The 138,899-nt window shown below is 47.8% G+C and overlaps 1 long non-coding RNA gene across 1 annotated transcript; it reads left to right on the top strand.

Annotated features, from left to right (window-relative positions):
* The first annotated feature begins 63,882 nt into the window (after positions 1-63,882).
* On the top strand, positions 63,883-116,288 carry LOC110573745. The gene is made up of 3 exons (XR_002479925.1): positions 63,883-64,016; positions 102,895-103,050; positions 116,224-116,288. It is a non-coding gene; the product is annotated as an uncharacterized LOC110573745 (long non-coding RNA).
* The last annotated feature ends 22,611 nt before the right edge of the window (positions 116,289-138,899 follow it).

Below are 138,899 nucleotides of genomic sequence, written 5' to 3'. Positions count from 1 at the left end.
CGGCCAGCCCCACTGTCACTCAAGATGGCGCCTGCGCAGTAAGTCTCGGCTGCCACCTGTTGGCCAATGAACAGTACTAGAGTGGGCCGAGCTCTGCAGCCCCTCCCCTTGGGCCCGCCCCCCGCGGCCAGCCCCAATGGCACTCAAGGTGGCGCCTGCGCAGTAAGTCTCGGCTGCCACCTGTCGGCCAATGACAGTACTAGAGTAGGCTGAGTTCTGCAGCCCCTCCCCTTGGATCCTCCCCCTGCAGCTCTGCAGGCCTTCAAGATGGCGCCTGCATAGTAAGTCTCGGCTGCCACCTGTCGACCAACAAAAATAGTGCCGGAGTGGGCAGGGCCCCGGAGGCCAGTCCCCGCCCCCAAGCCGCGCCGACAGGGCCTGCGCAACACACCTCGCTGCTCCTGCGCCCCCAGCACTTCCTCCAGCCAAATGATGGGGCCAGATGCACCCAGGGTGCAAACTGTCCCCAGACAACAGGGGAAGGGTGGCCCAGGAGAAAGCACGGGCACGCCGACTGCCTGTTCCATGATGGCGGTGGCCGCCGCGGCAAATTTCAGGCACAATGCCTGGCTTCAACAGACGCTGACTCTCCAGACCACACACATGGACCGAGCCAATAAAACGGCCCCCCAGTCACTAGCCATGGTCCATTCTCTGCAGAGTCCAGACCCCACGCTAGTCGGGGTGGCACCATCAGGGCAAGCCTCTGCAGCCAGACCCTTAACTAGCAAAGAAGGTGGGAAGTAGTGGAGACTCTGCAGCCTTCAATCACTGCAAAGAACACAGGGTCGCCTCGGCCACGGCAGCCCCGGGCCCCGACCGCCGCGGCGGCCAGCCAGCCACCCCCCCCAAGATGGCGCCAAGGTAGGCGGGGCTCAGCAAGACGGCCGGAGCCAGGCGAGCCGCAGTCTCCACAGCCCCGGCCCCGCCCCAACCCACAGCCAACCAATCAGGACAGCGCCTGTGCAGCCAGCCTCACCGCCCACACCGAAGGAGGCGCCAGGGCCGGCACGGGGGGGGCGGGGCGGGGGAGGTGGGCCGGCCTCTCTCAGCCCAGAGAGCCTACCCCACAGGCACGAACCCTTGGCCCGCCCCTTGCGGCCCGTAGCTCCTCCCGCCGCCACTGCGGCAAAACAGGCCCCGCCCCCAAGGACTGGCAGGGATGCAGGGACGGCCCGAGGGACCCAGCCTGTCAGGGACACCGTGGGATGGACGCAGTGGTCTGCAGCCCCCAGACCCGGCCCTGAAACCTGCCAGCCCGCCACTTTCCCGGCGCCGACCCCGGCTGGCTCGCTTGACAGGAGTCCGCGGGCAACCCGCCCCGTCCCCCACGCAAGATGGCGCGGCCGTCCCCCAGCTCCGCGGCCACCTCAAAGGGACGGCCCGTCCCCGGGACCCCGGCGGGCCACACAAGATGGCGCCTGCGGCAAGCGCGGCAACCCGTGTCCCGGACCCGCTGAGGGAGGACCCTGCCAGGCGACGTCCACCGGCCGCCCCCCTTCCCCAGCTACCAGGGTCCCGGACCGCGGCGTGTGACCGCCGTGCCGCCTCACGCTGCATCCTGACACCGTCCTGATGTGGACGTGCAGGGAGGGCACCAGCCCAACTCACCTCCCCTCACCACACCGCCTCGGGCCTGACCAAGGCGCGGCCCGCGTGCACAGTCTAGCACGCCCACAGGGCCCCTGGCGCCCGGCGCCGCCACCAGCCCAGGGTGAACATGCCCGTTCCTCGGTCCCGACCTCGTCCTCCTGCAGCTCCCCGCGTCTGCACCGAGCCTCTGCGCGCGACTCCTTGTCAGGCTCTCCGCAGAGGCGGGGCTCCAGCGCAGGCCAATCAGCAGCCGAGTTTCCCACCCCGGGCCCCCTCGCCACGCCTCTGAGCCCTGCCAATCAGGCTGCGGTTGCCATGCCCACGGCTTGGCGCGAAGGCTGGAGGTTGACGTCAACTGAGCTGACACGAGGGGCCCCTGAGAGGGGTCTGGTAAAGGGGGAGGGGGCGGTGGGCGGGGGTGTGTGACCCCCACACAAAGAAAGGGGGCGACACGGAGAAGGGCCAACTAATGACACCCAAACACAAAGCCAACGAAGGAAAAGAAAAATAACAGACATTTGTCCAAAAAGTGAAAATCCAGCGGGCAAAACCGTGTATGCTGAAGTGTAAAGACAAACGAGAAAGTGGGAGACGACACTTTTCCGCCTGGGACACAGGAAAGACGCGGGACTAACTCCCTCAGTAAATGAGGAGCTCTCGGAAACCAGCACGAGAAAGACCAAGCACGCCAGAAACCTGGGCAGCCAGGGAGGACGCTGAAACTTCGCGGGAAGCACAAATGGCTGACAGACCCGCGGCAGAAAATCCAGCGCTGCCTCAAAGCCGGGAGAGGCGGACGCCGCGGATCCCCGCACGGATCCCCGCACAGATCCCGCCAGCGCCCGGCACAGACTGCACAGACCCCCGTACAGACCTGCACAGATCCCCGCAGACCCTGCAAGAGCCCTGCAGAGACCCCCGCAGAGCCCGCCAGCACCTGGCACAGACCCCTACAGGCCCCGCCAGCACCCCGCACAGACCTGCACAGATCCCCAGCAGAGACCCCACCAGCCCCCGGCACAGACCTGCACAGATCCCCGCAGACCCCGCCAATGCCCCGCACAGATCCCTGCAGAGACCCCCGCAAACCCCGCCGATACCCGGTACAGACCCCTGGCAGACCCCACAGCGTCAGCACAAATCCCCGAACAGACCCCCCCACCCCGAAGACCCCGCCAGCGCCCAGCACAGACCCCGCAGCACCCTGCAGTGCTCCGCAAGCCGCTCCGCAGACCCCTGCCACGCTGGGCAGCAGACCACCGACCCGCAGATGACACCAGGGAGGGGATCAGTAGCTCGGGACAACAGTGAGGGGCAGCTGTCTGGGACTAGGAAAGACCAAGGACTACCAGAGTTAGGTAAACACATAAGTTGTTCAAGTTTGTAGGAATGAGCTGGTAAGTGTTTTCATTTGTTTGTTTGTTAAGGATGAACCCATCTACAGGTAAAACTTGCACAAAAGAATACAAGAAATCCTTAACTGGTTACCTGGAGGGAAAAGGAATGGAGGGGGGCAGGGGAGGAGGATGAAGGAAGGGTTTTTTTTCCCTTCTCCAACCCATACTGTTTGAATATCCTTGATAGAAATATGAATTTCTTTTCTAGCAATAAAATCAATGAATTATATGAAATTCACTAATGTACCCTTTGATCCAACTATTCTACTCTCAAAAGACTAAAGCAAAGAAGATAAGCAACGATGTATGAAAGATGATAAGCAAGCATATTCATGGAGCATCATTTTTTATCAGAAAAGTGTACTCTGCCGAAGAATTGTATTCTGGTAAATCCATACATTGTAATTTTATGTGGCCAATAAAAATGTAGGATTTTAATTTTAAAGGTAAAAATTCATAAGATAATTATAAAAAGCAGGTTACCTACAAGCACATAGAATATGATGCCCAAAATTAAATTTTCTATTTATACTTAGTAAGTATAAATAGAAATCAGTGGTTGCTTTGTTACATTAAGAAGCTACTGGCTTGGGATGGGGGATGTTTTAAACTCCCCATGTCTTCAACAGTCTCTCCACAGACAGCCACGCCACAGTAAACATAAAAACTGAATGAAAACACTGTGTTTGCTATGCACCTTTGAAACATATTCCCGAGTAACCTCTACAGAAATTCTAGTGGCACCACTGCAAGTGAATGTGGTACTACCCTTAGGTCAGAGGTTTTCACACCTGGTTACCCATTAGGATCACCTGGGGAGCTGTTTAACACTGTAGCTGTTTTGGAGCTTCCGAGGTGATGCTAATGTCTGGTTAAGGTTTTGGAGGTGATTTTAACACATTCTACGGACCCCATCCTCTCTCTCCTCAAAGGCCTCTATTTGCAATACAAGCGTCTCTCTGCATCCTGGACCCTTCATTTCCTTCAGATACCACATGCCCTCTGAGCTCCTCCAGCTACTACCCCTTTCCTCAGCACTCCCCCAAAACCTCTCTTGATTGAGTGGTCTTCTGTCACTAACTCAAAGGCCTTACTGCACATTCTCTCCCTCTACTATGCCATACGAGCTTCCATCCCGTCCACACCAAAGAAATTGCTGAGCAATTCCCTATGCAGCTAGGAAACTTGATCTTAATCTCACTTGATCTTTCAGTAACATTCAACATCCTCATTAAAAGAAACAATAACAAAAACACACACTATCTTATTTTTGGTGACACTGTACCACCCTGATTTTCAACAGCCTCTTCTCCATCATCTTAGCTGGCTTTTGCTCTGTTCGACCTATAAAAGCTCAGAACTCAGTCACTAGACTTCTCCATCAACATCCACTCCCTAGGCAGCAATTTCAGCTAGTGGCATGGCTTAAATATCACCTAGATGCCAAGAGCTCCCACATTTAAATCCCCTGCCACAGAACTTTCCACAGATGCTCAATCTCCTATATCTGTCTCAACAGCTGACTGCTCCACCTGGATATCTAATAGGAACTGAAGGCATTTAAAACAAATATTTAGTTTTCCTTTTCCTCATTCTATAATTCTATATATTTCTATAAACAGCACCAGTTGTGGTAGCCAAAAATCTCACAGTTGTTCTTGAGTCTTTTTTCCTTAATATCAGTCATCATCTAATTCATCAGCAAGTCCTGCTGGCCCTACTTCCAAGCCATCTCAAATCTGTCCAATGTTTTCCCTCTTCGTGACAATCCTAATTACCATGAATTCCCCTGGTCATTAGCCTACCCACTTGGATCACCTGCTTCCACTCCAAACTCTTCCCTCCCAATATTCTCTACATAACATCCAGGGTGATCTTTAAAGGCGAATAAGATGTCATGTTCTGGCTGAATTACCTCCCATTTCTTACCCCAGTCGCACTTAAATGTAAGTCTAAAATATGTACCATAAACAAGTTAAAGAAAAGCCATCAACATCCTTTGCTATGGAAGTGTTAAATACCGATGCTGTAAAATTTAACAATCTCTTCCTTCATATTTCTGCTTTTTATACCTTAAGAAATCCCTCCCCACACTGAAAAGTCATAAAGATATTCTAATAACCTGAAGTCTTTGTTTAATTTTCTGTATGTTTTGTGATAGGGATCTAATTTTTCTCCTGACATGTTTCTGTAGATGGGTAGGCCTGTTCCTAAACTCTCTAGTCTGTCCCACTGGCCCATTTGTCTATCTCTGTGTGTTAACACATCATAGTAATTACTATAGCTTTCAATATCTTGATATCTGAAAGGGCATCTGCCCTGCCTTGCTTTTCAAAAGTGTCTTTGACTATCCTTAGCCGTCCATCTTCAAATGACTTTTAGAATTAGCTTGTCAAGTTTGATGAAATACGCTATTGTAAGGGTGCCTAGCTGGCTCAGTCAGTGGAGCATGCAATTCTTGATCACTCAGGGTTACGAGTTCGAGCCCCATGTTGGGTACAGATATTACTTAAAAAAAAAAAAACCTGAAAAAAATATATCCTATTGAAATTTCAATTTGATTTTAGGAGGTCTTTTTCCCTGTTATTCAGCTAATCGGTTATTTTGGGGTTACAATGTGGTATAGCTTTTTTTTTTTTTTAATAATTTCAGGTTTATAGGAAAGTTGCAAAGATAAAGATTCCTCACCCAGTTTCCCCTGATGTTAACATCTTACATAACCTCGGAACATGTGAAAATGAAAAAATTAACATTAGTACAGAACTATTAATTAAACTACAGACTTTATTTGGATTTTACTGGTTTTTCTATAAATGTCTTTCTTCTGTTCCAGGATCCTATCCAGGACACATTGTTACTCTCCTTAGGCAACTCTGGGCTGTGACGGCCTCTCAGTACTCCCTTGTTTTTCATGACTTCGGCAGTTTTGAGGTATTAGTAAGGTATTTTATAGATCGTCTCTCAATGAGTTTATCTAATATTTTCTCATGACTTGTCTTGGATTATGAGTTTTTGAGAAGAATTATCTGCTATTGCTTTTTTGATTTCGTATCCAGTGAATTTGCTTACTAGTCCTGTTAGCTCTAATACTTATTAGTTTGTCTATAGAGTCTCCTGGTTTTTTTTGGTAATGTCAATATTTTTATTAATGACAATTTTTTACTCTGACAATCATAACTCATTCCATTATCGTAACGCATTGGCTAGGACCTCTGAGGTGGGGATACTTCTTACCTTTCACCATCAAGTAAAAATGTTCACAAGCTTTTTGTAGAGCCATGTTATTGGGGTTTAAGGAAATTCCCTTAAGCTCTAGTTTTCTAAAAACTTTACCATGAATAAGTTTTAATTTCATACAATGACTTTTCTCTATTTATTGGGAAGATTATACTTTATTTTATATAATCTGTTAATGTGGAGAATTAAGGCTAATTTTCTGATGTCGAAACATGTTTGCATTCCTAAACCCTACTTGAGCATGATTATGAGAGTCTGACTCATATACACATACAGCTGGATACTACTGGCTTATATTTCACGTTTGTTTTTTGCATCTAAGTTCTTAATTATACTACCCTTGCCTGGTTTCAGTATCAAGGTTTTACCAGCCTTATAAAATAACTTGTATTGTTACCTTGCTGCTTATATTCTCCACAACAGTCTTTAAAAAAATAAGGTTCTCTGCTTTTTGAAAGCTTAGTATAACTCACTATAGAATTATCTAGATCTGATGTTTTCCTGCATGGAATATTTTGGACTTTGTTTCCTCATAAGTTTGGGACTTATATTTCTGCTTTGTCTTGAATCATTTTGGTCGTTTATATTCTACAAGAAAACTGTCCATTTCACTTAAATTTATTAGTGTAGAACTATTCACAGTATTCTCTTTGATTTATAATCTCTTCTGCATTGGTAATATGTCACCTTTTCTAGCACTAGTATCATTTAATCTATTCTGATGTTCTTTATCAGTTTTATTAAAGATTTGACAATTTTATAAAAGTTTTTAAAGTGACTTTTGGTTCTTTAACCATATTCCTCTTTTCCATTTAATTAATTTCTATTCATTTTATTATTTCCTATCTCCTACTTATTTGGGTTTCTCTTCCTAGGTCTTGAGTTGCTAAAGTATTTAACTCATACACTTTTAATCTTTCTTAATTTTTAACAGATACACTTAACGCTGTAACTTTCCCTCCAAGTACCACTTGACCGGCTTTGCATGTATTTCACTGCTGTTCAGTACTGGGTTATATTGTTTCCATTACGCTTCATCTTCATGACATTAAAGAATGCCTTTAGGTTTCCAAGTTCTGCAAAAGTCTTTTGATTACAGATTCCTAATTTAACTGCATTATAGCCAAATGACATCGCCTGTATGTTATTATTTGGTATTTGTTAAAACTTGCTTTGTGATCTTAGGATATAATCAATTTTTAGTTGTTCAATGCATTAGAAAAGAATGAGTACTCTGTAAATGTGAGGCTACCAATTTCTATTTGTGTTCATAGGATCAAGCTTATTAACTATGTGTTCACATTTTCAGGATTCTTACTAACTTTCTCTCTGCTTAATATATCAGTTCTAAGTACTTATAATAAAATCACCCATTATGCCTATGGCTTTAGTCCACTGCTCCTGGTTAATCCTTTACCTTTACTTTATGTTTCAAGGCTGTATGTTTAGGTAGAAACAAGTCCATGATTTCCTCTGTTAAGTTGGATATCAAAGAAATTACTCTGGCAGTTTACTCTTAACAGAGGAGTTAATCTGTTTGCATTTTTAATTTCTGATATATTTGCTTGTTGAATGTGCCTTTTCCTTTGCTTATTTTTTCCTTCCTTTCTTTCTACTGAGTAGATCAAATTTTCTTTACTCCCCTTTTTTCTGTCTGCTAATATGGAAGCTCTCAATTATATTTCAGTTATTTTATTGTCTACCTTAAATTCCTAATTTGTACACAAGTATATATTTAACAGAATAAATAATAAAGGATATCCTGGAATACCTTAGCAATTTATTGAATTTCCTATTCCCCCGTTTAGTTATTGTCTAGAATTTTAGCTTTATTTTTTAAACATACCAAATTTTTATATTCAATGATTAATTTTATATTGATATTTTAATAATTTATTAATTCATTGTTTCTTAAATTTCACTCCTCTCTAGATTCATCTTTTTGTTTTCTCATTGAAATAAATCCTTAAATAAGTCTTTTAATTAGTGTATAAGGTGGTCTATTTAGCTTTCTAAAAATGGCTTTAGAAGACATTTCTAAATGACCGTTTATCTAGGTATGGAATTCCAAGGTGACCCTTATCTTCTCTCCTTATTTTGAAGGTATTATTCCATTGTCTTCAGACACTGCTGAGGAGAAGGTCTGCTATCAATCTAAATGTCCCCCTGGAGCTTTTAGAATAGATGGTATGTATGGATTTATTTTTGTTTATCCTGCTCAGGACTTGTGTGCTTGATGAAGGTCTTTCCTCCCTTTTGGAAAATTCATGCCAGTATGTCTTGGTCAGAATAGCTTTTCTGCCATTCCAATTCTATTCTCTTCTCAACCAACTGGAGTATACTGGTCCTTCTTCATCTATCCTCCATTTATGTTCTCTATTTTTTATATTATTTTCTGGGTTGCTAATTCCTTTTTTTTTTTTAAAGACACACACACACACACATATATTTTTTAATTAAGTCAACTCTATACCCAATGTGGGACTTGAACTCATGACCCTAGATCAAGAGTTGGCATGCTCTACAGACTGAGCCAGCCAGGCGCTTAATTCTTCTTTTTAACTGCATCCAATATAGGGTTTCCCTAGATGTGTTTTACAATGGCTATATATATATATATATATATATATATTTAAAGATTTTATTTATTTATTTGAGAGAGAGAGTGAGAGAGAGAAAGAGCAAAAGAGGGGGGAGCGGCAGAGGGAGAAGCAGACTCCCTGACGAGCAGGGAGCCTGATGTGGGACTCGATCCCGGGACTCCAGGATCATGACCTGAGCCAAAGGCAGTCGCTTAACCAACTGAGCCACCCAGGCGCCCTATATTTTTTTTACATCTAAGATTTTTAATTGGTACTTTTTTATAACCACCTTTCTCAAATGGATGAATATTTTATGAATATTATCCTTTATCTTTTAAGAATCTTAAAGTCACACCAAAACTATTTGATTTGAATTGCATTTTGTCAGGAGTGAATTCATGTCCTAGTTGTTGATTTTATTGTCTTGCTTATTACAGGTTTTCCCAAGTTTAACTCAGTGTTTTCCAATTTTAGTTTCTAAGTGTTTCTTCTATGGGTTATCTTTTCCCCCTCCTCTCAGAACTTCTCTTCCCTCCACAGATATCTAAGTTTTTGGGGGGTGGGGGGCGGTTATCTCTACCTGCCTGTGAGAACCTTAGTCCCGAGACAAGTTTTATATTATCAACTAGGGACTTTGTGCCATGTGATAAGAGTATATTATTCACTGAACAAGATTTAAGCTTAAGTTGGGTCCTCTCTACATGGTCATGTTTTTCCCTACTGCTACTACTCACAATATAAGCTGGAGCCCTGAGTAACCATCACTAGTTTTTTCCAGTCTCATTTTTTGTCAGGACAACTCCACCCCAACCTGTCTGACACAATGAACCTGGGACCTCAATAGGCATTGGGTGCTCCTGGACCTCATTACTCCACAGCAGCCGAATTGTTAACTTCCTCTGCCTATTTTAAGAGCGAAAGTCCTACAGGTTTTTGTCTTTGAACCCCACATATCCTTGTGTCTTTCTCTTCAGTTTTTGATCCACAAAGATGTCATAAATATCTCTATCATTGCAAGTTCATATTAAAAAAAGTTGAAGTGTGAATGCAAAAACTCCCAGCACCATCTCAAAAATAGTATCTTCTAAATTATCTACAGCAGTAATCTCATTTCTTTCCCAAGTGTATAGTGGAGTTCTCCTGAGGCTGACAGACGGAATGCTGAAGCAGATGAGGATTTAGCTATTTTCATTTAAGCCAGATGTTAAAGAGATTTGCAAAGATGTTAAACAATGCTGCTCTCCTCAGTAATCTTTTGTTTTGGGAATTAAGACATTTTCAGTAAAAAAAAATGTTGCTTATATTAACATGTAATGGATTTACTACTGTTATCTTTAAATGAATTAATAAAGATTTATAATTTTTCTGTTTTAATTTCTAAACCCATACATAGTGACAGGTACAACCCACATAAACAGAAGTCTTTGGAATCCTCAATCATTTTCAAGAGTGTAAATGGGTGTTAAGACCAAAAGTCTGAGAACCTCTGGTCTACAATAAATAGATTGGACTAACTGGGTGTTATGATCCCATGGCTTATACAGATCTTAAATACATGGAAGTCTCTCAGTAAATACTCATTCATCCATTCTTTCAACAAATATGTGAGTGCATACTACACATAAGGGCCAATGCTAAGGCTAGGTTCATGGTTCATTGTGAGTGCCACTGAAATGGCCCCTGCCCTCATTCATTTGATAAATATGTCTTCAAGCTTCTGTCTAGCTAGGAAGATACATACAGTAAGTAAGTTGGCAAAATAAACCTTTAAAAATTGTGGTGAGGGGTTTGAAGGAAAAAAAAACAGGATGTGGAAATGAGCAGGGGTGTGATTGTATGGCAGTTACAGAGTAGTCAGGGAAGGCTTCCCTGAGGAAGAGAAGCAAAGAATAAATTATAGGAAAGAGCCAGCCAGAAAAGCAAGGGGAATGACACTCTAAACAGACAAAAGAGCAATATACAAAGACATAAAGGAAAACAATAGAAAGACATTAGAATGGGTGGGGGATAGTGAGAATGGGGTTGAGGGGCATAAAATGAGGTTGTATAGGTGTGCGAGAGCCAGCTCTTTAGAACTGTGGACCAAGATGATCTTGAACTTAATCCTAAATTAGGATTGAAGACTTAAACATAAGGTCTGACTTAATCCATTGTAAGAAGACCCATGTTGCTGTATGGAGAACTAGAGATGGGGAAGAGAGGAGGTAGCTGTCTAGGCAAAAGATGATGGTGCTCTGAACTAACATGGTGGTAGTGGCGATAGGGAGAGGTGAACAAATACAATGTATTTTGGAGATGTCCTGACAAAAAATGAAACTGGAAAAGAGAGAGATCTTGCTGATAATCTGTGTGCCAGTGGCAAGGAAAAAAAGTATCAGAAATGATTCCTATGTTTCTCATTTGGGCAACTTGGTAAATTGGTAATTTACCAATTTGGTAATTTACCAAACTTGGTAATTTAGTGAGTCTTTGAATTACATGTTTACGGAAGAGCCGAAAATCAAGAGCTCTCTTTTGGACATATTACATTTGAAATGCTTATACTCCTATCAAGTGGAGAGGTTAAGTAGGGATTCTCGAGGGGTCTTTGCTAGAGCTCTAGCTCTGCAAGTCCTCTGCACGGAGCTAGGCTGTTACACGAATAGCCAGGTTAAAATAAACACTACAACTCGGTTCTTCAGTATTTAGGACTCTCATGTATATATTCAGTGCTGAATGGGTAAATATCTTAGTATACAAATTTGTATAAAATTCCTCAGTAATGCAAATCTAACCAGTTTTCCTTAAGGGTAAACTTACTTTTATTTTTTAACCCTCTCAAAGAATGTCAGGACAACTGAAAACGAAACATTTATGTTCAAGGCAAACAACTCTTTAACAAAAACTGCTCCGAAATTCAAATATTAAAATAATAGCTCCCTCAAACAATTAATTATACATAAGATTAAACCTAAACAAAGGGCAACCCTGTCAGAAATCAGTGGTTATAAAAGGAAAATATGTCAAGTCTGGCAGACAGGGCTAAGGTTCAGAACTACCAGAGTTCCTGTATGCCAAGAAGGCTCCACCTGCCTACCCAATGTTCTGCTCACATGTTCCCATCCAAGAGGGCATTGGGCACCTTCTCTCATTGGAAGCAAAAACATTCAGAAGTCAAATTTTCACATGCTAATCAAAATACTTATTTAGAAAGCATGAGGTTATTCACATGGTTTTTTCTCAAATTGGTTTATCAGCCAGAAAGCTCTAATCCTGAACTGGCAAAATTCTAGATGCTTATTTATTCAATCATTCAATAAACAGGTATGGAATATCAACAACATCCAGACACTTGGGATACAATGAACAAGGAAACACAGTCTCTGCCTTCATGGGACATATGGTCCATGGATGAAGCCAAACAAATAACCACACAATGTGAGTGACAAGCAGTAAATGTGGTAAAGATACACATGTACAATGAGAGAGTCTGACCTGGATCAGGTGCTGAGAAAAGACAGCCTATGCCTAATTAACAGTGTGTACAAAGGTTAGGAGGCTGAGAGGAATATGGAGAGCTATAGAACTAGAATACAGACTGGCATAAGACAAATGCTAGAGAGAGAAGTCAGACCTTATAGGGTCCTGTAGGCCATTTAAGCCTGGAGATCCCTGGCAATCACAACCTCCAGCACACTACAGGAATTCCTCCTAGGGGCAACCAACACTGAAATCTCACCCAAGTCTCCTGAAAAATGGCATGATTTCCACACATACTCACATGTCAATGCCTCAGATGTGACTAAAATGATATGGAGAAGTGATATGGCTTCCACAGTGAGGTCATCAGGCTAAGCAGGACCGGTTGGTTTTGCTAAAGGCCCATCACAAGATACACCTAAAGAGAACAAGAAAAAGACAATCAGGGCGCCTGTGTGGCTCAGTCGGTTCAATGTCTGCCTCCGGCTCAGGTCATGATCCCAGGGTCCTGGGACTGAGTCCCCCATCAGGCTCCTTGCTCAGTGGGGAGCCTGCTTCTCCTTCTCCCTCTGCCACCCCCACTCCCTTGTGCTCTCTGGCTCTAATTAATAAATGAAATCTTTAAAAAAAAGAAAGAGGGGCGCCTGGGTGGCTCAGTCATTAAGCGTCTGCCTTCAGCTCAGGTCATGATCCCAGGGTCCTGGGATCGAGCCCCACATCGGGCTCCCAGCTCCGCGGGAAGCCCGCTTCTCCCTCTCCCACTCCCCCTGCTTGTGTTCCCTCTCTCGCTGTGTCTCTCTCTGTCACATAAATAAATAAAATCTTAAAAAAAAAAAAAAAGAAAAGAAAAAGACAATCATTGAGATAAAAGTAGAAAATGACTCAGAAAGCAGAAAAACAGCTGGAGAGATACAGATTTTACAAATTCTATATGTAATAGAATATCCCATATTCTATTACATATAAAATGCCCAAAGGAGAAATATCTTATGGAATGATGTCCAAGATACATTGTTAAGTGAAAAGCCAAGGAGTTGAACACTTCATTTGTTAAATTAAAAGGGAAACATATATCTATATTTGCTACTATATACATGGAATAACTTTGAAAAGACTATTCAGAAAACTAGTGACACTGGCTATCTATAAGGATAGAAACTGGTGACTGGAGATTGCATGTGGGAAGGAAACTTTCACTATATACCCTTTTCTCCTTTTTGAATTTTGAATCACACAAATATATTACTTATTAAAAGTTAAAGCAAACACATTAATATTAAATAAGACTTTAAACTGATACCTATGAAAATTTAATGAAAAGGAACATTTTCAAGGAAAATAAAAATGACCCAAACTGACTACCAAAAGGATAGGAAAAAAAATTGGGAAAAATCTTCTTACAAAGAATTCCTGTGTTAAAATGCTCTCCAATACATTTTAATAAACTACACAGGGATTTTCAACTGCATAAGTTCTATGAGATTAAAAACTAATATTTATTAGCACTTCTTGTGTGCTACATACTGCATCAAGCATTACATGTTCTGCAGCTCATCCTTAAAATAGGTGAGACAGGTGCCTCATCTGTTTTACATAAAAGGAAACTGAACCTCACAGAGTCTCACTCAAACTTGCATACCTCGTAAATGACTCCAGAGGTCAGGCTCTTCAACCACTATGCTATGTAATTCTATGCTAACACACCGGAAAACCTTAAAGAAATGCATCATTTTCTAGGGAAGCAGAAATTACTTGAAATCTCAGTTTGACTGGAAGTGTCTTTCAAATGCCCAAGAAAGTAATTATTCTTGGTCTGCACAAATTGTTACAGGGCATTAAAAAAGGCAGAAGGCTTGCCAATTCATTTAACTAAATTAGGAGAGTGGCTTTCAAGAACATTTTTCTCACAAAGAAAATATGTCACCAGAATAGCTATCTTGTTCAAGTACTTGCTCTGTGGCAGGTACTGGGTTAAGTGCTTTAAAAACGATCTTGGTACCACTTGGAAAACAGTCTTGACAGTTCCCTAAAAGGTTAAACAGTTACCACAGGACCCAGCAATTCCATTTCTAGATGAAATGGAGACATATGTCCACATGAAAACTTACACGTGAATGTTCACAACAGCACTTTCAGAATAGCTAAAAAGTAGAAACAACCCAAATGCCCATCAGCTGATGAATGGATAAATAAACTGTGGTATATCTATACAATAAGAGTATTTGGGGGTAAAAAAGAATGAAGTTCTGATACATGCCACAACATGGATCAATTTTGAAAACACTATGCTTAGCAAAGGAGCCAGTCAGAATAGCTCGCTTCCATTCATATCAACTGTCCAGAACAGGCACACCTGTAGAAATAGAAAGTAGATTAATGGTTGCCTAGGGCTGAGGAAGAGAGGAATGGAGAGTGAGGATTTCTTTTCAGGGTAATGCAAACGTTCTAAAATTGCTTGTGGTGATGGTTGCACAATTCTGTGACTATATTAAACACTACTGATTTGTAACACTTTAAATGGGTAATTAGATCTAGATAAAGTTATTGGCAAACATATTTACCTGGGTGAATTCTCCCAATAATCAGAATGAAACTAGAACGAACATATTTGTTTTATAGATGAGAAATCTGCAGCTCAGAGAGGATGTCATCTCCTCAAAGTCATAATCTAATTGGTTGAGAAAGCCAGAATTCAAACCTAGGTCTTTTTGTCTACACTGCTTACTACTTCCCAATACAATCCTATGCAAATACAATGAAAATCTTGAAGAAATGGCCCCCTTTGTTAAGAAAAAATAAACTGGTGACTAATGGGTTCATGAAGGCAATCTCCTAAAAACAAATAATTCCTATGTAGTACTAAGCATTCCAAACCTAGAATAAGAGGGAAGGCTGCCCATTTAAGAACCTAGCAAATGGTTTTCAATCTCAAATGGGTCTTACTTTAAGAGTGCCCTGGAGGATAAAAGTAATAGCTATCATTTATTAAATTCTTACAATGGGCAAAGCCTGGCACCAAGCCTTCAAGTGCATTATGATGGTTAATCCGCATCACAACTCTGTGAAGCAGATACTATTATTATCCAAGTTTTACAGATCAGAGGCAAGGCTTAAGAGGTTAGTTATCTCATCCCTGGTATATGCTAGTGGGTGGTAGAGTCAGGAAATCAAACCCAAATCTGTGAGACGCCTGAACTCTCAACCACCACTGGGTACATGTCTAGGCTATTAAATTTGAAAGCCATAATGAAATGTATCATTCTTGAAAGAAGGCAGATAATAAAAAACTTGACAAATGTCAGGGGAGTACTTTCTTGAAATACTTCTCTAGCCCTTGTCTTTTTCTGGCAACTTTCTTCACACTTCTGAGGAACAAATAATTCCCCTGCTTTATAAACTGTACTTCAGTGAAATAAAAAATCTTACATTTTAACAACACAGTTTAACAACACAGCACAGGGGTTTTCAACCCCAAATGTATTGTATTGTGAAATAATAATAGCTAGGGGCGCCTGGGTGGCTCAGTCGTGAAGCGTCTGCCTTCGGCTTAGGTCATGATCCCGGGGTCCTGGGATCAAGCCCCGCATCGGGCTCCCTGCTCAGTGGGAAGCCTGCTTCTCCCTCTCCCACTCCCCCTGCTTGTGTTCCCTCTCTTGCTATATCTCTCTGTCAAATAAGTAAATAAATAATCTTTAAAAAGGGGGAGGCGCTCCAAAAAAATAATAATAATAATAGCTAATGCTAATTGAGAATTTATATGTGCCAGGGATTTTTCTAAGCACTTTATAAAGTGTTAGCTTATTTAATCTTTAAGACAACTGTCTGAAGTGGGTACAATTATAATTTCTATTCTAGGGATGAGGAAAAGGAGGGAGAGTGGTTGAGTGACCAGCCCAGAGTCACATGGCTAGTAAGTGGCCAGATTTAAACCCAAGTCATCTAGTGTCAACCTCTAACACTTAATTCTATTCAACTAACTTTCAGAAATGTGGGATAACTAAAATGTGATTCACTAGATTCCCAACACTGAGCAAGACCTTTCATATATATTATCTCAATCTAACAGCCCAAAGAGAGAGATATGTTAAGTTAGTATACAGCCTAGCTGCAAGAAAGAATATGATGCTCAGAGTGCTGGGTAACTTACCCAAATGCATACAATGAATACATATCAGAACCGGCACTTTCTGACTCCAGATCACACCACTAGTCACTGCCATGAAATCCTATGGTGGGGTCAGCAAACTACACCCTGCAGGCCAAATCCAGCCCTTTGTTTTTGTACAGTCCACATACAACATGTTGAATTAAAAAGTGGTTAAATGGCTGAAAAAATAATCAAATTAATAGTATTTCTTGACACACAAAAATTACATTAAATTCAAATTTCAATGTCTATAAATAAAGTCTTATTGGACATAGCCACACCCACGTTTACATACTATCTATGGCTGCTTTCATACTACAGTGGCTGAGTTGAGTAATTTCAACAAACATCACATACCCCACAAAGCCTAAAATATTTACTATTTGGCCCTTTACAGAAACGGTTTACTGACCCCCCGTTCTCTAGTATTAAATTTAAAACTCTTAGCAAAATGGAAGGGGAGAATATAAAAAGTACCTCCCAAAAGTAAGAAAAAGCATGACTTTGAAGGGTGACTGGAGTAGGAATGGAAACTTCCTTCCAACTTTCAAGGAACAAGCAATTTCTCTGTTCCATGATGTGTTCCAAGGCCTAGAAAACAGTGGAGGGCTTCCCAGTTCCTTTTAATTAACTAGTTCACAGAGGTTTACAATCCCTAAGCTGTTTTAATTGGAAAGAATTCTGCATAATGAAAATAACAACAGCTGATAGTTATGGAACTTTATGCTGCCAGGTGCTGTGTTAAGTCAAAGATTTCCATTTAATCCTCTTGACAACAAGAGAAGGTAGGGTGCTATTGTTGTCCAATTCTGAGCATGAAATTGGAGCCTCAGGAGGTCAAGCACATTGCTCAAGTCACCCAAGCTGGTAAGAGCTCAGGCCTCTAACCCTTGTTTCTGCCTTCAGAGACTACACTCTTAACACCAAACCATTTAATTTTAACCTAATAAATCTACAAATATTAAGGAAGTGCACAATTTCCTGAGAAAATATAAAGTACCCAAACTATTAAAATAATACTGGTGGGGGCGCCTGGGCTCTCAGTCGTTAAGCGTCTGCCTTCGGCTCAGGTCATGGTCCCGGGGTCCTGGGATCGAGTCCCACATCGGGCTCCCTGCTCGGCGGGAAGCCTGCCTCTCCCTCTCCCACTCCCCCTGCTTGTGTTCCTGCTCTCGCTATCTCTCTGTCAAATAAATAAATAAAATCTTTAAAAAAAAAAAAAAATAAAATAAAATAATACTGGTGGTTGGGGGGAGATGGTTATAAACTTCCTACCAACTCCCAGGAAGAAAATAATTATGAGCCACAAAACGGTCTCAGTCATAAAAAAACAAGTTTCTCAATGAACTTTATGCCCTAGCTCAAGGGTTGCAGTAGCATCCATTTCTTGACCCATCACCCCCGCTGTCCCAAAAAAGAATCCCTAAAAGTTAATAATAGCTAACTTTTTTTTTTTTTTTTAAGATTTTATTTATGGGCGCCTGGGTGGCTCAGTTGGTTAAGCGACTGCCTTCGGCTCAGGTCATGATCCTGGAGTCCCGGGATCGAGTCCCACATCGGGCTCCCTGCTCGGCGGGGGGTCTGCTTCTCCCTCTGACCCTCCCCCATCTCGTGCTCTCTCTCTCTGTCTCATTCTCTCTCTCAAATAAATAAATAAAATCTTTTAAAAAAAAGATTTTATTTATTTATTTGACAGAGAGAGACACAGCGAGAGAGGGAACACAAGCAGGGGGAGTGGGAGAGGGAGAAGCGGGCTTCCCGCTGAGCAGGGAGCCTGATGCGGGGCTCGATCCCAGGACCCTGGGGTCATGACCTGAGCCGAAGGCAGACGCTTAACGACTGAGCCACCCAGGCGCCCCAATAGCTAACATTTTTACCTGGAGAATGCACCAACGCGCTAAGACTTTCTACGCAATAACTCCAATCTAGGAACAATTACCTCCTGCAAACAGAGACACAGGAAGGTTGAGGGGCTGTCCAAAGTCTCACCAGCAGCAAGTGAGAGGACCTGGATCCAAAGCCAAGCCAGGCAGTAGACAAGGTCAGCATCTTTAATAACTCCCTATGATTCTATGGTAATAAATCTGAAAAAAAAGAAAACCCTAATTAAATATGCTCGACCCAGGGAAAACAGAAATCGGCCAAACTGAGCCAAACTCACAGCGGGGGGTCGGTGCGGCGGCATTCCCACCACGCCTGAGCAAGCCTTGGCAATTCAGCTAAACTCCCGCAGAGCACTTCTGAACCAGAGCCACCTTCCTCGAAGGGACGCAGGCCCCGGGCCGGGAAGCGCTGCGGCGCGTGGCCCCCAGAAGCGTTAGGCTAAGTAGGAGAAGCCAGCCGCAGAAGACCACACACTGTACGACCCCACTGTCGTGAGAGGCCCAGAGAAGGGCCGTCCGAAGAGACATCCGGGGCACGGGTGGCTGCTGGGGCTGGCAGCCCCCGCCGAGGGAGGGCAAACCGGGGGGGGAGGGGGGCGGAGAAAGGCGGCCGGTGGAACACGGCGTCGGGGGGCGGGGGGGCTGCAAACTCCACACACGTGCTTCAGAAAACCGCGGATCTGTGCACTTACAGCGGCTGAGTTTTCGAGGATGGGCGCGCGCATCTCAGGGAAGCTGCTCAACACACACTCCGACGGTCCTCGTCCGAGACGCCCCCCGGGCTCGCAGAACGCGCACCGCTGCTGACCGCGGGAACCCAGGCTGCGACGCCGGCGGGGGACGCCTCTGGAGTCGCCGCGAGGGAGGGCAAGCCCTCAGCCCCACGAGGCCTCGCGGGCCCGCCGGCGACCGCCCAAGATGGCGCGGCCCCCAGCCCGGCGGTCCGCACATGCGCCGGCCCGGCCTTCCGGTTGAGCCGCAGTCAGGCCCGCAGAATTCTCTGCCTCGGCCCCACGGCTGCGGAGAGCAGTGGGTAGAACCGCGGCGTCGGCGTGCCACGAGCCCACAGCCGCAGCTCTCCGAGCCGTCCCCTGCTCCCAGTGGAGGACCGGGTGGGGCCCGAGAGCAAGCACTTCCCGCGGGCAGCGTGGGTGCTGAGTGCGCACGCGCGCCCTGGGGCCCCTGCGCAAGGGCACCTGGGAAAGCCGCGGTGGAGTCCGGCCCTGCGGTCGAGGGGCTCGCGGGTGGGAGCGAGGGACGGCCCTCCCCTGTACCCGGGCGCCCAGGGTTGGGCTTGGGCTTTCTGGGGAGCTGGGCAGCGTGGTAGCTAGCCCGGAAGTAAATTCCGGCCTCAGAATTCCATCGGGTCACCTTTCCGCTGGGTCGGATGATTCTGGGGGGGAGAGAACTGATTCCACCCGCCCTGGAACGACAGCCCCGCGGGGGCAGGCACGTGTCAGGGTCGAGGGTCCACGGTGCCCGGCGCGGAGGGCATGCTCCGCCGCTGCTCTCCAGAGGACTGCATGGAGTCGCGGAGAAGGGCGTGCGGTGTTCCGACTCAGGTCGCTGGTAAGGGAACCATCTGAGTAGCCCGGTGTGAGAAGGAGGGTTGGCCGGTTTAGCAAATGCAAGTACCGGCCAACCCAGTTACATCTGAATTTCCGGTCAATGACAATCTTTTTAGCGTTAGGTAGGTCCCATCTGGGCACCCTGGGTTTCCTCTATTTTATCTGGAGCCTTAGTGACGAAGCAGCATGGAAATGTGGGGAGGGAAGATGACTGCGTTCCTCTTAGAAGAAGAAAAAAATGGTATCTGGAATTTATAGATGACTGAGCAGATCTGAAGACCGTCCTTGAGAAGCTTTGGTTTATAAAGAAGCGCTTGGGCCTCTGCTAAGGGTTGTATTTACGTTGTCTTAATTGAAACCTCCTATGCAGTGGGATGATCATTCTTACTTTACAAGTGAGGAAACAGGCTCAGACACAGGAAGTCCCTTGTCCAAGTTCCCACATTTTTATTCAGTCATCCCAAGAATATTTATTGAGAACTGACTGTGTACTGATTCTGTGTTTTGATTCCACACACAGTCAGCCTCCTGAGCTGGAAAATTCCAGTCCCTGCCCACTCCTCAATCTCCCTCCCTTTCCCCACTCCAGCTGCAGTTTCCATGGTAACAGACTGAACCTGCCTCTCTAGCTAACAAGAGCTAAGAGCTCTTGAAGGAGAACAAGCCAGAACCATTGACGTCAACCTAGCCTGGCTGGGGGATGGGGAGGACTGCCTGAAGCCCTAAAGCCTCCTCCATCGGTGGTTTATGCAAGACTTCTGTATGTGTTAAAATCTGTTGTTGAGTGGGGGTCTCCGCGGAAGAACAAAATGTCGACTGTGTGAACCTCTGCAGAGCCCACAAAGTCATAGCTTTTCAGTTCAGAAGCTGCTGCAGGCAGCAGTGACATTAACATCATGCATATTTACCGTTTATTAATTCATTTAGTCTGTCATTCAGCGAATAGTATTTGGATGGGCTGTGGCATTCTGTGTGTCAGACACTTCTAGATTCTAAAGATATAATTGCTGTCCAGACATTCATGGTTCTACCTTTCTGTTCTTTAGAGTCCAGCAGGAGAAACGTGTACTTATTCGTTCATTCTTCAGTATATTCTGAGAGACCATGATGTGTGAGACGTATACTGGAATCTAGAGATACAGAGGTGAGTTTTGAAAACGAAACACTTTGCTGCATGGAAATGCTTTTAGTGGGATCGAGGTCAGATGTTAAACAAGATAATCACAAACACAGCAAATATTTACTGAGTACCAACTATGGTGTCAGGCACTGTTTTAGGCAAAGGAACTACAGCAGGGAACAAACTAGACTTGGTATCTGTTCTTATGGAGCTTACATTCTGGCAGAAAAAGAGAAAAACATGTAAATGATTCAGTGTTCTTTCTTACAAGAAATAGTATATTCAACTTACATTGACTTAAAAAAAGAGAATTTATTGGCTAATTTAATTGAGAATGCCAGAGGCATAGTTGGTCTATTTAATATTTATAAACATAATTTATATTATGGCAGACATCTATAGTTTTTCTGCCCAGTACTCTTTCCCCCTAATTCTTGCCACAGCCGTCTTTTGTATGGGGAACTGATTCGCATCTGACCCAGGCTTGGTCAGTCACTCTGTTTGTTGCCGTGCCCATGGTGATTGGTTCAGGGATGAGCACACGACTCCAGATGAGCCACTCGGAGAATTACCTGGAACTTTTCCCTGGGGGCTATGAGGAGTGACATTCTCTTTGCTGGGTGCTCTCAACTGGTTGGAAGTGTGCCTGAGCTAGGACCATCTTGTCTGCCTACCAGGGAATAAAGCAAGAGAGTTAGAGTCCCCTGGTCTCTCTCCTGCTGCTTCGATTAGATGATGTACGAAATGGGCTTAGCACAAAGTAAGCTCTCAATAAACATTAACCAGTGTTGTTAGTGATTTACAAAGGGAGCCGTGGGAAGAAATTCTTTGTAGGACTGGATGACTCTTGGGTTTGTTGACCACTTCAAAGTCCATGTAAATCAGGAGGTTTCTTGGAAGTCATGGAATGAAAACAAATGGAGGTACACAGTGTAGAAGAATGTGTCCTCCAGGCCATGGTGAAGTTTGATGAGCTATCCTGGATTCACTTCAGAACCCAATTCCCTGGATTCAGAACGCTTGGACCGACCCATTCAAACTTTCACTGGCACGGTCCTAATACATCCGGGCTGCTGTAACGGAACTGTCATCAATTGGATGGCTTGTAAACAACAGATATTTCTTTCTCACAGTTCTGGAGGCCAGGAAGTCCAAGATCATGGTGGTGGCAAATTTGGTGTCTGGCCCCAACGCAGGGCGGGGGGGTGCAGTTTGACCCTCAGTACCAAGTGTACCACCTTCTTTGCTGGTTTACCTGCTTCCACTTTTCCTTCCTTCCATTCATTCCCCAACCTAGGCCAGGGTGATCTTCCTAAAATGCAGATAGGACCAGAGGCCTGCTGTAAATTTTGGGGCTCATCTGGGCCTGGTTTTTTTCCCGTATTTCGGGAAAAAGGCAGAGCCACCTCAGTCCCCCTCTGCCTTCTTTCTGGGTGGTGAACATGGAAGCCTTGAGAAGGATGGAGCTGGGAGGGTGAGTCAGGATGTTTTAGTCAATGCTTGTTCTTATCTGTCTCCTTTCTCCTCCCCTAGCTTTTCTTTCTCAAGGACCCAGTTTTTCTTGGAGAGGGGAGAACAAGGGAAGAGGGGAGGAGATGTGTTCCCAACACTATCTGACTGAGTCGGCCTTTTTCTCTTTCAGGTAGGGCTAGTGTAGAGGGTGTAATGGTGGCCCCCAGAAAGATACATCCTCATCCAAATCCACAGAACCTGTGAATGGTATCTTATTTGGAAAATGGGTATTTGCTGATGTGATTAAGAGTTTTGACTTGAGATCATCATGGATTACTTGAGTGGACCCTAAATCCAATGACAAGTGTCCTTTTAAGAGTGAGGCAGAGAGATTAGGTAGGAGAGGAGGTGGAGGCCGGTGCATTCAGTGGGCAATTTGACAGGGGCAGGACTCTCACCCACCCCTGATTCAGACCTTCGGAAATCGCTCATCCCCCCTGTGTTGGGATGTGGTGGGGAAATACTTGGTTTGCGTCCCTGCCCTGACCAGGGCATGTTGCTTCACTCTGGCTCAGACGGGAGGACGAACCTAGCAGCTAGTGGGCTCTGCACACACCCCTGAATCAATTGCCTGGGAGGGTCTGCACTCACCACGCAGCTATTCTTCTACAAGGAAGCATGCGTTAATTAGCAAAGGAAAAACACCAGGACCGGTCATGAGGGGGACCTCGGAAAGAAGAACGAGGCGTTACATATTCGGGCCTTCGATGCACACTTTTCTCTGTGTTTTGAGCAATTTCCATTTTGCACTGGGCCCTGCCAACTACGTAGCCAGGCCTGCTTCCAGGAGTTAACCTCTTGCCTCCCAGAGGGTGGGCACAATTGGCTCTGCCTCCTTCTAGAACTCCTCTGCCCAGAAATGTCCACTTAAACATGATCCCGGTCCTGCAGAGGACTTGCCATGTGCCTGCACTGAAGCATAGCTCTTCTCAGAGGCCAGGGCAGAAACTTGGCTGCTGTCCTTGGTCAGTCTCCTCTGCACACCTGGTATATCCCATCAGTCACCAGCCCTGCCATCTCTGCCTTCTGAAATAGCTCTTTCCTCAGGCCTGATCTCATCGTTTCCAACACGGTGAAGGCCACTACTACCGTGGCTTGCTTCCTACAATCGAGTACGAACTCCCTTGCATTTTTACCCCCTTCGAATCCATTCTCTGTGCCTTTTAAAAATGGAGATCAGACTGTCCTACCTCTACCTAAAATCCTTCAGAAGATTCCTGCAGTTCTTTCACTGAAGACCTAAGCCCCCACCAAAGCTCGCGTAGAGCGGAGACTTCCAAGTTCCGTTTGGAAGGTCCGAGGAGTGGCAGTTGGCTTAGAAAACAGAATGTGTCTGGAAGCTATGTTTGTACCACCTTATGAACAACTACATCGTATTACTATCCAAAAAACAATGTTCATCAATATGTACTTGCATTGTGTGTGTGTGTATGTATGTACCTTGGTAGAGATACAGGGCGGTGACAAATAGCGACAGTAAAAATATTACCACTCTCTTATGGTTTCATTCAGGATGTATTTTGGAGTTTTGGAATTTAGTTCAATGGACAATAATCAGGCCGTTTCTCTGTACTGGTCATTGTAAAAGGGATTCAGGACACTAAACTGTTTTATTAGGACATGAAGGGGAATAGACTATTAGCCCCTGAAAATGGGACTAACATGGATGAAAACAAGGATCCGGGGATAACCAGTGGGAAAGACTATTACCAGGGACATCTTTTTCTGGTTTGGAAATGTGGCTGGAATGTTGGACATGTGCCCTTTCTAAGAAGAACTTTGGTCCCCTGTCCTCCCCACCCACACATCCCATAGACTGCACTGCATGCATCGCTTGGTCCCTGCCTGGCATTTGGCTCAGGGGTCAAAGGAACAGTCTGAGCCGGGGCGTTGGCGGGAGGCCCCTGTGGACACTAAACCTGTGTGAACTTTCTGAAGCTCACTTTCCTCAGGGAGGACAAGCTTCGGCCAGAATGTTCCCTCTCACCTGCCTCCAAAGTTCTATACCTGTGCAAAGGTCGATCATCTCTCACCATCTCAAAACCTCTCAACTGGGTCCTTCTGTACCTGTTCCATCTCTGTGTCTGCGTTGCCACCACGTCTCTCCAGGCAGCTGTCTCCTAAATGTGCTTCCGTGGCCCTTTCGATAAATTCCAAGTCCCTCAACCTGGATCGCGTGAACACCTCAGACCGGGCTCTCTGTCCCAGGCTTCGTCGTCATACTTGTCTCCTAGCTCCCACGTCTCAGCTGCGATGACTTCTCTCCCTGTTCTCCGTGGAGCCCACGTCCTCCCTCAGGATTTGTCTGTGCTCATTTCCCACGCTTCGTGCCTCGCCTTCTATTTTGTATTAACTGTGTTTCTAGCTTCTGTAAACGTGTTGCTTTGATATCTGCTCTACAGGCCCATACGGACACACCTTTTCTGGACAACCCAACAATATGACAGTGTCACCTTGCTTGGCCTCCTGCCTCCCTCACGGCACCCCCACCACCCCCAGGAGAAGTCCTCTTTCTGGGGGTGTGCTTTTCAAATGCAAATTCATCAATTCAGAGTCTACACATTCCTCACCACACCCTTACCAGCCTTTCACACTCCGGACCACCATCCCTCTGCTCTACTCACCCCAGAGCCAGGTACTAGAGGACTAGGGACATCCCCTATGCCCCAGAACCCACAGAAATTATTAAAACTAGCCAATCCTACCCTGGCGTACTCTACCTCATCTGTTCCTTCTCTCAGAAACCACAGTAAAGGATCTTACCCACGTTTTCCCCCTACTCTCTCTGCCTCCTGACTGGCCCGTGTAGACCTGCATAGCATGGTGGACCCTTCTTGGGAATTGTGAGTAACAAACAATGTCGTTAATGACAGTCATCTTCTGATCTGTTGGCCTTGCTATACCTTAAATTTTTATTAATATGCTATATTTTAGAGCACATTCTGATCAGTTCCTTTTAAATAGGTTTACATTCACCCCACACCCCCTGAAATTGCTCTGCTCAAAACTTACTATGTTGTTAGATGCAACGGTCATGTCTCTGTCCTCATGTTATATGGTTTTACTGTGGCCATCAACACAACTGACCTCTTTGTCCTTCTTAAAAACACTTTCTTCTAGCGCCTTCTTTGAACCTCTGTTCTCTTGGCTTCCTGGCCCCACCTCATTCCAGCTTTTATCAAAGCTGAAGATGTGCACATCCTTTGACTTTTGCTTTTATCAAAGCTGAAGATGTGCACATCCTTTGACCAGGCCATTCCCCCATTCTCATTCAAGGAGCCTGGATGATGACTCCCAGGAAGGCACACTGAGCAAGGAATGGTAATAGTTTCCAACATTTATTGAGTGCTTAATCGATACCAGTCATGTTCTTAGGCCCCGGGATACATATAGATGAGCAATTCAGGTCATGTTCCTCTTTTCACGGGGCTGACAGTCTTGTGGGGCCAGAGTCCCAAACAAGTTGAGAATAAGGAAGTTCCCACAAGCTTGGGAAAAGACGCACTGGTCTCCAGCCAGGGGAACAAACAGCCATCGGAATCAGTTTTAAACCCATTCAACCGATCAGTGACAACTCGCCTCAGAGAATGCACTTTTTGCAAGCCAAACAATCGGTGTCAGCACTTTCCTTTGGAAAGTCAGCCACTGAAAGAGCCCATCAAGGATGGACTCACTCCGATAAACACGCCTCTAAGTGCCAACCAATCAACAGGGGTCTCACTTGAGAGGCCACAGTCCTACCGATGATGTCAACCTGTTTGTGTCCCGGAAGGCCTGCCAACCCCTGAACTCCAGATTCTGTATAAAATCAGTCCATCCTGCGCAGAGATGACCCAACTCGTATCGCTCTCCCTTCCTGTGGTAAAAAATCAGTTCAGCAGTGTCCGTTGATTTCAGATATTGAGTTGTATTAGTCTGCGAGGGCTGCCATAACACAGCACCACAACAATAGAAATTTATTTTTGCGTAATTCCGCAGACCACAAGTCCAAGATCAAGGTGTCTTCCGGGTTGGTTTCTCTTGAGTCCTCCTCTCTTTTTGGCTAGTAGACAGTTGTCTTCCCCCTTTGTCTTCACATGGGTTTTCCTCTGTCCCCATGCATATGCACATGTCCTCTTCTTTTTTTTTTTTTTAAAGATTTTATTTATTTGACAGAGAGAGACACAGCGAGAGAGGGAACACAAGCAGGAGGAGTGGGAGAAGGAGAAGCAGGCTTCCCCGTGGAGCAGGGAGCCCGATGTGGGACTCGATCCCAGGACCCTGGGATCATGACCTGAGCCAAAGGCAGACGCTTAACGACTGAGCCACCCAGGCGCCCCAGCAAATGTCCTCTTCTTATAAGGATGCCAGGCAGATTGGATTAGGGCCTACTCTAATGACCTCATTTTACCTTAACTATCCCTTGAAAGGTCCTATCTCCAAATACAGTTTCATTCTGAGGTACCAGGGTTAGGACTTCAGCATATGAATTTGGGGGGGGGGGGCGGTGTGTATAATTCAGCCCATCACAGAATAGTAGTCTCATTGTGTTTTGACAAAGTAAATGCAGAGCTCCATATATAATTACAGGTTGTTCCTACGTTTCTAAGCTTTCCGTACTTTCCTGGGAATGTGTCTCCTTCGTCCAGTAGGAGCAACAACGTCCTTATTATCCCTGGTTTTTGGTCACATGCCACGAGTTCTCCATATGAGCAAAATTCGCATAAATTCTCTATATTCTGGATTGCCCATTTACTGCTTGCCTGCCCCTCCTACCGGGGACAATATCAACTTGGGGAATTTAGTGTTCCTTGAGCAGAGGTAGAGTGGAGAATAGTGAAGCTGGGGATAAATCATGCTCTAGCTTTCGCCTCCGGGTGTTTATTAGCCCCAGAGAGTTAGTGTCATTTCTCCCTAGGTGCCCTATCCTCCCACTTGGAAGGTAAACACCTATATGGTGAATTGGGCAGAGCCAGGACCAGTGCTCTCCACTTCTCATGGCCTTGGGGTCTAGGCCGGGGTGACGTAAGTGTCCCAGAGTTTAAGGAGGCACCAAAAAACTCAGTGCTAAAGATAAATAATATTTGAATGCAATGCTTTAAAGAATCAAAATGAATGCAAAACAATCCATGATGAATAGTACCAACATTTTAAACGAAGTCAGTCGGTATTGCTGATTTTTCCTTTACCCTCAAGCTCTGACATGATGTGGCATGGCACCGTTACTCATCTGTCTTTAGAATTCTTAAAAAATTTAAATTAGATTTTAAAATCACAAATCAAAAATTTTAATTAAACATTAAAATCTAAAATTTAAATGAGATTAAAAATTTTAAACCCAAAATTTTAGTGAAATTAAGATTTTAAAAATCTAAAATCTAAAAGTTTGATATTTTGGGCACCTGGGTGGCTCAGGTCACGATCTCAAGGTCCTGAGATCAAGGCCCGTGCTGGGCTCTCTGCTAAGGGGGGAGTCTGCTTCTCCCTCTCCTTCTGACCCTCTCCCCCCACCCCTGCTCATGCACTCGCTCACATGCTCTCTCTCTCAAATAAATAAAATCTTAAAAAATAAATAAATAAAATTTGGATATTTTGTTCACCATGGATTCTTTTGCATTCATTTTGATTTTTAAAAAAACAATCTGCTAAAACGTTCTTTATCTCGATTCCTGAGCTTTTGGCATGCCCTTAAATTTTGCATATGAGGGGAATGCTTCACTCACCTCACCCTGATTCTGGCTTTGCTCGTCCTTTCCCATGGCCTCCTTCTTCTCCAGCCCAGACCTCTGACCAGAGTTCTAGAAGCTGACTTCTGGGCCTTCTTGCTTGGAAGGCGCTGAGCACCTAAAGTGCAGCAAAGCTTAGAAGAAGTCCAACCAGGTGTTTTTTGGACAGGACCTTCTTCTTATAGCAATCTCCAACTCAGCAAATGGGCTACCATCCACCCAGTTTCCAAGCCACAGAACCAGGAAACATCCCTGACTATCTCTCACACCTCCCGCTTATGGGCTGACCTTCAAATACACCTTCTTCCATCTGACCTCCTCCCCTCTACTTCTCTCTCAGCCTTCCCATTTTCTTCATCCCCAGCACTGCTCATCCTTTGTCAACTCTTTTTTCTTTAATACTTTTTTCCCCCAGTTTTGTTGAGGTATCTTAAAAATCCTAAGACTCCACCAAAAAAACTGTGAGATCAGTGAAGTCAGTAAAGTTGCAGGATACAGAATCTACATATAAAAATCAGTGTCATTTCTGTACACTAATGAGGAATTATCTGAAAAAGAAAGAAAACAATCCCATTTATGATAGCATTAAAACCAATAAAATACTTAGGAATCCAGGGAGGTGAAACATCTCTATGCTGAAAACTATAAGACACTAATGAAGGAAATTGTAGACACAAATAAATGGGAATAATTCTGTGTCCATGGATCCAAAGAATTAATATTGTAAAAATGTCCATATGACCCAGAGCAATCTACAGCTTCAATGCAATCCTTTTGTCAACTCTTACCTCCTTGACAAGGCTTATCCTGCCCTCCCTATTTAAAAATGCAACACCTTTTTTCCTTCCACTGACAAAGACCCCTTCCTTGACCTAACTCTACTCAGACTTTCTGATAAGGCCCCCCCAACCTCAGGCTCTGTCCTTGGCCTGAGTCAGTTTGGCAAAAATTCCCTGCCCTTTGTCTGATCACTTTCAGCCTCTTGTCACCCTGGTCTGCCTTCTGCAAGAATCACCTCTCTCTCTGCCCCCTCCCTGGTCGCACTCTAAATTAATTAATTAATTAATTAATTAATTTTTGAAATAAAAAAATAGTTAACCTACCTCAATAATTTTTAACCAACTGACATCCACCCGACTCCTTGGCTATAAATTTCTGCTTTTCCTTATTGTATTCAGAGGTGATCCTGATCTCTCTCCCCTACTGCAAAACCCCATTGTAGTAGCTCTCTTGAATAAAATCTTCTCTACCATCTTGGACAAGTGTCCTGAAGGGATGAATGGAGGTGTTAGCTATGGTGGTAATCATTTTGCAACATGTGAGTGTGTCAAATCAACACATTGTACACCTTACACTTACACAATGTTTTATGTCACTTACATCTCAATAAAGCTGGAAAAAAGTGTCACAAGTAAGTTTTTCTTTAACACTGCTTAGCATTCTCTACCCTCTTTAAGGTGATTACATATCACTTGCTAGAACACTGTATAATTTCCTTAATGATTCTCTTTATCTTTTCTGGCTGTCCTCTCCTGTTAGAACAGTGATTTTCAGCTTGAGGCAATGTTACGCCCACAGGACATTTGACAATGTCTGGAGATGTTTTTAGTTGTCATAACTGAGGGGAAGGGGTGTTATTGGCATCTAGTAGGCAGAGACTAGGGATGCTGCTAAACTGCCTACAAAACACAGAGCAGACCCCTACAACAAAAATTACCCAGCCCAGAGTGTCAATCCTGCCCGGTTGAGAAAACCTGCACTAGAACTGAATTCCATGAGGGCAGAAATTTTGGTGTGTTTTGTTCACAAGTTAGAACAGTGCAAGGAGAACCTTCTCCATTTGTGAATTGCCTCCCTGGTGGCCTCCCTGCCTCCATATTGCCTCCTTCCAACCCACTCTTCAACAGCAGCTAGAATGTCCTGGTGCAGACTGGAACAGGGGCATGCCAGAAGTCCCCACGTAATTCAAGCCCAGGTGGCTTGGCAGCAGGAACTTGGCCCCTTTTGTGACCCAGAGAATGGAGTGGCAGCCCCGGCTCACACTTCCCAGGAGAGAGTGGTTCTTGCCCATTTCCAATTCCATTTCCCCAAAGGGGCCTCCTGGAGGCCCCAGTCCTTCCTCAGGAAAGGAGTTTAGGGGAAGTAGAGGAGTGGAAATGGCCTCGCGCCACTCCCGAACCCACCCTGGCTGTTCTGGTCTTCCTTCCCTGTGAGGAATTGATTTTTTGTTCTCAGGGAGTAAAATCTTGGCTGGGTCATTAGCCTGCACATCTCTTGGGAAGGGAAATGCCTATCATAGTTGTAAGGCAGAAGCGTAGATGTCAACGCAACCCTTCCCTGATCACAGTCCCCGTATACCACAAGCCACAAAGTCCTGTCCTTTACGCTTCAAAAGCGCCTCCTTCTTCAGACAAGATCTCTCCACCTCCTTTGCTGGCCCCTGGACCTATCCCACCCTTATCCTTCCCCTGGAATACTCCATTGGTCTCCTGATGGTATCCCTGCTTCCATTCCTGCCCACCCTCCAATTGATTCCCCACACAAATAAGATTTTACCACTCCCTTACTTCAAACCAACTAATAACCCCCACCACCACTACCAACTGCTGTTAGAAAAAGAATTGAAGCTCCTTTATTAAAAACCATTAGGCTTTTAAGCAGTGGAAGCCCTAGAATTTCCACTACGAGGGTTTAGGGGAACCATTTAGTTACATAGTATGGGGTGAGGAGAGGCAAATCCTCCACTTTCCTTGAAGCTGTGTTTGTACATTTTTTTCAACTATGATGCAGTATAACTCCCTGTGAGAACAGGGGGTTATGAATATTGTGAGGCCTGGGGGTGGGGGTACATGTGTATGTTTAAGTATCTATGGAACTGGGTTTCTCAACCTCAGCACTACAACATTGACATCTGATTTTCCTTTGGAGTGTGTGTGTGTGAGTGTGTGTGTGTGTGTGTGTGTGTGTGTGTGTGTGTAGGGCTGTCCTGTGGATGACGGATGTTGAGCAGTGTCCCTGGCCTCTACCCATCTTCAGTCATGTAACCAAATTTTTCTCCAGACATTGATTGCCAAATGTCCCTTGGGGGCCTGGATTGCCACCCCCCTCCCCACCAGTTGGGAACCACTGCTATATGAGGTGATAAAGGAATAAAAGTGACATTTTTTCATTGCTTTATAGTAAAACATGGCTTTTATTCAGCTTGAGAAGCATCTTCTATAAACCTACTTTTGTGGGGTGATAGGAAATACACTCAGAGGTAGAAGACATGAAAGATGATCAGTATCCTGGGTGTTAGGGGACACTCACTAAAACCAGGAACCAGGGATATATTTGCAAAACAGACAGCTGGTCTTTCACCTTTTTCCATTTTGGAAATGGGCATTCTCTGGAATACGGGCACACTGTGCCCTTCCAAGAAAACAGGTCCTTCCGTTGACTATTAGACACTGATGTGTACATAGCTTGGACTCCAGCAGCTGTTCAGCTCATGAATCGGGGAAATTCCTTGGAAGGCTGTTGACTTGAAATTTTCATCTGGACTCTGGGCCTTGTGTTAATGTTCTGGTGAGATTTCCAGACATAAATTTCTCTCCTAACTGCCATCTTTTTTCTATCCCCGCCATTAACATCACTTTCAGATCTCTCCACTTTTCTCCATCCCCCTTGTTCTGTTCCAAAGCCAGCTGCAATCTTCCCCACAGTGATGGCCACAGTAGATTCCTATTGCAGCAACTTCTCTTATCCCTCACAGCCGTTCTCCAAAATGCAATCAGACAAATGTAAAAACACAGACTGTGTCTCTCCCAGCTTGGAACCCTTCCACAGCACAGCACTGTCCCAACGCCTCACACCATCGGGATAGCTACCATCAACACAAAACAAAGCAGACACAAGTGTTGACAAAGATAGGGAGAAATTGGAATCCCTAAAAAAAAAAAGAAGAAGAAATTGGAAGCTTTGTGTCCGAAAGACAGAACTTTATCATTCCATTTTTATGAAGTATTTAGAGTGGTCAGATTCATAGAGACAGGAAGTAGAATGATGGTCTCCAGGGCCTGGGGAGGGAAGAATGGGGCATTATTATTTAATGGGGACAGAGTTTGAGTTATATAAGATGAAAAGAATTTTCGGGATGGATGGTGGTGATGGTTGTGCAACATTATGAATGTATTTAATACCACCAAACTGTACATTAAAAATGGCTAAGATGGTAGATTTTGTTATGTGTATTTTACCACGATAAAAAAAATTGGAAAGAAAAGAAAAAAAAAAGAAAAGATAGAGCCTTCAGTCACTCTGAAGGCTTGACTAGGGTGGGAAGATCCACTTCTAGGATGGCGCGCTCAAGTGCCTGGCAAGTAGATGCTGGCTGTTGTCCAGAAGCCCCGGTCCCTCCCACCCTTATAGGACCACCTGAGTGTCTCTAACAACATGGTGGCCTACTTCCTCCAGAGTCCATCTTATCCAAGAAAGAACAAGGCAGAAATCGCAATGTCTTTTATGATCTAGCCTGAGCCGTCACACGTCACATCTGCAATATGCTATTGGTGACGTGGGTCATCGTCCCTGCTCAGTGTGGGAGAGCCTTCACAAAGAGGTGAGGATCACTGAGCGCCATCCTGGAGACTGGCTACTACAATCCGTAATGTCAAAAGAGGGGTGTGGAAGTGAATTCTTGGAAGTGGATTCTTCCCCAAAGCCTCCAGATAAGAGCACAGCCCAGCCCACACCTTGATTTTGGTCTCCTGAGATCCTAAGCAAAGAACCCAGTAGAGCCTGCCTCGACTTCAGACCTATAGAATTTTAAGCCACTAAGTTTGTGGCTTAAATTTGTTACACAGTAATAGAACACTAATACAGAGTTATTGTCAGAATGGACCATGGACTGTAAATTCGACAAGAAGGAACATGAAGTCAGGTGTAACAGACTGAATGTACCAATAATGCTACAGAATTGTGTGTGTGTCAGGGGAAAGGAAGAAGACCAAAGGGACAGGGGCTAGTGATGAGAACAAGGACTGTCTGATATCAAGATTTCAAACATGATGCAGTTCCCAATGATGATAAAGTCTAGATCGATAGGTAGAGAGGTAGAGGGTTGGAGGGAGGGAGGGAGGGAGATGGATGGGTAGATATATGGATGGACGGACAGAAGGAAGGATGGCTGAGTGGATGGGTGGATGGATGGATAGATAGACAGACAGACAGACAGATAGATAATGTATGCATAGAAAAAAGAATGAAGTAAATACCCCTAAACCTTAACAGTAGTTATCCCCATGTTATCTGATGATGGAGAAGAATTTTTAAACTTCTGTAGAGAATTCTGTAGAAAATCTTCAACTCTTTGTTCCCACTGACCAAATACTTCTACTCCTGGGGATTTTCCATTAGGAAGGAAGCAGCAAGGCACAAAACAATGTGTATACAGGGATTTTCATTACAATTTTATTTACATTTACACAAAAAAACTGGAAATGAACTGGAAGTCCAATAATTTCTGAAGGGCAAATGTATTTTGGTATGTCTATATAATGAAAATTTAAGTTTTCATGATAAGGCATGTCTCTAAAAATTGTTTGATGAGAATAGGGGCTTATGTTCCTGGAAAAGGAAAGAGTAGGAAAAGCAAAGTGCACACCATGTAGGTTGTCAAGTTCACAAGGCAGGGAATCAATTTTGTCTGTTTCGAGGGCCGCTATATCCCCAGCACCTGGAACAATGCTTTGCACATAATAGGCACTCAGTTAAAAATTGTCAAATGAATAGTATCCTCACAATTTCATTAAAAGTGGCTTTCATGAGTATATTTTCATGGGGAAAAAATGTGTGAAAATATTCCACAGTGTTTCTAGAATTCATCTTTCACTGGTCTTGTGGATAATTTTAATTTTTTAATTAATTTTTTTGTAATTTCAAAAGTAGCCACAATGGGCACATATTCCTTTTAGCATGGGAAAAATGAAACAGTATTGTGTGAAAGAGAGAACTAGGGGAGAGGCCATCCTGGACAACATATTCCTTTCAAAGCCAAAACAACTGTGGTGGATTAAGTGCGGGCTCTGTTCTTCCTGCTTCTTCCTGCCGCTAGCCCTCTCCACCCCCACAGCTGTCATTTGATCCAAGGACACATCTGCGGGCTCAGCAAAGGGGGAGACACTGGCTGCCCTCCCTTGAGGAGATCCCTGCCCAGCAACTACTAACCATTTCTATTTAAACATTGTCCCATTTTTAGGGAAGGGTTATCAGTCAGCCACATGATATGCAAGGCGGGAACTGGGGAGCCCATGTCTTGCACATTATGTCGTGCCCAACTATCCCTATAGATGTCTTCCAAACCTTTCCTCTTTTCCCCCATCTCTATGACCAGACATTAGCTCCAGGTCACTTTGGATTTGAGTGGCTTCAGATGCACTCTGCTTACAGTCGGAAGGATCTCCGCTAGAGAAAAATCTGGTCACATCACCCTCCCTGCTAAAAACCAGTCAGACGCCTTCGAATGAAGACCACCCCCACCCCTTAGCACTGATTGGAAACTCCAGTAGACCCAAGGCTCTGCCCACAAATATTGCTTCTCTTGCAGCTCCTCCCACTCAAGTGGTTTCACTTCTTCACCCCTGTGAAATGGGTATTATAATAGATCCTACCTTAAATGAAATAGCTTATATGGAGTTCTTGGTAGATGCTGGCCATACAGTACCAAGATAGTAGGATTCTGCCCAAGACCTTTTTCTAGGCACAGTTCAGTATTTCCCAAAACCCTTGTTAGTGCCAGACATTATGCTGGGGCAAGAGGAATGTGCAAAACAGGCTGGGTCTGTACACAGCAATTCCACTTCTGGCTATATCCCCAACAGAATTAGAAGTAGGATCTCAGAGAGATACTTGCACACCAGTGTCTCAGCAACATTATTCACAATGGCCAAGTGTCAGAAGCAGTCCAGTGTCCATTGATGAGTGGACACATAAACAAAATGTGGTCTGTCCATCCCATGAAATACTATTCAGCCTTCCAAAGGAAGGACAGTCTGACTCGGGCTCCATAAGTGGACCCTGAGGACATCATGCTAAGAGAAATAAGCCAGTCACAGGAAGACAAATACGGTATGATTCCACTTCTATGAGGTCCCTAGAGGAGTCAGAGTCGTAGAGACAGAAGGTAGAAGGGTGGGTGCCAGGGCCTGGGGAGATGATGTCTAACAATGGGGACCGAGTATTTCCGTTTCGCAAGATGAAAAGAGGTTGGAGATGGATGGTGGGGTTGGCCACACAACAGTGGGAATATACTGAACACTACTGAACTGTACACTTAAAAATCATTAAGACGGTAAATTTTGTGCTACATGCATTTCATCACAGTTACCAAAGAAAGCCAGACTGGGTCTGCCCTCTCCATGCTTGTCACGCCGCCCTTCTCGGAGGCCCTGCTCTTGAGGGCCAGACTTGGAGCGGCAGATCTCTTGGCCTGAAACACCTTCCTTCCCGTGGCCTCTCCTTCCTGATTCTGTCTCCACTTTTCAGGACACTTCCTCCAGGAGCCCTTCTCTGATCCTGCCCAGAAGAAGGGAAGCCCAGCGGTGGGCTGGTAGTGGCCTTCACAGGCTCACAAGCGCCAGTCGCGGTCCTCTCTTCCCAGCTCCACCAATTTCGGTGACATGACCTTGTTAGCTTGCCATCAGCCTCAGTGGGAGTATTTGCACAGTGGAAATTGGCAAATGCTACAGACTATGGTTTTGTTCCCCTGAAGGGCTGCTTGCGAAACGCTAGCCTGCCTACTACAGGGTGGTTTCCCCTTCTGTTGCTGCTCGGGCATCCTAGCCCCACCTGATGGCAACCTCCAGCTCATTCACATGTTGTCGTTATGGACTGCAGTGTCCCTGCGGCCTCTTGCCCCTACAAGACCCTTTCCCCAGCCCAGAATGACCTCCCGTCACCTTGCACGGCACATGCACTGCTCCAGCCACACCAGGCTCCTCCCAAGCCTCTCTCCAGGGGTTCACACTTGCTCTCCTTCTTTTCTGTGTGTTCTTCACACAGACCTTCCCTTGACTTCTCATTTAGGCTGGGGCTTCAGTGTTGTCTCATTAGAGACAGCTAGAAGAGTCCCTTACACCCTCCAAAAATGCCTGTCACCTCCTGGGTGGCCCTAGCTCCACGGTTGACACCCCTTCTTTGATGTGCATAACTGTCTTCTCTCGGTGATTTATAGGGTGATGCACAAACCCGCATCAGGGTCCCTCCCCCTCACCCTTCTGAAGCCTCTCCTCTGTAGAAATTCCTGAGGAACCAGCAGATTACCCTGTTTTCTTCTCTCCAGTCTTTAAATTGAGGTAAAATACACAAAACATGAAATTTACCGTCTTCACCATTTTTAAGTGTACAATTCAGTCGCCTTAAATTACATAAACACTATTGGGAAACAGATCTCCAGACCTTTTTTTATCTTGCAAATCTGGAATTCTGTACCAGTTAAAACAACAACACCCCAGTTCCCCCCCGGCTCTTTGTCCTTTGATTTCTCTGAATGTGAATACTCTAGGAACCTCACAGAAGTGGAACCACACAATATTTGTCTTTTTGGTGACAGCCTCTTTTTCAGTTAGCATAATATCCTCAGGGTTCATTCATGTTGTAACATGTGGCAGGATTTCCTTGCCTTTTAAGGCTGCACAATATTCCATCATATGGATACCATTGTGTTTATGTACTTACCCACTGATGGACACTTGTGTTGTTTCCATCTCTTGGCTGTTGTGAATCACGTTGCTGAGAATATGGGTGTATTTCTCCGAGACTCTGCTGTCAACTTTTTTGCATGTGTACCCAGAAGTGGGATTACTGGATCCCAGGGTAGTTCTATTTTAATTTTTTGAGGGCTGTTTTCCATGGCAGTTCCACCATGTTGTAATCCCGCCAGCAGGGTGCAAGTATTCCCATTTCTCTCCGCTGTTATAACACTGGGTATTCTCTGTTTCTGTTTTGTTTTGTTTTGTTCGAATAACCACCCTAGTGGGTGTGAGATGCTATCTCACTGTGGGTTTGGTTTGCATTCTCTGATGATTAATGAGGCAGAGCACCTTTTTATGTACTTGTTGACCACTTGCGTGTCGTCTTCAGAGAAATGTCTGTTGAAGCCCTTTGCCCATTTTCAAATTGGGTTTATTTACTTGTTGAATTTAGTAGGAGTTCTTTATATATATAATTTGAATATTAACCCATTGTTAGCTCTACCATTTGCAAGTATTTTCTCCCATCCCGTAGGTCGCCCTTTCATTTTGTTGATTATTTCCTTCGATGCACAGAAGTTTTGAAGTTAGTTGTAATCCCACTTGTGTACTTGTGCCTTTGTTCCCACGTTTTTGGTTGTCACACCCAAGAAATCATTGCCCATTGCCATTAATTTTTTTAAATTTTATTTTTTTAAGATTTTATTTATGTATTTGAGAGAGAGACGGAGAAAGCACCAGCAGAGGAGGGGCAGAGGGAGAGGGAGAAGCAGACTCCCCGCTGAGTGGGGAGCCCCACACCGCACGGGGCTCGATCCCAGGACCTCAAGATCATGACCTGAGCAGAAGGCAGGCACATAACCTACTGCACCACTCAGGCGCCCCACCGTTAATTTTAAAAGGTATCTTGACTTTGTCAGAGTCCCTGTCCCTTTCTCCGCATCACCACGAGCTCCTGTGACTGCCCAGAATTTAGCCCAGCGCCTGGGACACAGTGTATGCAAAATACTTGTTGAACAAGTGAATGCTGCACTGTGGGCGTCTGATAGAATTTTATTTATAGTTTAAACCTGACTGTCCCAGGCAGGGTCTCTGAATTCCTCTCCTCGGCACCAGGGAGGGAGAGCAGGGGCTCCCAGAGGGGAACCACCTGTCACTGTCCTGTAATATGGTATCAGAGGGATAGACTGTAGCTCCTGGTGCCCCAGAGGGCTCCGTACCAGGGCTGGAAGCTGGGAGCCTTCTCGCTCTTTGATTTGCAAGGTGGATGGGGTGAGCCCCTTCTGCCCCTCCCTCCCTGCTCCCCTCCTTAGGGAAGGTTGAGGCTGAGCAGGGCTGGAAAGGAGGGTGCAGGACATTCTGGTTCTTCCTGAATCCTCACTGCGGCTGGAGACAAGCTTTACTGGGTCACCTGCCCCCAAAGTGGATGAAAGCAGAGGCAGGGTCTCCATCTACCCCATTCCTGGATATGGAAATATTTATAGGGTCCGTGCTTACCTCCTTCCTGAGTATGGAAACATGAAGAGAGTCAAGGCCTCCCCCATTCCTGGATATGAAAACAGTAACACTTTGTTTCCCTTCCGAACCGATTGCATCCCCTGGATCTTACTGGTATACAAATCCTGTCACTTGGGGGGGTCAGGCAGGGGCTCAGGCAGGCCCCCTGTGCTGAGATACAGCCCTCTTCCTGGCCGTGGCCAGGGCATCCAGCCCCAGCCCGAGGGATTAAGGAAAGGAGGCTCCTGGCGTCCCTCAGTCTGGTGTGCCTTGCCTGGGAGCATCCCAGGAGACACTGAGTGGCCCAGAAGGCTGGAGGCTCCAAATCAATCGGCGACCTGAAGGTCATCAGAGCTGTGGCCTTCAAATTAGGTTACTTGTAACCCCGGAGAAATGCACGCCCTGCAGGGCAGGGAAGAAAGGCGGAAGAAAGGCTGATTGTTTAAGGGAAGCGATTTCCCAGAGAGGCTCCCGGTTCCCCTTTCTGCACTTTACAAATGAATAGCATACCTCTCCCCGGCCCCCCAGTCTTACCGAGGCCCATTGTCCAGGGCGAAGAAAGCCCTTGGAATCCCAAACCGAGCGACAATTAGAAAGACTGTTTAAAGCAGGAGGGAGTAAAATGACCAGGATTTGCTCTGACAAATCAAGGTTAATGCACGAAGTAAAAGGAATATGTTGGAAATAATGCGGTGCCTTCTGTTTTCCAGGACACTTATCCAGACTTGTAGGAGAAAGGCTTTCATTAGCTTTTGCTGGAAGATGATTTGTAGATATTGTAGCTGCATCTTTGATAGCCAATAAATACTCAACTCACCATTAATCATTTCTCTGCTAGCTTATTCCTAACAAGCCTCATTTCAGAGGGTAGAAATAAATAAATAAACTTAAAAAAAAAAAAGTGGGGGACATAGTCCTGTTGTAAGCCCTGCACTTTCCTGATACCTTTCTTCTTGAATTTCATTGAATACTGTCTCATTCTCAGCAATAAGTAACATTCAGCAAAGATAAGTTTGTGAGCTAAGCTTTGTTACAGTGGATGCTCACAATAACCTTTTGGCTGGATACTTTCAGAGATTTTTCTTTTTTCTTCGTGTAGGGAAACTGAATCAGGAAAGGGGGAGGTGGTTTGTCCAATAGCCAAGATTTAAACCGGGTGGTTTGGGAGGAATCGGGCGGCTCTTGAGCTCTGCTCGCGCTCCTTCGTTCCTGGAGACTTGCACAAGGAGAAGCCAAGGTCAAGGCGTGGCTGTCTGGTGCTGCACTTGGTGCCTCTTGACATTTCTGATGAAATGTTAGCATCAAAAGGAAACTGCCACCTCCTTCTAGCACTACCTTCACACCTGGATCTGGGCCCCATGGTCTTCCTTCCCCTGTCGCTCTGTCTGGATGGCTGTGCTCCTCCCCGAGGCCTGCCTCCCCTCTTGGTCCCATTCCGCTCTCCAGTCAAGGGCACCATTTTCACGTTCTCCCCCTCAGCACGACCTCTGCAGCCCCCTGGATGGCCTGACCTCCACGATGATGCTCTCTTCTGACTTTCTTCCCTCCTCGCTGGCTCCAGGATGGTCCCTGGAATCCTCACCTTCTGCTGTTCATTCCCTGGTGACCTTCCTTGGGTGATACGCCCATCCCTGAACCAGTCACTGAGGCCAAGGGGATATACTGCTATCCGGGCCGGACGGGGTCCTCGGCCCCCTCCTGGAGTCAGCGGGGTGGGGATCAGCCCCACCTGAACCGTATGACAGGAGAGTGAGAGAAGGGGCAGTCTCAGAAGAGATGTAGCGAGTGCCTGGGGGGCAAACACAGCACCTGGGGGGGGATGCATAGTGGCTATTATAAGAAAAGCGGGGAATGCACGTGTGTTCACACAGATTCATGTTTTCCCTCTTCACTCACATGTTTCTGGTGGACTCGCAGGTATTTCTGCTTGCTTCTTTCTATGCAACGTTCAGCGAGTGGGTCTATTCATATTTCACACTTATTTGGGGCTGCCTAAATGCGAGGCGCAGTTTGTGTACTTGGTATAGATTTTCTTACTTTATCCTCTATGATCCTATGAGGTCATACTTATTTTTTTTAAATCATCACCTCTGCTTCACAGATGAAGGAACAGGTACAGAGAGGTTAAGTAACTTGTTTCCAGGCACGTGGCAAGTAACAGGTGGAGTTCAGGAAGCATGACCCCCCTTACCCACCATATATTACCCTGTGTCTCGGGAACTCAATTCGTTTTGAATGGAATTCTCATCCAGCATGGCACCCTAGGCAAAAATGTCCCTTCGTAGGTGATTCCCCCAAAGAGCAGCAAGTCTTACAGGAGCATCCATTTGTTAAGTGTGTCTGAGAGCGCATCACTGGGATGGCGCCTCCCTCTGCGTGGCCCCATGGGACCGTCTTGGTTGCAAGGGAAAGGAGCCCAGTCTAGTTCACCTTCAGCCCTCTCCTCTGGCACATGGGGCCACTCCGTAGAATAGCAGGGGTGCAGCTGGTCTGAGAGGGTTGCCAATGACAGAAACAACTCAAACTAGTTTAGGCAAAGAGGGGGACTTTCTTGGCTCCGGTAACCAAATCCCAGGGAGGCAAGAGGTGTAGCCGTCCTCAGGGTAGTGGAATGCAGCCAGCAGCTGTCTTTCTACCACTTGAATCTGCATGTTGGCAGCACACTGTCACGCAAGTCTTCCCCATGAGGTCAGAACGGTGCTATTCCTAGGTTATCCATCTGCGAGGAGGAGTCTTGCTTGCCTTGTCCTTAGAAGGCTCTTCACAGGCCTGGGTTGGGCCACACACAGAGAATGCTCTAATAGGTCACCTGCGATGGGGTTGTGGGTAGAGGAGAAACAGTCCCCAAAATGAGGGGCAGGGTTAATATCCTCAAAGAAACAAGGAGGACTGCTACATACAGTTATATCCACACTGGGCACCAAATTTCGTTCGTGGGGCCTCAGAGCCTCCTTCTGGGAGGAAGTAACCTTTGAGGCCTCAGTGCTGAGCAGGAAATTGTTGAAAAGAGAGTGGGAGGGACGAGTGTTGGGATTCAGTGGATGTGTGCAGAAGTCTAGGGATGCGAAAGTTGACGGAACACAAAGTGGTTTATTCTAACTAGTGTGTGGAGGTGGTAGTGGTGGGGAAGGTGAAGTGTGGGTACAGAGGAGACCACAGGGAGCCTCATGGAGCTTGCAGTTGATCTCTAAGGTACTGGTGTGCTTTGGGGGGATGTAAGATAGTGCTTACCGACAAAACCCCCTTCTCCTTTTGAAGAACCCTCTCATCCAGCCCTCTCAGTGTATGGGGCTCCTGTGACCTCTACCTGGTCAACAGAAGCCACTTGTAATTGGCTCCAGGACAGACATGTTACTCAGCCTGGGCCAATGAGGGATAGCCCTAAAAGCTCTGTGGGAGGGGTTAGGGAAATCAGAGCCTAGGGACGGAGAGAGATGGATCTCCAATGAAAGGTTTTGAGGACCTTGGTCCGTTTATGCTCGAATCCAGCCGCCCCTGGGCTTTTCAGTGACCTGATTCAGTACACAACTTTTATTTCCATTTGTTTGGTTTTGCTTTAGCAATTAATATTTCTTTCTCGTCACTGAAGAGGCGTTGCTAAGCAGGAGAGAGAGTTAGATTGGTGTTTTGGAAGGATGTCCTTTTTGAGACTAGACAGTGGAATGGAGGGAGCCAACATGGAGGCAAGCAAGCAGTGGGGAATTAACGGTGGAGCGGACTAGAGACTTGGGACCTGTGTCCGTGTGAAGGGTGGTAAAGGGAGGCATAAGCGTGGAGAGTGATGGGAGACACATTTATGCGGAGACGTCACAGGACGTGGCAGCTCTTCAAATGTGGGGAATGGAGAAGAGGGAAGAGTCAGGGATGACTCTAATGTTTTTAACCTGAGGGGTGACAGGGCTTAGGATAGGGGTTTTATCTGTCACATGTGTTTCAGATGTAAGTGACAGAAAAATGAACTTTTTAAAAAAGATTTTATTTATTTGACAGAGAGACACAGCGAGGGAGGGAACACAAGCAGAGGGAGTGGGAGAGGGAGAAGCAGGCTTCCCGCTGAGCAGGGAGCCCGATGCGGGGCTCGATCCCAGGACCCCGGGATCATGACCTGAGCTGAAGGCAGACGCTTAACCGACTGAGCCACCTAGGTGCCCCAGAAAATGAACTCTTAAAGTGAGTGGGAATGTATTGCCTTGACATCTGTAAAGTTCAGCGTACTTCAAGTGTAGTTGGATCCAGCATTTCAAATGATGTCGTCGAGATGTGAGCTTTATGTCTCGGGCTCTGGGGCCTGCTTTCCCCTGACCTTGTTCATTCCGCCATAGGCTCTCCCCTCATGGTGGTAAAGATGCTGCCAACAGCTCTAGGCACGGGTGCTGCCAGCCTAGCTGTGGAGAAAGTGTCTCTCTTAAGAGTTCACCCAAGTCCCAAGCCCATCCATGAGTCAGTCCCTGAGATGCTAGTTGCCCAGACCTGAGACATGGATCCATTCCTGGATCAGAAAGTAATGTCATTTCCACTCTGAGAGTGGGGGTGGCTGGGCTCCCTAAATGAAATAGAAAGCATTATGACCAAAATAAAGGAGAGTGTTTGTTGGATGGCTGTTGGGTGGTTTGTTTGTTGGCAAACCAATAAGCACCTGATTCAGTGAGTACGAGATAATTCTGAGTAACCCGGCGTCAGGGTCGGACTGGACTTGGAGATCTACAGAGTGTATGGGAGGAGGTAGGGTGGCATCTTCAGGGAGCCCAGTGGCATTGAGGGTCTGGGGTTGAGGGCAGGATTGAGAGGCCTAGATGTCACTGCCATTCTAGATGGAGCAGTTGGGGAAAGCCTGTGTGAGGAGATGGTATTTGATGTGAGCCCCACGGCAGGGGAAACAGCCTGCCCTGATCTGAGCAGAGGGCAGCTTGGACGTGGGAATTACCGTGGTATGATTAAAGAACTAGACGAAGTCCAGTGAGGCTGGAGCGCGGTAAGTGGTGGGAGCTGGGAGGCAGACCCTTGCAGGCCTGGTAAGTTCCTCGTTGAACACTCGTCCTGGAAGCCGTAGCAAAGCTGGAAGCAGAATCCGCCCAGTGTGGTGTCACTGAAGCTATGAGAATTGCCAGAAGGAGGGCAGACCAGTCATAAATATGCTAAAGAGAAGTGAAGGAGGGAACAGCAGCAAGAAATTTCTGCCATCACCTTCCATGAGTTGAATGTTCAACACAACCCAACCCAACCCAGCCCAGCCCAACCAAGCCATCGGTTTGCTGACGAGAAACCTGTGCTTGGAGTTGTTAAACCAGCATCTCAAAGCCACAGAACTTCGGGGTTCAGTGAGTGTCAGACCCTCTTCCAGATGCTGGGTCCTGGAAGTGGCAGGTGGGTTAGGAATCTCATGGATTCTAGTAGCCTGCCTCCAATTTGGGTCTCGCTAAGGCCATTCTGCAAAGAAGAAAATCAAAGATCCTGGAAATCTGACCACCTGGCCGAGGTTACCTGGGCCCAGAAGGCCCCTCAGCTTGAACTCTCTGAAAAGAAGGGGTTAAACCTTTCGGCCCATTTGTCCTTGGAACCTCAGCTTGCATCCCACCCTGGAACTTTCCTCTGAGCTACAAAGCCAGGACTGCTGCCAAGTCATATATACATTGCCGGGTAGCCAGGCAACGCGGCGCTTTTTCTGGGAAGGCTCACAATGTGGTCACTGTTTTGTAGACGCCAGGTTCCAGATGGAAGAAAGACTTTAATCCCCAGCTTCGCGGCTGTTTGGCACATTTCACTCCTGAGATCCTGCTCAGGCCAGTTTTCGCTCTGACTCTCCAGCGTGGCCATTTTGTCCCATTCTGTTTCTGATGTTTAAATTTTAATCCTTTGCAAGTTGGTTTGTGTCGAGTGGGGAATTGGAGAGGACATTGGAGGGAAGTTTACGCACAAAGAGGGGCAGCACCTGCCTGGTAAGGTGAAGACTGGAGAGCGAAATAATCAATAGGCGGAATGACAGAAGAAAGAGAAAAGTCCAGGGAAGTTAGTGCAAGAGGCTCAACTTCTTGGTTGATGAGGAAATGCAAATCAAAACAAACAAACAAACAAACACAATGCCAGACTTAACTTTTAGACAAATCCAAAAATTAAAATATTGATAAAGGCCAGGGCTCTCCTACACAGTGATGAGGGTTTTAAGGACATGACCTCTTGAAGGGTGATTTGGTCAGACTTACCAACGTTTTGAATATGGGGCACCCTTCTGGGTCAGTCAGTGGAACATGCGACTCTTGATCTCAGCGTTGTGAGTTCAAGCCCCACGTTGGGTGTGCGATTACTTAAAATCTTTTGGGGGGGCCTGGGTGGCTCAGTCGGTTAAGCATCTGCTTTCAGCTCAGGTCATGATCTCAGGGTCCTGGAGATTGAGCCCCACATCAGCCCCCACATCTGCTCAATGGGGAGTCTGATTCTCCCTCTCCCTCTCCCTCTCTCTCAAATAAATGAATAAAATCTTTAAAATAAAATAAAATCTTTAAAAAAAAACAAAACATTTTGAATATGCATAACCCCTGACACAAAAAACTTATTTCCAGTAATTAATCCTACAGAAGGATTCACAGAAGTGCACACTGGAATTGGGAATAGTGTTGCAAAATAGTGAATTAGTTTGAATTTGAGTACTTTAGATCTCTCATATAAATAGTTTGCAAAATAGGGAGATACTCTTGTCTGTCGGTCGATAAGGGACGGCAAAACAAGTTGTTTTAAGCAGTTGTCCAAAAGTTTAATGCAGAGCTTGCATTTGGGTACAACTTCGGGTCAAAAAGAGAAAAATACACTCAGGTTGGTAAATAATATGTAGAGCGTGTATGTGTATATCTGTATTTACTAACATTTTTGTACACACAAAGAAAACCGCTGGAAGGAAAAAAAATATTTGTCGTGGTTAGCATTGTGGGATGAAAAGTTGTCTGGGATAGACTGTTGGTTCCAAAAAAAGAAAGGTAAAGTGGCTGTACAATGTATAGAATGTAATTTCATTCCTACAAGATAGAAACTATGTGTACGTGCACACACACACACATACTCCTTTTGTGCAAAAAAATTCAAGAGGAAAAAAACCAAGAAAACATTGTGATTGGCCTGTGGAATTAGGTGTGGGGGGGCTATTTTCAGTTTTTCTTTCTACATTTCTGTATAGTTTGAAGTTTCTCGAAGATTTTGTACTATCTTTTTAATTTAAAAATATCTTGGGGCACCTGGTTGGCTCAGTCGGAAGAGCATGGGACTTTTTGATCTCAGGGGCGTGTGTTCAAACCCTACGTTGGGTGTAGAGATTACTAAAAAAATGAATAAATAAACTTAAAAAAAAAAACTTTAAAAATACCTTTAAGAAACTATCATAATCATATCACCCTAACACAAGTTTTTTTAAGCAGTTTTCTTTTTTTTTAAACACTTTTTTTTTTAAGATTTTTTTTTATTTATGTATTTGAGAGAGTGCAAGAGAGAGCGCAAGAGGGGGTAGGGTTAGAGGGAGAAGCAGACTCCCCGCCAAACAGGGAGCCCGATGTGGGACTCGATCCCGGGACTCCGGGATCATGACCCGAGCCGAAGGCAGTCGCTCAACCAACTGAGCCACCCAGGCGCCCTAAGCAGTTTTCTATATGAATCTCTCTCTTTCTCTCTTTTCACACACCTATGTCACACACATATATGTTTATGGATATTATATATTTATATAAAAGATATATATGCACACACGTGTAACGTTTGATAGATAGGTGGTTAGAGAGGTATAAGTGCTAATATTTTTGAAGGCTCGTTCTGTGCGAGGGCCATCTTGAGTACCCAAGGGGAGAAGGGATTGGTGTTTGTAACTGGAGATTCAGGAGGCTTTGGGGAGCGAATGGATGTCACAGCTATCCGAAAGCCAGGGGCAGGTGGGCTAGCCTAAACTGGGAGCCGTGGCAATGGGAAGACATGGATCGATCTGAGAGAAATTCAGAAATTCAGCTCTGAAAAGGCTGAGATGAAAGGGGGCAGGAGGAGGAGATGCTTGTGGCCAGAAGGAAGGGGGCTTGGTTGCTTGCTGGACGAGGGAGGAAGGGAAGGAGGGAGCAGGGGTGATCCTGAGGTTGAAGGGATGGTGACTCTGGGGTGGGGTGAAGGGAGGTGGGGCTGCTATTGGTCTGGAGCTTGTTGAGTGCGAGGGCAACCAGGCTAAGAATTGAGAAGGAAACAGTATGGCAGTTCCTCAAAAAGTCAAACATAGAATTACCATATGACCCAAGTGGTTCACTTCTGGCATGTGTCCAGAAGAGTAGGAAGCTGGGATTCAAAGAGAAATCTGCACCCCTACGTTCCTAGGAGTAGTATTTGCAAAGGCAAAATGTGGAAGCAGCCAAAGTGTCCATCAGCAGATGAATGGATAAACAACGTGTGGTATGTATGTACAAGGGAACATCATTCAGCCTTGAAAAGAAGTCCTGACATGTGTTAGTTACTACACGGATGAACCTTGAGGACGTTACGCTCAGTGAAGTCAGCCAGCCCACAGAAGACTCATACCGTGTGATTCCATTTATAGGAGAGATCTCCGGTACTCAAACTCATAGAGACAGAAGGCGGAAGGGTGGTTGCCAGGGCCCAGAGAGGGAAGAATGCGGCATTATTGTGTAATGGGGACAGTCTCCATTTTGTAAGACATTCTGGAGACGGACGGTGGCGCTGGTTGGAGAACAGTGTGAATGTGTTTAATACCACTGAGCTGTATCCTTAAAAATGGCTAAGATGGTAAGTTTTGTGTTAGGTGTATTTTGCCACTTTTAAAATGAAATAAAAAGGGCGCCTGGGTGGCTCAGTCATTAAGCGTCTGCCTTCGGCTCAGGTCATGATCCTGGAGTGCCGGGATCGAGCCCCGCATCGGGCTCTGGGAGCTAGCTTCTCCCTCTCCCACTCCCCCTGCCTGTGTTCCCTCTCTCGCTGTCTCTCTCTCTGTCAAATAAATAAATAAAATCTTGAAAAATAATAATAATAAAGTGAAATAAAAAAAGAGTTGAGGAAAGAGGTCTGGCCACAGACCTCAAGCTGCCCTGAATGCGTACAAGTCTTTGTATGGACATAAGTTTCCTTGTGTCTTGGGTGAAAACCTGGATTTCACTCAGGCGGAATGGCTCCTGTGAGGTGTGTATGTTATGTCCTTCCTTAATGGTTCATGGGACCCTGGTAGCGTGGGTGGCAATGTAGCAAATAATTTAATAGTTTTAACGTGCCCCAAATAGTGCATGTCTTTGTTTATCTGAAATTCAGCTTGGACTGGCCGTCCTATATTTTTATTTGCCGAGTCCGGGGCTTCTGTCCTTCTCTCACTTCTCTGAGGTCTCTGCCCAAAGCCCATCTCCCCAGAGAGCTCTTCCCTGACTCTCTCCCCTAGCCTGACTTACGGAGGAGCCCCTTCACTGTTCTCTGGACCCTCTCCAGCTCCATCTGCTCCCCTCAGCCTCACCCTGGGCCTCAATTTGTTTGCTCGCTCTCTGTTTCCCCCACTACAGCATCGAAGCATGAAGTTAGGGATCTTGACTGCTTGTTCACTGTTTTATCTTCAATGCTTAGAACAGTGCCTGGCACATAGTAGATGATCAAATGGTATGTTGAATAAAACTAAACCCCAGCTTCCTCTTGCTACATCAAAGCCCACAGCCCTGCTGATAGTTTTAAACTAAGAACAGCGCAAGTCTGCCAAGATCATGTGCACACACGTGTGTCCAGGCAGCTGCATCCAAGGACATGATTAACTGCTAAGCCCCTCTGGATCGATGCATCGCTTGGTCAGCACATTCTCTTCCCAGTAAAGCGGCTGGAAGCCCAGTGATGTTATATAATTCTCACCACACCCCATGTGAAGCTAGTCCTCCAATCATTCCAGTTTACAGATGAAGGATTTGAAGCACAGAGCTGTTAAGGACAGATCAAGGTTGAACGTGAGGTTGGCTTTGTTTTGTGGAGTGAATGGTAACCAGGACCCAAAATAGGGATGGAGAGAAGTCCATCTGTGGTGGAGGGATGGAGGTGGTGGCCTGAGTGTAAGGGGTCTGAGATCCATCAGTCTGTGGTATGTGGGGCTGGGGTTGAGGAGAGAGATCTGGGATAGGGTCTGCCCACACTGTGGTGGCTGGGCTGTGGCCTGAGTTGAGTTACCTTGGAGGGAAGGTAGGTGAGGAAGACAGATGAGGACCCCGCTCCTTTGTGGAACACTTGGCCTCTGCTGGAAGCAATATCAGTTCAGGCTGACCTCAAATGTGCATGTGAAATAAACCTACCACGATAATGGAAACAAGGAAGGGCTTTATTCTTCTTCCATGACTGATGGTGGACTGTCAATGGCTTCCTCAAAGACCTGGGCTCATTTTCTTCTTCTTCCTCACCCTTCACAGTGTTAAGGTTGTCTTCTGTGGTCACAACGGCTGCTGCACTTCCAGACATCACGTCCACGTTCCAGGCAGAAAGAAGGGGGAAAGGCAAAATGCCTTCTCCTCCCAAAGCTTTGCTTTTTATTCAGGAATGGGTGCCAAGGTGGGTTTCGCCTGTATCTCATCAACCAGAACTGACTCCCCTGCCCCATTCACACATCTGCAAGGGATTTCTGGGGAAGCAGGTATTTTTAACCAAGCCACATTGCTGAACAAAATTAGAATTTGTTGTTATTTAAAGAGAGAGAGAGAGAAGGATGGATATTGAGTAGGCAAGCCGAGCACCTGGCACAGTTAGAAAAGAGTGGGGGTATGAAAAGCGTCACAGAAAACAGGCGGGTCTCTAGAAGGAAAGCTGAAGACTTTTCACCTTAGGGGTCAAGATGTGGGGGAGAATGGGGAAAGGAATTTAAATACCCCTCTTCTTTACCAAGTGCCTATTACAGGCCAGACGCCATGCCAAGCCTTTTCCTAAGTGGTCTTCTTGATGTAGACTGATGGACTACCATCCATTGACGTAGGCATTATCATCCCCTTTTTACAGATGGCAGAAGGAAGTCTTACAGGCACTAAGTCTTGTCGCTGTTGGAATTTCTTGAAACCATTCCTTTATTTATTTGAATATATAGTAAATACACCCAACAGAAAGATCAAGAAAGTAGACAAGAATATCCATTAGACAGTGAATTTTCCTTCCCATCCATGTCTCCCCTACCTGGCTCCTCTCCCCAGAGACAAGCACTGGTCCATTTCATTACTCGCTGATTCTGTGTTTGCGGATTCGCCCACTCCCTAAGATGTATTTTAACCCCCACATCAACACTCACGGAGTTTTCCATCACTCATGGACATGGCAGAGTAGCGCAAAGTGGACGAACGTCCATGACCATTCCCAGCTGAGGCTGCACGAGGCGACCACGCTGTCTTCTTGCGTCAGCTCGGGTGCCCTAAACAGTGTCCCCTCCACAGCCCCATTAGTGCCCGTTACAGGCCCTGGGGGCCAGGGATGAGCGCGGCCAACACAGTGTGCAATCTTGATGCTTCCTCTGCCTGACTGCCGAGTGGGAAATGGTACATTGAGGTTTGATTTGGGGTTTCTTTCCCCGTGGCTGATGTTGGCCCTTGTCTCACGTGGAGAAAAGCCACTCCTGCTTCTTTTCCGGGGACAGTTGGTACTGAAATTTGCTTGAAGAGTTAGTTGTTTGTTAGCCATTTGAATTAGACCCTAGGAGGAGAAGGGCTGTGCCTGGTTCTGCCCCGCTGTGGCGCCCTGGCATCTAGATCAGCGCCTGGCGCAGCGCGGGGTGATTGCAGACAGACCTCACAGCTGCCGCACTGCACTGCTCGAAATCAGACCCACTTTGCTGGACCCCCAGACGGCTGCCTTTGATATGATGAACTCACTCCTGCGCTCGAGGCCCTATGAGGTGGTCTCTATCAAACATGCCCTCCGTCTGTCACGGCCTCTGCTCAGACCTTTCCCCCATCTCATCAATGACAAGACTACGGCTCCAAGGGTAATGAGGAACATCAACCTCAATATCGCATGACTCCTGAGTGGAGGGAAACGGGTTTGAGCTGAGGATGGGCAGACTGGAAAGTCGGTGCGCGTCAAGACAGAGCTGTTTGATTCTTAACACATGGCTCAGTTTCCAGAGGCAAATCAGCTCATCAGCCTACCATGGGACTTTTCCCTCTAGGCTGCAAGGCCAGGTTCGATTCCAAGAAATATATACATCGTGGTGTAATTAAGCAAGGGAACAGTGTTTTTGGAGCCAGGGTGCCATGTGGTCAGTATTCGGGAGACATCTACTTCCTGACGGTAAACAGATCAAAATACACCATCTGTTTTGTAGTTATTTCCTTGGACCTGCTTTTAGTCAGTTTCTCTAATTTTGAGGTTCTGACAACCTTGTTTTCTTTTTCTTTCCTTCTTAGAAAATGACATAAAGCAGTATTTGCTTTTATTTTTTCATGTGCCAGGTTTGATTATTTTGAGTTAATTTACATGCCTTCATTTTTTTCCCTAGAAGTAAAAAGCAAATCTTTTTTTCTGTTTTGTCATCAGTGACAACGAATAACAACTTACAAAATAGTATTTGGTTTTGTCCTTCAACTGGCGAAGGGTACTTTTTTTTTATTTTTAGCTAGATAGGGAAAAGAAAATTGATAAGCAAGATGTGTAAGGTGTGATACTTTTTTCTTAAAATTCTGTTAACTTTGGGTCATTCCATTTCTGTTCTTCTTCAGAACATCAGTATATCCCTCTGGGCAGATTCTTACAGGACAGACATGGATTCCAGGATCTGCTGAAGGAGTTTGCAGTTTCTCACCACCATTCCAGGCTTTAGGGCAGAGATAAGGAGGCCTCGGAAATCTCTTCTTGTTCGTACTGTGAACTCTTGGGTGTGTGCTAACAAATTCCAAATGAGGATGGAATAAATTAGCTCAATCTTGGGATGCCATTCAAAGTGGCTTTATAAAACTCGAAAAGTTGATTTTTTTTTTTAAGATTTTTTTTTTTTAATTTGACAGAGAGAGGGAACACAAGCAGGGGGAGTGGGAGAGAGAGAAGCAGGCTTCCCGCTGAGCAGGGAGCCCGATGCAGGGCTCGATCCCAGGACCCTGGGACCATGACCTGAGCCAAAGGCAGATGCTTAATGACTGAGCCACCCAGGCGTCCCTCAAAAAGTTGATTAAAAAAAAAAAGTTTCTCTTTTATTTTTATTTTTAATTATAAAGGTATTAGGTATTTTTTTTTAACAAGGAAAATTAATTTCCCTTTAACGTTCCAAGTCGGTGTTAAGAGACTGGCTGTGTGTTCTTTGACATCTTTCTTTTTCCACTTCTTTAGCTGTCTTTTGGCCTGGTATTTCTAATTATTTACTTAAAACTGCTCTTAATCCTCTCTGCCTGACCTGTTTTTAATTTTGCACAGCCCTTGCTGATCTCTACCCAACTGCTATCAGGGTACACAGAGTTTGATCAGCCTGTGTCTTTCATAGGTACCACGAGCAGGTTTCCACCAACCTCTTTCATTTATGCCAGCAGTCAATTTTTATTCCACGCCTGCTATGTTTCAGGCCAGTGTCTCCCAAATTTCTGGAGGATTACATCCCCTGAATGTCAGTTCTGACCTGCCAAATCAATTCCATCCTCAATCATTCGGTTGGAAATTTCTGCAGGGTGGATTGGATCACAACCCACATTGGCATCTGATATCTGTTATAACCCCAACCAAAACTTTTCCTTTAACACTCCTTTTGGGGAAACCATTGCCTCCCCAAATTAATAAGTGTCTGTTCTCTGAGAGCCAGTTCTCCAAATGATCACATTTTTAAAACTTCCCAATTTGCTGTTTTACCCCAAGGTTTTTCTTAGAAAATCAGTTTGATGCATTTCACTTACTGGAATCAGTTTCCCTTAAAACAATATTTTTGGGCATTTACTATTGACCAGGTGCAGTTCTGGTGTTGAGATTAAAATGATAAGAAAGCAGAAGGTCTCATCTCTATGGGGCTTCCAGCTGAGTGGAGGAAACGTGCAAGAAGCATACAAATGAACATATAATACATTAGTAGTATTAAGTAGTCATACGAACGTGGTGTGAGGTAGTGAGAAAAGGCAAATAGTATAACATAACGTAATAAAATATATAATATGGTATAATATATGATATAGTATGTAACAGTAATATGCAATAAAATAATATATAATACAATATGTAATGTGATGTAATATGAAATATAACAATATAATGTTATACGTGATGGCTATCTATAATGTAATGTGTAATATTGTATATCATATAATGTGATATGATATAATATGCAATATAACATATAATGTAATACATTATACGATAGTATACAATAACAGTGTAATCATACAGTATAAATGCACTGTGATGCATGTAATATAATAACACAACATGATACAGAGCAACATGGCATCACACAGTAGACGACAGCAATGTAATAATGGAACATGTCAGATAGTGAGAGCCGCGAAGCAGGTTGGGGGGAGACTGGGAGAGCTGTTTATGTGCGTAGTCAGGAGGCCTCCTCTAAGGGGGCGGCAACCCAGCTGAGACCTGAAGGAGGCCATCAGTTCTGCCACAGCAACATTTGGGGCAAGAGCAGAGGAAAGAGAAGTGCAAAGCTGTACGTGGAGACGTACAGTGTGTTCTAGAAATGGAAGGCAGTTTGGTGTGGCGGGAATGGGAGCCAGCAAACAGTGGGTGAGGTCCGTGCATATCGGAGACCAGCAACAGCTCCCGTCGTGCTTCATACGCACATGTGGGGAGCACAGAGATCTTGTTCTCGTGTAAGTGACATCCGACTTGCGTTTTGGAAAGGCAGCTCTGGCCACAGTGTGGAGAATCACCTGCGCAGGGGGAGAACGGAAGCAGGGAGGGCGGTCATGAAGCTCTGGTGGTGGCCTGGGTGAGACACGGGGGACCTTGAGCGAGGATGGCGTCTCCTCCTTGGAGGAGGTGAGCACTGGTTGGAGCCTTGATATATTTAAAAGGAAAAGTCAACAGGATGGGCTATTGATTGCACTTGGGAGTGAGAAGGAAAGAAGTCAAGGATGACTTCTGGGCAGGGGACCCAACAACTGGATGCGTGAGGTTGCTATTTACGAAGGTGGGAATACTGAGGGGGGCGGGGGAAGCAGGGCATATTGTCACCTGGAGCTGCTAAAACAAAATACCACGGACTGGGTCCCTCAAACAACAGACGTTTATTTCCCACGGTTCTGGAAGCTGGAAGTCCTAGATCAGGGTGCCAGCAGATTTGGCTCCTGTGAGAGCTCTCCTCCTGGCTTTCAGAAGGCCCCTTTCTTGCTGGGTCCACATGTGGCGGACAGAGGGAGCAAGGCCTGGTCTCTCTTCCTCTTCTTACAAGGGCGCTAACCCCATCACGGGGGCCCTACTCTCATAACCTCATCTCAACCCAATCACCTCCCACAGGCCCCAGCTCCCAGCCCCAACACACTGGGGATTAGGGCTTCAACATCCGAATTTTGTGGGGACACAAACATTCAGTCCACAACACAGGGCTAGGAGGACGTCAGGAGTCCTGTGTTAGTAATATCCATTTTGAGGTGTCTGTGTGATGCCCAGGTGCACATGGTTAGTTGCTTACATGAGTTTGGAGCTCAGCAGAGAATTGGGATAAAGATGCCAGTTTGTTAGTATATGAGTTTTCTAGGGCTGCTGTAACAAATTACCAGAACTTGATGTCTTTTTTTTTTTAAGGATTTTATTTATTTGACAGAGAGAGAGCACAAGTAGGCAGAACAGCAGGGAGAGGGAGAGGAAGAAGCAGGCTCTCCACCGAGCAGGAGCCTGATGTGGGGCTCGATCCCAGGACCCTGGGATCATGACCTGAGCCGAAGGCAGCCGCTTAACCGACTGAGCCACCCAGGCGCCCCCCCCCTTTTTTTTTTTAAGGATAGAACTTGATGTCTTAAAACAGCAGAAATTCATCTTCTCACAGTCCTAGAGTCCAGAAGTCCAAAATCAAGGTGCTGGCAGGTGTGGGTCCTTCTGGAGGCTGTGCCTCATGCTTCTCTCCCAGCTTCCGCTGTTGTCCATCAATCCGTGCTGTTCCTTGGCTCTCGGCTGCTCTGCTCCAGCCCCTGCCTCCGTCATCACAAGGCATTCATCCCGGGGTATCTCTGGGTGTCCTCTCCTTCTCCTGTAAGGCCATCGGCCCTTGGATTCAGGGCCTGCTCTAATTCAGCATGATCTCCTCTTAGTGAATTACACCTGCAGGAACCATAGTTCCAGCTAAGGTCCCATTCTGAGGTTCTGAGGGGACATGAATTTGGGGTTCTGTTCGACCTGGAACCGTGGGTCATAGGCACAGGCATCATGCTGAAAATGGTGAGGCTGGACGTCACCCAGGGATGCAGGCAGGTAGGGACGTGGCTAAGGGTGGAGGATGAGCTCTCCGGCTGCCCAGCAGGTCAGGTGGTGACAGGAAGGAGGTGCTCACTGCCATGGGAGGAAAACCCAGATCGTGCAAGGTGTGGAAACCAAGCGAAGAAAGGGCTGCCGAGGGCAGGGTTCCACATGTCCATGCCGTCGAGAGATTGGATCAGGTGGACACTGAGAACCAGCGCTGGTTTGGGCAGAGTGGGGGATCCTGGGGAACCGGACAGGAGTGAAAAGGTGCTCTGGGTATGTGCTTCCTGTAGAGGCAGAGAGACGGGGCAGTTTGCCGAATTACCGATTCACTGTAAACTAATTTCTGTTAAACATTTGCAAGTGTGACACCAGATCCTGCCATGTGGCGGGGTGTTATCGGACTTCAAGTGTAATTTTTTTCTTAAGATTTTATTTATGTATTTGTCAGAAAGAGAGAGGGAACACAAGCAGGGAGAGCGGGGGAGGGAGAAGCAGGCTTCCCGCCGAGCAGGGAGCCCGACGTGGGGCTCGATCCCAGGACCCCGGGATCATGACCTGAGCTGAAGGCAGACGCTTAACCGACTGAGCCACCCAGGCGCCCCAAGGGTAATCTTTTTTTTTTGACGTTTTGGTTTCGTTTCAGTTGAAACTGATTTTGGTTTTGCTTTAGCTTTTGTTTCCCATGGGGCAGGTTTATCTCAGCTTTGTAGCCTGGTTTGCAAATCCAGCTTGATGGAACGTCAGATTGTGTGTAATTCTCATTTTAGGCACGGAACATCTCTTACACATTTAAAACATGTCAAAATAGTTATGTGGTCGTGGTGGGTAACATAATCTGTCAGTTAAGAGAATTTCAAAAGGCAAAACACAGTCACGAAAAGGGGTTATTGATAGAAATCTGTTCTATCGTTTGTAACATCCCTGACTTTCCAGACCGACAGAATACTCTTCGTTGAAACACCCAGAAATTCTCATTTTAATATATAAAAATCCACAGAACACACCAAACTTCAGTTTGGCCCCAGCGAAACAGCTGCAGCCAAACGTGAGTCTAAACAAAAGTAAACCGCCCTAAACCGAAACTAAAACCTCAAGCACAATCCTTCGAATGTCCCAGATGTCTCCAGAAGCTCTCTTCCAAGTGGGATTGCTCTAACTGTCAGAAAAAGTTAAAACAAACACATTTTTTGTTGTGGTGGTGATTAACTAGATGAATCGGGTAAATTTGGCCATTTAGGGAATTAACCAGGCAGCAAAAAATGGCCATTTGGAGAATTTAATTTCAGTGAATCAACTTGGAGCTGGTAATGTCTAAAAATCACAGGTCCCATGACTGGGTGTGGGTTTTCAAATTATCTTTAAAATGTTCAGATGCATTCTTCTCCATGGGTGACTTATTTCACTGTACGATAAGGAAAGAAATTCCAAGGAGCAGAGACCAGATTTGAATTCATTTGTTTGGAAAAAGACATTGATAAGCACCGAAACAAGGTCCAGGCACCAGATGCTGTCTCAGCACATCTCTCCGCCGAGGCATGTTGCCGTAGGATGAAAGCAAGCTGCCACCCCAACAACCCGCACTCAGGCAAAGGAGTGATGTTTTTGAATACACAGCCTAGTCCCAGTGCTCCGGGGTCCCCCTTTTGTCTCGTAAAAAACAGACTTAAATCCACTATCCATTTGCACACCCTATCCGTGCAGCCTTTTTTTTTCTTCCAATTTTTTGCTTGCAATTTTCACATTCTGACAGACTTATCCGTTCTTTCTTTCTTTCTTTCTTTAAAAAAAAAAACCCACAAAACACAGAAACCTGTATTTGTTTTTATTTCTTCAGGGGATATCTTCAGTGGTTCTCAAATATACATTCGTGTGTTCCATTAAAATAAAAAGCATCATCTATTGTTTCTTCTGGTTACAGTCACAGAGGTTAAGAACTTTCTAGATAGAATTTGACTTTATTCTTTGATAGGGAGACGTCTCGTCTTGTTCCCCAGTGTTTCCGATGGATGGACCCAGAAAAGACAGTACGCTGAAGTCAGTAGAATTTGATTATTTATCCTTAAAATCTGACAAACAGAAAACCATCTGATAACTGCAGTTGTTTCCCTGTTTAGGACTTCTGATAGTATGCATTCCCTTGAGTTTTTATTTTATTTTTTCTCTTAATTTTTTTCAAGATTTTATTTATTTATTTGAGAGAAAGAGAGAGCACGAGCCAGGGGGAGAGTCAGGCAGAGAAGCAGGCTCCCTGCCGAGCAAGGAGCCTTACCTGGGATTCGATCCCGGGACCCTGGGATCATGACCTGAGCCAAAGGCAGATGCTTAACTGACTCAGCCACCCAGGCGGCCCTGCCCTTGAGTTTCTAGCTTTCATGACCATTCAAATATGTTGGGACCCAAGTATTAGGAATAGAGACAGGACTTTCAAGGGTCTTCACCCCTGTGCTGTGGGGCTCCCTGCAAACTGCACAAACAAATTCCAAATGAAGCATGCGGGAAAACACCAGAAGAAATCAGCTCCGTGTTTTTATTCACAACCATTTGGCTCTATGCGTCAATACGTTTATTCAAAACTTTTTTTTTCCCGGTTTTAGTTCAGAATCTGTGTGCTTGTTGTAACAGAACGACCAGACAGAGATCTCTGCAGCCCAGCCTCCTCCATACCGGGCCTGCTGTGAAACTACGAAAAATGCTGTGGGTGCACTTCCCCTTCCCGGAGAATCTCACAGCAGCCTCATTTCTGATCAGCTTTTTTTCCCCATAATTCCTTGTTTTTATCACTTACACCTAATTTTGTAGCGATTAAAACTCCTAAAAATTTTCGGGGGTGTATAAGTAGTCACTATCAGCCCAGCATACACGTTTTCCATTTTAAATGTTTCCTTCCAGTTTTAACTTGTCTGTGTACCCAGTTGCAGTCAGTGCTGACTTCACTGAATGATTTTTGCGAACCAGGCGCTGTGCTGAGTGCTAACAGACCTTCTATTTATCAATCCGAGGAGAGGGAGGGCTACAAGTAGATCTCCTTCTCCTTTCCTAGGTGAGGACGGTGAAGTTCGGGGCCCTGACTTGACGTACCTTGCGCCCCACAGAGTGGGGACTCAAACCCTGGTTTGCATATACAAACATAAAACTTGGATGTTTTGCCAGGTTGTTGCAGTTTGTTTCAATTTTTGTTTTGCTTAATGATACCTTGTATTCTGGGCCCCTGGCTGGCTCAGCCTGTGGAGCATGAGGCGATCAATCTCAAGGTCAGGTCGTAATTCGAGCCCCGCATTGGGCATAGTAGAGATGACTTAAAAAAACTAACAAACAAAAGCCCTCATAAGCATGTTTTCAGTTTTTACTAATTAATTTCTTCATTAAAAAATGTTGATGACAGGACTACCGTGTGCAAGGTATGGGGGGTGGCCATAAGGGGGACCAGAACATGCCCCCCCAAAATATATGTCTCAGGCACATGGACTCTTTTGGGCTAAAGGCCATTGAGAACTGGCAGATTCAGGAAAAGCTCTAAAATCAGGGCACGAGTTTACTGTCTCCCTCTTACTAGCTCTTCTCAAGAGAGAAGGCATTGACCAAAACCAGCACAACAGACCTCACTAAGCCACCTCTGCTGGTCGCCTTTCCATAACTTGCTTCCCCAGCCCAGAAGCTATAAGCCCTTGTCCTTTGTTAATTTATTCTTAAAGATTTTACTTATCTATTTGAGAGAGAGAAGCAGCAGAGGGGAGAGGCAGAGGGAGGGGGAGAAGCAGGCTTCCCTCTGAGCAGGGAGCCTAACTCAGGGCTCGATCCCAGGATGCTAGATCATGACCTGACCTGAAGACAGACGCTTAGCCGACTGAGCCACCCAGGTGCCTCTCCTTTAATATTTAAACCCAAGTTCTAATCAGCCTTCTGGGCTCCTCACCCATCACTGGATGCTTCCATGTGAACGTACGTGCGAGGCGCATGGTTCATAAACTTTGTTTCTTTTTCTCTTGTCTTTGGTCCATGTCATTCGCAAGGCCCCAGGTGGACAACCTAAGATGGGTAGAGAAAGAGATTTCTTTCCTCGCCTTTACTACAGGTGCCCCTGAGCCCTTGAAATGTGGTTTATCAGACTCAAAATGGGCTCAACTGTAAGTAGGAAGTGCACCCTAGATTTCAGACTGAGAATGACAAAAATAATGTAAAATATATCAGCGATACCTTTTATATGGAGGACGTACTGAAATGAGACTACTTTGGAGACATTGGGTTCTATAAAATACGGTATTAAAATTAATCTGACCTGTTTCTTTGAATTCTTTTTTTTTTTTTTACTTATTTGAGAGAGAGCAAGGGAGAGAAAGAGAGAGCGCACAGAATGAGAGGGAGAAGCAGACTCCGCACTGAGCAGAGAGCCCGATGCAGGGCTCAATTCCAGGCTCCTGGGATCAGGACCTGAGCCAAAAGCAGATGCTTAACTGACTGAGCCACCCAGACACCCCTCTTTGAATTCTTTTAAATATAGCTGCTGGGAAACTGAAAATCAGGTATGCAGTTGGCGTTGTGTTTCCTTTGGACGGCACTGCTCTGGCCTCTGACTCCTGCCGTATTTTTCTCCTCTGCCCTGGGCGGGTTTGCTGTGCTGACGTGCGGAGTGTTGGGCCCATCACTGCACACCAGGGACGGGTCACCAGCGCACTCACTGGGAGAAATCGTTTGCCAGGCTGTACCACTGAGCACCGTGTGTGAGAACACCAGCTTCACAGCCTTCCTGCTTTCATAAGGCTTCTTACCTTTTTCTGGTTTGCATTGGCTCAATGTAATTCCAGCGAGAGAGAGAGGTGAGTTCGTGGAAGACGGTGCAGTGGTGGTTAGTGTATCTGCAGGGCTGTGTGACCGTCTCCACCAGCGGTGTGCGAACATGTTTATCACCCCAGGGAGAAACTCCATATCCAGCTATGACCTCCCATCGTTCCTTCTCTCCAACCCTGAGCAATCACCCGTCTACTTTCTGTGTCTATAGACTTGCCGATTCTGGACCTTTCCTACAAACGGAAGCATACCACGTGTGGTCTGTGTTGACTGGCTTCCCTCACTTAGCATGATGGTGTTGAGGGCTACCCATGTCGTGGTTTATATCAGTCATGCACTCCTCTGTATGGCTGAGTGGTATTCTGCTTTGTGGATAGACCCCATTTGTTCATCGCTCCTCCTTGATGGGCGTTGGGTGGTTTCCACCTTTTGGTTACTGTGAACAGTGCTGCCGTGAGCACACATGTACAGATTTTTGTTTGAACACCTGTTTTCAATTATTTTAGAGTTTAACATTTTAGAGAAAGAGAAGTGAAGGGCGCACGTGCACATGTGGCTTGTCTGTGAGAGCTAGGATCCGAAAATCAAGCCCATGGGGTTCGGGCGGGCGATATCGTGCACGCACCCACTGATTCACACAGCGTTTGCCAGCTGAGCACCCACTGTACCGTGCCTCGGAGGTGACAGGGAACCAGACAGAAAAGGGCCCCAGCCCCAGGAGCATACCCTCCAGGGGGGAAGGCCAAAGAGAACCCTGCAGTGAGGCATGAGCAGTGTGATTTCAGATGATGGTGGGGTCTGTGCAGGACCTGACACAGCGGACGAGGGAGGCCCAGGGGTTCGGTTGTCCTCTGGGCGGGAGCTGACCTCTGGGGGGAGGCTCGGATGCTTAGAAGGAGACCGGAGTGTGTGTGTGCCCATGAGTGTGTGTCTCTGTGTGTCCACGTGTGTGTCTGTGCCAGGGGAGAGCACTTCACCCGGCATGTCCTGCAGGGCCTTGTCCACCTCAGGAAAGAGGATGTTCTTGGCCCTACAGCAATGGGCCCCTCAGAAGCCTGGTGCTGCCTGTGAGTGGGATGCCAGGCGGGGCAGCAGGGGGGCTCAGAGGCCCTGGGGCTGCTGTCATCTTCAGGAGGAAAGAGGTGGGTCTGGGCGGATGAGCCAGGTGAACAGGGTGTAGAGGTGTGGAGGTGTGGCGGGGGCAGTGGGGTCCCGGTAATCAGCTGGGGCCTGGGTGGCTGAAGAGGCCAAGCTGGGAGGAGAGAGAGTTCTGGAAACAAGCCCCACGAGGCACGGCCTTCCGGCTCCACGACCCACCTCCACCCTCCCCAGGGCCTCTCCTCACCCATGCATACGTCCTGCCTCAGTGAGGCAGGAGACCCTTTCCTGACTGCCTCTCGCTACACGTGTTTGTGTTTACGTCTGTTTCTTCTACTAAGATGGAAGTTTCCAGAATATGGGAAACGTGCCCTTTTTTGCTCCCGCCGTATTCCTATGTCTCACAGGGTTCTTGGTGCACAGAGTTTCTCAATAATGAGCCATATGTGGCCAGCGAGCCCTCAAAATGTGGCCAATGCAACATGTCGAAATAGTATTAGTTTGGATATGCTGGTTTAAATGAAATACATCGTTACAATTATTCTTACCTGTTTCTTTTTACGTCTTTTATTTTTTTATCTTTTTAAAGATTTTATTTATTTATTTGAGAGAGAGAGAGAGAGCAAGCGAGCATGGGGAGGGGCAGAGGGAGAGGGAGAGGCAGACTCCCCGCTGAGCAGTGAGCCTGACATGGGGCTCAAGGCCCGATCCCAGGACCCCAGGTACTGTGACCTGAGCCAAAGGCAGAGCCACCCAGGCGCCCTCACAACATTCATTTTTAAGGGAAGACTGTGCCTTTTTCTGGCAGTGAATGCCACCTCATCTTCACCCTCAGTGTTTGCATCAAATACTCCCCCCAACCCCCACCCGCAACTGCAACCCAGTTTTCTTGAGCGCCTGTTGCAGTGGTGGACCTGTGTTCTTGCAGACCAGAAGTGGACTTGCATGTGTTCAGTTCTGCTTTAGCTCCGATAGCTCTTGCTGTGTGTTCTCTGGAAAAGCTGCGCTGACCATCCCTGCCACCTGCTCTATACCGTGAGCCTGGGGCAGTGCCCTGTCCTCCACGTCTTTAACAACCCTGGATATTACTGCTCTCCTCACCGTTCTGTCTGATGGGAGTAACAACCTCTCATTCTGGTTTTGATGTCCAGTTTTTTGGATCCCAAATGAGGTGCTTTTCAACATTCAAGTTTTCTCCTCTCCTCTGCTCTCTCTCTCTCTGAGTGCATATCCTTTGCCTGCATTTTTTTTTTTTAAAGATTTTATTTATTTATTTGACAGAGAGAGACACAGCGAGAGAGGGAACACAAGCAGGGGGAGTGGGAGAGGGAGAAGCAGGCTCCCCGCAGAGCAGGGAGCCCGATGTGGGACTCGATCCCAGGACCCTGGGATCATGACCTGAGCCGAAGGCAGTCGCTCAACCGACTGAGCCACCCAGGCGCCCCTTTGCCTGCATTTTTATTTTGAGGGTTTTTTTCCCTTTTTTTCACCTCTTGGCACTCTGTGGGCTTAGTGTCTAAGTATATATGTTTTGAATGTATGTTTTGTGATATTTTGACTCATTCTTACTCATGATGGGCTTTTCCCTGCATCTAATTTTTCAGTGTTTGTGGAGACAGATTTATTAATGTTTTCTTTCATATCCATTGGCTTCTTTGTTAAGTTGAATGGGACAGTTCCCATCCCACGATTATAAAAGTATTCACTATGCTGTCTTGTGGTGAAATGAGCAAAGGAGCTCTCTACCTGCTCCGGACGCTTCCTCCCATCCTCAGCTCAGACATATACTCGGTGTCCTTCAGCAAACAGCCCCTAAACACAAGATCTGGACCAAAAACTGAACACAAAGGAGGATTTTGTTGGAGCTGATTATTTCTGAGGGAAAAACTAAACCATCTCTGAAAACTGTTAGGATGTCAGCTTGGCCCCAATTGCCAAATAAAACCCTAGGGCAGTCACCTACCATGGACTTCCCCCCTGATTAATGACCTCCGAATGCCAGGCTTGAGTCCAAGTTCTCTAGACATTGACATCCAACTCAGGAAGGGAACGGTTTTCCCAGAAACGGCACAACATGGCCAGTATTCTGGGGACATCCATTTCTAAACCATAGCAAGATTGAATACTAGCCATCTGTGTATAGATAATATCCCTGGGTCACATTCGTAGCTCTGGTGTTCTGGGGGGGGAATCTTGTGTCCCCGTTTTGAGATGAGTTGAGTGCTTGTTCCAAATGCCCATTATGGCCTATGGTCCAGTTTTCCCTATGAATGAAGGGTTTAAGTGTTGGCATATCATGGCAGTCTACTTCCAGGCGTGTTTGTTGAACTAAGTACACAAACACTGGAATAATAACTCAAACAGTGAGTACATTTTCACTCTTACTCCTCTGCACCTAACTCTGTAAGTCCCTAAATACGTGTATTCAAGGGAGTGTGTGCTTCTTTCCAATACCTGCCTTGTGTGATGGGGTATGATTGCACAATCATGGCTTCGAGGCAAGTCCCATAAGCCTTCCAACCTCCAGCCAGACTGTCCCTGTCAAGGCCCTTCTGTGTGGAAATTCTGGAGTCCATCTGCTTGTAGATGCTCATAAAGAACTCGGTATATATCTAAAAAGCAATGTCATCTGCTGACCAAATTTCCCTTTGCTAAATCTACCCTGATGCTTGTCAGGAAAATTAACTGGAGACCAGAGATGGTACAGAGGAGACCAGCGAAGAAATGTCTGCAGCACACGGGAGAGAGAGGATGGAGAGGTGGCTGAGACGCAGCAGTCAGGGAGATGGAGAAATGTGTCCATAAATAAAGTTTTATTGGAATGCGGCCATGCTCATTCGTTACTATCGCCTGCATTTGCTTTCACGATCCAGTGGCAGAGTTGAAAAGTTGAGTCAGAGTCTGCATGGCCCTGCAAAGCCCAAAACATTTACTATCTGGTTCTTTACAGAAAAAGGCCCACTCCAGGTATAGAGCCTAATGGTTCAGGACTTTGTGTGGACCCAGCTTCAAGGAAAATTCCACAGAGCCCCTTGCAACGTAGCTGGTGCCCCCAAATTTCTCTAGAAAGAAAATCTGGGGTCACTGTGGTGGTTTGTAGGCTGTCATGAGGAGGGTGGAATTTTTTCTAAGACCAACAGGGATTTTGTGAAAAGGCATCAGCAGGAGGTGGCTTGACCATGTTTTTGCGGTGATCTGAAGAAGAGATCAATAGGGCAGGCGGATGGAACACCTGTTTCTGAGGCAGAATCAGCAAGACTTGGGAATCGATGGACTGGAGGGCTCTGGAGACGGAGAGTTCGCGTTGACGTTCATGTTTTATCCAGGACAGACAAAGGACAGTTTTCAGGCGTGGTGAGTGAGATAAAACATTTTGTGTTATTCGGACTAATTGTAACTGTTTCTTTGTGTCCTGGAAAATTTCCTGTTTACTGGAAAGTTTTCGATTATATACATGAGTTGGACTATATTTTCTATTGGGTAGCACTGGTTTAAAGAGAATCATGACCCAACTTTCTGATTGACTAGGTTTTTTGTAAATGATGTGACCGTATTTGAAATGTGATGAATTCGAAGTGGGTTTTTTTTTTTAATAAATTTATGGAGGTGAAATTCAGATATTGTAAAATTAACTATTTTAAAGAATGATTCAGTGGCATTTAGTGTTACCAGGTTGGGCGACCATCACCTCCACGTAGTTGCAAAGTCTTTTTTCATCACCCCAAAAGGACCCCACCCCCCCGGAACCAACTAAGCAGCCCCTCCCTCCCCAGTACCCCTTCCTGGCATTTGAGTGTGTGAGGAGCTTAGAAGCTGGTTGGAGATGGGGAGAGAAAGGAGAGACGTCAGGAGGCAGATGTGAGTGTGGCAGGGAGTGTGGGGAGAGGGGCTATCTCAGGATTTAACGGGGAGAGAATATCCAGAGACCCGAGGGCTACATGGGAAGGTCTTTCTTATCCGATGGGAAATAATGGGGGGAACATGGTCAACCCTGATAAGGCGTTAATCAGGTTGATCAGCCGTGCAGACCAGTGGTTCTCAAGCTGGACAAGTGCCAGACGCACCTGGAGGGTTCATTGAAGTCACAATTCCCCGGGTGCTGCCCCTGCTGCTGCATGGAGGGGCCACATTATGCACCACTGTATGCAGGTGCTGGCCGGCCAGGGCCACTCAGCCTCCCCATGTGCTCCTTCCTCTCCATCCCCACAGGAATTAGATTCTCCAAATCATACTTTTGTCACGGGCTGTGTGTGTGTGTGTGTGTGTGTGTAAGATTTTCAATCACAAGAAGCTGCTCTGAAATTAAGAGCCACAGTTAGGGGGGAGGGGAGGCATCAGTCCTGCCGAAATCCTCCCCATCCCCCGCACCAGGCAATTTTATCATCAGCAACACCGCTTTGTTCATGCTGGTACCTGCTGGCTTACCCGTTGCCATGGAAACTGCGGCCCCGAGTGGGAGGGGAGCGAACAGTGGAACTGACTGGAATTTTCCAGGCTGTAGAGGTAAATAGGTACGGATTAGGGGAAAAAAAAAAAATTCCCAGCATGCAGTTGTCATGTCTGTATGCTTCTTGAAAGAGAGATCAGCAAGTCTAACGATACTCGCAGAACAGTCTTCACTGAGGGGCAGGAATCCGGGCAGCGGACCCCCCACTCATTTAGCTGCTCTCACTAATTGAATTGTGGAAGGTGGAAGCCAAAACAGCACCTAAGAGCTGTAAACAAGCAAAGAAAAAAGATCGTTTCAGACAACTGCCGAGCAGAGCGTATCTCTCGTCTCTCGTCTCTCGGGGAGATGTGACTGGCAGCTTGGAGGTGTTGAATGCCTGGCATCCTTTTGTGCCTTCCTTCCATTAGGCAGCGGTCGTGTTCTTGAGACATGTTCGTGTTGAAACTCGGGGCTCTGATTAGTCTCTTACATGGCTACAGTGTGCTATGATGTGCATACCCTCTCTTTCATGTGTCCATTGTCTCTCTTTGGGGGAGAGTTGGATTCCGCGCTCCCACCGCAGGTGTTTGCTCTTACAAAGCAACATTCGGGAAGTTGGCCCACAACAAGTATTTGTCAGATAATCACCGTTGCTCTGTCCACTCTGGCATTTGTCTCCTTGCTCACAGATGGAGAGTTTCTCCAGGGTATTTGTCCCAGAACGAAATTAGCAGCTGCTACGAAATGCATCGTTTCAAACTATCTGTATATTCCTCTGTCGCTTTCCGGATGGGTAGTTTGTTTTCTGCGTCTCCCACTAAGAGGAAGCCCCACGAGGGCAGAGACGTGTTCTGTCTTTGGTCTCCAAAGCCTTCGGAGTGTCTAGCAGATAGAAAATGCTCAGTACAGTTTGTAGGTGATCATATATAAATACTGAGTGAGTGGATTATTTTTGCAGAAAAGTGGGTTTGTGGCCCATATGTGAGTTTTTATCCTTTTTCTTGTAACATGCTCTCAGGACATTAAAGATTCTTTTAAAAATAGCCTTTGTTTTTAAAGAATTGGCTCCGGACATCCTTGGGGATATGTTTCATGAACTTGTTTTTCATTTCTTGCGTTCGTAGACAGTGTTATCCTCCTAACCCCCACGTAGGTGAGTGGCTGGTGTGTGGGTTCAAATGGGCAGGAGTAGATTCCCAGATGTGAAATTATTGGATCAAAGGACACGTGCGTTTTAAACTTTTGCAATCATTGCCAGAATGTTTGCCAGAAAGGATGAACCACTGTGTTCTCCCACAGCCGGCTGTGAAGATGTCCAGTTTTTCACCCTCTTGTCAACCAAGGTATCAGGTCTTCCATCTTCGTCTGCCTGCTGGGGGTAATGACATTTCATTTCGGTTTCAAAGTCTGGGTTTTGGAACACAGGCAGGTGTTATTTAACATTGGACTGGGAGTAGATCCAGGTTCTGTGGGGCCTGAAGCTTTACAATTTGGGGGACCCTCTTTGAGGAAAAGAATACAAAATGACAAATATGAAAACTTGGTACAGATGTGAAAATTTATTTAGAATCTGTACAGAAATCACAACAAATCCCTCACATCACCACCGCAAGTTGCTCAAATACTATAATGTATCACAAAATAAAACACATGACATAAAATGTTTTACTAATTAGCTGATTGATACATCTCTGTGATACTTTTTCTCCTATGTGCGTTTTATTTTATTTTATTTTATTTTAACTGCACACTCATCTGTTACTTCCTCTTATTTTGTTAACAGAATTCTTCTTAGAAAAATGTAGCCTTTGGTCTAGGATGGTCATACAAAAAGACTTTTATGAGGTACCTAAAGTAGTCAGATTCAGAGACAGAGTAGCATGGTCATGACCCTGGGGTGGAGGCTGAGGGGAAATGGGGAGTTAGTGTTTAAAGGGGACAGAGTTTTAGTTTTGCAAGATGAGAAAGTTCTGGAGGGGGGTTGCAACAATGTGAACGTAATTACGACCGACATGTACACTAAAAAATGGTTAGGATGGTAAATTTTATATTATGTATATCGTACCAGTTAATTTTTTTTTTTTTTAATGAGATGAACCTAAAGAGAGAATGTGTCACTTTGCAAAACGCAGAGATGGGGGTCAATGACCTCAGGACCCGAGAGGTGGCTCTTTCACTGCCGAGATTAAGGGAATGAGTGGCATATGGTACATTCCTGCAGATTTATCAGTGTTTGTGAAGAGAGTTGCTCAAATTTCACAACAGCTGCATTGTCATATGCTGACCAAGAATGTTGTTCATGGTGCATTACAGTCATTTAGAATTTGTTTCACTTTGTTGAATAACATCTCAGATAGATGGTTTTCAAGACCCAGAAAAGTACCCCCCCTCGGGCCCCCCAAAATCTCTCATGGATTTTTATATTATGACAAACCAAGTAAATCCCCATCTCATCAGTCCCTGTCACATTCCTGCAGAATCCTAAAGCTGGAGTTACATTTGGCGTCTGGCTTAGAGTGCTTGATTTGCCACTTCCTTTTGTGAGCGGTTCCCCCATTATTTTAATGTGTTCTTTATATACGGTTTTGTTTAAATAAGGCACATTAGTTTTCTCACTTTGACTTTTTTCCCCCTAAGTGCGCATGATGAGTATAGTAATAACACCCATGAAATTTTTGTTAGCTGGAGAATAAATATTCCTTCTTGTCGGGTCTAGTGCATCTTTATTTGAATAATGAATCATCTGAGTAAACACAACCTGCTGCACTCGATGCAAAATCTCCATCATCTGTATATATTTACCCAGTTTGAAAACCTATTTGATGCAAGTGATGCTATCCCAGTTGAAAACCTTTTACAAACAAAACAGTGATAGGAAAACTTCAGTGCTCAAAAGGACTAGGCTGGATCTTGTGACGGACTGTGAATTGTCATTGTTCAGTGGACTCTTTGCAAATACCACCGAGCTCACACTTTGGGGGAGAAACACACAAACACCAGTTTTTCAACAGTGTTGAATATTGCTCATCACCACAGAGCACAGGGAAAGCTCGTGGTCCTTATTAAACACAGCAGATGAAACAAAGCTAGTGCGCACCTCCTTACAGGTTTCTTTTTTTTTTTTTTTGGTGACCTGAAAGTTGTGTTTTTTTATTTGCTATTGTTTCCATGTTTCTTTCTGCTTTTAATTTCCTATTTGGAAGAGGTCTGGTTCTTATAACAAGAAAAAAATGCCTTGTGCAGTTGTTTTCATGATCTGCATCTCTTTGGCTGTCATGATTCTTTTCCTTATCATTTGATTCTAACAGCGTTTTTAGTTACTTTCATATTTTGAAGCCTCTGCCAGCCTTCTTTCTTTCGGACTGAAATTTGGCGTCCACCAGCATACTTCCTTTTTTGGCACCTTTGAAATCCGATGTGACTGAGAAAGAAACCTAGACAAGTTTGATCTGGATTTCAGTCATACACAAGATCAGGTGCCACGCTTTTTAAAATTGCCGTTACGTTGCATTGGGACGTGCGGGACGACTGTGCAGATAACTGTTTCGCTGTCGCAACCAGTGAGTTGACGGGTTGATGAATGTGGGCGGGAATCGTGTCATTGAGGCATCTGCTTCCTTGGGTAACTTCTCTGTACCGCAGGGAATGTTATGTGATGCTTTGGCCGGAGCCACGGCCTCCCTGAGGATCAGACGCCTCAGACATACATCTACGCGGCTTCACGACCAGCCTTAAGCGCTGTTTGTCCATTCCAAGTACGACGGGGATTCTGCTAAAACTTTTCCAGGATGTCCTAATGTAAACACTGCCCTGATGAGTTAATTGCTTATGGCGAAGAATGTGTCTTGACCAGGCATTAATGATAAGAGGTCCTCCACTTACAGATTTTATACTTCTCGTGGTTAGAAAAATTTCCCAGACCTTTGTGCATCAGTGTACGGTTAGTGTGGTATGGAATTTCTGGAGTGATTCTTATCCCAGCATAGCTTCTAAAAACTTCATAGTTATTGATAGATGTGTATATATTATTATACATGACACTGTGTAACTATATTATAGTTACATAGATATAACCTTATCTATATCCATATATATACATATATCCATACATATATAACCTTATAATAACTAATAACACAGAAATAGGGTTGTCAGATAAAATTTGAATATCAAATAAACAGTGAACACCTTTTCATTATAGATACATACTGTACTATATGTCTTAAATATTCCATGGGACATATTTGTACTAAAAGTTATTTATTGTTTATCTGAAATCCAAATTTAACTGGGTATCCTGTATTTCTACTTGCTAAATCTTGCAACCCTATACATGCATATATTCCACAAAATCTACCCCCCCACTCAACTCGCCTTTAGCTAGGTCCTGAAAATGCTCATCACCACTTCAGTATGGTCAAATGTAAGGTTTTGTTGTTGTTGTTTTAAGGAAGGAGATATCAAAGTAGAAACAGATGGTGATTTCAACCAATTGCATTTAAAATATCTCACTTTTGGGGCGCCTGGGTGGCTCAGATGGTTAAGCATCTGCCTTCAGCTCAGGCCATGATCTCCAGGTCCAGGGATCAAGTCCCACATTGGGCTCCCTGCTCAGCGGGGAGCCTGCTTCTCCCTCTCCCTCTGCCTCTCCCCCTGCTTGTGTTCTCTCTGTCTCTCTCTCTCTCTCTCTCTCAGATGGATAAATCTTAAAATAAAATATCTCACTTTTGCAAACTTTACAGAAACACCTTGCTAGACTGTTGAAAGAGGCAAGCAGGGAAGCTTGAAGTTTAGCCTTCCCTGGAAATCTACAACTGTGAACATTTTGAGTCCCCCCACTTTTTTTTCTATTTTGGTTTTTGTGGTGAGTTGAATAATGACCCCCCCAAATTCACATCCACCCAGAGCCTCAGAATGTGACCTTAACTGGAAGCAGGGTCTTTGCAGATATCATTAACTAAATATCTTGAGATGAAATGATCCTGGATTTAGGGAAGACTGGTACCCTCAGAAGAGAAAGATTTAGACACACAGAAACACAGAGGAGATAATGTGAAGATGGGGCAGAGATTGGAGTGGTGCATCTGCCAGAAAGGCAGCCAGGAGCCCCCCGAAGCCAGAGTGACTGGAAGCCTCTCCCTGAGGGCCTTCAGAGGGAGCCCCGTCCTGCTGACACCTTGGTCTTGGACTCCTGACCTCCAGACAATGAGAGAATCAACCTCTGTTATTGTAAGCAAGCCAGTCTTGTTAACTTGCTACAGCAACCCTAGAAAGCTAAGTCTGTGAGAGGAAGTGACATCACTAGTGATTAGTGATGGGGATTGGACTGTCATGTGTGTTGGAAGAAGTTTCACCCAGTCCCTTAAGTCGTTGCCGTGGTGGGTGTGTCAGGGTGCTGGGACCGTGTAACAGAGCACCGCATGCTGGGGGCTGAAACAACGGGAATTTATTTCCCTTGGTTCTGGGGGCTGGAAGTCTGAGGTCAGGACGTCGGCAGGGTTGGTGCCTCCTATGGACGGCGAGGGAAGGGTCTGTTCAGGCCTCTCCCCTCGACTTGTAGATGACCACCCTCCCCCTGCACGGTTCACGGTCTTCGTTCTATACCTGTGTGTGTTCAGACTTTCCTCTTCTTGCAAGGACACCAGACATGATGGATTAGGATCCACCCTAAGGACCTCAGTTTAACTCAATTACCTCTGTAAAGGCCCTGTCTCCACATATGGTCACAGTTTGAGGTACTGGAGGTTTGCATTTTGACATGAATTTGTTGGGGGGGGGATTGTAGGGAGGACACAATATAACCCATAACAGTAGGATTTTCAATTTTATGTTGTCAGATTGAATGCGGGTTTTTCTTACGTCTGTTGGCTTTTCCACTGGGTTTGGTGGGGTCTCCTCCATCCCATGATTTTTTTTTAAAGATTTTATTTATTTATTTGACAGAGAGCGAGAGAGCACAAGCAGCAGACAGAGAGGGAGAAGCAGGCTTCCCGCGGAGCAGGGAGCCCGATGCGGGCTCGATCCCAAGACCCTGGGATCATGACCTGAGCCGAAGGCAGACGCTTAACCAACTGAGCCACCCAGGCGCCCCCTCCTCCATCCCATGATCATAAAACCATTTACCCATGTTTTCTTGTGCTGTGTTCCCCAAACATTGCCTTGTTCCACCCTGCAGAGCTCCGAGCGCCAGGAGCTAAAGGGGGGCGTTGGGGGGAGGGCATGCAGCCCTGAAGGGAAACGAGGCCCAGATGGGAAAGGAAGCCACCATCCTGAGAAGAAGCCGTTCGAAATTCCACCCTTGGCCCAGGTACCAATCAAACCACCCACCCTGGAATCTCCCCCCGATTCATGAGCCACAGGCTAGACTGGAGTCCAACAGTGTACACGTCCCCATCCAAGTCAGGACGGGACTGGTGTTGTCTGATACAACTCAACCTCTATTCTGAAGATGTCCGTTTCTAAACCTCATCAGATTTAACACCAGGCATCCCAGAGCAGGTTGGATGTCTGGACCCTCTTGGCAATGAGTTCCCTGTGATGGTGGTTTGAGCTGGTCGTGGGGCCTGGCCTGCCACAACTCTTTGGGTGTGCACCATGGTAACCTACTCACGATATGCCTGTTGGGCCAAGCCTAGTAATACTTTAAGATCAACAGTGAGAATTCTACTTTCATTATACTCCTTAAATGTGTAAGTGTACACACACATATTCCGATTTCTCTGGTTCGGGTTTTGCCCTTGGCTAGGTAAGGATTTCCTCGCCACTCTGCGGTAGGTCTGCAGGTGGGAGATGGAGAATCCTGGAGGGCAGGTGGCCAGGGCTGGATCATTTCATTCCCAGAGGCAGCAGTGGCTGGTCGAGGCTCAGTGGTGGTGACGGCTGTACCCTCACCAGAATAACTTTGTGGTTGCTTGTGATTTTCATCGGGCTACAGGACCTCCCTACTGCCCCATTTTAAAATGTAGGTCTTATTATTCCTGTATGGGAAGGCAAATACAGCCTTCCCATTTCCCCAGGTGCAAAAGGCCAGTGAGAGAGAATAACATTTATTGAGCCCTTACTGTGCACTAGTCATTTTGCAAGCCCTAAGTGGCTCACCTAAGCCTCAAAATCATCCTAATGAGTGGGCTGCTCTAATAAGAAAGGTGTGATGTGAGTGTCACCAACCCAGAGCCAGCACACAGTAGTTGTGCAATTAATGTGAATCATATTGGCCATCTTAATAATTTTACCTCTTAAGAGACTCCAGAGTCGGGACTGTGACCTGCGAGGCCCTGCAGCCTCTGCCTTGCATCCTCTCCATCCTCAGCTCTGGTCTTTCTCTCTAGCTGACTTCCTGCTGACTTTCCTTTCTTCCCTTGACACATGCTCCTGCCTCAGGGCCTTTGCACCTGCTGTGTGCTCTCATGGCTTCCTCCTTTTGTCCATATCTCCCCTTGGTTCTGACACCCTGCGGATATTCCCTGATTTCCTCATGTCACTTTCTCTCCCTTGACCCCCAGTTTAGTTTTCATCTCAGGGACTCATCATCCCAACATCGTTTTATATGTTTGTTTACAGCCCATCTTCTCTGCCAGAATGTCCGTTCCAAGAGATCAAAGACTTCTCTTGGTGGCTTCAGCAGAGAGACTCTGTGGAAACTCATGTAGCAAATAAGGAAGAAAATGGAACAGTGTCTCTGCAGGGCAGAGGCTCTGCCTGTTTGGGATGTTTTTGTTTTTGTTTTTGTTTTTAATTTTTTATTTATTTGCGAGAGAGAGAATGAGAGACAGAGAGCACGAGAGGGAAGAGGTCAGAGGGAGAAGCAGACTCCCTGCTGAGCAGGGAGCCCGATGTGGGACTCGATCCCTGGACTCCAGGATCATGACCTGAGCCGAAGGCAGTCGCTTAACCAACTGAGCCACCCAGGCGCCCTGTTTGGGATGTTTTTGTAATTCCTGCCCCTAGCACTGAGTCTGGCAAATAAGAGGGGCTCAGTCCCTTCTTATCACAAGAGTAAATGCATGAATGCATGAAATGTGGAATAGATTATCCATATCACTGGAGCTTCGGGGAGACTTAGGATTTCTTTTTGTTGTTGTTTTAAAGTTTTTATATAAACGCCGGTTAGTTAACACACAGTGTAATCTCAGTTTCTGGTGTACAATGTAGTGGCTCAACACGTCCATACATCACCCGGTGCTCATCACAAGGGAGACTTGTGATTTCTAACAGGGTATGCTGAGACCCCAGAGAAGCCAATTTTGTTTTCTTTTGTACAGACCCTGTCTGATGATGCAATTTTTCATGCACAAATGCTGTGCAAGAGGCATCGATGGGGGGTTGTCTGATGGGCCTTGTCCTAGTCCGCCCCATCCCCCAGCCAAGCTGTTTTGTTTTAGTTGCTTTGCTGTGTTCATCCTGGAGCATTGATGCCTCACTGCGGGGCCTGGCTCTGGCTGTTGCCATGGAAACCGTAGCGTGGGCAGGGGGGCCAGGCTGTGGGGATGGAGAAAGAGCCGCAGAGTCTGGAATTTTCCAAGCTCTAAAGGTGAATCCGTGTGGCTTCAAAAACATCTCAGCACCCTCTAGACCTGACCTGTCCAACACGTTGGCCACTGGCTGGTCCAGATCGAGATGTGCTATCATCGCAAAATACACGCTAGATTCCCAGGAGTTAGTATTAAAAAAATTTTTTTACATACCTCATTAAAATTTTCTGTATTGATTAATTTCGTCTATTTTATTCTTTCTGCTTTTTAAAAATGAAAGTAGTAAAAAATAAAAGTGCTTACTAGAAACTGTAGTTACATATGTGGCCCGAATATTTCTATTTCTATTGGATAATGCTCTTCTAGGGTACATGTAAGTGAATAAATGAATGAATGAATGATCTCTGGTCAAAACTGGGATTATTACTCACATGCCATTTCATGTCCTACTTTCCTTCTCCACATATTTCTTAAATCGTTAATTAAATATCCTAGCTGAAGGGTGTGTAGACATCATCTCCAGTAGTGAATTAAATTGGGAATTAAGTACAAGTCATCAGCCCCGGCATTAAAATACTGTTTCTCTCTTTTTTTTTTTAAGATTTTATTTACTTATTTGACAGAGAGAGACACAGGGAGAGAGGGAACACAAGCAGGGGGAGTGGGAGAGGGAGAAGCAGACTTTCCGTGGAGCAGGGAGCCTGATGTGGGGCTCGATCCCAGGACCCTGGGATCATGACCTGAGCCTAAGGCAGACACTTTTTTTTTTTTTTTTTAAGATTTTGTTTATTTATTTGACAGAGAGAGACACAGTGAGAGAGGGAACATGAGCAGGGGGAGTGGGAGAGGGAGAAGCAGGCTTCCCACGGAGCAGGGAGCCCGACGTGGGGCTCGATCCCAGGACCCTGGGATCATGACCTGAGCCGAAGGCAGACGCTTAGCGACTGAGCCACCCAGGCACCCCCCGTTTCTCTTTTTTAAAAGCCACCTTTTCCTGACCGTAAAATGCTGCATCATTGCTGCAGGTGAGGCCTTTGTGTGTCTCTTCTACATACGGGTTTCTCATATCCTGCTCTCGTTCACAATGTCACGGTGGCCCCCATGGAGACAGGCCGCCCTTCCTGACTTCCACCCGGAGCAGATTCCCAGGAACCGCGTCGCCGCAGCAAAGGGCATCCGTGCTCGCCTGCTACCCTGATGGCTCTTTCTGAAATAGTTCCAGGACACTGTGCCTCCCAGATTGCCTCTGGCCTCACCCGAGGGGCCCCTTCCCTCCCACTCTTGCCAACTCCTGGGGTCATCGGTCTGTTCGTCTTTGTCAAGGCGATGACACTTCATTTTGCCCTGGGTGTCCGGGTTTCGCTCTGCTTTTTTAAATTGCGGTAGAATACACATAAAAGGTACCATCTTAACCATTTAGAAGCACACGGTTCAGGGACATGAAGCACATTCACGCTGTGCGACCATCAGCACCATCCGTCTCCAGAACTCTCCAGAACTCTTTTCCTCTGGCAAAACTAAAATACCCATGAAACATTAAGTCCCCACGCCCCCTCCCCAGCCCCTGGCGACAACCTCTCTACTTTCTTCTGTCTCTGTGTGATTTGGGCTCCTCTAGGTACCTCGCATAAATGGAGTCACGCAGTCTTTGTCTTTTCGCGACCAGTTCATTTCACGTAGCGTAATGTCTCCAAGTGTGTATATGACACTTTTGGCTGATCCCTGCATCTGTCAACGGACAGACACTTGGTCTGCTTCTCCCTTCGGCAGCTGCTGTGAATGCAAACTGACTTCCAGTTTTGCAGCACAACGAAGTTGGAGCCCTTTTCGTGTTTCTCAAAACCTTTGCATTTTCTCTGTCGTGACCTGCCTGTTGCAGCCCCTTTTCTACTTCTGTAATTTGACGTTCAGCTTTTCCATGTGGACCCATTGGCACTTTTGGGGTATTATCAGTAGAATTCCTTTGATTTTATGTGATGCAGTGATTCCACCCAGTTGATTACTGTGACAGGGGTTTTCATGTTCTTACATTTTTAGTGTTTATGTAATAAGGTTTAATTAATACTCTTTCGTTCTGTGTTTGGACCCTCTTAATAAGGCATCCCCCGTCCCACGATTGCAAAAATGTTCTCCTGTATTGCACTGGGCTCAGAAAAGAACTCTCTCGGGGCGCCTGGGTGGCTCAGTCGTTAAGCGTCTGCCTTCGGCTCAGGTCATGATCCTGGGGTCCTGGGATCGAGCCCCACATCGAGCTCCCTGCTCGGCGGGAAGCCTGCTTCTCCCTCTCCCACCCCCCCTGCTTGTGTTCCCTCTCTCGCTGTGTCTCTCTCTGTCAAATAAATAAATAAAATCTTTAAAAAAAAAAAAAAGAAAGAAAAGAACTCTCTCTCTGTGCAGACACTGGCCTCCTCCCCGTGCCCAAAAACTCTGGTCCTCATTAAGGCCCCAGACCTCAGTGTTACAGGAGGGATTGGGGCCAGATCTGAAATCAGTTAAGAGACACATGTCTAATTGGAAACTTGTGGTCCTGGAAAAGAAGTAGTTTGGATGTTGCTTCCTGGCCCAATCACCAGATTATATTTTAGTTCAAGGACTCACCGTGGTTCATTAGCTCAGTGCTCGGCTGGAAACCAAACAATACATACATTTCCTCCCTAGCAGGAAGCGGTTGGATTTCTTGGAAACAACTCAGTGTTGACCTCTGTTTCGAAGACATGGGTTTCCAAATCATGAAAATATTTAACACTAGCTATCCTTTTCCCAGACTCCATCCTTCTGTGTTCTTCTTTCTTAGCTTCTCTGTCACCCAGGCCTCATCATCTTCTGATGGACCGAGTGCCTGGCCCCAGACTGGTGCTCGTGTGTGCACATTGCAGATTTTTATACACAATAGCCATCTGGTTCCAGATATGCCTGGTTAAACCGCATTACACAGAGCACTGAAGTCATGGCCGCGTCAATGAGACAGATTTCACTCCGATTCCTCTGTGTACACACACACACACACACACACACACACACACACAAACGTATGCACATCTGTTCAAAAAATCATTTGCATTTTCCTAAAGACAGCTTGTGAGAGTGAAAGCATCATGCAAATGGGTCTTAGCAGCAGGGCCTAGAGGCAGCCCCTCCCCAAGCGCTGCCTTTGTAGAAATCCTGGAGTACCTACAGCCTGCCCGCCACGGGAGGGAACTGGGCCTTTGCGCACAGAACAAAGGGAATCCACTGAAGTGATTTTAGCGGGGGAGAGATGCATACTTTCCTTTGGGGCCTGTTAGGACTTGGGGCAGGGAAGAGGCAGGAAATATTTATATTTATTATTAATAAATATTAATATTTATGTAGACATGGATATACATCCATATATATCTAACCAATAGTTGGTTCTTAGGGCTCCAGACTTCAGTGCTCGACTTTTCTTCCCTAACCAGACAGTCCAGTGAAAAGCACTCGTTATATTTTGCTGCATTTTCCAGTCTTTATTTTTCCATGTCCACCTCCACATAAAAGTTTTACATGAAATTGGCATGATTCTTTGCAGTCTAACATCTTTTTTATGTAATGCATGAGCATTTCCACATGTCATGAGATATGCTTTAAAATGTGACTTTATTTTGAGAGAGAAAAAGAATTTGACTATTCGTCTCCTCCCTTTATATTGTATTATTTTATTTTATTGGTGTAAGGACACTTAACATGAGATCTACCCTCTTAATGCATTTGTAAGTGCACAGCACAGTATTACGGACTACAAGCTTTTTTCTTCTTGCTTGACTGAAATGGACTATTTGCTTCTGATTAGAAAAATGCTCTGTGCTCATCCTGGTGGGGATATTTTATCGACCCGACTGCAATTTGTTATTTTAGAAACAAGGCTGCCCTAATCTCCTAACTCATTTGGGCCGGTTTCCATTGAGGATAAATTCCTAGATATGGAATTGAGGGGTGGGTCAAGGAAATGAAATTTTGTACAAATTGACAAATGGCTCACCACCTCCCAACAGATGAGGACTAGGATTCAATCTGTTTGCTGGAGAAGGGTCTTGAAGGCGAAGAGTGGGAGCATCGAAGCCAAGGTGGAGGCCGGTCCAGATGGCAGTGGCCTAGACCATGGTAGATGCTGACTGTGAGCAGTGACCTGTGGGAGGGGACAGAGCTTTAAGTGGGACTAGACCAAGGGACAGCTGGGAGGGCTCCTGTTCCTGAGTCCCTTGGAGGGCTCACTGGAGAGACCCTGGGTCCCGATGAGCCCTCAGGCCAGAATCCCACCCTAGGATGTCCCCTGATACATGAGCTAAACATCTGGCCAGTGTCCAAATGCGTCCAATTAAACAATTAGGTAAGAGAACCCCTGACTTTGAATCAGCCCAACACCAATGCAGGTCTGGGGGTTCCCATTTCTAAACCATACAAATAATCCTATTTTAAACTTTTTTATTAGAAAAATTTTGAGTCCTGATGGGGCGCCTGGGTGGCTCAGTGGTTAAGCGTCTGCCTTCAGCTCAGGTCATGGTCCCAGGGTCCTGGGATCGAGCCCCGCATCGGGCTCCCTGCTCAGCGGGAAGCCTGCTTCTCCCTCTCCCACTCCCCCTGCTTGTGTTCCCTCTCTTGCTGTCTCTCTCTCTGTCAAATAAATAAATAAATAATCTTTAAAAAAAAAAAAGAAAGAAAAATTTTGAGTCCCTGGGCACCTGGGTAGCTCAGTTGGTTCAATGTCTGCCTTCGGCTCAGGTCCTGATCTCAGGGTCCCGGGATCAAGTCCCTCATTGGGCTCCCTGCTCAGTGGGGAGTCTGCTTCTCCTTCGCCCTCTGTGATCTCTCTCGTTCTCATTCTCTCTCAAAGAAATAAAAATCTTAAAAAAAAAAGAAAAAACTTTTGAGTCCTATAGCAGCAGGAAGAGTACAATGAACACCTACCTATCTGCTCAACACCTTGCTTCAACATCTTCAGCCCTATGTAATGAGTATGTAATGAAGCCACAGATGTGTCTGTCTCGAAGCTCAGCGTTTTACGCCCAGGCGTCGCCGCCTCTCCTCCTGATGACATCAGCTGCGTCTTCAGAGACTAAGAACATCCTCCCGTGTCACCCCAACACCATTTCCTCACCTATGAAACAGAGTCATGCCCTTTGTGAATGAATGAATGAATGAATGAATACTTTTAATGTTACTCTGCATCATTAAGAGATGACCTATCTGGATGCTGGCTTTTACTTAAAGTTTTTATTTTGAGATAATTATCGATTCACATGCGGTTCTAAGATCCATGTACTCTTCACCCACATTCCCCCGGTGGTGACATCGTGCAAAACTGTATCACAACCAGGATATACTGACATGGACACCGCCCACCCATCTCGTTCAGATCTCCTCACTCTTACATGTGTGTGCACACGGGCACACGTGCGTATGTCTTAGGCTCTTTGAAGTTTATCGCACGTGTAGGCTCGTACATCTCCTGCCTCCTGTGAGATCTAGGTCACAGTTACCTTTTTTTGGCCTGTGGACGCCCAGCTGCTCCATCAGCATCTCTTGAAAAAGCGACGTTTCCGGGCGCCTGGGTGGCTCAGTTGGTTGAGCAACTGCCTTCAGCTCAGGTCATGATCCTGGAGTCCCGGGATCGAGTCCCGCATCGGGCTCCCTGCTCGGCGGGGAGTCTGCTTCTCCCTCTGACCCTTCCCCTCTCATGCTCTCTGTCTCCCATTCTCTCTCTCAGATAAATAAATAAAATCTTTAAAAAAAAAAAAAAAGAAAAGAAAAAGCGACACTTCCTCCACTGCATTGCTTTGGCACTTTTGTCAAAAATCAGTTGGGATCCAGACCATGGACTATTATTCAATGCTAAATAGAAATGAGCTCTCAAGCCATGAAGAGGCATGGAGGAAGCGTGAATGTCTGTTACTAAGTGAGAGAAGCCAATCTGAAAAGGCTGCACCGTGTGATTGCAATTGTGGGGTGTTCTGGAAAATGTGCAACTGTGGGACATTGAACAGATGAGTGGGATTGGGGGCAGGAGGGATGCACAGGTGGGGCATGAGCGTTTTTAGGGCAGTTAAACTGCCCCGTATGATCCTACAGTGGTGGATGCAGGTCATTATGTATTTGTCCAAGCCCAGAGAGTGCTGAACAGCAAGGATGAACCCTACCTAATGCACACTGCGGACTGTGGGCGACCGTGATGTCAGTTCAGGTTCACCGACTGCAGCAAACGTCGCCTCCAGTGGGGGTGTTGATGGTGGGGGAGGCTGTGTATGTGCTAGGACAGGAGGTGCCTGGGAAGTCTCTGTACCTTCTCCTCAAGTTTGCTGTGAACCTAAAACCGCTCCAAAAGACATACACTCTGGGCGCCTGGGTGGCTCAGTTGGTTAAGCGACTGCCTTCGGCTCAGGTCATGATCCTGGAGTCCCTGGATCGAGTCCCGCATCGGGCTCCCTGCTCGGCGGGGAGTCTGCTTCTCCCTCTGACCCTTCCCCTCTCATGCTCTCTGTCTCCCATTCTCTCTCTCAGATAAATAAATAAAATCTTTAAAAAAAAAAAGAATTAAAAAAAAAAACACGCTCTTAGAAGAATCAATTGGGCTTATTTATGTGGGGGATGTTTGTTGTGGTTTTTTTTCTTTTTTTTTTTTCAAAGTAGGCTCTACGCCCAACATGAGGCTCTCTACCTCATGACCCCGAGATCAGGAGCCACATGCTCTTTAGACTCAGCCAGCCAGGTGCCCGGTCTTTTTTAAGGATGGTTTTTTATGCATATTTCTAGAGTATATACTTGAGTGGCTGTCCCAGGTCTGGCTCACAGTAAAAACTTAATACCTATTTTCCTTTCGATTTTTTTTCCTCTTATCTGTTACTTGAAAGTTGTGGTTGTCAAGAATGTTCCTTAGGCCAGTAACCTTGGTATCACTTGGGAACTTGTCAGAAATGCGTGTTCTCTGGCCCCATCCCAGACCTACTGATTCAGAAATTCTGGGAGCGAGGCCCATCACTTTCAGCTCAAACAAGCCCCCTGTGGGTTCTGATATCCGTCAAGTTTGAGAACCTCTGGTCTGGATGAGAGCCTTTCTCTACTGGGATTCCTCATGTGAACCATATAACTAGGAAAGTGGTATTGCTCACACTCACTATTTCTCAATCTCAAGGATGCTACAACTCGGAAACTGTTCTAAGTGCAGAGAACAAAGGCCCATTGATTATAATCCGGGGGACACCTTAGGACAGAGAGTCAGAGAGCAGAAGAAAGCAAAGGAGAATCATCCATGGTGTAGGCGGAGATGCGTTCTGGAGAGAAGACTCGCTTTGCTGTCAACAAAGAGATCAATTTTGAAATTTGTGGAGTCGGAGGTCCAAACACACATCTGGTATGGAACATGGGTGGGATTCGGGAGGGAGATCTGGGCCGGGGATAGAGATGTGGGGTCTCCAGGGGGAGCGGAGCCAAGGCGAGGATGGCATTGCTCAGCCAAAATGAAGGGAGAGCCAAGCAGTTGTCGAAGTTTTGAGGAACTCAACAAGAAGGGCTTTCCCACCCGCTAGGAAGGTGTGATATAATCAGGGACTATCATTAACCCGAGGTCACTACCCAGCAGAACACAGCAGTGCTCCCCAAACTTTACTGTGTCCATGAAGCATCTGGAAATTGCGCCGAAATGCAGATTCTGACTCAATAGGTGTATTCGCCAGCTCCGACTGCCATCACGAAATACCGCAGACTGGGGGCTTAAACAACGGTTCCATTGTTTTAAATTTCTCCCAGTTCCAGAGGCTGGAGGTCCAAGCTGGTCTGTGGAGCGCAACTCAGCGGTAAGCGTAAGACCAATCATTCCCAAAGTGTTATAAGTGGACCAGCTAAGCGTCACCTGGGAACCCGTTAGAAATGCAGATTCCTGGGTGCCACCCAGGTATATGGCATCCGAAAGACCAGACGATCCTGATGCCCCCTCCAGCCTTGTGTCTCCCACCCTCCCCGCTCATCCTGCCTTCGTCATGATTTTCTCCAGGCAGAGGGCGTTTGCCGTCAACGAGAAGCTGAAAATGAGGATGTAGAGACCCCGGTTTGGAGGACATTGATTCTGAAGAGGGGAGTTGGGCATGAACCCCTGTTGGGGGGACAGTGGGCTTCAGCCCACCCTGAAGTCTCCGCCTTCTCCCCACCAGAGCACTTGATGGTCAGGAGCTCTGCTCTGCTCTCCCCCTTCCCCTGCCGGTGAGCGTGAGCGGGAGAGGTGGCTCAGGCTGTTGTCATGGAAACCTCAGCTCAGGGGCCCAGTTTGGGGGGCTGGTGCTGAGGAAAGAGCTTTCGAAACTGGAATTTTCCATGCCCTGCGAAGGCTAATATGTGTGGGTTCAAAACCACATCCGGGCACACAGTGGTCTTTCTGAAGGAATGGATAGGTACACCCCCACCCCCACCACACATCTACGTGTCAGAGAAAGTTCTCATTGTAGGGCGCACACGGGTTAAGCATCAGATTCTAGGAAATGTGCTCATTCGGTCTCCTTATTTTGGGGGGACGTTAGCGGAGGAGGAAGAAATGTGAAGGAAGGGAGAGCACGTGCTTGCAGTGAAGGAGATTAAAACGCAGCAGGTATCGCCCCAGCAGAGTCGTGGGCGTGAGGTCAAGGCCTCACTGAGCCATTTGCTGCCATTGTGAAGACCCCATTCCTGAGGCGTATGTATCCCTGCTGACTCGGGAACATTTGTGTGTGTGCACACACATCCGTATTCATGCTCCCCTTGATGGGCCTTAGAGCTGTTCCCTGTGCCGATCTTTAAATTCTCTGTGCTATCACTGTGAATGTCTCCTTCGGTGCCTGGCACGTTGTTGGGGATTAATAACCATTTATCGAATAGAAGAAGGTTGCAGGGACCATTCTTGTTCCGTCGTCTTGCCCAAGTGGTGGAGAATTTCTCCTGGTCATCTTCCTGAGGGTGTTACCGGAGGAAGGAGTTTATTTCATTTGATGGTTGCACGTGACATCACGAGTGGTTAGTACGTTTTTGGGCGCACATTGTATACACTCGTCACCAACTGCTTGCTCTGGGGACAAAGATGTGATAACCACTCCGTGGGTTCCTGGATATCTGTGAGTGTTCACGGACAGCAGGTTTCCCACAAACGGACTTGCTAGGCCCAAAGCACACACACACTTTAAGCTTTGGTGCCAATCACCAAACCCACACTCAGCCACCTGCACTTGAGAATGTCCGTTCCCGACAACTTTCCGAACTTCATGTACAGTTTTTTTAAAGTGGGCCCCATGCCCAATGTGGCGCTTAAACCCATGTCCCTGAGGTCAAGAGTCACACACACCACCGACTAAGCCAGCCAAATGCCCCAACCTGCCTCACTTTAGAATGATTTTTTTTTTCGACTTCACATCACTCTAAAGTGACAGCTACTTTTTGGTTTGGATGTCTGTTTTGATATTAAAGGTGTGGTGGAATAAGTCTTTTTTATGTTTATCGCACACACAGACATCTTGTCAATAGTCAATTCGCATCCTTTGCCCGCTTTTCTATTTCGATATGCAGCATTTCCCCTGACTTGACTCTTTGTACGTTGACTTGACTGTCATTTCTGTTTCTGCAGATTTGACCTGGGGCAGCCACTCTAGTCTTGCTTAGGGCGAGGTTTCTCCTGCACAGATGTTTTCAAGTGTTGTGAAGTCAGATTGATACATTTGTTATTTTATGTTCGTTGACTTTTGTGTCATGTTTAGGAAATCCTTCTTCATCTCATAGCTTCAGAAATATTCTCGGGGCACCTGGCTGGCTCAGCCCATAGAGCATGAGACTCTGATCTTGGGGTTGTGAGTTCGAGCCCCACGTTGGGTGTAGAGATTACTTAATAAAAAAAAACAACAACAACAATTTTTTTTAATTCTCTTCAGTTTCCTTGTCCTGTCTGTGAAACGGAGGCCCTGCCCCGAACACTGTTTTTCCTGCTCAGACAAAACTCTAGGACCGAACTATCCAGTGGAATAGCCAGCAGTCCCACGTGGCTAGTAAGCCTTTCAAATGTGGTCAGTCTGAATTGAGATGTGCCACACAGTGAGTTTCAAAAACTAGATATAAACAAAGGATGCAAAATATCTCACCCACAATCTTTATACTGATTACACATTGAAAAGGTAATGTTGTCGACATACTAAGTTAAATGGAAAGTATCGTTAAAGTTTATCCCATCCATTTCTTTTTATGGCTAACAGAAAATTAAGATCAGGAAGAACAGTGACTAATAGAAACTTAAAATTAGACACGTGGCTCACAGTATAAGCCTACAGTGTTGCTGTAGGGTCTTTGAAGACAGCAGGAAGGACGTGGGCCCAACCTAAATAAATAGAAAAGAGGTTTAGATGACAAACCTTTCTGACTGGAGACTCTTAGTCCTTGAGAAGGAGTTTGAATGTCAACATTGGGCCCAGTTGCCAGATAAAACCTCAGTTCAACAACCCACCATGGAATTTTTCCCTGATTAATGAGCTAAATGCTGCACTGGAATCCAAGCAGTATATATGTTGCCATCCAACTCAGGAAGGGACTGGCTTTCTCGGAAGGAGTACAACCCAGCCAGTGTTCTGAAGACCTCTATTTCCAAACCATAAAAATATTAAATACTAGCCATCTGTTTTGCAGATTGTGTTCCTGATTTCCGTCATTCATCAGTTCCCCCCACCCACCCACCACACACTTTCTGGGGTGAATGTCCTGCCCCCTCATTTTCTGGATTCCCATCAGAAGGCTTTATCTGGGGTCCTGGTGTGCAAATGGCGGTGGTGTGTGGATATTCCACATTGTGATATATAATGCCAGCCTACTCTGATGGAATAAAATTCCGTAATGCCTTGGGGCGCCTGGGTGGCTCAGCGGTTAAGCGTCTGCCTTCGGCTCAGGTCGTGATCCCAGGGTCCCGGGATCGAGCCCCGCGTCGGGCTCCCTGCTCGGCGGGAAGCCCGCTTCTCCCTCTCCCGCTCCCCCTGCTTGTGTTGTCTCTCTCTGTCAAATAAATAAAATCTTAAAAAAAAAAAAAAAAAATCCGTAATGCCATCAGAGCAAAACTAAATAAGAATTTGCTTTTCAGTTTTTTAATAATAGCTTTATTGAGCTATCATGCACATAATCTACAATTCACCCATTTAAAGTGTATAATTCAATGGTTTTTATTTGCAGGGTTGCGTGACCATCACCACAGTTCAATTTTAGGACATTTTTATCTCCCCGTGTTCATTAGCAATCACCCTGCATTTAGCTTTAGTGCCCCCTGCCCTAGACAACACACTAAAATCTACTTTCTGTCTCTAGAGATTTTCCTATTCTGAATCCTACAATACATGACTTTTGTTTATAGCTTTTCCCGTTTGGCTTAATGTTCTCAAGTTCATCCATGTTGGAACATGAATCAGTACTTCCTTCCTTTTTCTGGCTGGATAATAGTCCATTGTATGGATAAACCACATTTGATTGATCTCTTCATAAGTGATGAACATTTGGGTTGTTTTCCCTTTGGGGCTATTATGAATAATGCTGCTATAAACATTTATGTACAAGTTTGTGTTTGTGGACTTATGTTTTCATTTTTCTTTTTTAATTTTTTTAAAGATTTTATTTATTTATTTGACAGAGAGAGACACAGCGAGAGAGGGAACACAAGCAGGGGGAGTGGGAGAGGGAGAAGCAGGCTTCCCGTGGAGCAGGGAGCCCGATGCGGGGCTTGATCCCAGGACCCTGGGATCACGACCTGAGCCGAAGGCAGATGCTTAACGACTGAGCCACCCAGGCTCCCGTTTTCATTTTTCTTAAGCGTATACTGAGGAATGGAATTGCTGGGTCATATTGTAAGTCCATATTTAAACCTTTTGAGGACTTTCCAGACTGTTTTCCAATGGAGCTGAATTATTTCATATCCCCACCAGCATTTATGAGTGTCCCAATTTCTCTACATTCTTACCAATGACTGCCTTTTTTATTATAGCCATCCCAGTGGGTGCAAAGTAGTATATCATTGTAGTTACGAGTTGAATTTTCTCAATGGCTAATGACATTGACTGTCTTTTCATGTGCTTCTTGGCTATTTGTATATCTTCTCTGCAAAAATATCCATTGAGAACCTCTCACAGGCCCATCCAGTTTTTGGAACAACTGGTCTACCCGTGATGGGTTGAATTTTCAGTTTCTGTGGGTGCAATGGAATCAAAGAAAACAGAAAGGATACAAGAGTGATTTGGGTTGGTAACTGGAGAAATTGTGCCCAAACTAATGCAGCTCTGAAAGGCTCTGCTTAAGGATGCGATATGGAAGACTCACTCTCGCCTCAGGGAAGGAGGCAGGAGGAGGGAAAGGGGAGGCAGGGAGATGCCAGGGGAGCTGGCCGTGGCATGCCTAGAAAGAAAGATTTTGTTAATTCTTTTAATGTACTTTTAATAATTTATGTTTAGTGTTATGTGCAAGATAAAACTTGGAAAATTTCCAGAGGATAAGATTTAAAAAAAAAAAAAGAAAGAAAGTTCCAGTAGTTTATTTATGTATATGACCACTTTTGAGACCACCGATCTAAGTTTTAGGAGAGGATGGGAGGATTTGGGAGGCATTTGGGAGTGAGTAGAATGGCTGAGGTCTATCTTGAAGAGCGATTTGATCTGATGTGCTGATGGGCCTCACTTTTCATTGCGAATGAGGCCCGTGCTGAAAGTGGTTGAGATGGAAGTGCCAAAGCTTGTGGGATTTGGGATGTATGCACAGCTCCAGAGGGAGGTCTGGGCCTGGGCCTGGGGAGCCAGGGTGGGGATCTTGGAGAAGCAAATCGTTAGCATATCCAGGGGACTGGACGAGATGGTAGTGAGCAGAGAGGACAGCCAGGAGCCAACACAAATTTCCAAAAACTCACCCTGAAGACAGGGGTCTGGCTACAGAGCCTCCCCGTCTGGGTGTGTGGGCTTCCTCGGGAGTCCGGGACCCACCCCGTGGTCTTGCCACAGCTTCTGTTCTTGTCGAAGCCCGCCAGCTAGTTTCTTAAGCAAAAGCAGGGGCTCACATACCCTACTGCAGCCCCCTTCTTAAGAACCTCACCTAAGAGCATATTTTTAAGGTGTTTAAAAACCAATGTGCAAGCAAGCACTGATGGAGAAAACTTGAGCCTCCCCGAGCCTCCCTCTGCCTCTCTGTCCACCTCAAGAGCACTAACCTGCCATCAGCAGAGGCAAGCTCCAGCCGTTGCCATGGCAACCGAGGCTGCAGAGAATGGCATTTTCTAGGCTCTCAGGTTAGCTCTATGTGGGTTCAAGATCCCAGCCAAGCATACAAAAGGCCGTTAATCAATGTCTGTAGAAGGAGGGAACATTTGTCTCCCATGCTCCCACCACACCCCAGGGTTCTGTGCTGTAAGAATGATCTTCTCAACATGGAACAAAGGTTGGCAAAGTTGAAATTTAAAAAAAAAACCTTCAGGTTTATTGAAGTATAATTTATATATACTATGATTTGCCCATTTTTTGTGTACAGTTTGGTACATTTTAGTAATGGTATACAGTCCTGTAACAACCATCACAATCAAGATACAGAACATTTAATTTCTCCAAAAAGGTCCCCGTGCCCTTTGCCTGAGTCCCCTCCGTAAGCCCACCACCAAGCAACCTTTGATTTGCTCTCAGTCACTGTACTTTTGCCTTTCTAAAATTTCATGTAAAGGAAATCATTCGGTATTTTGCCTTGACCTTTTTTTTTCACCCAACATAATGTTTTTGAGTTCATCCGTGTTGCTCTGTGTATTGGTGTTTTGTTTAGTAATATTAATTATCCAATAATTAATATTTCGTTCCTTATTATTGCTCAGTAGTATTCCTTGATATGCATATGCCTCTTTTCGTGGTGATGGATTGCCCAAATAGGTTGCTTCCAATTTTTGACCATTATGAATAATGATGCTATTAACATCCACCTTTTCTACCAACATTTCGAGATTTTTCTCCACTATTTGCAAACCTAAAATATTGTACTTTTTTTTTTTGTTCTTGTCATTTGGATAGAGAGGAAATAAACTCTTCCTTTTGATTTTGCTATCCAGTTTTTTTTTTTTTAAGTTTACTTATTTTTTTTTAGTAATCTCTACACCCAAGGTGGGGCTCAAACTCACAACCCTGAGATCAAGAGTTGAAGCTCTTCAGGCTGAGCCAGTCAGGCACCCCATTATGTGTAAGTTTTCAGTTGTTAGGGAATCACACATATCAACATTTTCTGTGTTTTGGTTTTAGCATTATGGTTGCTGCTGCCTCTTCTACCCCAAGATTCTAAAAATATTCACCCATGCTCTCTTGTCATGAGTGAGAAAAGGAGTCCTTTGACCCGGGGAGGAATTTGGGTCGAACCTGAATAGAAAAGCAGGTCAGAAGGGAATGACATTTCTGACTGGATACCCCTGAGAAGAAGCAGTTAGAGAAAACTTCAGTTCAATGACCCACCGTGGAATTTCTCCCTTGATTCAAACGCTAAATGCCTGGCTGGGATCCAAGCAGTAGAGATGTTGCCATCTGAACTCAGGAAGAGAGCCGTTTTCTCAGAAACAGCACAGACCTGGCCAGTGTTTTAGCGATCTCTACTTCCAAACCACAAAAATACTTCATTCTGGTTGTCATTTTGCAGATTTTCTCCCCTGGTCCTGTCAGTAATCATTCTGGGGTGGGTTTTTTGGGGGGAGGTAGGGGAGTGGAAATCCTTTCTCTTAGTTATTTTCTGGTTCGACTGATGTTCAGCTGTGATTCCAGCCTGATTCTAAATATGCTTATGTAACTAAAATCTCTGTAATTGGTTCGATTTGAAACCAAATCAATAAGAAGAACTAACTTTTATTGCTTCACCTGTGTATGTCTAAATTAAGTTCACATACATACCTGTCTCTTCATAGGGTTTGTCTTTTGGCATAAAACTGTTGTGCATCCTTTACAGTATAACCATATGCCTATTTTGCATAATAGTTCATCACTTTGTGCAAACACAGCCTCAGAGCAAGTAACTTCTTGCTTCTTGTTATATCTGCCCTGGGAGTTTGTCTGTTGAAGTCCTAACTCCCAGGACCCCAGGATGTGACCACATTTGGAGACAGGGTCTTTCCAGAGGTAATCAACTTAGAATGAGATCACTAGGGTGGACCCTAATCCAGTATGACTGATGTCCTTACAAGAAGACGAAATGTGGGCACAGACACACACAGAATGAAGACCAGGTGAGGACCAGGAAGAAGACAGCCGTCTACAAGCCAAGGAGAGAAGCCGCAGGAGAAACCACCCCTGCCCACACCTGGATCTCGGCCTTCTCCCCTCCAGAACCGTGAGACAATACATTTCTGTTATGTGAGCCCTCACTGCGGAGCTTTGTTACAATAGTCCTCACAAATCAATATACTTCCCCAACCAGGGCGCCTCCAAACCTCCTTCCCCTATAGAAATTCTGGAGTTTGAACAGCTTTCGCATTGTGGTAAGGAATGGAGTCTTTGGGATGCCTGGGTGGCTCAGTCGGTTAAGCGTCTGCCTTCTGCTCAGGTCATGATCCTGGGGTCCTGGGATTGAGCCCCGCATTGGGCTCCTTGTTCAGCGGGGAGTCTGCTTCTCCCTCTGCCCCTCCCCCCTGCTTGCTTGCGCTCTCTCCCTCACAATTAAATAAATAAAATCTTTAAAAAAAAAAAAAAAGGAATGGAATCTATCTAAAGAGCAATGTGAGGATCCACAGATGTGTTTTAACCCAAGATGTATACACAGGTGCCTTTTCTTTTAAGAAAGTCCATGTTGGGGACACTCAGGGGGCTCAGTCAGTTAAGCATCTGCCTTCAGCTCGGGTCATGATCCCGGGGCCCTGGGATCGAGCCCGTTGGGCTCCCTGCTCAGTGGGGAGTTTGCTTCTCCCTCTCCCTCTGCCCCTACCCCCTGCTTGCGTGCATTCTCTCTCTCATAAATTAATTAATTAATTTGCTAATTAATTTTAAAAATCTTAAAAAATAAAAAAGGAAAGTCCATGTTGGCACCATTGTGGATGAAAAGCCAGGACTGGTGGATGGAGGGGACCACTGAAGGGACAATGCTGGTTTTGTGTCCGCTTGGCCAGGCTCTCATCCCCAGTTACTCAGTCAAACTTGAATCTGGGTGTTGCTGTGAGGTATTTGGTAGATGTGGTCAGCATCTACAATCAGTTGACTTGCAGTAAGGAGACTTTCCTAGAGAATGTGGGTGGGCCTCCTCCGATCAGTTGAAAGGCCTGAAGAGCAAACACTGAGGTTTCCCGAGGAAGAATTCTGCCTCAAGACTGCAGCCTCAGCTCCTGCCTGAGTCTCCAGCCTGCCAGCCAGTCCCACGCATCTCAGACTTGCCAGACCCACAGCCATGTGAGCCAATTCCTTGAAATGAGTCCCTTAAAAAAAAACCAAACATGGTTATAGGTAAGTCTGTCTGTATCTGTATATACTAAGAAACGTATCTATACGTGCAAGCATACAGCTGTACCCCCATATACGTACACACGTACATACACATATATACATGCAAATACACGCACACACATACATACACATACGTACATGCAAATACGTGTACACACTCACATACGTACATGCAAATACACGCGTACAACTCATACGTACATGCAAATACACGTGTACACACTCACATACGTGCGTGCAAATACGTGTACACACATACGTACATGCAAATACACGTGTACGCACGTACATGCAAATACGTGTACGCACTCACGTACATGCAAATACACGCGTACACACTCATACGTACATGCAAATACGTGTACACACTCGTACATGCAAATACGTGTACACACTCACATACGTACATGCAAATACACGTGTACACACGTACATGCAAATACATGTACACACATACGTACATGCAAATACACGCGTATGCACTCACATACGTACATGCAAATACGTGTACACACTCATGCATACATGCAAATGCGTGTACACGCATACGTACATGCAAATACACACGTACACACTCATACGTACATGCAAATACGTGTACACACTCATACATACATGCAAATACACGTGTACACACTCACATATGTACATGCAAATACGTGTACACACATACGTACATGCAAATACACATGTACACACTCAATACGTACATGCAAATACGTGTACACACTCACATACTTGCAAATACGTATACACACTCACATACATACATGCAAATACACGTGTACACACTCAATACGTACATGCAAATACGTGTACAGACGTACATGCAAATACGTGTACACACTCACGTACATGCAAATACACGTGTACACACATACGTACATGCAAATACGTGTACACACATACGTACATACAAATACACGTACACACATAAGTACATGCAAATACGTGTGTGCACACACATACACACACACACACATGAATGTACGTATATGTCCTACCTCTACCAGTTTGCTTGGGCTGCATGATAAAGCCCCATAGGCTGAGCCGTCTAAACAACAGAAATGTGTTCTCTCCCAGTCCTGGAGGCTGGAAGTCTGAGATCCAGGTGTGCGCAGGGCTGGGTTTCCTGAGGACTCTCTCCCTGGCCTGCAGATGGCCGCCTTCTCCCCGTTTCCCCCCATGGTTTTCCCGTGTGCATGTCCGTGTCCTGATCTCTTCTTACGAGGACACCAGTCACATTGGATTAGGGCCCACCCTGACGACCTTAGTTTACCTTAATTACTTCTTTGAAGGCCTGTGTGCAAGTACACTCACACTCGGAGGTGCTGGGGGCTGGGACGTCAGCTTATGAGTTTGGGGGGACACAATTCGGCTTGTAACACCACCGGTTATTTCTCTGGTAGAACTCTGACGATTCTTGAACCTACACCGTTTCTGCATTAGGGAGCTGGTGGCCTCCCTCCCTGGGAAAGGGGAGGATTTGGAAGTGTGAGGGGCTCCACACAGCTGGGTAGAGACCTCCGGGACTGGGGGGGACCCTCGACTGCCTCTGGGAAGGGAGAACGTTGTCCTAACATTTCTCTCTCCCAGACAACAGCGGCATGACCAACCTGCGCTCAGATCGGCCTCCATGTGCCGCATTCGCTCCCCGGGGGAGATTTCCACAGGTCGAGCTACGGGTCAGAGAGCAGGAAGGGTCCTCGAGATTTGCTGTGTCTCTGAATTTTATCCCAAATCAGGCGGCGGCTCCGCCGTGGTGCCTGTTTTTTGGAGGCTGTGTTTCTGTTTCTCTATGCTCGCTGCACAGATAAGCCTGTCAGTGTTTACTCGAGATCGGGGCTGTGTTTCTGCAGCTTGTCATCCGATTTTCTTCCCTCGTGACGATGTCCCATGATATGAAATATTTCTCCAGAATTTTGTGTTTTCAAAGGGAGAGAAATTTGTTTTTATCTTTTAATTAAAACAGTGCGAAGTTCTCATTTTTGTGCGCCATTCCTGTGTTCTATAGTCTTGTTTCCAATCATTTTGTCTCACACACACGCTGTGAGAGTCCCCCTCGGTCTGTGTCTCTGGGCACTTCGGCTGCATTCATTAAGAATCTACCGGTTGTGTTGGATTCATGGGAAGACCAAAGCGGATACAGTATGAACTCCGTACAGTACTGACCCCCTGCCTGTCAGAAACCGCACCCTGGCTGAGGCGCGGAGTCCGTGGTGGAGGGAGCGGAGGAGGAGGCTGGGCTAGCCATCTGGGACTCGGGCGGGGGACGCTTGGGCCAGCATGGTGGCCGGGAGGGGATAACGGGACAGGCCAACATTTTAAGTGGGAGCCGAATAGTGATGGAGGATCCTCCTCCCTGGTTGAAGCTGTTAGAAGTTATCCCGGGGGCCGGATGAAGCCTCGTGAAGACCCCACCCTGGAACGGTCCCTGATCTAGAGAATTTCCTTCCGAAAGATGCGCCTTGTGGACACCGTGCTGGAGGGATCCATTTCTAAAGCACAAACATAGTTTCTTTTGCAACCACGTCTCTTGTAACTGCTCCAAAGTTTTAATCACAGAGAAAAGGAAAGAATGGCAGCGTAGCTTGACCTGTGATTCCCACATTTGTGGGAAGGGTCACAGGCCAGCTGCGTAGTAAACGCTCAGTGAACACTTGCCATCTGAGCTCTGCGATGCTCACCGCACACACTCAGGCCACGTGAAGAGTGTCCGTGTGTTAATTTGTGCTCTGACACGTCACACGTGGTAACGTACGTGCACCCACCTCTCCACACTCACACACCAGCTTGCAGGCAGTGCAGAGCCTGGCGCGTTAGGGTTCAGAACTTCGCAAACCAACCCGCCGGAGAAGTCCTGGGCCCCCTTCTCCCCAGCAGCCTGCCTCCCACCAGGCCTCCTCTGGGAAAGCTCTGATGTGTCCAGCTGTGGGGCTCAGTATGGAGAGGGGCTTTCATCCCCAGAGCAACTGGAGCGTGAATCAGGGAGGGGCAGGGCCATTTTACTGGGGGAAGGAAGCAGAACAATGAGGAGGTTACTGCAGGAAATGAGAAAGATGGTCAGTAACGAAACAGAGCATTTTGAGGCAGAACTGGTAGATCTCTGTGTCTGGAAAGGGTGCCTCCAAGGCCCCGTGCCCAGGGTTCCTGCCCAGCCCCGCTGTGACCGAGTATTTTAAAATACAGGCTTCATTATGACTTAGGCGTGGCCAGGTCAACACAGATCAGGAGATGAGTGCCTCTGAAAACGTCAGTGGCTACTCACCATTCTCGAGAGGAGAGGGCACACCTAGTCAGGCAGGGGCCACGCAGGGAAGCGGCGCGTCGGCCAGGAGGCAGAGGGCGCGAGGGGGACCCGCAGCAAGAGCCTGGGCCGTGGCTTCCGTGCAAGGAGCAGGCAAGGCCAAGGGAGCAGGCTTAGGGTTGGCTCGCCTGGATCGTTCCCGCGAGCGGTGGGGCGCAGGGGCTGCCCCTGGTTGTCGGGCGCCTGGCCCTGGGCGGCTGAGGGCGGGTGGACAGTGGCCCAGAGGGTGCGCGCCCCCCGGAGCAGGTGGGGGGTGGGCTCTGGATTGGCTGGCATGCATACAAGAGGCACGCTCCGCTGGTTTCCTGTCTCTCGGAATTAGCTGTCCTCGAGGGGCAGTCCCTGCAGGGTCAGCAAGGCCCCGAGAGGTCACAGCGTCAGAAACATAGACAGTGAGAGGCCTGGTTAATATGGCCAGGAGAGGGGTGGGGCAGCTCCAGGTCCCTCTGTCCTGCTGCTGGTGGTGAGGGTGGGGGACCCAGGCTGCAGAGAGCTGCACGGTGAGATCGGATGCCACTAGGCCAGCCTTGTTCCCACGTCTCCTCTGTCCGCGGCTCTGCCTCCTAAAGCAGCGCTTCTCAAATTTTTCTGTGCTTTTGAATCACCTGGCAGCTGACTGAGTAGGTCTGGTGGAGCCTGTTATTCCTGCATTTCTAACAACGGTCTAGCAGCCCCAGGCACACCAGGAGTGCCGGTCACCCCACTGGCCAGGCCCAGGCTCTGTGCAGAGAAGTCCGGGCTGAGCCCACCCCTTCCCAAGACGGCTTCTCAGTGAGGCAGGCCTTCTGCACGCTGCCCTTGGCACCCTCTGGCCAGGTTGACCTTCCGCTGTTGGCGTCCTCTCCTTCCGGAGTGTGAATGCGCTTGGATTTGGTTCTGCTGCCCATCCAGACAATCTCACATCACCTGTCTCCGGGGCAGGACTCACCGTCTGTGCGCATGCGAACTCATCTGCCATCTGCCATCTTCCCGCTGCTCGAGGCCTGGTCTTTGGCGGCCCGCTGTCCACACCCCGAGTGACGGCGAGACATTAGCCACTGGAGCCCTCTTTTCTGTAACGCTGAGCCCCAAACTCCGTCTGTGGCCACCGGAGCTGGGCACTGTCCGCTCAGGCAGAAAGGGGGTGACTGTTTAGTGGCCACGCAGTGTGAAGCATCTGGGTGAAGAAGCAACAACCAACACACAGAATAGAGAAGATGGGCGAACGTGGCTTCATCCAGACGGAACCCACAGGTGCCAAGGGAAGGGGAGCAAGAAGCTGGCAAAAACAGAGGCGGCACAGTCCAAACCTCGTGGTTCGTATACAAAGGGCGCAGACGTGTCCAAAAGACCGAAGCTGAAGACCAGAAAGAAAGGGCGAGCAAAGGGCTGGCAAGAAGCTGCGTGTGGAAGAGAACATTCGAATTATCAGTAAGTACGGAGAGATACTCCACCTCTCCCATCTGGCAGAGTGGACATGGAAGTCAAAGTGAGGCGCCACTTTCCACGCTAGATGGAAATACGGGGAGCGTGCGAGGGTGTGGCTGGAGACACGGGTTCATCTGTGGCCCGTGTGTGGCGTGGTCTGGTGCTGCCTTTCTGGTCCACGTTTTAGCCATCGGTCCGAACACCCTTCGACCCAGCGATCCCCGCATTTGGGAACTGGGTCCTCAGTCAACAGGGAGGATGCACCCAGCAACAGGGGCTATGTAACCCAGGGGACAATCTTTGCTTCTCCCGCCGAGGGGATATTTGGCAGTGAATACAACCATGTTTGGTTGTCACAACGGGCGGGGGGCAGGGCAGGTGCTCCCAGCATCTAGTGAATAGACCGGGGATGATGTTGCACATCCTAAAATGCACAGGACAGCCTCCCCCCCCCAAAAAAGAATAACTGGCCCCAAATGTCAGCCACGCTGGGTTGAGGAAGCCGCCCTGAGCCCAGCAGTTCTGCTCCCGGTGTGTGCCCCGGACAGGGGGGCTCCCCCCGATCCCCACAAGGACTCAGGTACAAGAATGCCCACTGCAATGCATAGGCAACACTGTGTGTGTGCCAGGCACCGTGCCAGGGATGGGGGCCGTTCTCGTATTCTTTGTGGTGGGAAAAAAAAAAGGGAAAGGGAAACAAGCATCTGTTGACAGAGAACAGGCAAGCAGGTTGCCTTAGTATCTCAAGTTCCTGTAACAATCCAATCCACCAGGAGCACTGCGCGTGGACTGGGGCGGCGGGGGGGACATTCCTTCTGTCAGTGAACTTGTATGACGCGCTAAGGTGCGCTCACCAGCGCTGGGAACACCCCCCCGCAACACACACACACACACTCTGATGGGGGGGGACGACTTCCAGTCTCTCTCCTCCCCCCTCCCCCAGCTGCAGTTTCCATGGCAACAGCTGAGCCCACCTCCTTCTGGAGACCAGGTAATTGCTCTAGGAGGGGAGGGCAGCTGGGGGTTCAGGCCCACAGTCTTGCAGCAGTGGTCTGAGCCGGACTCTCGTGCCCCTTGAAATACATCCTTGAATGGGAGCTCGGCAAAAGATCACAAAACCCGCTGTGAGGGCCTCCCAGGACCCGGTCAGAAATCACACGTGTCTTTAAAGCACCAGTAACATCAGCATTATGGTTTCTTCTCCTTGTTCATTCGTTCATTCATTTATTCGACAAATATGGGTCGACTGTCCTGGGAGCGGGGATACAAGGAAAGGCACGCTCTTGGCTCGGAGAGCTGAGCTGTGAGGGGCTTCTGTTCCTTCCAAGGAGGTTCTCTTAGAGTCATTCAGTAGAAGCTGATGGAGGGACCACTGCGGTCGAGGGTCACGCGAGGCAGAGGGGGTGCATGAGGAAGAAAGCACACCAAACTCCCTGCCCTCGGCGAGCATGTAGTCCAGTGACGGGGGGAGATGTTAAACCAACATATGTATTTGGGCTCCCTACTGTCTGCCTGGCCTGTGGGAGGGTCTCCAGACGTTTTCAGAATGTGAACAAATGAGTGGATTCTGTTCAGCTCACAGTCGGGATTCTGGTGCCTTTATTCGTTTAACGTGGTGTCATAGCATTAAGCTTCCTTCCTTGGATGGACGGGCGGTTGGTCGGATATTAGAGACCCTAGAATTGTCTGAGTAGGAGGAAGGAGGACCACACGGGACAGGGAGAGAGCCGATGGCCTTCAGCTTTCTGCTCAGCACAGAAAGCGTGGGTGAATGTTTTCATATTTGGATGGAGAATAGCTCAGGAAAGACAACTCTAGAACTTTTACTGCCTTAAGAAGAAAAGACAAGAGCTGAAAAAGTAGGTACAGAAGGAAAAAAAAAAAGTGAAGCAAAGAGACAAAATGGGTGAAACTACTTTGCAACCTGATGAAGATCAAAGAAATTGTATCTTTTATCTGCCAGTTGTGTTTGTGACAAATGAATTTAAAATATGAGGAGGGCAGAAATGAGCCTCAAATTATATATATGGACAGGAAGGCTTTAAAGAAGAAAATTGAGGGAAGCCTGGGTGGCTCAGTTGGTTAATCGTCTGCCTTTGGCTCAGGTGGTGATCTCAGGGTCCTGGGATCGAGTCCCTCATCGGGGAGGCTGCCACTCCCCCTGCTTGTGCTCTCTTTCTGACAAATAAATAAAATATTTTTTAAAAATTAAAAAATAAGAAAATTGAAATGATCAAAAAATACAAAATGATATTCCAACCTCTTTGTACTCAAAAACAACAACAACAACAACAGAACCCTGGATGTGAAAAGCAAACTGGCAAGCCGTTTTTCCCATTGTCAGAGGGACAGAGATGAAAACATCGTCCAGCGGAGTTGGCAGTCGTGTGGAAAACAGATACCTTCCGGGGCTGGTGTTGAGAAGGCAGCTTGCTATAACCTTTCTGGCAAGTTCTTTTAGCGGTGGGCCTTAGCTTGTAAAATGCGTATGCCCCTTGACCGGGCAAACCCACCTCCGGGAGCCTGGGCCCCGCAGACGTTCACAAAAACACCTACAGCCACACCGAGGTCGAGGCGGTCCCAGGGACAAGTGCATAGAATGTGCGCACCGGGATGTGAAGTGCCCTTTGCTGCAGGACTTTACAGCCCAAAGACACGAAATCTTCGCTTGATCAAGAAACTGTGTTTTGAAGGATATTTAATGTTAGGATTTTATGTTAAATCAACAAGAGCTGGACTAAAAACTTGTATAGGCATCAATTATCCAAATTTGAGCAAATATAACCCATTTACTTGCCCATTCATTAACCCGGCATGTGCCAGACACTCACTCCACCCCAGACCGAGGTGAGGACACGGCAGAGATGAAAAACACAATGTGTCTATTCCCAGAGGGCGTCCATTTCTGCAGGTGACGAAGACAGAAGTCCAAGACCATTTCGGGGAGCAGTGTGACAATATCTAGAAAAGCTGGTTAGGTGCATTTCCCTACCACTCAGAAAACCCAGTTTGAGATTCGTGCCCTGCAGGAAACTCTCACACGGATTTGTTTGTTCAAACTCTGTGCCGGGTACTGCTCTGTGCCCTGGAGAGCAGCGTAGCAAAGAAGAGAAATGGATACCATCCTAAATGTCCATCAACAAGCAGTGTGCACATTCACTGAGGTCTGTCCAGACAACGGAATATGACGGACATTTTTCGAGCAAGAGAGAATGGACACGAGCTGCAGAATGATTCGTCGATGTAAGACCTCCACCCCGTCTCTCTCAGCTCCCTGCTTCATGTTCTCTGTTGCCCTCGGAATTCCCCGAGATTATTTCTCTCCTGTCTCTCTGCTCGCCACTTTTAGCTGGCATTATTTTGGATTCGGGGAATGCAATTCATGTCGGTGAGTTGGGCCGCCTGTGTGTGTGTGTGATTCTCCTGGGAACACACAGCAGTGAGGAGAAAACACTCTTGGTTCAGAGACACGGAGAGGGGGTGCCGAGCCCTTTACTTTTGCAGCAGACTTTTAGTGAGCACCTGCTTTGGGGTAGCCAGACATTTTGATCCCAGCACAGTCTGACTCCAGAGCTGGAAATTTCCAGTACTCCTGAGGCTCTCGCTCTCTGGCCCCCTCCCCTCTCCTTCCAGGAGCCCGCTGTGGTTTCCATAGCAACGGCCTGAGCCCGCCTCTGCGGCTCAGTCAGGTGACAGCTCTTGAGAGAAAACAGATGTCGAGGTGCCCCCTGACAGAGACCCAGCCTGGGTGGGGGCGGGGGGGGTGGTCTCACACCTGCAGCCCCTCCCCACTGCTGGTCGGGCCCATCCTTTGTGCACATTCATGCACATCATTAGATGGGGGTCAGTGAGTAGGAACACAAAGCCGGCTTTTTGGGTCCCAGCAGGCCTTATAAGAACTCACAAACCCTTGGGCGCCTGGGTGGCTCAGTCGTTAAGCATCTGCCTTCGGCTCAGGTCATGATCCCAGGGTCCTGGGATCGAGTCCCACATCGGGCTCCCTGCTCGGCAGGAAGCCTGCTTCTCCCTCTCCCACTCCCCCTGCTTGTGTTCCTGCTCTCGCTCTCTCTCTCTCTGTCAAATAAATAAATAAAAATCTTAAAAAAAAAAAAAAAAAGAACTCACAAACCCCCCACAAGAAGCGGGGATGTTGGTCTTAGCCTTTCAACACTCACTGACTCATTCTACATATTAATTAAGCCCCACTCTTTTCATGAAGCCAGGGATGCGATGGGGAGAAAAACAAGCAGTCTCCACCCTGAGACCCTAATATCCGAGACATCTGTTCCTCTGAAACAGGCATTTAATCATCAGACAAATAGGTACCGAGGCCCCCTGGCCACGTACCAGGTGACAGAGCAGGGGGTCAGATGCGGCAGAAACCAGACAGTGGAAAGCCCCTGCTTCTGGGGCTTCTCTTCTAGTGGGGTTGCGGACAGTGGACAGGAGAACCCAGAACGCAGCACCGTGATTAGAGCAGTGAAGAAAAAAAGCTTGGGCAGAGGCTGGGGAGAGGGCCCAGGAGAGGATGGGCGTTGAGCAGATGTGTAAGGGAAGGGAGTGAACAGGGATGAAGGAAGAGGGGCCCAGGCTGTCTGGGGGCTTGTTGGGACATCCTAGGAAGGAAGCAGCCCCCCAGCAGCGTGAGATAACAGAACATAAGAGGTGAAGTCAGCGATGGAGGAAGGTCAGGTCACGATGGAAGGCACTTAATTAGCCCCTGTAAGTATTAATCTAGAGAGTGTTATTTGTATTAAGTGTGTCCATCACTCAGTGACACAAGGATGGAGGCGTCCACGTGGCTCAGAGTCCGTGGGAGGGAGAGGAATCACGCTGACAAACACACGGAGGTGACATCGGAAGGACGAGTGGTTCACTTGGTGACCACCCTGGTGCCAGGTCCCGCCTCCGGGAAAGGGACGCGGAGAGAGGCATTTCGGCATTGGTTTGGGGTTTGGCGTCTGGGGGGGTGCCTCCTGGGCGGGGCTGTGAATACCAGGGTTGGGAAGGGGTCAAAGGGGCAATGGTGATGGTGACGTTGGTCACAAGGACACATTTCTCTCGAGCGACTGATTCCCCTGGGCTGTGTGAGCTCCAGGTGCTGTGTGCCTTCCATTCACCCTCACAGCACTAAAAGGCAGTTGCTACCGTTGCCCGTTTTACAGCTGAGGTCCCTGAGGCAGAGGACGAGGAAGGCCGCTCCGCGTTGCAGTTAAATGTGGCGGCACTGGTTCCAATCCATCATGCCGTCTCTGTCATTTCTTCGAGCCTCAGTTTCCTTGTCTGGTTAAGAGAACCCTGTTAGGCCCTGGACAGCACTTTGGGTTTTATTAATTAGCCATTGTAAGTATAAATATACATAATATTGTTTATCAGCTCTGACAGGGCTTATAAGAAAAATGGGGCCAAAAGAACACCTTGACTCACAGATGTGTCTGAGATTAAATTTCACATGCAAGGTTAGGTTTGCATACAGTAGGTGCTCAATAAACACGAGTGACACATTTTCAGTAGGAGTAGGAGGACTTTCCTACCTAAAGATTGGAAAATGAGTAGGCAGGCCATGGGGCTTCGGTGTAAGTTGTGCAGGCTGTTCACTGCACAAGGGTGATAATCAAGGCGGCTGGTAAAAGGGTTGAAATCCAAACCATCCTGTCCCACCAAGCTGGGCATGGAGCTGTGAGGCTGCACCCCACTGGGGAAGGGGCATCCTTTGCTACTTCAGGTAAGGTCTGGGAAAGCCGTGGTCCTATCGCCTCCCTGCACCGGGCCTTTTGGACACCAGATCAAGGAGACGCTGGTGTAATAGCCAGCATTCTTGGCAGCGACAGAAGCCAGCATGACACCAGCCGTTGAGAGAGGCACGGCGGGATGGCAGGTAGATCTTTGGAGAGGCAGGACAGCTTTAGATCCCTGTGGAGGTTCTGGAGGCAGTCTCGTAGAGGCCGGCCGCAGACTGGTCTGGGGAGGACACAGTCACTGCTGCCCCCAGACTCGAGGGTCCCCTGCGGCCCCTGGGAATGAACGTTCACTGTCCAGGAGGCGTTCTCTGCCATCCCACTAACCTGCGTGCCTCGATGACAAATAAGGGGAGTCCTTACTCGGAGGAGGTGGAGGAAGAGATTAAACAGAGATTCTTTTTTGATCTGTTTCTGTATGTGAATTTACAAACACATCCACAAAGTCAGGCCACAGAATCATACAGGCTTCTCACTTAGTACATCCCGAGCATTTTACACATACAACTCTGTTATTGTAATCACTCCCATCGATTTTTACTTTAATTCAATGTAACACAGGATTTTAGAAGTGGGCTCGAAATGCTTGATGCCTGCGGAGTCCCAGGGAAGTCACCCGGCACTGGAACTAAAGCCAGGAGAAAATCAGAGTCAAGATTTTCACGCCAGAAAAGTGGAGAGAAACTCATCTGCAGCTGGCTCCAGGGATGGCATCTACAGAACAGACGACTAGTCTTAAACATGTTTGGGAATGAATGTCTCCAGAACACTGGCTATGTTTTACTGTTTCCGAGAAAGCCTTTCCCTTCCTGAGTTAGAAGGCAATAATACATAGAGAGCTTGGACTCCAGTCTGGCACTCAGTTCATTAATCAGGGAAAATTCTGAGGTCGGTTGATTTATCTGGCACGCAGACTGAATGTTGACATTCTTCGAGCCTCGTCCAGAGGGCCATGAAACTCCGGACGAACTCCTCTCCCATGTGAACCATCTTTTCAGTTTAATTCTGGCTCAGACTCCGCGGTGAGCGGCTGGTGCCAGTACCTCGTTGAGGGACACAGTTTCTCTTGGGCCTTTCCTCTGCTCAGTATGAGACTCGACGTGTCAGCGTTCTTACCATCACAGAGAGGGAAGGATGCACGAATGAGTCCCAAAAGCACACAAACACGAGCACAAAGACACATAAAGCTGACCACATAAAACCAGTGAGATGCCACCTCGCCCACCAGGATGGTTACTATTAAAAACAAACAAACAAAACCCAGCAGGTATCAAGTATAGGGGAGGATGTGGAGAAGCAGGAACCCTCGTGCACCGTTGGTGGGCGTGCAAGCTGGTGCAGCCACTCTGGAAAACAGTATGGCGGTTCCTCAAAAAATTACAGATGGAGCTACCCTACGACCCAGCAATTGCTCTTCTGGGTACACACCCAAAAGAACTGAAAGCAGGGTCTTAAAGAGGTATTTGTACACCCGTGTTCAGAGAGGCATTATTCACAGGAGCCGAAACATGGAAGCAACCCAAGTGTCCATCAGTGAATGAATAGATGGACAAAATGCGGTCTGTCCGCACAAGGGAATACTATTCAGCTTAAAAAGAAAGGAGGAGGGCGCCTGGGTGGCTCAGATGGTTAAGCGTCTGCCTTCAGCTCAGGTCATGGTCCCGGGGTCCTGGGATCGAGCCCCGCATCGGGCTCCCTGCTCCTTGGGAGCCTGCTTCTCCCTCTGCCTCTCTCTCTCTTTCTCTGTGTCTCTCATGAATAAATAAACAAAATCTTAAAAAAAAGAAAAAAAAGAAAGAAAGGAGGGATGCCTGGGTGGCTCAGTCGGTTAGGCGTCCGAGTCTTGATTTCGGCTCAGGTCATGATCTCAGGGTCCTGGGATCAAGCCCCGCATTGGGCTCTGTGCTCAGCATGGAGTCTGCTTGAGATTCTCTCTCTCTCTCCCTCTGCCCCTCCCCACTCAAAATAAATAAATCTTAAAAAAAAAAAAAAAGAAAGGAAGGAAATCCTAACGTGCATGGACCTTGAGGACGTTTTGCCAAGTGGCTTAAGCTAGTCACAAAAAGACAGTGTTATGGTTCCATTTATATGAGGTACTTAGAATAGAAAGTAGACGGTGGCGCCAGGGGTTGGGGGAGGGGGAAGGGGAGTTGTCATTTCGTGAGGACGGAGTCTCGGTTTCACAAGATGGAAAGTCCTGGAGACGGATGGTGGGGACGGTTGTGGAACAATGTGAATGAACCTAAACTGGACCATATCCTTAAAAATGGTTAAGATGGTACATTTTATGTTGTTATATGTATTTTAGCACAATTTTTAAAAAGTGTGTATGTATATGTATGAGGGAAAGCCACAAGTTAAGAGAGATTGAAAACACAACTGGCTGACGTCATTGCAGCCGACGTGGTAGTCAAAGGAATGTATGTCACTTACGTGTATGAATTGTGTTTCAGGCCAGTAAGAGACTGTAAAACAGGACGAAGGATCTGAAAAGGTGTTCACAGAGCAGAACTCCCAGCGTGCAAGCAACAGTCACAGAGATCTCGTCCCACCTGTGACCCACAAACCAGATGCCGAGCCAAACCGAGACGCAGTTTCCACCGCATCAGGTAGGCAAGGATGACAACACGCCGTCAACGGGGGGCTGGGGAAGCAGGCCCCTTCCTAGTGCGGGCGGTGGGCACACGTGGGCTACGGCCTCTCTGTCCTGTATTTTTGGCAAAGTTTAAAATACGTTTGCCCAACGACCCAGCCGTTCTGCTTCCAGAACTCACAAGCACGTGAATGCCCACCTTGTGGTCATGGTAGCGGCCATGATTAACTAAAACCAGCGAGGTAGGGGCTTGCAGTGAAAATGAGGAAGTGCTTTCCTACAAAGCAACTTGCGTTTTTTTTTGTTTTTTTTTTTTAAAGATTTTATTTATTTATTTGAGACAGAGAGAATGAGAGAGAGAGAGCACATGAGAGGGGGGAGGGTCAGAGGGAGAAGCAGGCTCCTCGCCGAGCAGGGAGCCCGATGCGGGACTCGATCCCGGGACTCCAGGATCATGACCTGAGCCGAAGGCAGTCGCTTAACCAACTGAGCCACCCAGGTGCCCAGCAACTTGCGTTTTTGAAGAGTACTTAACGCCATGGGAGTTGGGGTCCCCGAGACGACCCGCAGTTTCCATGATTCACTGGAAGGACCTTGGGACACGGCACGAACTTGTCCTCACACCTGGGTCCACAGCACCCACACGTTTTCGTCATGCGCTAGTGCCTGGCATCATTTCCTTCCTCCGTTTAGTGAAAGCACTTCGTTATTTATTTGGGTTTCACTCACCAAAATTCACTTAGCAGGGAGGAATAGGCAAGTGCAGTTCTCCCTAGAATCAAATACAGACCACTTCTATTTTTCCCTCGCAAGGAGGACGCGTTCCTCACGTCACAGAACAGACAGTGCGTGTGTTGGGGGGGGCGGCAAATGAATTTTGTTCTTTCCGCAAACTCCTGTCGTGTGGCATGTATGCGAGGACGTCCTCAAACTCACGTTTGCCTCTGGAGCCTGGATGTTTCGGCGCCCTGAGCCTCTCTCTCTGTGTGTCTCCACGATTCTGCAGCCCCCTCCCCTCCCCTCTCCCCTCACCCTCAGCTGCGGTTCCCATGGCAACAGGCAAGAGTGGCCTTTGTCCTGCAAAGGTCTTCAGGGAGAACAGCAAACAGCAGTGGACAACAAAATTAACCGGGGTGGGGAGGGCGTCTACCAGAGGCCCCGGCATGTTCTTTCCTGGAATTAAAATGCACTGCAGGGCGTTTGTAGAATGTCACCTAATCAGTGCCTTGGACATGGCAAGTCTCCCAGGAGCACCGCGATGCAAGCGTTATCAACTATAATTATTTGTTCATAGACTATGGATTTCACACCAACAGTAATGGCAGTTACTGTTCTAGGGTATGGGATTAGAACAGTGCTTTTCAACTGGGGGCGATTTTGCCTCCGCGAGGAGGCATTTGGAAACATTCTGGCTGCCACACGCAAAGGGGCAGGTGCATCTAGTACACAGAGGTGGGGATGCTGCTAAACACCCTACAGTAAACAGGACGCCAGCCCCCGACAAGGACCGACCCAGCCCCTAGCGTCAATAGTGCCAAGGTTGAGAAACCCTGGGTACAATGATGTGGAAGAACCTGCCCTGAAAAGTCTCGTGGTGCTTACTGTCTGAGGGGGGAGACCACAAACTAAATTTGATTTGTGTGCTCTGATAAAGAGTGAAGGGGTTAGTGGACGAGAGGGTGACTGGGTCAAAGTGATGGGGTAGTCAAAGGCGGCCTTTCTTGGGTTGTGATAAATGAGGAGAGAGCAGAATAAAGCCAGGGAGCAAGTCATGGGAAAAGAACATTCCGGGGGGGGGTACAGTATGTGCAAAGGCCCTGGGGTAGAAACACATTGAGCACATTCAAGGAAGAGCAATGAGACCACAGTGGTTGAAGTGCTATTAGGCAGGGTAAGGAAGGGGGGGGGGTGGATCAAGAAGGGCCTTGTCGATGGTAAGAACTGTGGGATTTGCAATTTAGCTATTAGAAATTTTAATATTGTTAGCATCACCGATAATTAATTGAACATTTACTGTATATCGGGCTTTCTCCGGGACACTGGAGATCACCAGGGCATGGAGCAGGCTTCTCACTACCTTCTTGCAGCAACAAGGACACTGAGAGAAAGAGATCAAACAGTCACATGAAAGTAAACTGCCAGAAGAGCAAATACGGACTTAGTGACTTCTCTGGGCTGTGTGGCCACTGGGCCGCGGGCTGGGCCCACAAATGATGGGGGGGGCCCTATTAGGTAGCCGAGAGAGAGGAAGAAATGCACTTAGATGTCTTAGATGGTGGAGCTAGTCACTGAGATGAAGAAGCCTGGTGTTTTTAGAATCAAGCAGTTTCAAATCTGGCTGGGACCCCTGATTACCAACACATCACCATCATCATCATCACAATTACTGTCATTATTATACAATAACTAACATGTGCCAGGCACGCCGTGATGCGCTGTTCCCAGGACATAGCTGCAAGGTGAGTGACATGACCTTCCCACTTTACCGACGAGCTCCCGAGCACACAGAAGAGAAAGGTGGTCCTATCCGGTTCTAATTGCAGAGTTAGGCCGCCCTAGATGGAGCCCATCACACCACAGCCCCCTACACCCTCTGAGCCACTTGCTTCATTTGAAAAAAAGAGGACCTGCCTCTCAGGGCTCATGTGAGCATTACATGAACAAAGGCACGATCCCCACTCAGCAACGCAATCAGTAACAGCACACAACACTCAGTCCTCAAGATAAACAGCATTTTAATGCAATATTAAAAAAAAAAAAGCCATTAACGAAAACCCCCTCATGATGAACCAGCTATTAACATTTTGTGTATGTTTATTAAAGGGGGGTTAGTTATTTATTTAATTTTTTAAAAATAGTCTCTACATCCAACATGGGGCTTGAACTCACGACCCCAAGATTAAGAGTTACACGCTCTACCAACTTAGCCAGCCAGGTGCCCCGCTTTTATGTATTTTTAAATATATTTTTTTAATTTCCTCACGGTATCTATCACTTCTATTTTTTTCCCCAAAGATTTTATTGATTGATTGATTGATTTAAGAGAGAGAACACGAGCAGAGGGGAGAGGCAGAGGGAGATGGGGAGGGAGAAGCAGGCTCCCAGCTCAGGGATGTGGGGCTCGATCCCAGGACCCCGGGATCATGACCTGAGCCAAAGGCAGGCGCTTAACTGACTCAGCCACCCAGGCGCCTCTTAAATTTATTTTTAAGAGACGATGTTTTTTCAGAAATAGATTTTGAAAATATTATTGATGAATTTGCTTCCATTAAATCCAGGAAAGTAAAATTATAATAAAATATGGTTTTTTTTCTTTTGTATAAATAAGCTATCTAGACATATGATAATGTTGTAAGTTTTAATATATTTACTTTTCAGTTTTACAGTATTTTTTCAATGAGTTTAATGTTCTAGAGGAAAAAAATCAACCATTAAAATTTTACATAAAAACACAAAAATAGGGACGCCTGGGTGGCTCAGTCAGTTAAGCATCTGCCTTCGGCTCAGGTTATGATCCCGGGGTCCTGGGATCGAGTCCAGCATCGGGCTCCCTGCTCGGCAGGAGCCTGCTTCTCCCTCTACGTGCCACTCCCCCAGCTTATGCTCTCTCTCTGGCAAATAAATAAATAAAATCTTAAAAAATATATAAATCTTGGGGCGCCTGGGTGGCTCAGTCATTAAAGCGTCTGCCTTCGGCTCAGGTCATGATCCCAGGGTCCTGGGATCGAGCCCCGCATCGGGCTCCCTGCTCAGCGGGAAGCCTGCTTCTCCCTCTCCCACTCCCCCTGCTTGTGTTCCTTCTCTCGCTGTGTCTCTCTCTGTCAAATAAATAAATAAAATCTTAAAAAAATATATATATATATATAAATCTTTAAAAAATCCCACACACATATATAGGAACTCACATTTTTTCCTTAGCCCCACACTTCAATATGGCTCAACACACACTGGACTTTATTTAAATTTTTGACATTCCATCCTTCCATCATGGCTTTTTATTTTTGGCATTCATTTTGATTTTTAGCTTACAATGCTAGTTTAACATTCATGGAGAGATGTCACAGAGGCAAGAATTCAAACCGAAAATCAGGGCTGGAGATGGTTTTTGTGAACGTGGCTCTGGATAAGGGCAGCTCAGAGGGAGCAGAAAGGATGTGGAAGCTGGTGCCAAGGTGGGCCCTAGTGATTCAGAGTCCTGGTCCTCGAGCCTCTGTGCGGTCCCCTCCCACAGAGGAGACAGCTAGCTGACCTGTGTGACCAGCAGGATATTACAGAACTGTCCATGTGTGGTTTCCAAGGTGGGGTTATGAAAGGCATGGCTGCTTCCTGCATGCTCTCCCCTGTCTCACTTGCTCTGGGGGAAACCACGTCATGTGGGCACTCAGGCGCTCCCCTAGAGAGCTACTCTAGGCCAGGAACTGAGGCTTCCTGCCACTAGGCAGCATAACTTGCCAGGACTGTGAGGAAGCACCTTGAACATGCACCATCCGGCCCCAGTCAAGCCTTCGCGTGACTGCAGCCCTGGTCAGCATCTTACTAGCAACCTCAGGAGAGACTCTGAGCCAGAACCGCTCAGCTGAGCTGCTCCTGCTTCCCAGGATCATAGGCATTGTTGCTTTCGGTCCTAAATGTTGGGGTAACTTGTTAGCAACCGTAGGTGACCAGTGCTGATGAGAAAGGTGGACCTGGACCGAGTCCTGGAGCCTTGGCTACTTAGAGGAGCGCCTGGGGAAGGAAGACAAAGACCATAGGGAGGTTAGTGTCCCTGTGAGTCGGTCAAGCTCTGTGAGCTGAGGGACCCAGACGGACGTAGCCATCGGATTTAGGATGGGCAAGAGCAGCTTCTTGGAGTAGAGTGCTGGGCCCCTGGCTGGTGGTGGGTGGAGAGGGAGCGGGGAAGAAGGGGTGCAGAGGTGCCCACCATGAGTGTAGATGTTTCCACAGGGAGCGTGCACGCTCAGCACACATGCACGCATGCCGCCCCAGGCCACAGGCACAGAGTCAAATTCTCCTAAATACGTTCCAGTCACAGAGGGGACCTGTTTGGGGAATTCTGTCTGACAGGAATTTGCTGAGCACGTACTGTAGCTGTTCTGTGACAGCGTGTGGTGGAGGCCACAGACTCCAGCCTCAAGTACAAGACTTGGCTGTTTATAGGTTCGGTGCAGGAAGGAAGGAGAGGGCTGAGAGGCTGGATGCCCCATACCCCACCCTTCAACACAGCAGAAAGAGAGGCTTTCTTCTGGGGCTCTGCTCACAGATGCCCCTTCACACACACACACACAGCCGGTTCCAGGAACTGCCGTGCTATCCGCGGGCCAGAGAGGGCCTTGAACTCCCAAATCAACAAACTTTGAAAGTATGAACTGAAAACAGACGCTCGCAAAGAGGCCGTGTGTACATCTGGAAACAAGAGAACTCACAGTGATTCTTTTTTCGTGAGACCGAGCATGGCATCAAAGAGCTGAAAGGGGGGAAGGAGGTTCAAGGTCGTGTTTGTTCTCTGAGACTCGTTCAAACATGGGACGTGAGGTTTTGTGGGTCGAGAAGGGTTGATTTCCTTGTCGGTGGATGTGTTGGAGACAATCTGTCCATGCAGCAGAGCTTCCCGGGCACGTGGCGTAGGACCACAAAGTGCCGCAGCGCACAAGCACACGTTAGTACTTCTTAGTGTTGTTATTACTTACAACAGGCGGCTCTGCACGAGGGTTGAGGTGCGGGGTGAAGACACACCCCCTAGCCTGCAATGAGGTCACCTCCCAGATAGGAGTTCAGAATGTGGTATTCACCCTGTTAGTGGTAGGAATTCCTCAAGGGACGGTCCTAGCAAAAGCACGGGCCATTCTGGGGCCCCCTAAAACGCGGTGGCAGCGTTTCGAGCCCAGCGATGAGGAGGGAGCCAGGTCGGCTTCTGGGGATGTTCCGGAGCCCATCTAGTCAGGACTCTGCGATGGCTGCGTGGGGAGCATGGGAGGGACAGCTGAGGTGGACGCCGTGGTCCTGCCTTGCCGAGTGGGTCCTGAGACAGGTGTCCTGCTCGCTCATGCACACCCCAGCTGTACTCCAGAGGGGAGGGTCCACTCCTTCCACCGTGGCCAGCACAGGGCCAGGCCAGATGATGGTTCACGCGCACCAGGCTGTGCCCTATTCGCTTTACAAATATGAGTCATCTAGTCTTCGCTGACCCCTATGGGGGCAGAATCTGTGTCGTGCCCATTTCACAGATGAGGAAACTCAAGTACAGACAGGTAGAGCTCCACGAAAGCAGAGACTGGGTCTGTTCTTGTGCACTGTTTACTTTCCAGTGCCTAGCAGACTGTAGACGCTCGAAAAACAGTGTTGAGGGAGTGAGCATACAAACAAATAATTGAACTAATGAACACTGGCGGCGCCTGGCTGGCTCAGTTGGTGTAGCATGCAACGCTCGATCTCGAGTCGTGAGTTCGAGCCCCACGTTGGGTGTGGAGGTGACGTAAAAATAAATAAATAAATAAACTTAAAAAAAAAAAAAACCCTAATGAAGACCGGATGGTAGGAGATGGTGTTTGGGCTACCAGCACCCATGACCACCACTCAACTAAACACTTGCAATGGTGTAGAGTCGGCAGAAGCTCCAGAGCCATCTCGTTGCCCGTCTGCAAAGACTCCATCAGAAGGAGCAGTTGTGGCAAGTGAGGAAGACATGCACGGTCGCTGGTGGGAAAGCAGAGTCGAACAGCCGCTGTGGAAAACAGTATGGCGGCCCCTCAAAACGTTAAGCCAGGAATTACCATGTGGTCCCGCAATTCCACCTCTGGGTCCACATCCAAAAGAACTGCACGTAGGGTCTCAAAGAGATGTCTGCACATCCATGTTCATAGCAGCATTATTCACAGTAGCCAAAACATGGAAGCAACCCAATGTCCTTTGAGGAATGAATGGATGAGCAAAATGTGGCACATCCATATGCGGGAATATTATTCAGCCTTGAAAGGGAAGAAACTCCTGTCACTCGCCACAGCCTAGAGCTGTCGAATTCAGAGAGACCGAGGTAGGATGGTGGCTATCAGGGCTGGGGGAGGACGGGGTCGGGGGTTGTGGTTTAATGGGGACAGTTTCAGTTTGGGAAGAAGCTCAGAGACCGATGGTGGGGATGGTGCACAGCAGTGTGAATGCACTCAGTCCCACAGAACTACGTGCCTAAAAAATGGTGAAAAGGGTAAATTTTATCACATGTATGCTTTACCACCATAAAACCTTTTTTAAATGCGCATGGAGTGTTGGCGAGATGTCTGTGCCTTTAAGGGTCTCCTCCCCTCCAAGGCACCCTGGCTGGTGGGGTGTCAGCAGCTCCTTTCCCCAGGAGCCTTTACCAGCCTCTGCATCAGGAGCGGGCTCCCGGCTGTTGCCATGGAAACCACAGCACAGGGAGGGAGGGGCTGCAAAGGAGGGGAGAGAGCCTTGGAGCCTGGAATTTTCCAGGCTCTGAAATGGCAACAAATGAATCAATAAAAATATGGGTCTTTGTCCCCAGTAAGACCGCTGCCCCTACCTCCTCACTAGGGAGTGGATACCGTGCCCGCCCGGGCCAGATCCGGTCCAGGCAGGTGTCCCCCGTGGGTGGTCCTCAGCTGGTCGTTTGCGTATGGAGCTTGTGAAACAGATTCTCATTTTAAGGCAGACTCTCTCCAGTTACTTTTCCTGAAGTAAAAATCTTTGGAAAAGATAAGAATCACGATGGCTTTCCTCTTTAGCATGTTGACTTCTGAAGACAGGTTTTGCGCTACTGGAATTCTAATCAGGCACAGGTCTTGGCTCACTGATTCAGTTAGTTTACTTAACCGGGAGCCTAACTGTGGGCCAAGAGAGCGCCTCTTTTTAAAGATACCGTCCACCCATTCAGTCAGCTGACGGATCCGGTGTCTGCCGCTGCATAACAAACCATCAGGAACTGAGCCACTTGAAACTCTGCGTATTATCTGGGCTTGCTGGGGCGGGAGTGGGGGGCAGGGGTCTCGCAGGCTGGACCATTTTCCCTTCTGGGTCTCGAGGTCCTTTTCCAACACCATGCAGCTGTTGGTAGAATTCAGTTCCCTGAGGCCGAAGGCTGAGGTCCCTGCTCGTCCGCGGGCGCCCTGTTGTTTTCTGCTGCGTGGCCCTGTCACATATATGGTGGCTTCCTTCTTCACGTGCAGGTCACTTCCTTTGTGGAGATCCTTTGAGGCTCAGGATGAAGCTGCCTTTTCATTTGTGTTCCGCTTCATATTTGCGTTGGCGGGTGAGGACGACTCCCAAACCAAATTCAGGACTGAGTTTTTCTGGTCCACCCAAGGTACCCATATGGGCTGAATTGCATCCCCCCAAAACTCATGTTGAAGCCCTAACCCCCCAAGTGTGCTGGTATTGGGACATGGGCTTTGAGGGGGTGATTAGGTTTAGATGAGGTCATGAGGGTGGGATCAGTGGTGTTTGGAAGAAGAGGAGGAGACCCCAGAGCACTCTCTCCCCATGGAGCAAGGACACAGCCCGAAGGCGATCATGGGCAAGCCGGGAAGAGGGTCCTCACTTGGACTTCCAGCCTCCCCTGCTCTCTTATTTCAAGTCCGCTCAGACACCACTTCAGCAGGGTCCTCCCTCCTCCGCTCCCTTCCCCCCACGCCCTTCCCTGTTCCCACCCTCCACCCTTGCTCTGTTCCTGATGTTTCTCACCCCTGGCTCTCTTCCTGTGTCTCCCGCTAGATGAAGCTCTGGGAGGGTATGGCTTCTGTGCCATCCCACACACTCGACTCCCTTTGCGTTGCGATGGGCAGCCTCCCGAGTTTATGCTACTTCTCCCATCCCTGGGTACCCTGGCTGGAAGTCGGCAAGCCAGCTTCTTCTCCTTCAGCGGTGATTGGCCGAGGCTGTTGCCATGAAAACGGCTGCAGTGGGGAGGAGGGGACGGAAGGGATCCAGAGAACCTGGAATGTTCCAGAAGGTGGCTAAAGACTCTGTGTGATCTAGTAATCGTGGCCGAGCAGGAACTTAATAAATGTTTTGAATGAAGCAGTACCTGGGCCACAAGGAGTCACCCTGTGCTGGGGGAGGGATGTCACGTACCTCATTTCTACTTGTACTTGCAATTTTCTTCCCATTTTGGGGGTGGAAATCTATACAGTTGGCATTTGAACTCATCCGTCCATCCACTGACCCACCCACCTGCTTGCCCACTGACCCGTCGATCCACCTACATTAATTATGGTTTTTACCTTTCGGTGTCTTAGGATGTTTTGGTATCTGGGGGGTGGGGGGGGCTGGGACTTAGAGGAGAGACAGCCTTCCCCAGCGGCCCAATTCTGAAGGAGAATAATAGCCTGCCATATGCAAACCGACTGATTCCACTCATCTCCTTAATCTGACTCACCGAGCCCCCGTTTCCCCTGAAGTCATCCTGGGGCAGGTACGATGCATAGGAGTCCGTCCCTAGAGCCAAAGGGCTCCTCCCGGTCCGCGGATGAGTGGTCAGAAGATGCTGCTTCTATCAGCGGCTTTTTTTTTTTTTTTGACACTTGGGATTTCTTAGGAGTCCACAGAGACCCAAATAGTAAAATTCTGACCCTGCCCCAAAATGCATTTTTTTTAAAAATCAACTTATCGGTGTGTAATGTACATACAGCAAAAGGCACCTGTTGTAAGCATGCAACTAATGGGTTTTGATGAATGTAGGCACCTGGGTACAACACCACAATCAAGCTGTAGAACATTCCAAGGATGCATTTTAATAAGGGCGCCTGGGTGGCTCAGTTGGTTAAGCAACTGCCTTCAGCTCAGGTCATGAGCTGACTCCAGCTCATGGAGTCCCGGGATCGAGTCCCGCGTCGGGCTCCCTGCTCGGCAGGGGGTCTGCTTCTCCCTCTGATCCTCTGCCCTCTTGTGCTCTCTGTCTCTCATTCGCTCTCAAATAAATAAATAAAATCTTTAAAAAAAATTAAAAAAATAAAAAATAAGGTCTGTGAGGGACTGCTCAGGCACTGGCTACTTGACTAAGGATGACCCCGCCCCATAACTGCCATCTCCGGGGAGGGTCATGTTTCTTTCTCTTCTTGCTAACATAGCCTAGCACAGGGTGGACCTACAGTGAACATCTGTAGGATAAACTGTGGAATGGAAGCATCTCCAAGCAGGCTCTTGTAGAGAAAAACAAAACAAAACGAACAAACGTAAACACTGCAGGGAGGAAAGATAATTTTCTCTCCACCCTTCTGAGTTCTTGGCTGAGATCCCTGTAACGAAGGACAGATTAACAAGCATAAAACAGAAGTTATTAAGGTGTACATCTCACGTATACATGGGAGACGCCCAGGCAGAAAGCAGCTCCCAGAGCGGCCTAGGATGCAGGCTTGCGTACCGTCCCCATAGGGAGAGGGACAGGGGATGTGGGCCTTTTTGGGGAGAATAAATGATTTTGGGGAAAGGAGGTGTGATGGTTTGTGATGGTCTTTCTGGGTGTGGTGTCTGCTTCTGGTCACCCCTCCTGTGACAAGAGCCAGTCTTTCCGGGGGGATGAAACTCCCCGGAGGGACTGATGACGTTGAGCTCCTGTCATGACGTTGAGGATCTGTACTGAGGTGGCTGAGGGGCCCAGACAAAGCCCCTCCCTGCATTTGCTCTTTTCCAAGGGCCCGCAGCAAAAAATAACCCACGTCCCAAAGTGACGTATTTGGGGGCAGCACATTCTGCTATCCGTCAACATCGTATCTGTGTCTTTCTCATCATGGTGGTCCCAGGGTCTGGCACACTGACTTACCAGAGCAGGCTCTCAATACATGTTTGTTGAGTGAATAAGTAAAAGGGAGGAGGATATGGTGAGGACACTGAATGTTTAGGTCCCCGGCCACTTCTGGTGTGAAGATGTGGGGTTTTCTAGATCCTGTGAGGCTCAGAGCCAACTTTGTGCCCTTGTGCAAAGACGTGTCGCAGGACAAGCACAGAGGATGTGCGTGAGCCGCTGATGAGGGCCCCCCAGCCTCCCCATCCCTCACCTAGGCTGGCTGCACACTGGAACTCCAGCCTGTCCCTCCTCAGGGCTCTTTGGTTCCTTAGCAACCCAGACAAACTCAGTCTGTTACCATGGAAACTGCTGCTGGGCTGAGGAGGTGTCAGTAGCTGAAAATCAGCAGAGAGAACCTCAGAGGATGGAATATTCTGGAATCTGGTACTAAACCAAGTGTATGTTCAAAATCCCAGCCTGGAATTTGCTAGTTTCTCACTCATTATTTGTGAATAACTAAAAATATGGGTCCTTCCCCTGTGCACTGCTGATGGGAACACAAAATGGTGCAACTGGTGTGGAGAGCGGTCTGGCGGTTCCTCAAAAAAACCAAGCGTGGAATTAGGATCCAGCAACTTTGCTTCTAGGTACATTGCCCAAAGAGTCGAAAGCAGGGCCTCAAAGACATATGTGTACACCGATGTTCATGCAGCCTTATTTACAGTAGCCCAAGGTGGGAGCAGCCCAATGTCCATTGACAGGTGATGGATAAGTAAAACGGGGTGTATGCACACAGTGGGATATCGTTCAGCCTCCAAAAGGAGGGAGGAGGTTCTGGCACATGCCACGGTGTGGATGAACCTGAGGACATGATGATGTGTGAAAGAAGCCAGTCACAAAAAGCCAAGTACTGTAGGAGTCCCCTTATAGGAGGAACTTGGAGTGGTCAGAGTTGGAGAGACAGCCCGCAGGATGGTGGGGGCCCCGGGCTGGGGGGAGCGGCAACAGGGACACAATTTCAGTTTTGCAAGATGAAGAGAGTCCTACGGACGGGTGGTGGTGATGGTACTTAACTCCACTGAACTGCACGCTTGAAGTGGTCAAGATGGCAACTTTTATGTTACATGCGTTTCACCCCAATTTAAAAAATAAACATGAAAAAATGTAGGTTTGGGGGCAGGTGTTTCCATCTCTCTCTCTGAGACGTGGCTAGTTGAACTTATGGGTAAAATCGGAATATTAATTGGTCCTGCCTTGTAAGACAATAGTAACGATACGGAACACACGGTCCAGCGTCTTATAAGCCATAATTTGACAAAAGGTGGTTGGTGGACTAGCTACGACGGGCTTCCTTTGGAGAACTTTCCCTAAAGATGACGTGTGCACCCATCACAGACTCTTCCTCTTTCGACACCGGGTATCCCTCCCCCCAGTCACTTTCTTCAGCGATGGCGTCCCCCTGCCGAGTTAGCGCATTGTCTTCCAACCCTGGGGTCGAGCCAGCCGTCTGTGTACCTGCCCTGTATACTTGGGACTAGAACATGGTTGCAAGGAGCACCCCTACCAGGTGAAATCATGGGTCCGGAAGCCACATGGCTTCCGTTCAAACCCCAGCCCTGCCACCGGCTAGCGGCAGAATGTTCCAGAGATTGTCCAACCTCTCTGCGCCTCCATCCCCTCATGGCTAAATTTGGGATGATAATATCATCCACCTTACAGGGTTGATACTTGTCTGTGGGCGCCCAGCACAAGCAGACACCACAAGCCGAGCGAAGGCACTAAATGCGAGCTCGATATTCTTGAAAGGCGTCTGCTTTTTGATGATCTGATTAATATCAGGATCTCTGATTAATATCAGGATCTCCAAATAACTTCGCGCGTCAGTTTTGATGCATCCGCGTAAACCCAGCTCCTGGCCCTGGGTCTGACTCATAGGAGAAACTCCATCAGCAGCACTAGGATCAATATTAACAATTTGTTAACAAAGCCCCATGTTTTATGAGGCCTTGCATGATGTGGCTACGTTGGACTCCCTTGCACACGCACAGTACGTTTTTGCCTCCGGACCTGCTATTCCCTCTGCCTAGATTTCTCTCCCCCAGAGAGTCTCATGTTTACCATTTGGCCTTCTGCTCAGATAGCCCCACGGCCTTAGCACGCATCAAAGACCGTCCTTGCCTTCCGTATTAACGCCTTCCAGTTCTCCGCTTTGTTTTTCTTCACAGGCCTGGTGAACTTCTGAGGTTGTGTTAACCCTGTTGTTCACCGTCTGTCTCCCTTGCACCAGGGGAGGGAGGCTCATTGTATTCCCTGCCGTTACCCCGAGGTCTAGCACGATCCCGCCTCCCAGAAGACACTCGACATCTTTCTTAAGGCAAGGGCCAAACTTTGGGAACAGACGAATGTGTCTCCCACGAGAACAAAGCACAGGGTTGCCTGCCATTTATTCTCTGCTCCCAGATGAGGGCCTGGCACCCGGAAAAGCTCCATCAGTATTTACCAGACAGACGACCTGATGGACCCTGAGGACAGATAATGCTGTTGGAACCGGAGGCTGCAGGAGATGCATGATTTCTACCTGACTCTCAGAGCCCCTCACCTGTGTGTTTTCGTTCTTGTGCATACCCCATTCAAAGGCACCCAAAGATGTGCCTGGACCAGTGCGGGGGTGGTTGCAGAGCTGAGCCCCTTCTGCATCCCTGTCCCCATCCCTCCTGTGCCCACCACCGAGTCTCAGTGAGATGAGTCAATGGCCTGCTCCCTCTCTCCAGATTGCTTATCACCCTTAGCAACAAAGGGAGGCTCAGACCGTCGCCATGGAAACTGCAGCGGAGTGGAGAAGGGCAGGTGGGGAAGGGGCCCAGAGCACCCCGGAAACTGGAACGCTGAGCTGACACACAGTAGGCCTTCCTTTACAGGATGAAAGAGGCTCGAGGCAGCCCCGCCCGCACTGCTCATTTTTATCTCCAGTGAAAGAATAAACCCCGTTGCTGGGCACATACTCTCAGTTAGTTCACTTTTCATCTTCAGTGAAATCCAGAACCTGTTAGGTGTTCACATTTCCCCAAGCACCGACCCTGAGCTAGGAGCTTTCTAGGGACTGCACATTTGTGACGGTATTCGGGGTGAGACCTTTGGGGAGGTGATTAGGTCACGAGCGCGGAGCCCTTCCGGTGGGATCAGTGCCCTCATAAGAAGAGACAGGAGAGATGCCCCCTCTCCCCGCCACGTGAGGACACAGGCAGAGGGTAGCAAAATAGAGTCCTCACCAGGACCAGTCCGTCCCGGTCCCTGATCTGGGACTTTCCAGGGCCCAGAATTGCGGGGAATGCACTCCTGCTGCGGAAGCCCCCCCCCCCCCGACCCCAGCCTGGGGTACTTGGGAGGACAGCCCACGCTCCGCTGGGCAGAACATCAGCTGGGGCCGCTTCCCGCAATCCGCCCCCCCACCCGCACAGCCCAGCCACTCCGCACCTCGCTGAGGAAGAGAATGGTTGCCATGGACACGGCACAGCGTGGTCAGGGTCCCAGAGACCCATCCATTTGCAAACCGTAGACTATTTAAATGCTAGCCATCTGTTTTGCAAATTATTTCCTGGGATGGCATCTTTCCCTAGCGTCCCTAGCTTTCTTCCCAAGCGTCGCGTCCTGCATGGGGCTCCCCCCATCAGCAGTTCAAAGCAGGCCTTTTGGGGAGACTCTTTATTTCTGCCCCTTTTACCACAAAGAAGTCTAAAGTGCCCTGGCTTTTCTCCCCCTAACAGTAAGAGATCTGTTTGAATGAACTGAATGCATATGTTAACTATCTCGCTAATGTGTTGTTTTTATGTTGGTGAGGCTGTGGATTTTAAGGGGCAGATTATTTCAGGCACCGTTATAAGACAAAAATGCTGCCTCCTAAATTATGGCAAAAATGCTAAAATCTGAAAAAATGTCTCAAATTAATGAGATTCATTCCTTTTTTTTTTTTTTGCACACTTTTTACTCTGCTCTTGTCTAGGATCTCACTATGATTTCCGCTGTCACTGTGTGATTTGGGGTTTTGCCTGCCTGCCAGCCTCTCAAAGCTCACCGCAGTGCCTGACGCATAGTAGGAAGTCAACAGCTTAAATGAATGAAGGAATGACTTTTGCTTTTGAAAAACTAGAGTCGTGATGTTTTATATTGTTTGGCTTTCTGTCTCTGTCTCTCTTTTTCAAAACCTGAATTATAACATAAACATGTCGCAGATCATTAGCTGGCCTGGTACTCACATCACTTACACATTGCTAAGATGAACACATAGATGATGCAGAACTTTAAAAAAATCAAAATTTACACAAGGATTTTGGCAAAAGACCAGTGCCTAAAATCACAGTGATGTCCTTTTGTTTATTCTAAAACGTCTTTTTTTTTTTATTTTAACATCTTTGCCATAATTTAGTAGATGGTCGCTTTCTTCTACAACGGTGCCTAAAATAATTTATAACTTAAAAATCACTGGCCTCAAACAAACAAAACAACAAAGGAATTAGCATTTGCTAATGCTTTCTGTGTATAGGAATACATTTTAAGGATGAAAACTCTACTACCAGATGTAAATATATCGAGCAATTTTCTTTTATAGAGTAATGGCATTTAAAAAGCATACATCATTTCTTAAAGAAAGATTGGCCCAAATGGTCCTTCAATTATGATAATTAGATAATTCTGTAACAAATTAATGCATAAATATTTTCGAAGATGGAGGGCTGGTTTTTTCAGTCACAGCAACTTTATTCAAGTATAAAAGTATTTCTTTACATCTCCCCACCAAGGACAATTAATACGCTTTGTAACGAGCTCACTAAAACAAACAAGCAAAAAAAATCCCACGAGTGAGAAAAAAATCTGAAAACTTGTATTCTGTTTTTACTCTTATAATTTTATTACAGTGAAAACCTCACAGCATTCTGTCACAGACATATTGCACATTCATATTAGAAACTAACATTACATTTGAATAAACACAAAATATGAATCACAGCATTTCTAGAACACGGAGAGTAATGTTATATATTACCAAAAAATGGGAAATGGAATGAGCAAAGCCTGCACACCTTTTTCAGACCCCAACAATCTGAGCAAGAGCTTTTAGCTTCAGAATAACGAAGGATGCCCGTCACTCTCCTAAAATGTCAGATAGCTGCAGAAGGCTTTTTTTTTTTTTTTAAATAAACGCACTGCAATATTTCAAAGTTTACATTTTAAGGTTTGGAGTTTATTAAATATAACAGCACATCTGGTCGCCAAATTGTAGAAATTGACATCTCACAGCTGGAAACACTTAGGAAAAATTATGTTTGCTTGTTTTTAGTTGAAAGTGTTAGGATTAACAGGGATGGATACATTAAATGAGTCTGGAGGTTGGTATGCCCCAAGATGTGTCTTTATAAGCAATTCTTGACGATTCAAAAAAGATGTTCCTTTAGAAAATGAGGTCCATTATTTTTTTTCTGAATAAAAATGCTACACCCTCTATTTATAAACGTCCGTACATGCTTCTTCTATAGAGAAGAAGCCTCTGCCCAAACCCCAGTGCGGCGTGTCCCCATCATCTCCACCTCCCACTTTGCGAAATTCCTCTGCATCCTAATGAGGATCTCAGGCCCTCCTGGACGGGGAGACATTCAAGCTAGACATGTCCCCATCTCCCCCCCGAAACTTAGACCTACGTGCAGAAACCACCTTGTTCCCTTCCCCTGAAGAGGTTTCCTGCTGCCCGAGGAAGGGCAGAGAGGAAGCCTCAGGACACCCAGAGTTGATGCAGTGCACCCTAAGCAGCAGGAAGGAGACCCTCTGCCCACACCTGCCCCTCCCAGGTGAGAGTACCGTGTAGGGAAGGAGCGAGGAGGGGCTGGTCTGAGTCTCCCCTGAGTCATGAGCTACCCCTGAGTTGCCCCTCCAGTGAGCCTAGAGGACCCTGCCTTTGTCAGCCAGGGCCTCACAGGGTTCTCTGGGAAGCTCTCACTTCATTCATTCATTCATTCATTCATTCATTCATTCATTCATGCAACTGCTATTCACTGTGTTAAGGACCGGTGGACAAGACACTTCCACGGGCTTTAGACTCCAGTAGATGAGAAGTCAATCGGCAGAGAAACAAGTAAGAGTAACTTCTAACAGTGGTCCCGCCATGGAGAATGGAAGCAAGTGGATGTGATATTGTCTAGAGGGGCTACTTTTGCTAAGACAGTGGGAGGGGGGTAGGGATTTCTCCTGCGAACACTGGGCCGTGGAGAAGAATCCAGGTAGAGCGAGAGACTGGAGGAAGCACTGAGTACAAAGTCTCCGAGGAAGGGAAGGGGTCTGCATGTCTAAAGGGCAGTGAGAAAGGCCAGTGTACATGGGGAGCAAAGTTCACCTGGAACAGAGCTGGTACTCCGTACATTTATTAGATACGTGAGTTAAAAAAAAAAAAATTTTTTTTTTTAAATAAAGATCTTTCCCGTAAGACAGATACAAGGGCTGTAATAATTTTCTAGGGTTGCCGTAACAAATCACCCAGATGGGAGGCTTAAACAGTTAGGAAATTTATTCTCTCCCCGTCCTGGAGGCTGAAAGTCCCAGATCCAGTGTCGTTAGGCTGGCTGCTCCCAAGGCCTCTGTCCTTGACATCTAGACGCCGTCCTCCCCCTGTGTCCTCACACGGCCTTCCCTCTGCGTGGATCTGCATCTGCATCTCCTCTACTTGGAAGGACACACACCAACTCGATTAGGTCCCACCCAGGTGGCCTTGTTTTAACCTAATCACCTCTTTGAAAGTCCTGTCTCCTAACGCAGCCTCATCCTGGGGTGCTGGGGGTTAGGGCTGCAACAAAGAATTCCAAGGGGACACCATTCAGCCATAACAAGGGCAGAGCTGACTCGCCTGGGACGGTTGTGGGGTGGCTCAGACCTCGAGTGGGTCCTGGCACCGCAGGCAGGGCCCCCAGCCCCGTGTGGGTGAGTGAGGAGAGCGTGGGTGAGTGGGGAGAGCGTCCCTGCCATGGGCCCTGGGACAAGGCGTGATTTCCGACCACTGGCAGAGAGAAGCATCGTGGCAGGCCTCACCCTTCTGCAGCGCCCCGGTCCAGGGGGTGCTCCCCGGGGTCCCCATGGCGAGCGTGCACCCGGCGGAGGCCCGGCCCTCCCCTGCCCTGCCTCCACCCTGGCTGGACCGCGGCTCAGGCTGTGGCCACGGACAACCACAGCTGCATGAGGAAGGAGGGCACTGCCGAGTGACCAGAGGGAGCCCCCAAGACTGGGCCTTTCCAGAATCGGGGCTCAAATCCTCAGCCGGGCACATAGGTGACATTTAGTAGATGCTGCTGAACAAGGCCACCTGCACCTCTCTAGGCGTTTCCCACCCCGAGTACGTCGGAGCGCAGACATGGGCAGGAGGGTTTGCTCGTGTCTTCTCGGGTCGTTGACATTTATTGGCCAAACTAGGACTTGAGATCTGAGGACGAAGCAGTTTCGACATTGACTGGGCACCGGGCAGTGGTTTAGGACCACACGGATGGTTCTCCCAGCAGCCATGGGTGTGTCCGGGAGAATGGAGGGGAAGCTTCTGGAAGCTGAGCGGGAATCGGTGGGATAGGCAGGCCAACTCGGGACGGCTGCCACACACAGCAGATAACAGTGGGCGACCTCCCTACTGCACACACAACAGCAGCATCAACAACAATAATAACAACCGGGGCAAGGGGCGCCTGGGTGGCTCAGTTGTTAAGCGTCTGCCTTCGGCTCAGGTCATGATCCCAGGGTCCTGGGATTGAGTCCCCCATCAGGCTCCTTGCTCAGTGGGGAGCCTGCTTCTCCTTCTCCCTCTGCCACCCCCACTCCCTTGTGCTCTCTGGCTCTAATTAATAAATGAAATCTTTAAAAAAAAGAAAGAGGGGCGCCTGGGTGGCTCAGTCATTAAGCGTCTGCCTTCAGCTCAGGTCATGATCCCAGGGTCCTGGGATCGAGCCCCGCATCGGGCTCCCTGCTCGGCAGGGAGCCTGCTTCTCCCTCTCCCACTCCCCCTGCTTGTGTTCCCTCTCTCGCTGTGTCTCTCTCTCTGTCAAATAAATAAATTAAATCTTTAAAAAAAAAATAGAGTATAGGTGAAATTCGGAGCCAAGGACCAAGAAAGAATTCTTAAGACATCTCTGGTGCAAGGGGCGCCTGGGTGGCTCAGTCGTTAAGCGTCTGCCTTCAGCTCAGGTCGTGATCCCAGGGTCCTAGAATCGAGCCCTGCATCAGGCTCCTTGCTCCGCGAGAAGCCTGCTTCTCCCTCTCCCGCTCCCCCCGCTTGTGTTCCCTCTCTCGCTGTCTCTCTCCGTCAAATAAATAAATAAAATCTAAAAATAAAAAATAATAACGGGGGCAGGAGGAGGAAGCACAGGGAGGTGATGGAGATGGTTATGGCTGGGACGGTGGCGAGGGTTTCACACATGTACGCTTACCGCCAAACTCATCAAGTTGTGTATACGTGAAATATGTGTGGATTTTTATGTGTCAAGAAGGGCAGGGAGAAGGTTTCAGCAGCAGCGTCCCTCACCGGCCACCTGCTCCCACATGGCCGCACCCCTCAGAGCCGCCTGCCGCCTCCCACGCCCACCACAATGCCAAGGGCCCCCTCTCACAGAAGAGGAAGAAGCCCTGAGTGTGGGATGCTCAGATCATCCTGTGACGACACACTTTTATTATTACGTCGTGTCAGAAAGCTCTCAGAACATGGAGCGTGCCCGTTCACGCCTGCTTCCCGAGGGGCTGCCCACGCCCCCAAACCCCCTCCTTTCCCTCCTGCTCCTGCAGCCCCTGCCCCCTGCGCAGCCAGAAGGATCGGGAACAGGTGTCTCTGAGGCATTCAGACCCTGGCCCTTCCCAGGGGCCCAGATCAGACTGTGTCTCGGTGCACGGCTCCACGTGGACGGACGTCCCCTGTGAACAAAGACCCGAGACTCGGCGTGTTGGGGACAGCGTCCAGGACCTTCCCACGCCCCCGCCCCCCCACAAGACTCCAAGGAAACTGCAGAATGCAGCCCACCACAGGCTGGAGCCGGGTCCTGCTGTAGCACTCGGGCTGGCTGGGAAACATTCATGGGTTTTTCCAGCTGGTTAAGCACATTCTTCAGGAAGCATTAAATCACACACACTTTAAATGAAATAAATCACATGAAAAACAAATGCGTCCTTTCCTAATTAGGTTACCGGGGTCTGTGTTCTTGAGGCTGCTTCCGTGGATGGACTCCTGTGTGCTGGGGCCTCCACGTGCCGACGGGGGGCCCCTCTCGCTCCTCCTCGCCTGGTCTGAGCACAGAAGTGGGGGTTCCTGGCTTACAGTAAGCACCCCGTTTTTCAAAGACAGGTGGCAGGCAGTCGGCCCGCCCCTGCACTAGATGGTGGGCCACCTTGACCACATTGCTCAGGCTCCCAGTCTTCACCCGCCTTCTCCCTGATGCCTGCACTCCAGCCACACTGGTCTCCTCACTGGTCCCAAAGCAGGACAAGCATCCAGCCTCAGGGCTTTTCAAGGTGTAGATTCCTCTGTCCAGACTGTTCTCCTTGATTTTCCCATGACTCCCTCTCTCCCTCCCTCCAGCCAGGTTCAAATATCACCACCTCCAAGAAGCCCTCCTTGACCACTCTAAAATATTGCTCTCTACCTTTTGTCCATCCTAGCACTCACCATCACCTGCAATCTTGACTTTATGTTCTAAGTAAGACCCCCTGACTAGAATACAGCTCTGTGGGTTGGTTCTTTGCTGTACCCGCCACCTTTTGGGGCCTACCACAAAGTACGCTCTTGGCAAATATTGTTTGAGGAAATGGATGGGCAAATGAATCATGAGAGTATGGAGAGCTGCCTCTCCTAGTCACCTCTCTGCTCCAGGAGGGCAGACATGGGCTTTCTTTCTGTTCATCATTTTATTCTCCATTGTTGTGCAGGAGGGGGATGAGGAGAGGGAGGGGGGAGCTCTATCAATATTTCTGATCAGTCAATATTATGGCAACAAGAATCACTGGTGTTTAGAAGACACTTAGGATTTCTACCACGACCCCAGAGGCTCCTGACGCCAATGTTCCCCTTCTGCAGGGATGCTGCGGATGGTGACGCATTTTGACACGCACGAAATGCGCACACAGAGCCTCTGATGCGGACTCTGGCACACAGCAGGCCCTCCCCACCCTCCTCCTCCTGAAGGATGCGGAGCTCGGCCTGTTGCCATGGGAACTCCAGCCTGATTGGGAGGCCAGGGCCTGGGGAAGATGCAGGGAGGGCTGCAGAGGGCGGAACCTTCCAGGCTCTGCAGTGAGATGGTGGGTTCAGGCCTCCGACCTCATCCAGGGCTCTCTCCTGCCAGGCACCCCTTCAGACCTCTTCTCACATTGGCCATCCTCACTCTTTACCCCGTGCCCCCCACCCTCTCTTGTTCATATTCCTTGAGCATAATTGTACCCACCCTGCATGAGCCACTGTCCACTCCACCAGCCCCCCTCAAGTTTTTTTATTGTGGGAAAACACACACAAAATTTACCCTAGTCATTTTTTTTAAGTGTACAGCTCAGTGGTAATAAATACATTCATGCTGCTGTGCAACCATCACCACCATCCATCCACAGAACTCTTCATGGTGCAGAACTGAAACTCTGTCCTGGTCCCCAGGCCCCTGGCACCTGCTTTCTGTCTCTGTGAATCCGACCCCTCTGGGGACCTCACAGAAGTGGGGTCATAGTGTTTGTCTTTCCATGACTGGCTCAGTTCACATCGCACACTGTCCTCAGGGTTCGTTCACTCTGTAGCAGGTATCAGAATGTCCTTCCCTTTAAGGCTGAGGAATATTCCATGATGTACACACACCCCCTCAAACACACGTTTTGTTTATTCATTCATCAGTGGTCACTTGGGTTGCTTCCACTTTTTTTGCTATTGTGAATAATGCTGCTCTGAACATGGCTGAGCAAATACCATTTTGAGACCGTGCTTTCGGTGCTTTGGGGTGTATACCCAGAAGTTGGTGGAATTCCTGGATCGTAGGATAATTCTATCTTCAAGTTTCTGAGGAACAGCCATCCTGTTTTCCACAATGGCTGTGCCCCGTAGCCCCCCAGTTTTAACCACAATAAACAACTTGACTGAGATGGCTAGTTTAATAAACAGTCCTATAGCACTTACTCTGTACCATTCAGCCCTCTAAAGTCTTACTTCGTTAAAGCTCACTTGAGATGTGTTTAATATTACCCCAAGTTTATCTATGAGGACGTGGGGGGACACAGGAGTCAGTGAGTTGTGGAGAGTCACACAGCTAGTCAGTGACAAATCTCGGATTCGGACGACAGAGTCTGGACCCTGAACCTCGGGCTACGCTCCTGCTGAGCAGGGTCCAAGGGCTGCCTGCACTCTGCACACTCTGTGTATCGGAGGATTTGTCTCGGGGAATCTTGACCTGCAGCTGGAGGGCTGGGCTTGTTGGTGGCCAGGCCAGTTCTGAACTTGCACTGCTCATACTGAGCATCGTCTGAGGGGAACGTCCAGTTGACAGGTGGAGATGCATGTCTCTGGTGCTCGAGAGGGAGATCTGGACTGGAGATGGGATTTGGGGGGCGCTGGAGACCGCAGAGTTGTGCAACTCCAAGGATGCCATCCACGCAGATAACACTATGAGTGGGGGTCTTACTGAGGCTACCTGGAGAGAGTGGGGTGCGAGAGAGGAGCACTCAGACCCTTACCAACTACTCAGAGTGACGGGGAGTGATAACACAAATATCACCCAACTCCACAGGTGTTTGCATGCAAAGAGGAGGCTGTTGGCAATCATCCTTATTCATTCACCACTGCCATATAGATGTATCTGTCTCCCAAAGTCATGATCTGCACAGATGAGTGGTGTAGACAGAAGAGAAGAGGCAAATTCTTGAATTCAGAACTGACCCTTGGAGAAGCATCCATCCAGCCAACCATCATTCATCTAAATATCCATCCATCCTTTACTCCTCAATCCTTATCTTCACCCATCCATTTACCGTCCATCAATCTACCCAACCACCCATTTATGGACCCATCTAACCACCCTCCATCCATCCACCCAACAAAGAACTGGAAATAATTCTAAGGAAAACAGTTGTGAACACCTCAGTGATAAATTTAGTTATGTGTTTATTCACCAAATGTAAGCTAAAAAGCACGGCATGCCTCTTGCCAGCCCCGACAGCGACATCAGCTCTGTGGCCTGTCTTCCTTGCTCGCTCTTCATCAGACACCCTGGCCTCCTTGTTCTTCAGCATGACAAACATGCTCCATCTTCAGGCATTTCCAGATGCTGTTCTCTCTGCATGCCCATCATGTAGAGAGAAGATGCACGAGGAGGGCGTCCGTCTTGGTTTCTACTCCATTCATCACATTCAACTCCATGCTGACCCTCACGGGATCTCAATAAATACTTGCAGAATGAACAGAATTGTGCAGCTGAAGGAAGGATGATCTACCAGAGGTCAGAAACTGGGCCTTATTTCTCACAACTCTGTTTTCCAGATTCTAGAACCGAGCAGGTAAAGCAGAAAGGGGCTCGGTGACTACCCGCAGATGCATAGATCCAAGCAATTATCTATAATCGCGCACACACACATACGAACACCGAGTAAATGTGCAGTGAGAACACAAACTCTGGTATCACTGCTGCTTAGCATGGACTCGCAGTTCCTGTCCAAGTGGGTGAGGCTCTGATAGCCACTTTTCCTCTCTGTCTCTGCATAGAAGGTGCCAGGGACACATCCCCGCGTGCACGAGCTTTGCGGACGCACCGGTGATCTGAAGCGAGCCCAAAGGGAGCTCGCCCACCGCCCGGCCCCCCACGCACCCCTCTGCTCCACCGAGCTCAGCCAGCTGGACTCAGGCTGTTGCCATGGAAGCTGGGAGGCAAGGGGCTGGAGAAGGGGCACAGAGAGTCCAGCGAGGCCCAGAACTGGGTCCCAGCCTGGCGCGCAGCAGGCCCTCAGCACATGCTGAAAGCCAATGTCTTACGTCCCTAAAGTGCAGGGAGTCCATCCATCCGAGGGGAACCTGTTCTTCCTAGGCGTTTCTGGCAGGCATTTATATCCCCAAGTCCTGGATCTTGGGATGGCTGATGTCTTCTCTGCAGCAAATTCTGTACGAGGATCGAAAGTAGGTCTGAGAGCAAGCCTGGCCTCAGGGCTGCCCACTGCAGCATGATAGTGACCAGAGGGCTCTTCCCCCGGGGTGACAGAGGAGGGACCCCAGGCCCAGGGGGTCGGGCACTTGCAGCTGAGCTCTGCAGGGCAGGAGGCAGTCGGTGAAGACCCCAGTGAGCCTGTTCCCGGCAGAGGGGACAGCAGGTGCAAAGCAGAACAAGTCAGCCAAGGCCAGAGGCCTCTGGAGCAGAGGGTGGGAGGAGGGGGATGGCGGGTGGCTGAAAACCAGGGGCCGGGCCTCCCAGGGGGTCCCTGTGCTGGGGGTTTAATGCTCTGAGGTCACCGTCATGAAAGTCTTCATTTTATCTGTGAATGTTTGTTCTGCACGTGGAGTCCAACGGGGCGGGGGCGTTGCTTGGAGAATCGCCTCCCTGGGACGGGTTCTGGGCCAGTGGCTCCCACCCCCGACCCCCGACCCCCTGCTGCCCTGAGAGTGCAGGTCCTGCGGCTGCAGGAGTCAGCCCAGGCCAGGCGGCGTCAGACCCCGTGCGGGCCCTGCCAGGGCAGAGTGCGGACTGGGGCAGTGATGGAGGAAACAGGAGATGGGTGCGATTGAGAACCTTGTATTCGCTCTGCAGGGGACAGGAGGCTCTGGGGGGAGGAAGGGACAGGAGGCAGGCAGAGCCCTCCGAGGCTGTGGCCCGAAGCCAGGCAGGAGGTGCTGGGGCCAGGGGGGTGGCAGGAGGCAGGCTCCTTAGCAGAGGAAGAGGGAGGAAGCTAGCCGCGGCAAGGACCGTTCAAGAAGAGGCAGAAGCCAGAGGCCTTTCTTGCTGCCATCTCCTACTGCCTGAAGAGAAGGAGATGTGCAGTTTGACCTTGGCCCCTGACCCCTGAGCCCTCGAGGCAGAGAGCCCCAGACACAGCCTCTGACCGGGGAAGAGATGGTTGTCTTGGAAACCACAAACCGCGGTCAGAGGCCTAGAGGTGCCCGGCTCTAAAGCATGTTTGAGTTTGAAACACCGCTGGTCCGTGCGGCCTGTCCACCCCGGTGTCCTGCTGGATAAGCACATCTTCCGAAGAGCAGTCCGAGGCAGGCAGATACAAAATGAGGATCCGACGACAGTCTCCAAGTTGCGCACGGCAGATACCCCGAGTGCTTCTTGGATCCGTGGGGGGAATCCCCACGTGACTGCTCGGCACTCCTGCTCTGTATACGTTTAATGCACACCTCCTGACACAGCACAGGTTCCAGAGCTGGGAGCCTGGTCAGCTCTGAGTCAGTCAGTGGGGGGTCTTGGTGAAAGACAGCTGTGGGCAGAGAGAGCAGGGAGTGCAAAGGCCCTGGGGCAGAGCAAGCCTGGGGATTCAAGAATCAAAGGAAGGGGGCCATACAGCAGGAGGTGAAGCTGGCGAAGGCTGTGGCCAGCAGGTTATCCAAAGCCGACATCTGTGGGGAGACGTCGTTCGTGTCAAGAGCAGAAGGGAACTCCTGGATCTCATGTGTGTTTCTTGTTTTATTTTTGCCTGGCATCTGAAGGGAGGGCCGTCTTCAGCCTGTGAAGTCCGGGCCACCCCCTGCTGATTTGCACCAGAACTGCCTTATGGGCCCATCCTCTCAGGCGGTGGAAGGACGGAGGGTCACCTGACCGTTTCTGAGTGTGTCGTTCTGAGTTTTAACCCAGCCATGGACTCCTGTAGCTGGTGGTACAGTCTCCTCAAAACTCCCTAGCAGTGCCCCTCGCGGTCAGACCTCCCCGACCCAACCCCTAACGGCCGCCAGTCTGTTCTCTTTCACTGCAGTTTTGTCTTTTTGAGAATTCATGTAAATGGGGGCACCTGGGTGGCCCAGTCAGTTAAGTGTCCGACTCTAGATTTCGGCTTGGGTTGTGATCTCGGGGTCCTGGGATCGAGCCCCGCATCGGGCTCCCTGCTCTGCGGGAAGCCTGCTTCTCCCTCTCCCACTCCCACTCACCCTGCTTGTGTTCCCTCTCTCGCTGTGTCTCTCTCTCTCAAATAAATAAATAAAAAATCTTTAAAAAAAATTTTTTCTCTTGTGGTAAAATATACATCACAAAATTTACCATCTTCGCCGTTTTTAGCTGCACAGTACGGCAGCCTCAGTACATTCAGGACCTTGTGCACACATCACAACTCTCCACGTTCAGATTTTGCATCATCCCAAACAGGAGCAAGGACTCCCTGTCTCGCCCTCCCCAACTCCTGGAAACCACCGCTCTTTTCTGTCCCCGTGGACTGGCCTGTTCTAGCCCGGTTGTCACTTTGTGCCTGGCTCATTCGCGTCATGTAATGTTTTCGAGATCCCGCGTACCGCGTGGCCGAGTGGTCGGATAATAGTCCGTTTGTTGTCTGGATAGGTCACAGTTTGTTTGCCTCTCTGCTGATGGACCCTTGGGGCGTCTCCCCCTCCGGCTACTGTGAGTAGCGCTGCTCTGGACGCGAGTACGAGCTCCAGTGCGAGCCCCTGCTTTCTGTTCTTCGGCTACGGCCCTGGAGGTGGGGTCCCCAGATCACATGGTAACCGTTCCACATTTTGAGGACCCACCACCTGCTTCCCAGGGCAGCCGCCCCGATTCTCGTTTCCACCTGCAGCGCACGAGCATGTCAGTCCCTCCACATCTCTCTCCCAACACCCCCGGGCCCCAGGAGGCAGAGACTGTCCCCTTGAGCCCCTGCAGCGCCCAGCACTGTGCCTGACACACAGCCGGTGCTCACTCAGATACCTCTGATGGGGACTAGGGTGTGTCACCCCAACATCTGCCGCTTTGGACACGTCATCTCCAGCTGAAGGCGTCTGAGTTCCTGAAATCCCTTATCGGCCCCGAAGCAGAGCCTCAGGGACGGAGACAGTGTCATGACTCCTCCTGGGATCAACTCAATCTCTTGTGGGAGGCGCACCCCACCCACCCAGGCGCCCGGACAGTCCCCCAGCTGTCCTACTCCCGCCTGTTCTCCGAAGGGCCCGTTTATCTTCCCAAACACCCACGCTGTTCTGACAGTGCCTTTCCTACCCCCCGCCCCTACTATGTGAGGTGTAGAGACCCCGAATTCTGACAGCTTTGGGTCAGGCCCCTGCTTTCTCCCATGTGTCACACAGGCTGTGCACGCGTGAATAGACTGGGACACGGGAGCAGGGGAGGGATGAGCTCTCGGCTCTTCGGGGCAGGGGACCAGCAAGGACAGGGGCTGGAGGAGAGGGGACCGTAGGGGACATGACGTCTGAGAAGTCGTAGCTTGCAGATTGCAGAGCCCTCCGGCTCCGCCGAGAGCTTTGGGTTTTGTTATTTCGTCAAAATAAATGGCTAATGCTGGTAACGCTGGGAGCAGAGGGGAGGAAAGAATCTCTTCCTCCCACATCTCAGGTTCTCGGGGATGCAGGGAGGGAAATCAGGGCCCAGCACGCGGGAGGCCCCTCGTGAATGCTGACTTCAGGCCTGGGCCTCCAAGAATGTCCCTGAGAAACGTCTGCCACGCAATGTTATCAGAACATAACGGAGAGAATTTGCCCCAGCTTGAGAGCTGAAAACTCAGGTCTTTTATCTCCATGCCAGAATACAAATATCTTCATTTCTGTTTCTCAGAAGAATCCTGTAGGTACAAGTCAGATAGCAGCCAAATGTTGTTTGGGCAGGACTGTAAACCAGGATTATAAACTCGTATGAGTTTTCCAGGCATATCTCAGTGAATCCCCAAAGTACCATTATTCTCATTTGCTAATGAGTAAACTTGTGGCTCAGAGAGCTTAGGACACATCTGGACTGGATATAGCCGGCCGTGGGAAGATGTTCGCAGGAGACCCTTCCAGGAAGGGGGAGCAGCAGTACAAAGGCCCTGGGGCAGACCAATTTTGTTCTCTGCACGGAGCAGGATAGGGGCAGTAATATAGGAAAGGAGTGAGAGCGGGATCAGGACAGGATGGGGGGAGGTTGTCGGCAGGAGCACAAGGAGGCTTTTCATCCTGCTCTAGCATTTATGAGGGGCCTACTGTGTGCTGAGCCCTGGTTTCAAATCCTCCTGCCCCCCCTTTCCTTTCCTGTACTCCAGCTGCAGGCTCCAAGTCACGCCTGAGCCTGCTGGGCCCCCACAGCCAACGATCACCTCTGTGGGAGGAAGGGGCGGCCGGACAGACCTCGGACCAGCCTGGCTGGGGAGAGCGACTCTCCCCGGCGCCATCTCTGCATCAGAGGCCCATCCGGTGTGTTAAAACGCGTCATGAGCTGCGTCACCATGCTGCAGGGACTCTACCTGCGGCAGCCTTTGCTGACACGGACAAAAATCGGAGTCTCCTCTGAGCACGTTTCTCATCCCCATTTCGTCAGAAATATCCAGGGAGGCCCTCCCGAGTGCCGGACGCTATTCTAGACACGCAGAGTACAATGAGACGCCAAACGGGTCCCATCTGCTCCCGTCCTGGGGTCAGGGACTGACAGGGGAGATACCTGCGCCCTCGTTCACTTATTCACAAATCCATTCACATGCACACAATGGGACATTATTCAGCACCAAAAAGAAGCGAGCTTCCAAGCCCTGAAAGGACGAGGAGGAAACTGCCATGCACATTACCAAGTGAAAGAAGCCAATCTGAAAAGGCTGCATGGGTAGGATTCCAACCCGACGCATTCTGGACACGGCAAAGCTAAGGGGGCAGTAAAAAGGGGAGTGGTTGCCAGGGTCGGGGAGGAGGGACCAACGGGGCGCACAGAGGACTTCGAGGGAGCGAAAGTACTCTTCTCCGTGAGACCATAATGATGGGTTCGGGAGAATTACTCTACATTAGTCCGAACCCAGAGAACGTATAACACCAAGGGTGAACCCACAGCCGCACGGACCAGCGGTGTTTCAAACTCAAACATGCTTTAGAGCCGGGCACCTCCAGGCCTCTGACCGCGGTTTGTGGTTTCCAAGACAACCATCTCTTCCCCGGTCAGAGGCTGTGTCTGGGGCTCTCTGCCTCGAGGGCTCAGGGGTCAGGGGCCAAGGTCAAACTGCACATCTGCTTCTCTTCAGGCAGCAGGAGATGGCAGCAAGGAAAGGCCTCTGGCTTCTGCCTCTTCTTGAACGGTCCTTGCCGCGGCTAGCTTCCTCCCTCTTCCTCTGCTAAGGAGCCTGCCCCCTGCCACCCCCCTGGCCCCAGCACCTCCTGCCTGGCTTCGGGCCACAGCCTCGGAGGGCTCTGCCTGCCTCCTGTCCCTTCCTCCCCCCAGAGCCTCCTGTCCCCTGCAGAGCGAATACAAGGTTCTCAATCGCACCCATCTCCTGTTTCCTCCATCACTGCCCCAGTCCGCACTCTGCCCTGGCAGGGCCCGCACAGGGTCTGACGCCGCCTGGCCTGGGCTGACTCCTGCAGCTGCAGGACCTACACTGTCAGGGCAGCAGGGGGTCGGGGGTCGGGGGTGGGAGCCACTGGCCCAGAACCCGTCCCAGGGAGGCGATTCTCCAAGCAACGCCCCCGCCCCGTTGGACTCCACGTGCAGAACAAACATTCACAGATAAAATGAAGACTTTCATGACGGTGACCTCAGAGCATTAAACCCCCAGCACAGGGACCCCTGGGAAGCCCTGGGCCCCCGGTTTTCAGCCACCCGCCGTCCCCCTCCTCCCACCCTCTGCTCCAGAGGCCTCTGGCCTTGGCTGACTTGTTCTGCTTTGCACCTGCTGTCCCCTCTGCCGGGAACAGGCTCACTGGGGTCTTCACCGACTGCCTCCTGCCCTGCAGAGCTCAGCTGCAAGTGCCCGACCCCCTGGGCCTGGGGTCCCCGCGAGGCACCTGGGTGAGATTAGAAAGTAATAGAAGTGAAATTCGTAACATTGCCTATTTAATGCACTGTGGCCATGCTTCCCAACTTAGGGTGACGTCCCCCCACCAGGGGATACTTGGCAATGTCTGGGAATGTTTTCCATGGTCACAACTGGGGAGGGAGGATGGGCTCCTGATTTCTGGTGCAGGGGAGCCCAGGGATGCTGCTCAGCATCCTGCAGAGCACAGGGCTGCCTCCCCAACAGAGAACCATCCGGTTTGACAAGTCTGCAGTGCCGAGGTTGAGAAAACCCATGCTATGTGTGGGATTCCCTGCAACAAGCGTATCTGAAAGTGGGTCTGCATCATGGCAGGGAACTGGGAAACGTGCTCACACAGGGGCCAGCTGTGTGCTGAACCCCCTCACAGGCACGTAGGACAGGAATCTGTTATGTCAGGCCATGAGGAGAAAAGACAGCCGGCCCCAGGAAATTAGGGGAAAACTGGCTATCGACAGCCTCTGGGGACCTAATCTTCGAGCGGACAGCTGCAATTTGCTGTTTGGCGGGTTTGAGAGCAGACAGCCCTGCGTTGCCGGTCATGCCACGTTGTTCCCGAGAAGATCCTCTCTGCCTGAGGTCTGCAGATATGCATTCATTTCCTGGGCCTCTTCGGGGGCCCTAGCTCGCAACCCTGGGAAAATTCCAGAGGGTTTGTCGAGCTGAGCCTTTGTCTGGCAACTGGGCTGAGTCTGGGTATTCTAAGCGCATCTTCTGGGGCGCCCGTCAGAATGTTTCCTCCGTCTGCATCTCCCCCTCCACTCAGGACTGGACTAAGCCCTCCCGTGCGGTGTGTGGAAGGACAGGGTCAAGGTGCAAAAGGACTCTGTCTTCTTACACGGAACAGACTCTGAGGACCCCCAGACTCCCACCTGCTGGTGTTCGCCTCCCTCCCTACAACCCGAATACGGTAAAGGCAATGAGCCCTCACTCCCACGATCACATAACGTTACAGAAGACTCTATCTTGTCAGCACACTCACTAGAGATTCCCCCTGCAGGTTTATAAAGTGTCCACGTGGGGCGAGCACAAGAGGCAAGCAAAGGCACGTGGCCCCCGGGAGAGGAGAGAGGCCTCCAGTGGAGGCCGGGCCCCAGGCTCTGCAGCCACAGGCAACAGACTCTGCCAACAGCCCCAGTGGGCTTGGCGTCGGATCCTTCCCGGTCTTCCCAAGCCTCCAGGAGGCTCCGTGGCCACCGCACAGCTCTGTGGCCACCTTGACTGCAGCCTCGTAAGACCCTGAGCAGGGGACCCAGTCCAGCCATGCCTGCATCCCTGACCCAGAGAAGTGGTGGTTATTCGAAGCCAAGTTTGTGGGGAGTGTGACACAGCATTTGAAAATTCAAGTACCGCAGAAAAACATGGATGGGTGGTTTTCTAATCTTGCAAAGGATGCAAGAGGCCTTATGAAACGTGACCCCAAAACCATCAGTGTAAAAAAAAATAAATTAATGAATCTGACCACATATACTTTGAAAATGTATGTACCTGGGGGGGGTGGGGGGAGTGAGGGCAGGGACCAACCCACCATAATGAAGGTTGACGATGAGCTGTTCTCAAGGGCTGTCTGACCATGTGATCATCCAGCACAAACCCCCCGTGGATTCCCAGTGTTTGAGTAGCAAAGAGGAAGAGCAGGTCCGATGGGCAGTGGGGACTAAGGAGTTTCCTCTGTGGGGGAGCGTGGGAGAAGCAGCATTTTGCAAGAAGTGGGGAGTCAGGAATGTATCGGGAAGCTTCATTTGCTTTACCTTCTTGGCTCATGCCGCATTGCTGTGAAAAAAGGAAACAAATGGATGATGTTATTACTGTTTGTGCACGTAGGTGTGCGTATGTATGAAATATGCACAATACTTCTCATTCAAGTAGGGGCTACTTTTCAGGAAATCGCAGCAAAGAACATTCATGGATCACTAATTATGTGCGGGACATTGTCCTAAGCATTCAGGATACCAGCCATTGCATTCAAAATGAACGGACAGATTTTCGGCTTCTGAAAAATCCGGGAATAATTACAGCTAGCAGTACCCATGGAAACAATCAGCGAAACAATCTTAATGGATTTGGACACCTTTTGTTTTCGTTTTTCTTTTTTACCATGTGGAAAAAGACATCTCTTGCATACAGAGATTATTGTGCTGTATCTGAGAAACCCACCTTGTTTTCCGGTGCATTAAGTAACAGTGCATGTACGTGTACAGACTGGACCCCCGTCAGGCGTTAATCGTGAATATGGAGAGCGTTTTGTGTCACCTCTTGGGCCAAGGTCCCCCGTGCACACGCTTGGCCTGGGGCAGTGTTATACTCGGGAAGGAATTTCAGCCCGAAAAGTCCGGCCTTATTTGGAACCTTTGCCACCTCCATCCTCTGCTTCTCACTGAAATCCATCAGCACAGGCCGTCTCCATGGCAACCCTGTTTGGTCTCAGGTGCATGGTCCATCTCCAGGAGACCTGCGTGGCCCCGTATCATCTCCCCGCATGGAAACCCAATGGGCCCCCTCCTCCCCCTCCTCAGATTCTGCCCGCAGCCGCATGTCTAGCTAACTTACATCAATGGGGTCACTAGATCACACAGAAATGGACCGTTTTCTCTTGCCTCTGGTGGGGTCGCTCCTCTTAGGAGATGAACACACTTGCAGGACATGTCTCGAATACAAATCTCACTGCAGCTACCTCTTAACAAAAGCAAGAGGTTTTTCCGTTCAGCTCGCCCACTCTGACCCAGCGTCCTGAACTTCCCGCTGTCTTCACTGGCGCGGGGCTGGGCTCTAAGGAGGCGTCTGTTGGGCCTGGGTTCACGGAGCCCCGCGTCTCCTCCAGGGGGCCGCATCCATCTTCCTTCCTGGCCCCCTTGTCTCATAGGTCCAGACCTTCTGTGCACTGACGTCGAGGCGTTCACTTCCCCCCTCACCCCAATGGGACGTGCCCGGAGACAGCTCCGTCCCTTCTGCTCTTTCCCCCAAAATTTTCGTCACAAAACTACCTTAAGCGAGTATGTTATTCATTTTTTTAAAAAATCAAACAACACTGGGGCACCTGGGTGGCTCAGTCGTTAAGCGTCTGCCTTCGGCTCAGGTCATGGTCCCAGGGTCCTGGGATCGAGCCCCGCATCGGGCTCCCTGCTCCGCGGGAGGCCTGCTTCTCCCTCTCCCATTCCCCCTGCTTGTGTTCCCTCTCTCACTGTCTCTCTCTATCAAATAAATGAATAAAATCTTAAAAAAAAAAATCAAACAACACTGATTTGTGCATGTGTGAAGTAAAGAAGGAAAAAAGGGAAAATCCTTTACTGTGGCAGAATGGAAGCAGTATGTTGAGGCCTATTTTCAGCATTGCTCCCAGGGACCACTCCTTCAGAATCCCTGCAGCAGGGGGTGGGTGGGGGCAGTCTGACACGGGGCGAGGCCTCCTCCCCCTCCAGCCATGCCTCTCTTTCCCTTGGCTTCATTTCCTGACTTGCACTGCAACCATCAGTGTCTGAACATGTATGGAGTATTTGCTTGCATTTGTGCACTGGTTTGGCCCGGTGAGAGCGTCAGCCCCTGAGCACCGAGATCCTCGCCTGTCCGGTCCGCCTCTGCGTTTCCAGGACCCGAACGATGCTGATCATTCCTGGTGCTTCTTGACATACATGCTCTGAATGAGAATAGGGTGCGTGTCCTAGAACAATATCACTTCTAGAATATATCCCGAATACGTGCCAGATACCATAACAGATGAGGCGATTTTCTGTGGCTTTTCTGGAACCAGAAAACAGTAGAAATAATGCCACCGTCCAGGAAGCTGCTTAAGGCAATGTTGGTGTCTTCATACTATGGAAGGTTCTGCTAAAGTCCAAAGAGGGTGAAGATGCTCTTAACATACTGATACGGAGCGATGCCCAGGGGGTATTGTCACAGGAAGAGGACACGTGCCAAATTGTATATACTATCATTTTGTATAATGTGCAAATATGAGAATATAATTATATATAACAACATACGCACGATAATTTTGCATAAATATATGTAAAACTGAGCTAGAGTGAGACATAAGAAATTGGTGTTACTGGAATTGTACTGGAGAGGCAGAGGTGAGACGTGGAAGAGAGATTTCTTTTCTTCCTGTTGGTTTAGTGCTTTTGTCCTTCCTTCAAAATGAATTATCGATAGCAAGCGTAACTACAGACAGTTAATGATTTCTACTTTATAAGCTGGGCCAGAGGTTAACATTTGTATGATGTGTACAGTAAGGCTTTCCAAGTAAGGGTCAGGAAAAAAAAAAAAGATTAACAAATATGATAAAATTATTTACAGTTTTACGTCATGGAAAAAATGTAAAAAACATCTAGACAGGGATCATTAAAAAACAATTGGAAAGTGAAATTTTAAAAATACCACTTACGTTAATATCCAAAAAATATGCAATTCCTAGTGCAAATCTAACGAAAGATAAGAATGACCTCTACTCTAAAAAAAACCCCACAAAATGCTGCTGAGAGAAATTATATGAGACCTAAATAAACGAGACCTAAGGCATTCTTAGATGTGATAATGTTAGGACAGTCATTCTCCTGAAGTTGTTTTTACAATCCTGGTGCCATTTTTTGTGGGAATGGACACATTGATTCTAAAGTTTGTATGGAATGACGAGGGACTGAAAATTACTCCCAAAAAAAATCTTAAAAAAAAAAAAAAGACCAAAGGTGTGCGGTTTACCATCAGCTTTCAAGACATAACATAAATCTACAGTAGCAGTAATAAAATTCTGTGCATCCCGAGAAACATATAGATCAATGGAACAGAATAGAGAGTCCAGAAATACATCCACATGTATATGGCCAATCGATTTTTGACCAAAGACTAAGACAATTCGATAGGAATGGACTGTCTTCCCAACAAATGGTACTAGAACACACACATAACTTAATTCAGGATGGATATTAGACCTCAGCATGAAAGCACCTCTGGAAGAAATGTTAGAAGAATATCTTCATAACATTGGAAGAGACAAAAATTTCTTAGATAGGAGACAAAAGAGCTAACCATAAAAAAATTTAATGAATTGGACCACATGAAAGTAAACATCTCTGCATCGAAATGCACTGTTAAGAAAATCAATATGCAAGGGGCGCCTGGGTGGCTCAGTTGGTTAAGCGACTGCCTTCGGCTCAGGTCATGATCCTGGAGTCCCGGGATCGAGTCCCGCATCGGGCTCCCTGCTCAGCAGGGAGCCTGCTTCTGCCTCTGACCCTCCCCCCTCTCATGTGCTCTCTCTCTCTCATTCTCTCTGTCTCAAATAAATAAATAAAATCTTTAAAAAAAAAAAAAAAGGAAAAAAAGAAAATCAATATGCAAGCTGTATAAGTATGTAATATGAAAATCTGCAAAGGACTTATAACCAGAATATGGAAAGAACGCCTACAACTCAATAAAAATACAAGGAACATGAATTTTAAAAAGAAGATGTGAGGGGCGTCTGGTTGGCTCGGTCAGTGGAGCATGCAACTCTTGATCTCGGGGTGGTGGTTTCCAGCCCCACATTGGGTGTAGAGATCACTTTAAAATAAAATCTTTAAAAAATAATTTAAAAGATGTGTGAATGGACAATATGTGAGTGCATCAAAAAAATGCACAACTTAATTAGTTGGCATGAAATGCAAATTAAACCCAAAATGAGATATTTGAAATTGAAATTGAAAACCCTGAAGACACCAAATGTTGACAAGGACTTTGAGCAATGGGAACTCTCACACATCACAGAGAAGAGTGTAAAACAGGGCAAGCATTTTGGAAAAAAAGTCTGACAATTTCTCAGAATACCAGCTATGCACCTTACATTTGACCACTTTACTTGTATGTATTTCCCTCAGTGGTTTGGAAACCCACATCGCAGAAAGAGTTACACAAAATCGTTTATAACAGCCTTATTCACAATAGCCCCAAACTGGAAACAACCCGAATGTCCATCAGCAAGAGGAGTGATGAGCAAATTTTGAAACATCCATACAATAGAATACTACTCATAAAAAAAAAAAAGAGGGGGGGGGCGCCTGGGTGGCTCAGTCGTTAAGCGTCTGCCTTCAGCTCAGGTCATGATCCCAGGATCCTGAGATCGAGCCCCACATCGGGCTCCCTGCTCTGCAGGAAGCCTGCTTCTCCCTCTCCCACTCCCCCTGCTTGTGTTCCCTCTCTCGCTGTGTCTCTCT

This window comes from Neomonachus schauinslandi, chromosome 16, assembly GCF_002201575.2.
Source record: "Neomonachus schauinslandi chromosome 16, ASM220157v2, whole genome shotgun sequence".
NCBI classification, from domain to species: domain Eukaryota; kingdom Metazoa; phylum Chordata; class Mammalia; order Carnivora; family Phocidae; genus Neomonachus; species Neomonachus schauinslandi.
The sequence above is the reverse complement of the archived record's forward strand: the minus strand, read 5'-3'. Positions and strand labels throughout refer to the sequence as shown.